Here is a 144,179-nt window from a genome sequence, read left to right on the forward strand (position 1 = left end):
CTCAAACAAATGCACTTTTTAATTTTTTTGAATACATTTTGATTTTCACTGAAGTTTTTGTGATTTATGTTCTAAAATTTAACAAAACTGGAAAAAATAAAAAAAAGTGTTCTTATGTAGAGAGTTCCCTCCCCCCCCCTCCTCCTATGCCAATTCTACATAATTGTTAATGATCCGTGCAGATCTATCGCCATACCGAGAAGGTAAGTCTTCCAGTTGCACCACTGGGACAATCTTCTTGATCTTGGGTTCATATTTTTTGTCTACTGGGTGCTGATCACTGAGTAAACGGACAAAATCAACACTCCATGTGACCGGAGTGCGACTTAGAAGAGCATTCTTTTCTCTGTAAAGGTAGTGGTGTTTTAAAACTGCGCCCAGCCGTTAATATAGATTATTGTAATTTTACTAGAGTGCTGGACACTGCCCCTCATGATTGAACTCGTCACTGTACGTAGAGAGCCAAGATACCCTGAGGGAGAAATGACTCCCAAAACTAGTTTATAAGTCAATTAAGCACAAATTGCACAATGTTTTTCTCACTGTCTGCCCAGTACTTACAGCCAATGCAGTGGATTGGGGTGGACTTTTTTGGGTAAGATAAATAAGAACTACAGTAGGTTTTCGCACCCATTTTTTCCAATGCCATCTTATTTACACCTTATTGTGGGCAGCACAACAGTCTTAGGCCCAGTGCCCACGCTGTGTAGTTTTGACGCGTATTTTCAGAAATCTGCAGCTAAATCTGCATGTCCATTGTGAAGCCAGCAAAGTCTATGAGAATTCACAAGTGCTGTGCCCACGTTGCTTATTATTCCCTTGCGTATTTGATGCAGAAAAAATGAAATCTGCACCAAATACACAAGGGAAAAATACTCAATGTGGGCACACCAATTCTCATAGACTTTGCTGGTTTCACAATGGACATGCAGATTTTGCTGCAGATTTCTGAAAATCTGCGTCAAAATCCGCATCAAAATACACAGCGTGGGCATAGGGCCTTAGGGGAGTTTGGTCATTTTTTCCTACAGGGCTAAGAATTTACGAGAGTTACTAACTACCTGCCTGTTCTTCCCAGAAACGATCTTTGACAGATAAGAACAGTCACTGGGCACCCCTGCCGGCTTATTATCCTGCTTCTTTTCTCCTAAGGTTAACAGTGCAGTTATTTCTCTTCTGCTCTATGGACAGGGTGTCACTGCAAAAGTCTTGCTGATTGACAAGTGGCTACCCGCAGTTAGGTTGCAGGGAGCTGGCTGTGGATCAGCACGACGTCTGCAGTAATTCTCTGTCCATAGAGCAGAAGAGAAGGAGTTGTTCTGTTGACATGAGGAGAATAAGCTGGCAGGAGCAGTCTGTGACCTCTCTAAGGTGGCAGAGCTCTTTTCCGGGTAGAACAGGCAGGTACAGTTAGGTTCAGAAATATTTGGACAGTGATACAAAGTTTGGCATTTTACCTTTTTACCAAAACATTATCCATATACTGTACAGTTATGTAATCAATACGGGTTTTTTTATGTACATATTCTCAGCTTTAATTTGAGGGTATTTACATTCTAATTTGAGTAAGGATCTAGGAATTATAGCTCTTTAACACTAGAACTACTGAGGTAGTCATTTTGACTACTTTGCACCATGTATTTCTATATAGGTGTCATGAGTCCAGTAGTTCTAGTGTTAACATATAGCTGCCGCTTTTTAAATGGACCAAAAGTAATTGGACAATTATCAATTAAGCAGTTAAAAGGTCTGAAGCTGATTCCAGATGTGGCACTTGTATTTAGCAGCTGTTATTGTAAACTCACAACATGCGGTCAAGAATTCTAAATGTAGGAGAAACAGACAATCATTGGGCTGAAGAAAAAAAAAAATTCACCAGAGAGATAGCAGAAATTTTAGGAGTAGCCAAATCAACAGCTTAAATAAATAAATGACCACACTTTAGAGGATGGGGAAATCAAAGAGGCCTCAATGTCCAAGGAAGACAATAGTGGTTGATTATTACAGAATCCTTTCCTTACTGAAGCAAAACCCCTTCACAACATCCATCCAAGGGAAAAACTCTCAAGAAAGTTAGGTGTTTCAATATCTACCATAAGGAGACTTCCTGAGTGTAAATGCAGAGGGTTCACCACAGGGTGCAAACCATTAATCAGCCTTAAAAATAGAAAGGCCACATTATACTTTGTCAAAAAGCATCCAAAGAAGCAACTCCGTTCTGGAAAAGCATCGTATGGACAGATGAAACCAAGATCAACTTGTACCAGAATGATTAGAAGCAGAAAGTATGGAGAAGGCTTGGAACGGCTCATGAGCCAAAGCACACCACATCCTCTGTAAAACATGGTGGAGGCACTGTGATGGCCAGGCATATGTGGCTTCCAGTGACCCTAGGTCACTAGTGTTTATTGATGTGACTAAAGACATGACCAGCCGGATGAATTCTAGAGTGTACAGGGCAATACTCTCTGCTCCGATTCCACCAAATGCAGCAAGGTTGATTAGACGGCGCTTCACAGTACAGACGGACAATGACCTAACATATTCTGCAAAAGCAATCCAGGAGATGTTTAAGGCACAGAAGTGGAATATTCTACAAAGTCACCAGATATCGACCTCATCAAGCATGCAAAATCCATAAACAAGCAACAACTAACGTTGGCTGTAGTAAAGGCCGGCAAAGCATCACAAAGGAGGAAACCTAGCATTTGGTGACGTCGGTGGCTTCAAGACTTGAGGCAGTCATTGCCTACAAAGGATTCTTTATGAAGAATTAAAATTGAACATTTTAGTTAAGGTAAAGTAAATGTGTCCAATTACTTTTGAGCCTCTATAATGCGGATGCTTTGTAGGAAAAGAGTTGCAAAATTCCTAAACGTTCCACAGGATGTTTTTGATCAATTCCTTTAATTAAACCTGAAAGTTTACACTTCAATTGCATCTCAGTTGTCATTTTAAACTAAAAATAGCGGCCAAATCAAGATTTGGTCACTGTCCAAATATTTCTGGACCGAACTGTAGATAATAACTACCTTCCTGTAAGTTCTTCGCCCCATAGGAAAACAAAGTCCTGGATAACCCCCTTAAGTGGTTAAGTTGTTGCATCGAGCAGTACAGAAGTAAACTATGGCCCTGATTCATCATTGTCCTAGTATCTGTTTTTTGTGTAGTTTTGGGCCTTTTTTGTTTGTTTTCACCCAATTCATTATTTTATTTGCGCCTTATTTAAATTGCTCGCCTGTTTTGTTATGCTTTCTGCTTTGTGGGTGAAGTCTACTGATTTCAGATGGGTTTTGGCTGATTCATCTATTGTTACATTTGAAAAAGACTCAAAATTTTGCGCAACTTCATTCCCCCACCTGCCCTCCCCCCAACGGAGTGATTTTCTGCACTTAAATAAAAAAAAATTGCATCTTTCACGACATCTTGAAATAGCCAGAAAAAAATTTTTTCTTTTCCATCTGTGTGGCAAATTTATGAACTGTGGCCATTTAGATGTATTTTTGTGTAATAAATGTCAGTAAATACCACAAAGCAAAAAGAAAAAAAAGTGACAAAAATCCACATGATGAATTGGAGGAAATGCACTCAAGGCAAGTATGAGTCAACAAAATTAGACTAAAGAGAGAAGTTAATATCAATTCTGCACCAACCTTGGGGCAGTAAATTTTGCTATGCATTTACTCTATAATTTGTGACGCTTAGTAGAAACCAGTAAATGGAGCAAAAAAAGTCACAACTCTTTGCCTCCTCGAATTCTGCAAGTCTCCAAATAGATTGGGCCCACTCCACCCCAGCGATCTTTAGCGAAAGGCTGGATTATGAACTGACAGTTTTAATAACTGACCCTGTAGCATTTTAGTATTCCATTATTGGGGGTTTCACTTTCTATCCCCATAAGTGTATGATTGCTGGGAGCCCCGCTGATGGCTGTAAGAAGCGTCGTAGTTCCCCTGTTCTAAACCCATGATCACGGCAAAGAGAATTAAATGGAACAGCAGTCAAGCAATGATACTATTGTAGAACTGATAGACATAGCCAAGCAGCTCTGTAGATTTTGCATGCATCAACTGTCAAATGAGCCATTTAGCCACCCCCCAAATGTGAGAGGTATGATGAGGAACTTGGGACCCATGTTCCTGCTAAAATTATCACCAATTCTGGAGGATATCCTTAGTGGAAAACCTGTTTAGACAATGTGCACACATTTATTATTTGTTCCACGCCTGGTTTTGCTTACAAATACGGAGGTAAAAAATTCTCACCAAATACTCAACATGTGCATGTGGCTTTAAAATGAATCTGTCAGGTGATTTTCTAGTACAATGCTAATGGTACTAAATAGGGCTTAGGCTAAGTTCACATTTCCGCTAAAATCTATCAGTCACAATCCGCTGCTCTTGTAAACAGCGGAATCCGTTTAGCGGATTCCGCTGCTCCCATAGACTTGTATGAGCAGCGGATTGTGACTGATGATGCTGCGTTGCACCCTCCGCCCGACTGATCAGTCGTGGAACGACTGACCGCCGGGCGGGAGGAACGCAGCACGTAACGTTTTTTGAGCAGCGAGATCCGTCGGATTTTGCTGCGCATGCTCTCTGGCTCCCTGCACACGTCACCAGCTTTGGTTGGTTACCCGATATTTACCCTGGTTACGGTGCAAGGAGCCAGCGCTAAGCGGTGTAGGCCCGTAACCAAGGTAAATATCGGGTAACCAAGGTAAACATCGGGTGCTTTGCTGTTACCCGATATTTAGGCTGGTTACGTGTGCAGGGAGGCCGACACTTCCCCGCTCGGCCCCGCCCCCTCCCGCACTCCGCACATGTATGTACACACACACACACACACACACCTGTCCCCAGCCATGCAGACAAGCACTGACACCCTCGTCTGGCCCCGCCCCCTGCTCGGCTCCGCCCCCTCCCGCACTTTGCATGTGCACACACACACATACATACATGCACATGCACATACACACACTCACTCACACATACACTCACCTGTCCCCAGCCATGCAGACCTCAGCACTTCTACTGACATCCTCAGCGCCTGGCCCCGCCCCCCGCTCGGCTCCGCCCCCTCCCGCACTTTGCATGTGCACACACATACACACATACATACATACATACATACATACATACATGCACATACACACACTCACTCACTCACAGATACACTCACCTGTCCCCAGCCATGCAGACCGCAGCACTTCCACTGACATCCTCAGCGCCTGGCCCCGCCTCCCGCTCGGCTCTGCCCCAGAACTCCGCCCCCCGCACACAACGGAATCCGACAAAGAATTCTGTTCTTTGTCATCCGTTGTACAGCGTTGAACAGCGCATCAGTCACATGCGTCAAGCGACGCATGTGACTGATACAAATCAACGGAAATGTGAACTTAGCCTTAGGGAGACTTTTCAGGATCAGTAAGTTTTATTGCTCTATGTTATCCTGTTATCTTGTTGTAAATGTATTCAGTGTGACCTAGTAACTAGCAAATATAAACTGCATATGCCCTGCTCCCCACTGGTATCGGTGAAAGTAAATCTGAAGTGAAATTGCACTGCTGCCCCCACCCATACACCCTCCCACCAGTGATGGTGAATTTACTGGGAAGTGGGTGGGGGGAGCAGTGAATATGCAAATTGTATTTACATACACTTGACTAGTGGTCACCAGACACTAATTTCTACAGAGCTTACAATAAGATAACAGGATAAGATAGAATAAAATTTACTGATCCTGAAAGGTCTCTTTAAGCTGTAGTTAAAGATAACATTAGTAATGTACTACAGAATCACCTGACCGATTCCCTTTAAAGTTCATACTACAAAACAGCTCCTGCATCTATTCTCTGCTTTCTGAACTTCGGCTCACCTAATCAACCATGGTATAGTAGGCAAATACATAAATTGACATTCTGATCAATTACTGGCACTAGATTCATAATTTAAAGGGAACCTGACACATACATACAGTCCGGTTTATGACCACCATTGTAAAGAGAAGAAGCTGATCAGGATGATATGTAAATTTGTAGGAAAACATTCAGTACAACTAGTATTTTATTCACTGATTTCCATGGTGTATGCATAGGAGTCAAGTGGGCGGTCCTACTAATGATTGACAGCCTTCCCTATTTGACTGTGCAGATGTAGCTGTCAATCACTGAGTAGGACTCATAGGTTTACAAATATCAGGGAATTCAATGAGTAAAATAAAGGTTTTACTGAAACGTTTTTCACAACAGTGTATATAATTCTGATTAGCTCCTTTGTGGGGTTTTTTCCCCCCCCCTATCAGATACCATTTACATCATGACAGGTTCCCTTTAACTCTTTCTTGGGCCATGCTGGTGATATACTGATGGAAAATAAGCAAATTTTCCTCAGATTTCCTTTTCTTTTGCTGTTTTTTAGAGGGGTTGTATGTTGAGCAGAATATAGGCTGCCATAAACTTTTGCCTGTATTTCGATTTTGTTTTCAGTGGGCAGAAATATATAGTTTCTCTATTATACATTATTTTATTGCTCCAGTTCATGAAGGGAGAGAATCGCTGCTCATTAATATACCGCAAGTGTGTATAGTACATGCGTCATCATCTGTCATGGAAACTGGACTGTAAAATGTTGTAAAATATTCGTCCTGTGAGCCGTTATTATTGGAGATGAGACCAGGACAGGAATATTCGAGAGGAAAGGCTACCATCGGGGCGTTCATCAGTGTCTTGGCAGCAGAGGATGCATTAAGAGCGCTCAGACATAAAGGGCTTGATAAAACACACTGCCATGATCGATCTGGAAAATGAGTCTCCTGTGTGTGCTCCACATTTTCCTGCAATAAATTAGGCGAACCTCTAATGACCGATATTGTCTGCTGCCAAAATGGAAATGGTCTCACTAGGAAACCTACCCGCATGGGAGACCATACGAACGGGTGATAGGTCTGCCACTGACTGGTATGATGGAGGGGGTTGTACATGTATGAAAAACATTACTGAAACAGATCGCTTAGTGTTGTAGTAGACAATCTGTGTACAGTGTAAACCATCTTGTCACAGCGTTCAGAAGTCAAGTAAAATGTTGTTACTAAACACTGTGTACTTTCAGTATTTTACCGACCATGATTCGTTCCCCAAATATTCACCAGCCCCTGAATGGCCATTAAGTGGCATCATCAGCCCGATATGGCTGCTGAATGGTGTATGTCATTCTGGTTGTGTCGGCAGTCTCAATTTTCACAAGACCGTTCTGCAAATGGGCCACAAGAAAGGTGTATTGGCCATGATTCCAGTTGGAAAAGAGCTGAGCTGCACATATTCTGATAAGTTATTACTGCTCTGGAGGATCCTTGCTGATCTAGAAGTTGAGGTCTTCATCAATTACCCACGCAGCTCTCTCTGGCACCCTCTGATAATTAATTGAACGGAGGTCGAGAATATACAATGCCCGTCCAAAAGCTGGTAACGGCCTTGGTCTGGTTATCAAGAGAGCCCCATCAATCTAGAGGTTGAGGTCTTCATCGATTACCCACGCAGCTCTCTCTGGCACCCTCCAAGAACAAATGGAATGGAGGTCAAGCATATACAATGCTGCTCCACACAGCAGACAAAAGGGTTCTGGTTATTAGCGAGACCCCCACTGATCTAGAAGTTATCACCTATTCACAAAATTGTTACTTAAAGTCGACAACTTTTATCACCTGAATATCCACAAGATTAGTGGTAACTTCTCGATCAGTTACGGTCCAGCTGATCGCCAGAACTGGACACTTTTCTCCCTATAGTATGGAGTAGCATTGCACATGAGCGACTGCAATTCATTTATTCTCCAGAACAAGGACACTAGAAATGATCAATGAGGGTTTCCGCAGCTGGACCCTCAGTGACATAGGAGTTATCATCTATCTGTAGGATGTTGTCAAAATATCCTTTTGGTGGGGATGGAGATACAGGGGAAAACAAGCAGGTGGGAAGGTGTTAGCCCTGCCATGATGCACCAAGAGGCTGTACTTGGTTGGATCAGTTATCCTGTGCTGATGGTCCATTTTATAGGAAGTCTGTCGGCACAGAATGACTTCACACCAAGTACAGGTGCTCGTGCATCACGGCGGGGCTAATCATTTACATACACTTTCATGCCTGCTTGTTTTTCCTCTATCCCCAACCTTTCCTTTTCTTTGACAGCTCTGACTCCATAAAAGAAGATGGAGAGGAGATAGTAGGAAAACCAAGTAGTGGGGAAAGTGACTTTAAAGGTTTTGTCCTGCCATGATGCCTGAGCGCCTGTACTGGTTTGAACAGTCATTCTGTGCTCAAAAAGGCCCTTTAATTTGCACAAGGGACCTTATATGTGCTGCAAATATGGCTGCTTTTCCTCAGTGTGACCTGGCATATCCTTCATAAAGTTATTTGAACTTGCCCTGAGGTTGTCTACTGCTGCTGCAGACCATTAGGTTATACCTACATGAGACTGGGGCAGATACACAGGTTCTGCAGCCAAAGGTCAGTGCAAGCTCCTGCTCCATTCCAGCATGGGAAGGTACCCAACAATGAAAACAAGACTCCTAGATGCTAAATGATTCTGACTTCTTACAACCTGCTTTTTGTGGTATTTTGCATGATGCTACACTCACTTGTGCCTTGCTGCGATGTAGCAGCTTTAAAGACAATGTAATTCCCATGATAAATACTTAAAAAGCATCCAACATTCTCCAGAGGCACTTGTAAAATGAAAGCATAAACCTGCCAGTCAGCTAATCGGGGTGGATCTGGTTGTTGAAGCAGCGGGTAGGCACATATGTCCTACAGGAATATGTAATCTATGGTGCTCATTCAGCTGCCCAGCATGATGCAATGCAGAAAAGAGTATTACTACAACTTTTATCGTCTATCCACTGGACTGGCAATAAATCGATAGGGGAGACCACGTACTGATCACTACAAAGAACGTCCACTCTTCCTATGGGATGGAGACTACTGAATGGAATTCACCATATGTTTCTGTTTTGGTGCATATGCCAGGAACCTGTGCATGTCCATCAGCTGCACCATCAACTTGGGCTGTGAGCACATTGTTAACAATGAGCCTTCTTGGTCCCAAACTGAAAAAACCCACATACAGAGAAGAAAGCTACCACAGTACACGTGTCAAGGACTAAGGAGCTGAGAAGGTTTTATTCACCAAACAGTCACAAATAGTGATGAACAAGCGCTACTATACTATGCACGGGTGCTCAGTACTCGTAACAAGCAGTTGGTGCTCGGATGGGTGCAACTCGTGTGCCGAATATGGGGAAATCAAGCATTTTTCAGTGAATTATTCTGGAAAATGCTTGCCTCCTTCCCCCTCTTGACTTGCATTATACTCAGTACTTGAGCGGAGCCCATAAGTGCATCCAACTACTCGTTACGAGTACTGAGCATGGTAGTGCTCACTCATCACTACTCACAATACTTCAACCATAGAGATTTGTATTTATCAGGCAATCAACACACAGCACAACATATAATGGGAATAGATTCCCTACCCCTCCAATTTCATAAGCAAATTACAGTGGGTATGGAAAGTATTCAGACCCCTTTAAGTTTTTTCACTTTGTTTCATTGCAGCCATTTGGTAAATTTAAATTTTTTTTATTTTTTTTCTCATTAATGTGCACTCCTGACCCCATCTTGACAGAAAAAAAACCCTGAAATGTAGAAATTTTTGCAAATTTTTTAAACAAGAAAAACTGAAATATCACATGGTCATAAGTATTCAGACCCTTTGCTCAGACACTCATATTTAAATCACAAACTGTCCATTTCCTTGTGATACTCTTTGAGATGGCTCTTCTTTATTGGAGTCCGGCTGTGTTTCATTAAACTGACAGGACTTGATTTGGAAAGGCACACACCTTTCAATATAAGACCTCACAGCTCACAGTGCATGTCAGACCAAATGAGAATCATGAGATCAAAGGAACTGCCCAAGGAGCTCAGAGACAGAATTGTGGCAAGGCACATATCTGGCCAGGGTTACAAAAGAATATCTGCAGTACTAAAGGTTCCTAAGAGCACAGTGGCCTCCATAATCCTTAAATGAAAGCAGTTTGGGACCACTAGAACTCTTCCTTGACCTGACTAGCCAAACTGAGCAATCGTGGGAGAAGAGCCTTGGTGAGAGATATAAAGAAGAACCCCAAGATCACTGTGGCTGAGCTCCAGAGATGCAGTAGGGAGATGGGAGAAAGTTCCACAAAGTCAACTATCACTGCAGACTTCTACCAGTCGGGCCTTTATGGCAGAGTGGCATGATGGAAGCCTCTCCTCATTGCAAGACATATGAAAGTCCACATAGAGTTTGCAAAAATACACATGAAGGACTCCCAGACTATGAGAAATAAGATTCTCTGCTCTGATGAGATGAAGAGAGAACTTTTTGGTGATAATTCTAAGCAGTTTGTGTGGCGAAAACCAGGTACCTCATCACAGTGAAACATGGTGGTGGCAGCATCATGCTGTGGGGGGTGGGGGGAAGGGTTCAGCTGCATTGACAGGACAACTGGTTGCAATTGAAGGAAAGATGAATGCAGCCAAGTGTAGAGATATATTGGAAGAAAACCTCTTCCAGAGTGCTCTGGACCTGAGACTTGGTCGAAGGTTCACCTTCCAACAAGATAATGATCCTAAACACACAGCTAAAATAACAAAAGAGTGGCTTCAGAACAACTTTGTGACCATTCTTGACTGGCCCAGCCAGAGCCCTGACCTAAACCCAATTGAGCATCTCTGGAGAGACCTGAAAATGGCTGTCCTACAACGTTCACCATCCAACTTGACAGAACTGGAGAGGATCTGCAAGGAAGAATAGCAGAGGATCCCCAAATCCAGGGGTGAAAAACTAGCATCATTCCCAAGAAGACTCATTACAGTAATAGCTCAAAAGGAGGGTGCTTCTACTTCTCAATACTTAGCAAAGGGTTTGAATACTTCTGACCACGTCATATTTCAGTTTTTCTTGTTTAAAAAATTTGCAAAAATGTCTACATTTCTGTTTCTTTCTGTCAAGATGGGGTGCAGAGTGTACATTAATGAGAGAAAAAAATGAACTTTTTTGAATTTGAGAAATGTCTGCAATGAAACAAAGAGTTAAAAATGTAAACGGGTCTGAATACTTTCCGTGCCCACTGTATATGGCATCAGATCCCCTGAAATAAATATCACCCATAGTGGCGTAAATTGTAGGAACATTCAAAATCTGATGTTCTGGGTATAAAGAACATTATGCTAGAAGTTGGGATCGTAAGTATAAGGCTGCATCAGCCACAATCTGTGTTGACACCATGGCCGCTTAACCCCCTGGATCAGACGTGGGCTATTAATTTTTCCAAGGCTCCACATGAGAGACAGTGACTGTTGTGCTGTTGTGGAAGCTGACCTTAATTCTGCTTATTAATATTGTTTTATTTATTTATATTAATTCTGCTCAAAATTAATAATTCAGTTTGTTGACCTGCTGCTACTGTTAAAACATTGCTATATTCTTACCTGAAGTAGCGAATCAATACCTTATAATTTACTGCTTTTTATAAAGTTTGTAGAATAATGAGTACATCTGCTTGTTATTTAGCCCTTATGTTTTGATCAACAACACCTAACCCAATAAGATGCCCCCACAGTCACCATGCACAGCATGATGTCCCATCATAGTATACTTTCAGCACACAGTACCTCAAATATTAAGGTGTCCCCTCAAACGTTATGATCTCCCCTCAAAGCCCCCTACACAGTTAGACGTCTCCACACACAATCCCCATTCAGAAGGATGTTGCCATACAGCCCCCTTACATCATATTATGTTGCCACAGAGCCCCCTTACAGAGTATTACCGGTATTTCCGCCTTAGAGCCCATGTAGAATAGAGCCAGAAATTAAAGCTTGCAAAAGGTCAGGCACTAATGAGAAGAGAAGGGCTGCCTGAAATAGCGAGTGCTGGCAGGTGAACAAAACCACTGTAGGACACAGGGAATACAAATTCCTGTGACGTCTCCTCCTGGCTATAGGGGGTGCAGCAAGACTCCGTATGAGTTTGTATTCCCTGTGTCCTACGGTGGGTTTGGTCTCCTGCTAGCACTCGCTATTTCAAGCAGTCCGTCTCCACACAGGTGACTGACCTTTTGCAAGCTTTAAGGCCCAGTCACACACAACGACTTACCAGCGATCCCGACAACGATTCCACCTGATAGGGATCGCTGGTGAGATGTCAAACAGTCAGATCTTACCAACGACGCAGTAACGATACAGGTCACAGTAGCGATCTGTATAACGCTCTCTGAAGTCATTGGGACCCTGTCACACAATGTCAAACACAGCGATGCACCTTGCCCAGCAGGACATCGCCTTTGAAGAATATGGTCCGGACTATTCGGCAACGACTAGAGATCTCACAGCAGAGGCCTGATCGCTGGTAGGTGTCACACATAATGAGATCGCTAATGGGATCACTACTGCGTCACAGAAACCGTGCCTCAGCTGCGATCTCATTAGCGATCTCGTTGTGTGTGACGGGGCCTTTAGTTTCTGTTTGCCAGCATGCTCTGTCTGTCTGTTAGCTAGCTCATCTTATTAGTAAGCTCTGATTACACTCTGGTCCTGTTAGCTTTAGGTCTCTCAGTTTTGTCTGTTTGGTCTTGTAAGTACTTAATTTCTGTTTGCTTGTCTGCCTCCTTGCAAGTTTTGTCTGCTTTGCCTTCAGTTTGTCCTGACCTGTCGCCCATCCTTGGTCAGTCTTTGTCTTAATTCTGCCTTCCATCTCCGGCACTCTGACCCTCCAATCAGCTGCTGCAGGCTCGGGGATTGCCCTGGAGTGGCACCTGGTGACTACCTGTGGCCTAGCCTATCCTTGCCACCAAAGGCCCTAGCGAAACCACGTAGTCGCTTAGTCACGCCCCCCCCCAGGGTAAGCTTGGGTCCCGTAGTGCAGCGGGTCCACATCATCCTGCCTCCTGTCACTTATTTAACTTTTATGGATTATATGATGATCTAAATCATGCGAAGTTTTAAAATTGCAATTTTTTTCTTTAACATTTTTGTCAACTCCTTGATTTATTCATAAATTAAAAGCAAAACAGATCAAGCCAAATTTACCAATAACAAAGTACAACACGTCACAAAAAACAATCACTGGGAAATATTGAAACATCCCAGAGTTATTCCCACATCTAGGGACACAGATCACATTTGAACAATTTGTCTAGTCATGAGGGGTTAAAAAAAATTAAAATAAAAAAAATAAAAAATTGGATCTCAGAAATACAGCTAACAATGGTTGACATAGCAGATGATTGGACATCATCACACGCCTCCTATAGAGGACAATGTTTAAAAAAAAACAAAAACAAAACATCCAATTCCTGATTTTTCGCTGTGAAAAAAAAGTGGGCTATTGCTTTTTGATCCAGCTTAAAAAACAAACATACAAACAAATGAGAACTGGAAAGGAGGGGCATGGAGACATCGCAGGTTTCTTCCCCATTCACTGAACCTGGCCTGGGTTACAGTTCAGGGGTGTGATCCCAAAACGATAATTACTGTGCAACACCTTGGAAGCCTGGGGAGTGGCCAATAAGGTTGCAGATTTCATTTCCCTAAGGCGTCTTGATAAATGAAAGCAGAATGCGGATTGGCTGCTGTTTGCAGCTTTTTTTCTGTAAATAATCTGCCCTGCTGTAATTAAACACCACATTCCTGAGCCCGGTTCCGACCCACAACCAGGTCACATTGTGGCCAAACTGGTTTGGTTTTTAGCGACTAACCGGCATCCTAACACTACGCTGAGCCCTGCAGCAGAGGGCGCTCTACATTAACTAATGAAGAGTCACATGACCCCCAGACACCACGTGATCACGACGTACGTCTTCCGGCAGCGGTAGGATAGCGCTTGCGTTCCAAGCCTCAAGTCGGACGTGCCGTCATAAGTGGGGCTGTCGTAATGCGCCGTGGCGGGAGTCTTAATTTATCGCTTTATATCAGCAGTGTGGACCCCAGAGATGAGTAAATCAAAGGACGCTGCGGGTGAGTGAGGAGGCGGCTGGCCATGCTATACATAGGAGTGGCCTCATGCCGTCAGATAACCTCCACATAATGTATGTGTGAGTAATAGTCTGTGAGATCATGTATGTATATGCGTCAGTCTAAAAAATAAGCAATTTTCAAGTTTTTCTTATACCTTTAATCCAGTCAGTCAGAATATAGTAAATAAAGAACATTTATACGTTCAAGGTTTTTCCTGTCATGTAAGGCCTAAGTCACACGGCATGAAAATCAGTGTGAGTGGAGTGCGATAAAAAAAATCGCATTCCGCTCGGAGCAATATTAGCCTGTGTGTAAGCGCACATGAGCGATTATTTTCTCAGCCCTAATCGGACCGAGAAAACAGTCACAGCATGCTGCGGGTGTAATGTGAGCCTGTTTTTTCTCGCACCCATTCAAGTGTATGGGGTGAGAGAAAAATCACACTGCACTCGCAGAACACCGGTGTAACACGAGTGCAGGGCGAGAATGGCAATAGGCGGCTACAGAGGAGAGAGGGAGAGAAATCCCTCCCTCCCCTCCTCAGTCGCCCCGCCCCTCCTCAGTGACTGCCCACCCCCCGCAGCTGAGGTCCGCTCACATGATCGGACCTCAGTCGCAGAGACACTCGCATGACACTTGGCTCTGCTGTGCTGCCAGCGTGAGCCGAGTGTCATGCAAGGGGATCGCAGTAATCCCCGTGTGGCCCTGGCCTAATCCTGCCTCTGAAGTTAAAACTCCTGTAAACCCTTCCAGAAATTGAGCATAACACAACACAATCCACACACCCCAGATACAAAACACACTGCCACCACTCGTTTGACAAACGGGGCAATAGTTCCAAAAATACACTACTGTCAAAGGCCCAACTCTCAGAAGGGATATGCATAGAATACAAGGATGAAATATATTCATGTTTTAGGCTCTAATGTAAAAAGTGCAGTCCTTGCAACAAAACGAATATGAGAACCTATGGTGTCACTAATATGGAAACCATCATAAAATAAAAGGACAAAAAAACCCACAAAAATACGGTTTCACTGTGTAGTTGGTCTTCTGTTCCTGAGGCCAGGGAAATGATGGCACACACCTAGACTTGACTGATCCTCAGCAGGTCAGCAACTTTCAGTTCCAATAATCTTCTCATATCCCCTGTTCTGGGCTCAGGTTTCCAGATCAGTCTACATTTTGAATAGGGAAATTGCAGGTCTATAACTAAACAGTGAGCTAATAAGGGGGCAAGTGCAATGAATATTAAAGAAGTTTTCTTTTTCCCATTACATCTATGTATATGTGCATGTAGTGTGTGAACATACTGTCCTGCTGCTGTCTCCGGGATCCAGCTCCGCTCCTCTTCTCCGTGATGTTACCACTCTTCTAACTCTCCAGGTCACACTGCTCTCTGTGTGACCGGAAGTGGCTTTTACTGTGTAAGGCTATGTGCGCACGTTGCGTTCTGTCCCTGCAGAAATTTCTGCAGCGATTTGAACAGCACACGTGCACTTCAAATCACTGCAGAAAGAGTCCGTAATGGGAAAAAAAAGCCGATTCCATGCGCTCTGAGTGCAGCACCTCCCATAGACAGAGCGGGGGCTGCATGCAGAGCGCACGGAATAAGTGACATGTCACTTCTTAGAACGCGCGCTTCTGGCAGCTACCGAAGCGCTGCACTCTAATACGCCACGTGCGCACGTCTCCTGCATAATCTTCATAGATTATGCTGGGGACGCAGGACGCATGCAATTACGCTGCGGTGCAGATCGCAGTGTAACTGCATGCAAATACGCAACGTGCGCACATAGCCTAAGTCTATGGAGCATTACAAAGAGACATGATGGGCTTACATTGTAAAAGAGACTTCTGCCTCACGCATAGTGATCTGATTGGTTTGAAGAGCGGTAACGTCATTGAGAAGAGGAGCAGAACAGCACTGGATCCTGAAGAATGCAGCAGTAGGTGAGTAAATTGCCACACAGATTCTATGCTGCATGCACATATACACAGATTTAAAGCAGTTGTCCACTACATTTACATTGATGGCCTATCCTTAGGATAGGTCATCAATGTCTGATCGGCTGAGACCTGGCACCTCCGCCTATCAAATGTCTGCGTTGGTGGCGGCAGCAGCAGGCGGATGTAAATACTCAGTTCTGTAGTTCCCTTGTCTTCTGATAGCGGCTGAGTACTGCCCATCTGACTCCAATTGCTTTCAGTGGGCATCAGATGTGCAATACCTGGCTGCTATCAGAAGACTGGGCATTTCTGGCTGCTGATACAGAGTACAGGTGATTGGTGGAGGTGTGGGGTGTTGGACCCCGACCGATCAGACATTGATGACCTATCCTAAGGATAGCCCATCATTGTATAAGTAGTGGACAAGCTCTTTAGTGAAGAAAACCTTTCATGTAAGAGCTTCTTCAAATTAGTTAATTTTCCTGCATTCCCAGCTCCCCTCTCTCTTGACTGGGGAATGTCCAGTTTCGATGATCTAGATCTATTGCTTATCCTTTTGAAGCTTGTACTGACTAGGCCTAGGTGTCAGGAGTGACACTGTGTGCCAGGAGATAACCCCCCCCCCCCTTCTCCCCTCTTGGCCTTGGTTCCTGTCATATCCGGATTGCTTAGGCTGCAATAGAAAATCAAAGAGTTTTTTGGTCTTTTGTACGAAGGTAATTCATTTGGTTGCTGGAGTTATTCTAATATTAGATTTTTCCCTTACAAGGATGGTAATGTTATAACTGACAGTGTCCATAATGTTGCCCCCTTTAATGCCCAAGAATGAGTTTTGCCAAAACTGACACAGGCTGGTGGGCCCTTATTAGGCTCCAGTGCATGTGATGACGATATACTGGTAAGGTCAAACTGGGAAATGTCAGTAACCAAGCCCTGTATTATAAATGTACATCCATACCTGTGTACCGCCCCGGGGCTCAACCGGCTGCCGAGCCGCTCGGGTCACGCCGCTCCAATAGTTTTTGGGGTGGCCTGCAAGTTCTCGGCCTTGTCTCTATTAACTGGGGCAAAACCAAAGTATGGGCAGTATGGTCCCAACGGGGACTGTTTTCATCTTGGCAGCCGGGATCCGCTGCCTTTAACTTTCATCGTATTCCTCCTCCACTGCAGCCTCAGAGCTGTACGGTGGGGGAGGGGACTGGGAGCTCCCCGGGCCTTCTTTGTATGCCCTCCTCTGGACATCAAGGGTGAACCAGCCCCTCTCCCCGCAATGGCGGGTGTAACTAACCAGTTCGCCGGGTGCCAAGTCACGGTCCAGGTGACCCATGGGTAGGTGCGGGTACACATCCCGACGGGAGACAAAAACTTCAGCCTCCAGTCCGGGCTCGTAGATAAATCCATGGTCGGGGTCAAATCGCTGGACCTGGCCCTCGTACTTCGGGCTCCGCACCCGGTAGATGGCGCTTCTTGGATTGTCCTTTTCTCGGATGGTACGGGCCAGGATCTCGGCTCTCCTCTTCTCCCGAGCCTCGATCTCCCGACCCAGCTGGTTTGGCGGCCGCTCCCAGTACGGGGCGTCTACCTGCCCAGGGTCTCTTGGTGCGGGGGTCTGGCCCAGTCGGTGCTCCTCGGTGCCGGCGACGACCGACACCCTCTGTGGGGAACCCCGCTGTGTCACGGCCGGCTCTGCTGCTTGGCAGCGGCCACCACGTGGGACCTCGGCCGAGGCCTGAGACCCGGAGACTACCAGCCTCACCTGCTGGGCCTTCTTTCGGGTAGCGCCCACCTCCTTCTTAGCCGGGCGGACTGCCGGGGCCGGGTTCTCCTTGGGGACAGCCTCATTCGGTACCAGCGGGACTAAATCGGGCACGGTACCTTCTGGGAATTGGCCTTCCACGGGAGCGGGGGTAATACAGGCGGATGTCCGCGTGCTGTGGCTGCAGGTGGCTCCTCGCAGGCGTCTGGGACGGACTCCGCCACCGGTGACGGGGATCCGAGTGGAGAGGTAGCGGCTACCATTACGGGCAGAGGGGGAGGCAGTATGGAGAATGGGAGCAGACCGGGTCCCTCAGCCGCAGCGGCCGGTACCTCCGGGACACAGGGGCATGGGTCGCGTACCTTTTCCTCCAACACTGCCGCCACTTCACAGGCCCGCACGGCGGCGGCTATTCCCTCCATCTCAGCCGCCCATTGCTCCATGAGGAAGCGTACCTGGGCTTGGAGACTGCAGCACATCATTATCGTCCCGGCTTCCAGGCGCGGGCTCGGGGAAACTCTGGCTCTCCGAACGGGGCAACGGACATGTTGCAGCTTGTGTGTCCAGGAACCAAACGGGTGGCAGAGTCCTGGAGTCCCTGCCCTTTATCCCCTCAGTCACATGAGGCAGGATCTTCACTCGCCCCCCCTTGGTCTTTTCGGGGCACTCTCCTTGCTTTTTGCACCGCTCCGCTTTCAGGGGGCGGGGCTTGTCTTTCGCGCCCTTTCTGCTTGGAGAAGACGGCTTGGGCGGGAAACTTCGCTCCACAGGAAGGTGACAAGATGGCGGATTCTGCAATTTTTCAACGGGGACTCCGCTGACGATAACTTCAAGGCGCACTTCCACAGGTAAGTGGATGGGTTCAATCCTGTTTGTGACGCCAGAAGAGTCGATGTGTACTGCCCCGGGGCTCGGCCGGCTGCCGAGCCGCTCGGATTCGTGCTTGTCAGTGGGTGGCTCGAGCTCTTCACGGACCCGGGGGTCACGTCGCTCTGAAAGGGGGTTGGCGCTACACGTAGGGACTTCGGTGGGGAGGTCCACGGCCGGAGCCGCGGTGGTTTGTAGGGGGTTTAAGTTCGTGACGCCACCCACGGGTTGTGGTGAATAGATGGACACCACCGCTGCCGTTGACTAGGCTCCCGGGGACGGTGTTGCGCAGCTTGGTGTTGACCCCCCTCCGTGGGTAAAGGGATGATGGTCCCGGGGGCCCGAGGGAGGTGCTGCGGTGCGGGGATGGATGCGTGCTGGGGTGTCGGTGCGGTGCGCGGCCCGAAGGCACTGGTGTACTCACTATGATAAACACGCTGGAGTCTCTGGTAAACCAAACAAGATGGTGAACGGTGCCCGCAGCCGGCTGCAGTTTCCCCTTAACAGGTTGGTGGTTTCCGCCTTTCTCCTGCACCTCTCGTGTAAAAATCACGACTCTTATGCCTAAGCAACGGTAGTCCGCTCCCCGGCTTGTTACGTGTCGGGAGAGCCCTCTTTGCCCGCAGACTCTGGCCCCTCGGGTCTCTATGCCTTGGCGGTGGCTTTACCCTAATGGTTGGGCTATTGTCTTCAGTCGGGTCTTATGTGGGAAAGGTCCTAAAGTCCAATCCTCAATCAGTTGATTTTGACTCAGCCCGGTTGTTTCTGGGCCTCGTACTGGGTCTGAGTACCCCTCCTGGTGCTCCGATTTCAAATCAGTTCCCTGGTTCGGTACTGGCGGGCCACCGTCCGTTCCCGGTCCCTACGGTTCCACCGGCTGTAATCCCAGCTCCTGCAGGCGGCCACCACCGTCTGCCTCTTTGCCAGAGGTGACTGGGCTCCAACCCAGACACCTGGTGTAGACTTTGGCAGGCCGGAGCACAGGTCTGCCCTTGAACTTGACTCCACTTCACTCCACTGTCAAGACTAGACTACTGTTTCCCGCCTCCGGGCCTGTGAACTAGGTGGGCGGAGCCAACCACCTGGCTCCGCCCCCCTGGTGTAAACATCAAACCCGGAGGGATGTGACACAGGTTTTGAAGTTTGGCTGCTGTCACCTTACTAAGGGGAGGGGGGGGTGTGCATGGGACTACCTGGGACGACCTGGCTAGTCCAGGGCGTCACACCTGCACCTTGTAGGAGCTCTGTACTGCAGACAACACCTTTTAGGCCAGAGTCACACTTGTGAGTCTCGCATCGCATCACATCACCCGTCACTGCTGCACACTCTCTGGACAGGAGCGTCTCAGCTGCATAGAGATGCATGCAACCGACCTGCTCCTGTCAGAAGAGTGTGAGTCTGTGCCGGGTGATGCAACGCGAGACTAGCATGAGATACACGCGAGGCACTTGCAAGTGTGACTCTGGCCTTAGGAGTAATCTGGCCCCTCTTACCACTGCACGTCCATTAATATTTTCTGGCTCGCGTTCTGATGATAAAGGACATGTGCACATTATACGCCGCTCACATGAGTTGGCAGAAATCTGTCACCAGCTTCGCTTACCACTGTTATGTGGAAGTGAGTGGGGCTAGAATACTCCTTGGTTGTCCACATGATAACAAGTATTTCAAAAAGGCTCAGACTGACGGAAAAAGAATATTTTCGGAATTCCCCTTCCCCCAGATCCTGTTTTGGCACCCCCCTGGTTCCCAATAGTGTCTATCTGGTCCCATTTTGATGTACCAAGAATAGAAAGAAATGCCCTTTGAGGCAATCACTGGCTGGTACCGGTCACCGATTAGGTTATCAGGGTCAACCCCTAGACATACCGCCAAGGGTGGCCATATCACAAGCTACGTTGTGCAGATGACTTCTTTTAACTCTTGCCCTTTGACCTCTCTCCCACAGCCAGCAGTCTCATACTGAAGTATCTGAATGACCAGAACAGGCCGTACAGCACACAGGACGTATTCAGTAACCTGCAGAGGGAACATGGGCTCGGCAAAACTGTACGTAGAGTAATGCCATAAGGAATATGTATACAGATGTTAATGGCTGCAGGTTTACATCTGCTGTTGAGTTACACATGTAGAAATGGAAACTCCTGGTAATGAGATACAATATACAGAGGCATAGCCCTTATTGGTGAGGTGTCCCTGACACACAGGTGTCTTGGCTTGTCAGCTGATATCCCGCCCCTCTGCACTAGATTGACAGGGCGTAATATGACGTAGAAGTGCTGAAGCAGTCGCTGCCTGGTTCGCAGTCGAAAAGCCATGACACTTCCCATGTTCAGAACCGCCCATTGGACACTTGGCAGCTAATTATCTTATAATAGCGGTATGAACCTGACTCCTTAGGACGTATTTAGCTTACACTGCTGGTAAAAACTACTGACCGATTCCCATTAACCCTCAACTGATGAGGTGGGATTTTTGTCACGCAGCTGGTGATGTGGGGCTTCCTATACCCCAGTGTTTAGAAATCTCTAATTCTTACAGAAAATGGAAAGATCATGTTTGTTTTGTTTTCTTATTGGCGATTGATTACACATGAGTATAACAAATTTTTGACACCCAAAAGTATCGGAAAATGTAATACATTGATGATTCATACCAGCGTGTTCCAATGAATGCCAGCTGAACAAACTTTCCCTGGGGTGTTGCAAACCCCACCTCACCAGTTGAGGGCTAAACAATTCTATAATGTAACATGCTCTCCTGAATGTCAGAAAACAGCCGGTAAACTACATTAAGGCTACGTTCACATGTGGTTTTTCCTGCATTTTTTTTGCATGATTTTTTTCATAAGTTTAATGCAAATTAAAAGCTGCTTTTTCCATTACCAGCAAAACATGATTCCAGAAGTCTCATGCACACTATTGCTTTTTTTCCCGACTGAAATGGAAAAATACTGCAGTTTTGAAAGAAGCAGCATGTCAGTTCTTTCAGCGTTTTTGCAGCTTTTTTCACCATTGAAAGCAATGAGAGAATTAAAAAACGCAGCTCCGTTTTTTGCTGCTTTTGTGGTGAATGAAACTAGCTTTATTTAAACATGTATTGTAGGCAAATGACACACGCTTTTTTGCTGCCAAGAGAGCATGTTTTGCTGTAGAAAAGAAAGTGTCAAAAATCAATGCGTTGACCTACACTAAGGCCACGTTCCCATGAGCAGTATATGTTCAACATTTGAGGCTGCAGAATTTCTGCACCATATTAGACGATTGTACTGTAAAACGCTGCCTTTACGACTCAACAAAAATACGCAGCGTCAAAAACTGACTGTGAGAACGTACCCTTACATCTCTACACCATTCTTATATTATGTTCTTCACTGCAGGCTGTTGTCAAAGCAATGGAGCAACTAGCCCAGCAGGGCAAAATCAAGGAAAAGGTTTATGGCAAGCAGAAAATCTACTTTGCTGATCAAGTAAGATCATGTGTTTCCTAATGTTTAATTTTACGGAATGCGAGACAACCCATTTAACTTTCAGTAGCGCACCGCTCCCCTGCCACCCAGTTTTCTGATTGCTGACAATTCAGACCAGCATCATGTGCAGCCATGGTCCAAACTGTGTGCTCATCAATGCTGACAGCACATGCAGCACTGGAGGAGCACATGGATCCTGAAGATGTCCAGATCCAGAGATCCGACCAGCTTCAGAGCAGCACTTACATGCTCTATAGCAGTGTTCCCCAACTCCAGTCCTCATGGCCTCCAACTGGTCATGTTTCAGGATTTCCTTAGTATTGGAAAGGTGATGCCTTGATAATCATTCCATCACCTGTTCAATCCTAAGGAAATCCTGAAAACATGATCTGTTGGGGGACATGAGGACTGGAGTTTGGGAAACACTGCTCTATAGCAATGTTCCCCAACTCCAGTTCTCAAGGCCCACCAATACAGCATGTTTCCAGTATTTCCTTAGCATTAGGGCTCTTCTCCACTTGCGTTTACAAATTCACAGCGACACTCGGCTACAAATGTGAGTCGAGTGTACTGTGTATGTCCTGCGTGTGGTCTGCGTACGGTGTGTGTGTGTGTGTGTGTGTGTGTGTTTTTTTTCTTTGTCGCTCCATTGGGAGACCCAGACAATTGGGTGTATAGCTTCTGCCTCCGGAGGCCACACAAAGTATTACACTTTAAAAAGTGTAACCCCTCCCCTCTGCCTATACACCCTCCTGTGCATCACGGGCTCCTCAGTTTTATGCTTTGTGTTGAAGGAGGCACACATTCACTCAAGCTCCCATTTTAGTCAGCAGCAGCTGCTGATTGTATCGGATGGAAGAAAAGAGGGCCCCCACAGGGCCCCCGACATGCTCCCTTCTCACCCCACTAAGTCGGCGGTGCTGTTAAGGTTGAGGTACCCATTGCGGGTACAGAGGCTGGAGCCACATGCCGCTTTCCTTCCCCATCCCTTAGAGGCTCTGGGAGAAGTGGGATCCTAACCGGTCACCATTCACTGGGACCGGGCTCCCTCCGCAGCCCCTGGGGGAATCTGCCGGACAGGAGACTTGGTATCATCAGGGACAGGCCCTGCAACTAAAGGTACTGTGTCCCCTTGGGGACGGTGCATGGAGCGCCTGTGTCACAGACGCTGCAGCGGCTGCTGTTTTTTTGTGACGACCGGGACTACCGCGCCGACCGCGCCTGTTTGCCGGCCGCGTTATTAAATTTAGTCCCCGGCTTCATGCGGCCTAGTACCATAACTCCCGCCCCCGGGCCTGCCAGTCAGGGGTAAGGGCGGGACGGTCGACTGGACGTCGGCAGTGAGGGCTGGAGCATACTTAGGTGTCCTCCTCCCCCCTCACTGATCACTGTGGGGCGCCAGATTCCCGCACTTTATTAGTCGCCGCCCACGGCTCCCTCCTCCCCTGAGAGCTCCGGCAGCCATTTTTACAATCACTTCTGCCGGTGGAGGATTTCAGAACGAGCTCTGCAGCTCTGGGAGGCCCAAGGCAGGGAATCTGGTGGACACACAACCGCTTTGGGGCGGTCGGTAAGCCACACCGGTTAACCGGACCAGTATGTGTGTATATATATATATATATATATATATATATATATATATTTATAATATTCTCTGTTCGGCCGCATTGTTTTGCTTTTGGCTATATACCCACAGTGATCACTCTCCGAGGAGACAACAACATGTCGTCCGCAAAGAGCAAGGCTGCCAAGACACAGGGTTATTTTGCAACCTGTACCTCTTGTGCGGCTATGTTACCTGCAGGTTCCACCTACCCGCACTGTGAGCAATGCTCGGCCCCTGTAGCACTCGCTCAGCCGGAGCCTCGGGCACTGGTGGGACCCTCGGCTCAGGTAGAACCCCCGGCTTCCACTGTCCAGGTGGCAGGGACAGAGTTTGCAGCTTTGGCTGAGAAACTCTCTGAGTCGCTGTCACAATCCATGGCTCAGTCTATGGACAGATGGTCTGCTAAGATACTAGAAGCTTTGCAGTCCAGATCGGTCCTTACACAGGCCTCGGGCACTGTGAGTTCATCGCCCCCAGGCCCCTCTCGGTCTGCGCAGCAGCGTGCTCCTGGGGTGACACCTGAGTCTCACGGGGAGGACTCTGACACGGACTGCAGTCCCAGACCAGCTAAGCGGGCTCGCTGGGAACCTTCCCCGACTTCATCACGCTGTTCGGGGTCTCAGCTTGAGGACTCTCTGGAGGATGAAGCGGAGGTCGCAGCTCAGGGCTCTGACCCTGACGTTGCTCTCAATCTTGATACACCGGAAGGGGACGCCATAGTAAATGACATTATAGCGTCCATCAACCAGGTGCTAGATCTTTCTCCCCCAACTCCACCTATAGAGGAGTCGGCTTCGCAGCAGGAGAAACACCAGTTTAGGTTTCCCAAGCGTACACGGAGTGCGTTTTTCGATCACTCTAACTTCAGAGATGCTGTCCAGAAGCACAGAGCATTTCCGGACAAGCGCTTTTCTAAGCGTCTTAATGACACACGTTACCCTTTTCCCGCTGACGTAGTTAAGGGTTGGGCTCAATGTCCCAAGGTGAATCCTCCAGTGTCTAGACTGGCGGCTAGATCCGTAGTATCAGTGGCAGATGGTTCATCGCTCAAGGATGCCACTGACAGGCAGATTGATTTCATCAGGAGTTCTATCTATGAAGCCATAGGCGCGTCTTTTGCCCCAGCCTTTGCAGCAGTGTGGGCACTCCAGGCTATCTCAGCTTGTCTGTCTGAGATTAATGCGGTCACACGTACCTCTGCTCCGCAAGTTGCGTCTTTGACTTCTCAGGCGTCGGTATTTTCATCCTACGCCATGAATGCCGTCCTGGACTCTGCGAGCCGTACAGCGGTAGCGTCCGCCAATTCGGTGGCAGTCCGCAGGGCCATGTGGCTACGCGAATGGAAGGCAGACTCTGCTTCCAAGAAGTTCCTAACCGGTTTGCCATTTTCTGGCGACCGTTTGTTTGGCGAGCAATTGGATGAAATTATTAAGCAATCCAAGGGAAAGGACTCGTCCTTACCCCAGTCCAAACCAAACAGACCGCAGCAACGAAAGATTCAGTCGAGGTTTCGGTCCTTTCAGCCCTCAGCCAGATCCTAATCCTCCTCGTCCAACAGGCCTCAGAAGGGCCAGAGGAACTCTTATGCATGGCGGTCTAAGTCACGTCCTCCAAAGACCGCCGGAGGCACCGTCTCCAAGGCGGCCTCCTCATGACTTTCGGCCTCCCCAAACCGCATCCTCGGTCGGTGGCAGGCTCTCCCGCTTTTGCGACGCCTGGTGGCCACATGTCCAAGACCGATGGGTGAGAGACATTCTGTCTCACGGTTACAGGATAGAGCTCAGCTCTCGTCCTCCGACTCGTTTCTTCAGAACATCTCCGCCCCCCGAGCGAGCCGATGCACTTTTTCAGGCGGTGAACACTCTGAAGGCAGAAGGAGTTGTGATCCCCGTTCCCCTTCAAGATCGTGGTCGCGGTTTTTACTCCAACTTGTTTGTGGTGCCAAAAAAGGACGGATCATTCCGTCCCGTTCTGGACCTCAAACTGCTCAACAGACACGTGAGAACCAGACGGTTTCGGATGGAATCTCTCCGTTCTGTCATCGCTTCGATGTCCCAAGGAGACTTCCTAGCATCAATCGACATCAGGGATGCTTATCTCCATGTGCCGATTGCACCAGAGCATCAACGCTTCCTGCGTTTCGCCATCGGGGACGAACACCTTCAGTTTGTGGCACTGCCTTTCGGCCTGGCGACAGCCCCACGGGTCTTCACCAAGGTCATGGCATCCGTGGTGGTGGTCCTACACTCTCAGGGCCACTCGGTGATCCCTTACTTAGACGATCTCCTAGTCAAGGCTCACTCCCGGGCGGCATGCCAACACAGCCTGACCATTGCTCTGGAGACTCTCCAGAGTTTCGGGTGGATCATCAATTTCCCAAAGTCAAAATTGACACCGACCCAATCACTGACTTAACTCGGGATGGAGTTTCATACTCTCTCAGCGATAGTCAAGCTTCCGCTGGACAAACAGCGTTCGCTGCAGACAGGGGTGCACTCTCTTCTTCGGGCCCAGTCACACCCCTTGCGGCGCCTCATGCACTTCCTAGGGAAGATGGTGGCAGCTATGGAGGCAGTCCTCTTTGCGCAGTTTCATCTGCGTCCACTTCAATGGGACACTCTCCGCAAATGGGACAGGAGGTCGACGTCCCTAGACAGGAACGTCTCTTTCACTGGCAGCCAAAACCTCTCTTCAGTGGTGGCTTCTTCCCACTTCTTTGTCGAGGGGAAAATCCTTCCTGCCCCCATCCTGGGCTGTGGTCACGACGGACGCGAGTCTGTCAGGGTGGGGAGTGGTTTTTCTCCACCACAGGGCTCAGGGAACCTGGACTCCGACAGAGTCCTCCCTTCAGATTAATGTTCTGGAGATAAGGGCAGTGTATCTAGCCCTAAAGGCGTTCCATCGGTGGCTGGAGGGCAGGCAGATCTGCATACAGTCGGACAACGCCACGGCGGTCGCGTACATCAACCACCAGGGCGGCACACGCAGTAGTCAAGCCTTCCAAGAAGTTCGGCGGATTCTGCTGTGGGCGGAGGCCACAGCCTCCACCATCTCCGCAGTTCACATCCCGGGCGTAGAAAACTGGGAAGCAGACTTTCTCAGTCGCCAGGGCATGGACACAGGGGAATGGTCTCTTCACCCGGACGTGTTTCAAGAGATCTGTTGCCGCTGGGGAACGCCGGACGTCGACCTCATGGCGTCTCGGCACAACAACAAAGTCCCGGCATTCATGGCACGGTCTCAAGATCAGAGCTCTGGCGGCGGACGCATTAGTTCAGGATTGGTCGCAGTTTCGACTGCCTTATGTATTTCCTCCTCTGGCACTGCTGCCCAGAGTGTTACGCAAGATCAGGTCCGACTGCCGCCGCGCCATCCTCGTCGCTCCAGACTGGCCGAGGAGGTCGTGGTACCCGGATCTGTGGCACCTCACGGTGGGTCAACCGTGGGCACTCCCAGACCGACCAGACTTGCTGTCTCAAGGGCCATTTTTCCATCTGAATTCTGCGGCCCTCAACCTGACTGTGTGGCCATTGAGTCCTGGCTCCTAGCGTCCTCAGGTTTATCTCAAGATGTCATTGCCACTATGAGACAGGCCAGGAAACCAACGTCCGCCAAGATCTATCACAGGACTTGGAGGATCTTCTTATCCTGGTGCTCTGATCAGGGTTTTTCCCCCTGGCCGTTTGTCTTGCCCACTTTTCTTTCTTTCCTTCAATCAGGAATGGACAAGGGTTTGTCTCTCGGTTCTCTCAAGGGACAAGTATCGGCGCTTTCCGTGTTTTTTCAAAAGCGTCTAGCCAGGCTTCCGCAGGTCCGCACGTTCCTGCAGGGAGTTTGCCACATAGTCCCACCTTACAAGAGGCCGCTGGAACCATGGGATCTTAACAGAGTGCTAAGGCTCTTCAGAAACCACCTTTCGAGCCACTGCGGGATGTCTCTCTATCACGTCTTTCGCAGAAGGTGGCAATTCTAGTGGCAGTTACATCGCTCCGTAGAGTGTCGGAGTTGGCAGCGCTGTCATGCAAAGCCCCCTTCCTGGTTTTTCACCAGGATAAGGTGGTTTCCCCTTTTCATCTCAATCAGGATATCTCCTTACCTTCATTTTGCCCTCATCCAGTTCACCAATGTGAAAAGGATTTGCACTTGTTAGATCTAGTGAGAGCACTCCGGCTCTACATTTCTCGCACGGCGCCGCTGCGCCGTTCTGATGCGCTCTTTGTCCTTGTCGCTGGCCAGCGTAAGGGGTCGCAAGCTTCCAAGTAAACCTTGGCTCGGTGGATCAAGGAACCGATTCTTGAAGCCTACCGTTCTTCTGGGCTTCCGATTCCTTCAGGGCTAAAAGCCCATTCTACCAGAGCCGTGGGTGCATCCTGGGCATTGCGGCACCAGGCTACGGCTCAGCAGGTGTGTCAGGCGGCTACCTGGTCGAGTCTGCACACTTTCACGAAACACTATCAGGTGCATGCCTATGCTTCGGCAGATGCCAGCCTAGGTAGGCGAGTCCTTCAGGCGGCGGTTGCCCACCTGTAAGAGGGAGCCGTTTTTCGGCTCTTTTTATCAAGGTATTCTTTTACCCACCCAGGGACTGCTTTTGGACGTCCCAATTGTCTGGGTTTCCCAATGGAGCGACAAAGAAGAAGGGAATTTTGTTTACTTACCGTAAATTCCTTTTCTTCTAGCTCCTATTGGGAGACCCAGCACCCGCCCCTGTTCCCTTCGGGCTGTTGTTCTTTTGTGTACACATGTTGTTCATGTTCAATTGTTCTTTTGGGTCATGGTTTCAGTTCTCCGAACATCCTTCGGATTGAATTTGCCTTAGACCAATTTATAAGTTTCCTCCTTCCTGCTTTTGCACCAAAACTGAGGAGCCCGTGATGCACGGGAGGGTGTATAGGCAGAGGGGAGGGGTTACACTTTTTAAAGTGTAGTACTTTGTGTGGCCTCCGGAGGCAGAAGCTATACACCCAATTGTCTGGGTCTCCCATTAAGAGCTAGAAGAAAAGGAATTTACGGTAAGTAAACAAAATTCCCTTCTTTCCTCACATAGCATCCATATGACATGCGAGTGTCATGCGAGTGCTATGTGAGTGTTTATGCAAGCAGCGTAGGACTGGCTACCGGAGGAATCTCCAGTAATACCAGGCCTGGCCGCGGTTACCTGCACTGAACTCCGTATCTGTCACCTGAGCTCCGGAGATCAGCCCGGCCTGTCTGCAGCTGTCATAAACTGAACAGCAATCGCCGGGGAATCAATCACTCGGTGCTCGCTGTTCAGGCTGCACTCTGGAGCTCAGGTGACAGCTCCGGAGTTCAGTGCATGTAACTGCGGTCAGGCCTGGTATTACTGGAGATTCCTCCGGTAGCCAGTCTGACGTGGTATGCAACTGTCAAGGATCCGTGTGACATGCGCATGCCACACGGATTTTGATTTTTTTTTTTTTTTTCTCGCTCCCATACGATTGCATGGGGGTGCGAGAGCTGAGACTCGGTGAAATCAAAGCATGCTGCGATTTCTCCGAGAGCACGAGACGTGCCGTAAAACATTTAGGAAGAGGAAACGGCCTCGTTGATTAACACTGGTGCGATCCGATTTTCTATCGGATCGCACTCGCATATAGAAATCGCAAGTGGAGAAGAGCCACTACACAAGTGTTGGAATACTCACCTGTGCAGGTGCCTAAATTTATCATCAGTGAAATCCTGAAAACATGCCACGCTGGTGGCTCCTGAGGACTGTAGTTGGGGATCATTGCTCTATAGTAAAGAGCATATAGTTGCTGCAAGTCTTGCCCTGAAGACCAGCGCTCCTAGATCGCAGAGGTGTCTGGTTATTTGTTATTGAGCAGTAAACAGTTGGAAAATTCCTCCATTCTTATGAATATTTTCAGTAGGAATTAAATTGCAAAGTTGTTTGTTTCTTAAAAGCGATTTGCAGTTTTACCCATTACAGAAGATGACATCCCCTTTGTTAAAACAGGCCATAATATACCTTATTGAATGTTTAGGACCAGTTCACAAATGTGAGTGACACCGAGCTGAAGAGTCTGGATGTCCAGATCTCCGAACTTTCCAGTAAGATGCAGAGTGTCCAGCAGAGCTGCCGTCAGCTGGAGACAGGTGCGTCTTGTTCTTTATAGTCTTCTGATACCTGGCACAGCCACATAGACGCGCTGTGCAGGAATGCCTCCAACTTTCACCATCATCTAGCAAATATGTGACTAGATTCTCCTCCTTGGGTCCAAACATTATGAAGGAGAGGCAGAGCAATGAGTAGACTTTCTGGGGTGGTAACTTACATGAAGGCTAATGTCTGAGCAGAGAACACCCCAATGATGTTACAAAGGGTGTTCAGTAATTTAAATCTGCCAGAGATGGTCACTGGGACTCCTAAGTGGTCATTCTGCATAGTTAGGTATCTTATGCTTTAGTATCACTGTATCTGAGCCTGGATAACATCCCCTGTAGAAGATGTAGGGGTTGCCATAATTAAAATTGTTATCAAGGCAAAGGCTAATTACGATTTTGAATAACCTGATAGAGACATTACAATCTTATAGGTGTAGGGTCAAAGAGGGTGGCCGCAGAATTCTGCCTGGTTTCCCTTGGCATGTGTTAGGGCTATTAATGATAGGATATATCATTTTTCACAGAGTTAAAAGATCTCAACAGCTCCATGACAACTGACGAGATGATGAAAGAAATGGAGGAACTAACGCAGAAATGTAGTAGACACAAGGAAAAGCTGCAGAAGATTAAATCTGTAACGAACCATGTCACCCCAGAGGAAAAAGAGAAGGTACAGTTTTAGGTTTGGACATATATTGATGGCAGCCTATGCACAGCTTCTATCTCAGGCACCATACACTGTTCCTTCACTTGCTCTTTTATTGACATTTTAGATTTTCTTTACAAAACAATACAAAGATACATATGTGGGATAAAAAAAAAAATCCAACATGTGGGGGGTGGCGTTAGAGGGGGAATGGGGGCAGTGGTTGGGGGAGTGGCTGCGGCAGGGGGGGGGGGGGAGTGGCAGCAGGGGGTAGCAGCGGTGGCCCAGTGCCGGTACTCGCACATCCTGAGTGGGTGACGGGGAAAGTGCAGCACACAGCATATGCTGTGAGCTCCATAAAGATGGCAGCGATCTCCTCAGTCTGCTGTGATCTGGACAGCCCAGGCAGCGTGTCCAGGTCACAGCAGGGAGCTCTGTGTTACAGAATAGGGTCGGAGAGCAACAACTGTCTTCTATGCACAGGGGCTGCCGTATCTGAGGTGAATAAAACAATGTTGCGAGCGATAGCACCTGCCCCCGTCGTTTGTGCGACATGTGGTGATCGCTGCCGTAGCGAACAATATCGCTACGGCAGCGTCACACGCACAGACCTGTTCAGACGTCGCTGTGGCCGCCGAACAATCCCTCCTTCAAGGGGGAAGTGCATTCGGCGTCACAGCGACGTCACAAAAGGGCCGCCCAATAGAAGAGGAGGGGAGGAGATGAGCGGCCGGAACATGCCGCCCGCCTCCTTCCTTCCTCATTGCCGGTGGACGCAGGTAGGATGATGTTCGTCGCTCCTGTGGTGTCACAGGATGTGTGGTGCCGTAGGACAGACTAACAACCTGGGGAATGAAACACCAACGACATTATGATTAGGAGCGACGTGCCGTGATCAATGATTTTTGCCATTTTTGTGATAGTTGATTGTCGCTCCTAGCTGTCACACGCTGCGATGTCGCTAACGACACCGGATGTGTGTCACAAACACCGTGGCCCCCGAGGATATATCGTTAGCGATGTCGCAGCGTGTAAAGCACCCTTAACTGTCGATGCACAGAGCAAATCCAAGATGGCAGCCCCCAGTGTTTAGTAAAACTAGAATAAAATAAAAACTACATAAACTGTGAATTTAATTTTGTATTAAATACTTTATTTCATAATCACTATTACTAATACAAAAATAAAAAAACCGCGAGACCTTCCCTTTAAAATCCCTTCACTCTTGAATAAAATGAGGATTCTCAAAAAGCAGTAACCTGCAAAGTTGTTTTGTAAGTTTCAGCTTGGTAAGATCAAGCAACCCTCCAAGATGGAATAGCTTTTTTATCTTTAAAATCACTTAACTGTTTCATTCCTTTATGAAGTTTATCATTTTTTTTTCCATTTCTCAGTACATAATCTAGTAAAGCCAAAACTATAATTTATGCCATAAAACCAAGCCCTAATATGGCTATATCAATGGGTAAAGTGCACAAATGAAAAATAACCCCATCCTCAAGGGTTTAATATGTCCCATTTGTAATTATATAGAGAACCTCAATATATAAATGATTGTATATAATTGTCATTTACCTGCTGCTTCCTCTAGGTGTACAGTGAACGGAAGCAATACAGTAAGGAATGGAGAAAGCGGAAACGCATGGTGAGTGTCGGTATTTCGACTTAATGCTTGCTAATATTGAGGGTTGTCAACACTTCTATATATCTTTCAGGACTAATTTTATTCCTCCATTCTTTTGGAGATGATTCAATTGCCCTATATCTTTTATGCATTTTTTTTTTATTATTTTTTTTTGCCTTGGGTCACCACTACAGATGAGCAGAGCAGCAACATTTGATTTCTTCATCGTTCCTGATGGGAGACCCAGACCATGGGTGTATAGCTTCTGCCTCCGGAGGACACACAAAGTAATACACTAAAAAGTGTAGCTCCTCCCTCCTAGCATATACACCCCCTGGATAACCAAATATAGCCAGTTCAATGCTTTGTGTTCAGGAGGCACACATCCACACATGCATCCTCATCTGTTTTTGATTTTTGAAAAGAGTTTGAAGAAAAGCGGGTCCAAGCCTGGACCCCCGGCATGTCCCTTCTCACCCAACTGTGTCAGCGGTGCTGTTCAGGTTGATTTCAGGGCTGGAGCCCTTCATGCCGCGCTCCTTCACCATCCCCTCGGGCTCTGGCTTGAAGTGGGAGCCAGCACGGTTCTCACTGCCTTGCAGGAGACCGGTCTCCATCCGCAGCCCCTTTTGGATCCTGCCGGACGGAGCACTCATCCCTCAGGGACCTGGCCCTGCGTCTCATAAGCTAAGTATCTGAGACGTGGTTATCAGGGGGTCCCTTGTACTTTATTGTTGTGGAGAGTGTGCTGTGTAACTATGCTGACTTTCCGGCCGGTTCTCTGGTTTTCACCAGAGAACCGCACCGATGGTGCCTGCGCGCCGGCCACATTGTTAAATTTAGGCCCCGGCTTCGCCTGAGGCCTACTTTCGTTTTCACTGCCCCTGCATGCCAATCATGCAAAGGGACAGTGCGGCTCCGCCCAGCGGCTGTTCAGCACAGGGAAGGGACACTCCTCTCTGAGGAAAGAGTCCCTCCCCTGTATACCTCCTTTGCCCTCCGGATCCCGCTCTTTGAGATAGGCCCCGCCCCCTCTCCTCGCTCCGGCGCCATTTTATCAGCGTTCTCACACTGATTGGAGCTGCCTGCAGCATCTCTCTGGGGGTCCGGTCTGTGGGATCTGGAGGGCACACAAACTGTCGGGTAAGACACAGCCTCCGGTTGTGGACCTAGTTATATACTCTCTGGGGGCCATTCTACTCAGAACCCCCACTTCAGCAGCATGTCTCACACAAGGAGCAAGGCTGTACTCAATATGCACTGCATGTAAGCTCGTACTGCCTGAACCGAGCACATATCCACATTGTGATGCCTGCTCTAACATGGTGGTGCCTCAGCCTGGAGTCTCACTCCCAGTGGTCCCTCCGGCTGCTTCGGCTCCGGTGGCTGAACCCCCGGCTTGGGTAGAATCCTTCTCTAAGTCTATCTCCTAGTCCTTTGCCGACTCCATGGGACAGTTGTCCCGGACTCTGCTGAGCATGCATCAGCCCCCTTCTCAGGGCGCCTCTGCTGCTACGGCTCGCTCAGCAGAGCTCACAGAGCTCAGACCCCGTCCTCCTAAACGGAGACGCAGGGGCTCCTCTCCTTCCTCGTCCCACGGCTCTTATTCACGAGCTGAATCACAGGACGAGGAGGATGCCTTTACTGTGGGCTCGGACGCTACCTCCATGTGCCCCATTGATCTGACCGAAGGTGATGCAGATGTTAGTGATTTGATTGCGTCCATTAATTCTGTACTGGACCTCAATCCACCAGTATCGGAGGAACAACCCTCTCTGGTAGAAAAGCACCAGTTTACATCACCTAAGAGAGCAAGGAGTGTGCTCTTTAACCACTCCAGTTTTCAGGACACTGTGACCAAGCCCAGGGCCTGTCCTGACAAACGCTTCCCAAAGCGTAGTTCTGATGACCGTTTTCCCTTTCCACCAGAGGTGGTCAAGGAGTGGGCTCATTCACTGAAGGTAGACCCTCCGGTGTCTAGAATCTCAGCCCGGACAGTTGTATCTGTGGCTGATGGCACCTCACTTAAGGATTCCACTGACCGCCAGGTTGACCTTCTGGCCAACTCTGTATATGAAGCGGCAGGGGCCTCGTTCTCCCCGTCTTTTGCAGCAGTATGGGCTCTTAAAGCCGTCTCTGCCTCTCTGGAGGAGATGCATTCCCTCACCAGGGACTCTATGCCCGAAATGGTTGCCTTAACTTCCCAGGCTTCAGCCTTTTCATCCTATGCCATGTCTGCCATTCTGGAGGCTTCTCACCGCACGGCGGTGGCTTCGGCTAATTCCCTCGCTATACGCAGGATCTTGTGGCTGCGAGAGTGGAAAGCAGACGCTTCTTCCAAGAAGTACCTTGCTGGGCTCCCATTTGCTGGGTCCCGGCTGTTCGGCGAACAACTGGATGAAATCATTAAGGAAGCTACTGGCGGGAAGAGTACTTCCTTGCCACAAACTAAAACCAGGAAACCTGTCCAGGGCAGGAACCAGTCGAGGTTTCGTTCCTTTCGTTCCTCTAACTGGTCATCCTCTAAGCCCTCAGCCTCGTCCACTAACTCAGCCAAGGACCGAAAACCCAGCTGGCGCATGAAGCCGCGTCCTCAGAAGTCCGCAGGAGCCGCTGCCACTAAGGCAGCCTCCTCTTGACTATCTGGCCGCGCCAGCAACGTCCTTGGTCGGTGGCAGGCTCTCCCACTTTGGCGACGTGTGGTTTCAACACGTCTATCAGTGGGTGCGGGATATCATCTCCCACGGCTACAGGATAGAATTCTCTTCCAGCCCGCCAAACAGATTTTTTTCTGTCCACTCCCCCCTGCTCCAAGGCCGCCGCCTTCTCGCAGGCCGTGGCATCCTTGCAGGCCAATGGAGTAATTGTACCGGTTCCCGCCCGGGAACGGTTCAGAGGTTTCTATTCAAACCTCTTCCTAGTCCCCAAAAAGGACGGTTCCTTCCGGCCCATCCTGGATCTCAAGCTTCTCAACAAGCATGTTCAGGTGCGGCATTTTCGCATGGAGTCTCTGCGATCAGTCATTGCCTCAATGACCCAAGGAGATTTCCTAGCATCCATCGACATCAGAGATGCCTATCTGCATGTGCCAATTGCAGTTTCACACCAGCGTTGGCTACGTTTTGCAATCGGAGAGGAACATTTCCAATTCGTGGCTCTCCCCTTCGGGTTAGCCACGGCCCCTCGAGTATTCACCAAGGTCATGGCAGCAGTGGTTGCGGTTCTGCACCTCCAGGGGTTGGCAGTGATTCCTTACCTGGACGACCTTCTAGTCAAGGCTTCATCCAGTGCAGACTGTCAGTGGAGTGTCTCGCTCACTCTCGCCACTCTAGTCCAGTTCGGGTGGCTTGTCAATCTACCCAAGTCCACTCTGACTCCGACCCAGAGTCTCACGTACCTAGGGATGCAGTTCGAGACTTTGCCGGCACTTGTAAAGCTGCCCTTAGTCAAACAGCAGTCCCTCCATCTGGCGGTGCGCTCTTTACTGAGGTCTCGCCGTCACTCCATCAGGCACCTAATGCAGGTGCTGGGTCAGATGGTGGCGTCAATGGAAGCGGTTCCCTTTGCCCAGTTCCATCTGCGTCCCCTGCAGCTGGACATTCTCCGCTGTTGGAACAAGCGGACTTACTCCTTGCACAGGTTGGTGGCTCTGTCGCCACAGACCAGGGGCTCTCTTCAGTGGTGGCTTCGGCCCCTCTCTGTCTCAGGGACGTTCCTTCCTGGCCCCGTCCTGGATGATCCTCACCACGGATGCCAGTCTAATCGGCTGGGGAGCAGTATATCTCCACCACCGAGCGCAGGGCACTTGGACTCAGTGCGAATCAGCCCTCTCGATCAATGTGCTGGAAATCAGAGCTGTGCTTCTAGCTCTCTTAGCCTTTCACCATCTGTTGGCAGGCAAGCACATTCGAGTCCAGTCAGACAACGCGACAGCGGTTGCCTACATCAATCACCAGGGCGGGACACGCAGCCGCCTGGCAATGTTGGAGGTTCAACGCATCCTTCAGTGGATGGAGGACTCCAAGTCCACCATATCCGCAGTCCACATCCCAGGCGTGGAAAACTGGGAGGCAGATTATCTCAGCCGTCAGACCGTGGACAGCGGCGAGTGGGCTCTGCATCCGGCAGTGTTTCGGACAATCTGCCGCAAGTGGGGCACTCCGGAAGTGGATCTAATGGCATCCCGGCACAACAACAAGGTTCCGGTTTACGTGGCTCGCTCCCACGATCCTCAGGCCTTTGCAGCGGACGCGCTGGTTCAGGATTGGTCCCAGTTTCGTCTGTCTTACGTGTTTCCCCCTCTAGCTCTCTTGCCCAGAGTCCTGTGCAAGATCAGAATGGAGGGCCGTCGGGTCATCCTCATTGCTCCAGACTGGCCCAGGCGAGCTTGGTATCCAGACCTGCTCCACCTGTCCGTAGAGGTGCCGTGGCATCTTCCGGACCGTCCAGACCTTCTCTCACAAGGTCCGTTTTTCCGCCAGAATTCTGCGGCTCTCAGATTGACGGCGTGGCTCTTGAGTCCTGGATCTTGACGACTTCTGGTATCCCTCCTGAAGTCATCTCCACTATGACCCGGGCTCGGAAGTCTTCCTCGGCCAAGATATATCACAGGACCTGGAGAATCTTCCTGTCCTGGTGTCGCTCTTCCGGCCATGCTCCTTGGCCTTTTTGCCTGCCGACCCTTCTGTCCTTTTTACAGTCCGGTCTGCAGCTAGGACTATCCCTTCCTTCCCTCAAGGGTCAGGTCTCGGCTCTGTCAGTATTGTTCCAGCGGCGTATCGCCCGACTGGCTCAGGTGCGCACCTTCATGCAGGGCGCATCTCACATCATTCCGCCTTACCGGCATCCTTTGGATCCCTGGGACCTTAATCTGGTCCTCACGGCCTTGCAGAAACCCCCTTTTGAGCCACTTAGGGAGGTTTCTTTGTCTCGTCTTTCACAGAAAGTGGTCTTTCTAGTGGCCATAACCTCCCTCAGGAGAGTCTCTGATTTGGCTGCTCTCTCTTCGGAGTCACCTTTTTTGGTTTTTCATCAGGACAAGGTGGTTCTCCGTCCGACTCCGGACTTTCTTCATAAGGGGGTATCTCCTTTCCACCTTAACCAGGATATTTCCCTGCCTTCCCTTTGTCCGGTTTCTGTTCATCGCTTTGAAAAAGCGTTGCATTCTCTGGATCTGGTGCGGGCGCTCCGGATCTATGTGTCTCGCACTGCTGCTCTTAGGCGGTGCACCTCTCTTTTTGTGCTGACCTCAGGTCGGCGCAAGGGCCTCTCGGCTTCTAAGCCGACCCTAGCTCGTTGGATTAGGTCGGCCATTTCCGATGCCTACCAGTGTACTCAGGTGCCTCCCCCGCCGGGGATCAAGGCACACTCGACCAGAGCTGTCGGTGCCTCTTGGGCTTTCCGGCACAAGGCTACGGCTCAGCAGGTCTGTCAGGCTGCCACTTGGTCTAGTCTGCACACCTTTTCGAAGCACTACCAAGTGCATGCTCATGCTTCAGCAGATGCGAGCTTGGGCAGACGCATCCTTCAGGCGGCTGTCGCCCATTTGTGAAGTTAGGTTTCGCCTACTTCTCAGTTTTCTGTTTATTCCCACCCATGGACTGCTTTGAGACGTCCCATGGTCTGGGTCTCCCATAAGGAACGATGAAGAAAAAGAGAATTTTGTTTACTTGCCGTTAATTCTTTTTCTTATAGTTCCGTAATGGGAGACCCAGCACCCTCCCTGTTGCCTGTTGGCAGTTTTCTTGTTCCGTGTGTTTTCACCGGCTGTTGTTGTAGACAGAGGCTCCGGTTGTTCCGGCTTTTTGCTCTCTCTACTTGTGGGTGGCTGTCCTCCTTCAGTTTTTGCACTAAACTGGCTATATTTGGTTATCCAGGGGGTGTATATGCTAGGAGGGAGGAGCTACACTTTTTAGTGTAGTACTTTGTGTGTCCTCCGGAGGCAGAAGCTATACACCCATGGTCTGGGTCTCCCATTACGGAACTATAAGAAAAAGAATTTACGGTAAGTAAACAAAATTCTCTTTTTTTAGCAGTTTGTAGCGTTTTGTGGGAAATTTGATCTGCAGAGACGTTATTCTTTGACGTTAATCTTCCTTATTATGTTCTGGGGTTGGTAGACCATAATGAACCTAAGAGATAGATAGATGTAGATATAGATATATATATCTCCTCCTCTCACAGCTCATTTCTCCATCTCTTCACAGTCACCTATAGCCCCTTTCACACATAGCGACCTAGCAGCGATCACGACGGGCGACCTGACCTTATCAGGATCGCTGCTGCGTCGTTACATGGTCGCTGGTGAGCTGTCAAACAGGCAGATCTCACCAGTGACCAGCCCCCAGCTAGCAGCGACGCGTGGTAGCGATGCTGTGCTTGGTAACTAAGGTAAATATCGGGTAACCATTACCCGATATTTACCTTGGTTACCAGCGCACACCGCTTAGCGCTGGCTCCGTGCACTTCTAGCCAGAGTACACATCGGGTTAATAAGCAAACCTTTGCTTATTTACCCGATGTGTAGTCTGGCTACGTGTTCAGGGAGCCGGCACTGACAGCCTGAGAGCGGCGGTGCTAGTAACTAATGTAAATACCGGGTAACCAAGGAAAGGGCTTCCCTTGGTTACTCTGTTTACCTTGGTTACAGCTTACCACAGGCTGCCAGAAGCAGTCTCCCTGCTTGCTTCAGTTCGTCACACATCGATGTGTGCTTCACAGCAGGAGCGCAACGTCCAAAAAATGAAGCAGGATATTCAGCAACGAGCGGCAACCTCACAGCAGGGGCCAGCTCGTTGCTGGATGTCAGACAGCGACGAGACGTCGCTGCTACGTCACAGAAAATGGTGACTTAGCAGCGTTGTCGCCGTGTGTGACACCACCTTATCTGGCCCTCAACGCATTTTCAGTTTATTTGCACTGAAATCTTAAGGGCCTCTCACACTGTGCTGGAACGTCCAATGGGGCTTGGGAGCATTACATGGGCTAGGTCACACCACACGCCATGATGTCATAACACTGTCACCTTTCACATGTTTGCGCAGAACTCTCTCGGGCATCCTCAAAGCCAGGGGAAATCATCCCGAGCAGCGGCCATCTGAACATTAGGAGGGGCTGTTAAATTTAAATAACTTGATTTTATTTATTTTTTTAAAATTTTTATTAACATTTTGACAATTTTATGGATGCTTTTAAAAATGTTTTGAAAAAAAAAAAAATAATTTTGAATATTATATATTTTTATTTCCTTTCATCCACCTTGGGTGGTTTGAACCTTTGTTTGATTTCTTCTACTACACACGTGGTCAATATTGTTAGTACCCCTCATTTAATGAAAGAAGTCTGACTGATTACAAGATTGTAAACATCTGTGATGCTAATTAACACTAGAACTACTGAGGTAGTCATTTTGACTACTTTGCACCATGTATTTCTATATAGGTGTCACGAGTCCAGTAGTTCTAGTGTTAATGGGCATACTTTGATTTAACATATCCCTTTTGTCACACTATTTTCAGGGATACCATAATTTCTATCCAGGCCTATTTCAATTTTTTTTTGTCAGATTCTGTTGAAGCAAAAAAGCAATGTCTGACTTTCAGTTATTCATTTTCATAAATTTTTTTTTGTCAGATTCAAGTTATTTCTGTGACCATTGTGGGGTTTTCTTTCATTAAACGAAAAGTACCAACAAGTTTGACCGTGTGTGTGTGTATATACTGGATTACCACATTATTGCAATATTTAGTGAAAATTATGGTCTCCTATAGAGTTTAGCCCCCCGGCCACTATGGTTAACCCATCTTCTCCAATGTTCATATTGCAGGGAGCTGATAACCATTTAGTGGTCACTGTCAATTTAGCAGTCACGACCAGACCCGAGTTCTAGCTTTGCCTGCTAGACATATGCCAGCTATGTCCTGTAATAGGGCACCAACCCTCCCCCCCCCCCCCCCAGGATGCCAATTCATGTTCTGATGTGGGGAGGGGTTAATTTTATAAGTATACTTGGCAGTAATTAAATTTCATATTTGATGTTTGTACATATCTTGTATTTTTTACATTCTAGGCTACAGATATTTTTGAGGCTATACTTGAAGGCTACCCAAAAAGCAAGAAGCAGTTCTTTGTAAGTAATCCTAGCTGCAGAGGTTTTGTTTTTTTCTTTAAATATTTAATGGCAAGAGATCCAGGAGAAATCTTTTTACAATCTTTCTGCAGGTGTCAGCCATATAGCACTCCTGTTTGTAGCAGCTTATGGTTAGTGTTGAGGGAGTAGTTGACTATTTGTATTTGCTATACTATTAGCGAGTACTGCCCACTACTTGGATATTCGTTATTTGTAGCAGGTACAATGTAAGTTAATGGGAAATGCTCGCTAAGTAGCAAGTAACCCAAAAGCCGTACTACTCGCTACTCACGAAAAGTACGGCTTTCAGGTTACTTGCTACTTAGCGAGTATTTCCCATTGACTTGCATTGTGCCTGCTACTCGTAACGAATGTGAGTAGTGGACAATACTTGCTAACTACTCGCTCAACACTACTTATGGTGCTATATAGGAGCTTCCACTCTAGCCGCCCATATATTACATGGTCATCTGTTCATTTCAATGGCCTGTATGTAATACTATACTTCCCAGGCCTTGCTATTTGGCTGACCAGCGTAATTTGTCTTTGAGACCTTATCTCCGATTACACAGAATGGCGTTTTCATGTTGTTCTTGGTGGAAACTTTGCAGGAAGAAGCTGGAATCGAAACAGATGAAGAACACAACGTGACTGTACCAGATATCTGACCATCATACAACTATATTGTAAAGCCGTAGTGCGGTTATATAACCTGCTACACATCTAATACACATTCTACACCATTCAGGCGTTCTTGCCTTACCTGTCTCAGCATATTATAGTTTCTGGGAACCAAAGCCATAGATTTTGTATGTACCTTACATATATTGAGTTTTGAAGCTTGCACAAGTCTGCACTGCTGCCTTCTCAGTTCCCTTTCATAAACTCCCCCCAAGACTATTAATACATGGAAAAATAGAAAACAAACTTACAGCAGATAGAACATACTCTATAGAGTATTGGGTGAAGATCCACTATTGTCTCCTGTGACTTTATCGCATCAACCGATATTACTGTTGCTCATATCGCATACTGAGGGAAATTTGAGCATGAAGTATAGCATCCTTCCACAATTGCTATGAGTTTTTGGATGGGGGTAGGATGCAGTATTCTGTTGTAACAAGTCTCCCTTGCAAATATTGGGGAAAGAAGGATTATTATATTTAAACTCCTGATTAGTGATGGGCCGACCCAGACTGTAAAAGTCCAGATCTGTGTGGTTTCAAATGTACTATGTACCTGAGCTCTGGGCCTGGACTTCTCCAGTGAATTCCAGCTAATGATCCGGCACTAGGGAAATAAAAAGGAAAAATAAGAATGAAGCAAGTGCTCCATACTTAGTGTCTGGCGCTGATGTAATTGCTCCTGCAGCCGCTCATTATGGCTCATCTATATGCACTACTTTCTCCGGCCACAGGCCATCCTGGTGTCTGATTGGTTGCAGTCAGGTGCACTCCTCAGCCTGTGTGACAGCGTCTGACTGCAACTAATCACAGGTGGTGTTTGCGGCTTACAATTGTGGTGTAAAAATAAAATATTTGGCATAGGGGTCCTCCTGTATTGATACGCAGCACAGATTAAGCAGACCGCTACAGGCTGTAGCCCCCACCCGTGCATCAAAACAGGAAACTTCATGTGTTTTGTTTTATTTTTAAATTATTTAAAAAAAAAAAAAAAAGTGTGGGCCCCCCATTTTGATACCCAGCCATGATCAAGCATGACAGCTGGGGGCTAGTATTCTCAGGCTGGGGCCACCCATGCTTATTTCCTGTGATTGGTTGCAGTCAGACCCCCCAGCCTGTGTGAGAGCGTCTGACTGCAACCAATTACAGATGCCAGGGTGGGCGGGGAAAGCAGTGTATATGCGCAAAAGTAAATGAATTACCCCGGAAGTGAATGAGCGTCCTGGAAACAGTGTACAGCCGGAGCCTAGGCAAGTATAACGCTCATATCTTATACCACCATTTATAATCAGTGGATACTGGTCCCCATAGACTTATATGGAAACCAGCGGCCAGATAACTGGGACCAATCCCGGTATTTTTTTTTTTTTTAACCTGGTTAGACCTGCCGGTCCCAGTTGTCTGTGAGTCCGCTCATCACTACTCCTGATCCTTTAGTTCTCTTGGGAAAGAAATGGCATCTGGCACTATTTTACTCCTATGTGTATGGAAAATAGCTCCATACTCAACAAAATCAACAGTGCACATGCTTTAGTAGGGTGGGGGGGGAGGAAGAGAGGTAGCCGGCCAAAAGTTGTTAAGTTACGTGGGAACCAATTAGCCGTGGTTTAAAAAGGGGTTTTCTACATTTGTTATATTACTGCAGGTTTTGGAGATACCTAAAATTTATAATTCTGGATAGATATAATATACACACAAATGTATTTCTCCTAACTTCTTGGTCAATCTGATTTGAGAATGTATGAAACTCACAGTTCCGATAGAGGCTGCAGTGCCTGCCACTAGTAGATGGACTCATTGTAGCTAGTGTACATGATGAATTTTACAGAGGTTACAAAAGCTGCAGTATGCTATTCTGGTACATTTTACAGACTAGATTAATGCGTGTAATTTAAAGGCAGCTTTAAAGTACTGCACATGGAGCTAGTCATGTCTACAATTTGTGGATGTGTCTGTACACAGCCTTATGGCTGCTTTCAGGCCAATAACGATTGACAAGTCTTTCTACATAAATTTATACAGTTCGGCGAGTAATGAAGGGAACAGAACAATCAAGTTAGCGATTGTTCTGTGCCAAGTACTATACATGTTATCAAACAGTACAACTCTTTTCATGGGGTGATGTGCTGCCTGCATTTGATTACATTGGAAGATAAATCGAGAAGTAGTGTTCCTATGAAAACTGATCTAAAAGTCATATTTCCATCTATCTCCAATAAACAAGTAAGCAACTGTGAAACTAGACAATAAAAAAAAGTTTGCTTCTAGGTAGGTATGTCACCACGGTAACAGACTGCAAATATACATTTTGCAGTCTGTAACCATAACGATAGTTATGCACATAGGAGTTGTGAAAACAGACTTATGAAGAAACATTGAAACAAAAAAAATGTCTACATCCCACTGTGTGCGTAAGAGGTAGTAAATTAAGAGACTCTCACCTGCTTATAAAACATAATAGAAAATAAACCATTTTGTTGTTTTCTATAAGCACCAGTGAACTCTGGAGAGGAGTAGATGGATGTAAAGTTTGTAAATACATTTTTGTATATTAGTTTGTAAATGTGTTATAAATAAAAAAAAATTTGTTTTATTCTATGATAATGCATCAATTATGAGTCAATAACATTGGAGATCTGGATAATAGGTCACAAATTTAATTATAAATCAGCAGTACAAAGAACATTCCACAAGAAATAAATATAAAAAGAAAGAAAAGGATCCTGCAGATCCAGCTTCATAAAACACATGTATAGCCTAGAAGGAATCACTAATTGTAAAAGATATTACAACCCCAGATGCTTGGCCCTGGGCGGCCTCTGCCCCTTCATGTAAGTCCATAAACTTTGAGTGTTGAGGACCAGCAGTATTATACACAGGGACTGTCAGTCATCCTCCACCACCTCAGTATCTGTACAAGCACCAAATATTTCTATTCTAAGTGATTTTACCGAGAGGCATGATTCCATCCTGGAAGACATAGGCCATATACACGACATCTGTACATCCCTCCTCCCTTTCACATTGCTAGTACAAAAGACATTAAGGCAAACAAATCCGCATAGGATGTGCTTATTCGTCGCAACCCCAAATCAAATACGCAACATTACATGGTTTCTCTCTGGTACCACAAATGGATTTGGGATTAATATTAGAAGCCCACTGTCGATGCAAGGACATTGGAGGCGAAGGAAATATATAGCATTTAGTATCAAAAGTTATCACTGATCACAGTCCATTTTTGGCATTGACAGGTTATAACTAGCCATAATGCTTAGCTTGCCCAGCTGTAATCTCTGCAACATTATAAATGTAAAGTCTGAAACGAATGGGGCATGTCTCAGTAGAGAGGATTCTTCAGCTGGTGTAAGACACTGCGCACAATGTCACGGAGGGTCTAGAGAGAGAGAAAAAAGTTGATCATCGCTATAAAAATATGCAGTTGTCTATTGACAGATCTATATAAATGAGAACATCAGGGCAATTCTGTAAGTTACCACTGCAATTACATCCAAAATATCCTTATTACACTTTCCTGCTGGCCTAGTGCACTGGTCAGCATCAATCAGACACACCACAAAAGGCAGCTTGTTCTATATGGACCGCCTGCAGCAATCGCTTTCTTGTGGTGGCTGTATGAGAAATTATAAACAAGCGGGGGATTTGAAACGTTTAATTAATTAAAAAATCTGCCCCAATTCCTATAAGGACATGTTCAGACAGTATCATCTATGGACTGCATTGGAACCATAATGCCCTGATTGACCATGGTTCTCTGACCTGAAGCAAGGATCTTGTATATAATTAAGAAGGTTTAAGTTTGGGTCAGCAGACGTCCAGGCAGTGTAGCCTGTATACTGACCATGAAATACAGCCATCTGAGCCTGGCCCAACATATACAGATAAAATGTATGGGTTCTAAATCCATTTTGGAAGTTCTGATGATGAGGGTCGCAATCTGTCAGCGTAATTAGTGAAAGCAGTTTGGCACTTGTTATGGCTGTCAATCTACACAAGTTTTACATTCACACTGCTCACAAGTTAGGTATATTTGGCTTTTGTATAAAATTTATGGAAATTGTAAAAGTGAAAACTAGTTATATTTTATCATTATGAAAGTACTCCATTTAAATAGAAGCATGCAATTGAATTGATTGAAACAACAGTGGCTGATGCATAGCGCTCTCCTTGACGTCTCCAGCATCATTAACAGCCATCATTTCTGCTCAGTGTAAATAAATAAAAACATCAGGAACATTGTCCCCATTGGAGCTCACAATCTAAATTCCCTATCTGTATGTCTTTGGAGTGTGGGAGGAAACCAGAGAACCCGGAGCAAACATGGGGAGAACATACAAACTCCTTGCAGACGTTGTCCTTGGTGGGATTTGAAGCCAGGACCCCAGCGCTGCAAGACTGCAGTGCTAACCACTGAGCCGCCCTATAGACTTATTAGTGAACAGCACTGAGACCCAGTGGTCCCTCGTCCAGTAAGGATTCAGGTTGCTTAGCACACAGGCAATGCTGATGTAAACATTTTCTAATGATTTGACATATCTGGGTGCCTCTCACCTCCCTTAAATGTACCTGGATTTGTGTGGCATTAATCATCTGGATCCAAAGGGCATTGTTCACATTAAAGCGGTCATCAGTGTGGGATGTGGCCAAAAGATGTCCACACGTCTATGCCTGTGACACTTCCAGTCTCTCTGTATCTCTGTTGCACTTGCTAATGACACACTCTGAGCTCATCGGCCACTTCTGTCTGAACATCTTTCTTGAAGCCTCGCAATGGTGAGGTACTGTTGATCAATTGTTAAGTATCGTCTTGGTCTCATGATGTTAAAATGTGAACAGCATGATAAGACGGACTATACCAATTTTAATTGAACCCTGAAATTGCCTGGGCGATTCATGCAAACACCTGTTGTGAATTTTGCAATTAAGCTCCTTGTTAGAGAACAGCAAGTTGTGCAAAATGTATTGAAACATTAAGTACTTGGACATTGTGCATTCAAGAGTTTAGAGAATATGACATTAAGTTCACCTCAAAAGGTTAGAGGGCATTTTAGGATCATCCTGATACTTCACCTCAAAGCCAAATATCCCTGACTTTGAGTAGTGTATATTTATTAGATACATGATCGGTGTGAGCTTCGGTGTGAGCTATGCATGTTGTGGAACAAGTATCTCTTCCAGACTTTGCATCTATCATATCAGTTTGTGAATAATATGACCATTAACATGGCAGACTAAATTGACAGATTAGGGAGTCTGTTATAATCAAACTTAAAAGTCACCATCAAAATTTTCATACTTTTAGTGACAGAGGTGGGAAAAGAAAATTTTAGATAGTTGGATGAACAGTCATCAATGTATATGGGCAGCTTAAGGTCCACTAACTGGAGAACACCTTGTCTGCTGCACAAAATAAAAAAAAACAAATCTGCATTACATACCTACCTCCTAGGCCAGCCCCACTCCTCAGACCTCCTGCTGTATTGCCCAGGGGTCACTTGACACTTCTGACAAGTAGCCATTAAGGCTATCCGAGCTGATCAGCTGCATTATCCCAAGGGAAATTACGCAATTTTTGTGCGCAGCACAGTAAAATGATTACGATGGGTTTGTCCAGTAGTTGACAACCCCTTTTGCCTCAGGGGAGTTACTATGTGCATCTTCCTGCTGAGCTGCAATTACATTGTGGCAGATGTAGTGTAGATTATACACCAGCCCATTCATTGCTATGGAGTAGAGTCAATATCTGTGTACATGTACGGCTGATCACATACCTGTGGCTTACAGTGTTCCTCGATCCAGCTGAAGACACATGCTGACAACTCTTGAAAACTATTCACGGAGATGGAGGCATTAAAGGTCTGAAACAATGAGTCCATGATTCCCTGAAACACGCTGAACTTCACCTGGTCTGGGACCTGGTCAGTCCCTTCATGAGGATTATTCTGATGAGCTTTAACAATTTGCTCATAATTCCTGCAAGTAAAAATACATAGTCGTAAAGTATGCTTTTAAAGAGAACCTGAGAGCTGATACATGCTACCCATGGATCGGAAAACATGTACTGACTGGAAAATCTCAGACAGGTATGTCTGACTGAAATGCTGGGGCATTTCAGAAGAATACATACTTTACAGGCTCCGGATGAGTGAGCTGCACAGGAGACTAGTTGGACAGACAGGTGCCTGACGGTTTCTCTGCCCTGGAGTGTGAGGTCTCTCCCTGCATACGTGTATAGGGAGAGACCTGTCTCGAGAACAGGAGATACCACTGCCAGGGACTCGTCTGTCCGACAACGTATCCCGTGCAGCTCAGTCTCCGGTGGCTTTTAATTATGTTCTTCTCTGAAATGCTGCAACTTTTCAGAGTCAAATATACCTGGCTGAAGTCATGCTACCACTGTCCTTGGATCAGGCAACAAGCATCAGCTGTCAGGTTCCCCTTAAAGGGTTCTTCCAATTTTTCAAAACTAATTATTGGATAGTGCTTATAAAGACAAGCAATTTACTATATTACACTTTCAGCGGTTCTTGAGATATTAACACCTTTCTTCCGTTTACAGCACCTTTGAGACCAATTACTGCTGGTAGAGAGTAGAACATGTGCAGTACTTACTAGCTCTTTTCTGTTGAGCTTGTAAGCACTGTTTTGAAGCAGGGCAGAATTGCTGAAGCACACTGTTGCCTCCAAATCCAGGCCAGCTACAGCGCAGTGCTTAAAAATTAGACCGCAGCAGTGGTTGGTTGCCTAGGCAGCAAGCTGTAATCTAATGTGTTATCTTAAGAAGCTGTGCTGTAAAAATTATATTTGGAGGATTATGTTAGAGTTTGCTTACTACTTTATCTCAAGAACGGCTACAAAATTAACCCCTTCACCCTGGGTAATTTTTCGTATGTTTCCCCCACCTTTTTCAAAGAGCCATGACATTTTACTTCTCCATCAACACGGCCGTATGAGGGCTTGTTTTTGCGGGATGAGTTGTACTTTTGAATGGCCCCATTCATTCTGCCACATAGAATTCCAAGTGCGGTGAAATTGCAGAAAGTGCAATTCCACTATGTTTTTTGTTTGTTTTTTTTGTTTTTGGGGGGGGGGGGTGTGTCTTATTTACCATGCTATATAGATATAGAAATGCGGCACTCCTATAATAGCGGGTGCTTGGATAGGGTCCAACCCCGTATCAAAAAATCCAGCACTCCAATTTTTTGTAATAAAGTCACTTCTTTATTCAGTCAAGCACTTTGTGTAGAAATTATAATCATTGACGTTTCGGTCACCTGACCTTCATCTGATTACACTATGACAAGGAAAATACAAAATTTCTTTAAATAAACATAAATGCAATAGCATGACCTGCTCATAATAAATGTGACTACAAAAGAATACTATAACAATTGTTTTACACAAAAGAGACGAAAAATATGTCAAATAAATGCCATGAAAAAGCATCAAAAGGGTCGCTTTACTCATAATATATATAATGTAATAGCATGAGCTGCTCATATTAAACGTAGCAGTAAAAACTACAGTAAACTACTTTGATTTACTGAAAAGAATCAATATGTCAATCATTACAATGAAAAACATCAAAAGCATCAAAAGGGTCGCTTCACTAACGGGTATAGTACCGATCATCCTATGGGTAAAGAAAAGATGATGGATTATTCACTATCAAAAGTTCTGTCAAAGATTTAAGCACTGTGCTCTCAACACTAAATGTTAAAAAAGGGAGTTTCCAATATTAGTCAGAACGCATTGTGAACTGGCAGACTCACACAAGAAAATAACCCTTACCAAAAGCTGATGGTATGGTATGAATGGGATAGTAAGTCGGATGGAAAAGCTGCTGCTCCGGGTCTGCAATGAATGTGACCTGCCAGCCTGACTGCTGGGTTTCAATAGACCGCTCAATCAGCATCTAAGCAATAATGGAACGTCACTTCCGGTCAAAAGAGCGGAAGTGATGAGCCTGGTTGGCAATGTGAGAAGCAAGCTGGATGGCAGACACACGCATGTGCAGAGGCAGTCAATGACGTTACTCGCTAACAGAACGTCACTTCCAGTTAAGGAAACAGAAGTGACGATCCTGGATGGCAATAAGTAAACCAGATTGAATGGCAGAAAGAGGTACGCGCTGGAATGATTATGGCAATAAGAAATATGAAAAATTTTGAAGTATTGTAAAATATTAGTTAATAAGTATCATAGGTTTAAAGCATTAAACTATTGCTGAATACATTAGTATTCAAAGGATCCCTATGGGGACTACGGGCTGGTGTACGACCGACCATCTTCAGTGACAATCAAGACTTTTGCAACCGGTTTGAACAGATCCTCAATAAATGTTCCTTCGATCTGATGACCTTAACCCTGGATTATTGAAATCAAGCTATCATTTCCAAGCGTGAAGAGATAACTGTGATTGAACAACAAAGCTCAACCTCTTCTGTTGAAGATTTGGCCAAGATCAAGGATCAAACTACACGTGAGGCTGAGAGTCAGAGGATTAAACGAGAACATTTTTTACGGGATACTGAAGATTACAAGAACAATCGAGTTTATCGATGGCGCGACACGTCCACTCGCATGTTTCCAAGACATTTTCAATACTCTTCAAGCGACAACTCAGCTTCGAAATCGGAGTACTCTTATACAAGACGACCGAAATCTTCTCATTTTTTTAGGTCAAAGAAACCGCAGAGGCCAAAAAGGAAACCCAGGCGTGGGGGACAATGTCGTCAATTCAACCAGATCCATGATTGTAACCAGATCACAGGTACGACAGACTCGATTGTAGTCAATATCTCCTCCAAGAATTTATCCTCTGATAGATAAACCTTTCTGCAGAAGATTGATTCTTTCTGCCCATCCTATATATTTAATAGTTTCCAACTACAAATGGATTTATTAAGATTCTATCGGAACTTACGTATTAAGGCTCATTTTTCGTTAACTCCTGTCACAGGGTTGAGACCATTGACACAGCCTATCATGGTAACTCCTATTAATATCAAAGAGTTAGGCCTGAAAATAAAGAGCACATTCATGCCTCCAAAAAATAATCCCCCAGTGGAGACATTCATAAGCTTACTAGAGAACGATATTGCCATATTTTGTAAAGAGTTGTCCAATAAATCACTACATTGTCCCTCCAATTTCACTACTAAGCATAAGCTAGCTTTGACATCCCTTATGGAGGATAAGGATATAATTATAAAACAAGCCGATAAGGGCGGGGCTCTGGTAGCCATGGACAGACTTCCATATATACAGGAAAGAGACAATTGGGGGATATTGATGTTTATGATGTGTTACCCCATAATCCCACTAACAAGATACGTGATAGGATTAGAACTGTTTCCAGCCATTATCAACAGAAGGGGGTGATTGATCAGAAAACTTGATTTCCTACAAAAACAGAACCCCATTATTCCTGTTTTTTATGTACTCCCCAAAATCCACAAAACGCTTGTGAATCCCCCAGGTAGACCGATAGTAGCTGGAATGGATTCTATCCTATCACCTTTGACTATTCTACTTGAGAGGATTATTACTCCATTAACTAAAGATACGCCTTCTTTTCTCTTAAGGTCCAGTCACACTAAGCAACTTACCAGCGATCCCAACAACGATAGGGATCGCTGGTAAGTTGCTAGGAGGTTGCTGGTGAGATGTCACACTGCGACGCTCCAGCGATCCCACCAGCAACCTGACCTGGCAGGGTTCGCTGGAGCGTCGCTACACAAGTTGCTGGTGAGCTCACCAGCAACCAGTGACCAGCCCCCAGCGCCGCGTGGAAGATGCTGCGCTTGGTAACTAAGGTAAATATCGGGTAACCAACCCGATATTTACCTTGGTTACCAGCGCACGCAGCTACACGTGCAGAGAGCAGGGAGCAGCGCACACTGAGCGCTGGCTCCCTTCTCTCCTAGTTACAGCACACATCGGGTTAATTACCCGATGTGTGCTGCAGCTAAATGTGCACAGAGCAGGGAGCAGCGCACAATGCTTAGCGCTGGCTCCTTGCTCTCCTAGTTACAGCACACATCGGGTTAATTAACCCGATGTGTCCTGCAGCTACATGTGCACAGAGCAGGAGCCGGCACTGACAGTGAGAGCGGCGGAGGCTGGTAACAAAGGTAAATATCGGGTAACCAAGGACAGGGCTTCTTGGTTACCCGATGTTTACATTGGTTACCAGCCTCCGCAGAAGCCGGCTCCCTGCTCACTGCACATTCAGTTGTTGCTGTCTCGCTGTCACACACAGCGATCTGTGCTTCACAGCGGGACAGCAACAACCAACGACCTCACAGCAGGGGCCAGGTTGTTGCTGGATGTCACACAGCAACATCGCTAGCAACGTCACAAAAGTTGTTCGTTAGCAGCGATGTTGCTAGCGATGTTGCTTAGTGTGACGGGGCCTTTAGACACAGGCCACTTTTTGGAGGTTATCAGGAACTTAGGCAGGATTCCATCTAGTGCATTCTTAGTGACTTGGGATGTAACAAGCCTGTAAACTTCTATAGCACATTACAAAGGAATGTCAGCAGTGCATGATTTGTTGTTACAAAATAATTTCCCCACCACAGTACGTGATTGTTGTCTAGATCTGTTACAAATTGTACTAACTGAATTTTTTGTTCTATTCCAGGATACCTTCTATATACAAAAACAGGGTACTGCAATGTGGTCCAACGTGGCGCCCCCCTATGCAAATATGTATATGTCTCAATATGAACACAAATTCATATATACGCATAAGGGTTACCAAGAACATTGTATATGTTGGAAAAGGTTTATTGACGATGTTTTTTGCATGTGGGGGGGCACGTTGGACTCCATTATGGAATTTCACCATTACATCAATCACATCTGGCCTGAACTTCAATTTGTCATAAATTATAATCTACATCAGATTAACTACCTAGATGTCACGATTATTAAAGGAGATGACGGTCATTTACAGACTGATTTATTCATAAAGTCTACTGACAGAAATAATTTACTTTTATATGACAGTTGTCCTCCCAAAACCACGAGGAACTCCATTCCCAAGTCACAGTTCCTTAGAGTACACAGGATTGTCAACCAACAGGAGATTAGGAATACAAGACTACAGGAAATGAAAACTAAATTCATGGCTAGGAGTTATCCGAGGGAGGTCTTGAATAGCGATAATACTAATATTGCCCCACCAACTGATAAGATCAAAAATAAACGTTTAGCCTTTGTTCACACTTATCATCCCTTCTCTTATAAAATTCATAAGTTTATCAGAAGTAATTGGAATATTCTACGCAAAGGGTATCCCGATGTGGAAGAATTCAAATCATCCTTTCTTCCCTGTTTTCGACGTCCCTCCAACTTAGGTAACAAATGAGTCAGGGCCGACATGGGCACTAATTTGACTGGACCTATTCAAACTCACTCACTCAGAGACTAGGTACTTTTCCATGTTTAAGTTGCCCACAATGTAGTAACGTGTTAAAAAAAGTGACAAGGTTTTACATCCATATAGTGGACGGGACTATCCCATTAGAGGTTTACTTGCGATACTTCGTTTGTTGTTTATGTCATTAAGTGCCCATGTGGCCTGTTATATGTAGCTGAAACAACTCAGTCAGTGAAGGAACGCATATCACAACATAAGTCTACAATTAGGTGTGAGAGGACGTTACCACTCCATTCCATTTTCATAAACAGGGTCATAATGTTAACCAATTACGGTTCCAAGTTCTGGAACAGGTCTTACCGCATAGGAGAGGGGGGAGGCAGGATTAAAACCCTTAATCGTGATTTTGATACTTCAAGTTTTATGTGAGTCTATTCTTGACATTTACTATTTTATTTCCTTTTGTTTTAGTAGAGGAATTGACTACTGATTACAAGATGGCCGGCCCTTTTAGGTATTCCTAATTACCTCCTGTCTTTTCCCTTTTGTCCCTCACATTTATTTATTTCTATTTTTTCTTTTTACTGTGTTATATTTCATATTTTGTATGCATTTATTATCCCTTCTTTACAGCACTTATCTTTTTTCCTCCCCCCCTCCTTTCTACCCCCCTTCACTCCCCATTCTCCTTTCTTCTCCCCCCCTTCACCCTCCCCCCCCCCCTTTGCTCACCTACCAACTCCCCTTCCTCCTTCATTCTTCCTTTTCCCTCTTTCCCCATCAATATTTGTTTTATTTTTTTTTTTATTTTTTCATAACTCTTGTTTTTTGAAGTGCACCACTCCCATTAATCCCTCTCCCCCTTTTTTTTTACCTTCCCCACTGTTCCTATTATGTTCTCTCCCATCCTTAAATAGGTAGCAAATTTGACTTTATAATGAACAGATCCCATTGTGAACTGGAGTTATCACGCATGCGCTTTAATTATTTGTGTCATATTCAATTTCCCTTATATATGATTGTTAAGTGCATCACTAAATGCTTTAAACCTATGAAACTTATTAACTAATATTTTACAATACTTCAAAATTTTTCTTATTGCCATAATCATTCCAGCGCGTACCTCTTTCTGCCATTCAATCTGGTTTACTTATTGCCATCCAGGATCGTCACTTCTGTTTCCTTAACTGGAAGTGACGTTCTGTTAGCGAGTAACGTCATTGACTGACTCTGCACATGCGTGTGTCTGCCATCCAGCTTGCTTCTCACATTGCCAACCAGGCTCATCACTTCCGCTCTTTTGACCGGAAGTGACGTTCCATTATTGCTTAGATGCTGATTGAGCGGTCTATTGAAACCCAGCAGTCAGGCTGGCAGGTCACATTCATCGCAAACCCGGAAAAGCAGCTTTTCCATCCGACTTACTATCCCATTCATACCATACCATCAGCTTTTGGTAAGTGTTATTTTCTTGTGTGAGTCTGCCAGTTTACAATGCGTTGTGACTAATATTGGAAACTCCCTTTTTTAACATTTAGTGTGGAGAGCACAGTGCTTAAATCTTTGACAGAACTTTTGATAGTGAATAATCCATCATCTTTTCTTTACCCATAAGATGATCGGTACTATACCCGTTAGTGAAGCGACCCTTTTGATGTTTTTCATTGTATTTGATTGACATATTGATTGTCTTTTCTGTAAATCAAAGTAGTTTACTGTAGTTTTTACTGCTACGTTTAATATGAGCAGATCATGCTATTACTTTATACCTGTGAGTAAAGCGACCCTTTTGATGCTTTTTCATGGCATTTATTTGACATATTGATAGTCTCTTTTGTGTAAAACAATTGTTATAGTATTCTTTCTTTGTCGCTCCATTGGGAGACCCAGACAATTGGGTGTATAGCTTCTGCCTCCGGAGGCCACACAAAGTATTACACTTTAAAAAGTGTAACCCCTCCCCTCTGCCTATACACCCTCCCGTGGACCACGGGCTCCTCAGTTTTATGCTTTGTGTGGAAGGAGGCACACATCCACTCATGCATTCTCATAACTTAGTTGTCGGTTGGAAGAAAAGAGGACCCCCACGGGGTCCCCGGCATGCTCCCTTCTCACCCCACTATGTCGGCGGTGTTGTTAAGGTTGAGGTACCCATTGCGGGTACAAAGGCTGGAGCCACATGCCGTTTTCCTTCACCATCCCTTATGCGGCTCTGGGAGAAGTGGGATCCTGAGCGGTCATCCATTTACTGGGACCGTGCTCCATCTGCAGCCCCTGGTGGAACCTGCCGGACCGGAGCCTTTTCGACCCCAGGGACCGGGCCCTGCTACTTAAAGGTACTCTGTGTCCCCATTGGGGACTGTACAGGGAGCGCACCTTCTTCTCGGAAGCCGCGGTAGTCGTAAGACTGAGGAGGCAGGTGGACTTCCGCGCCGACCGGGCCTGCTTGTCGGACGCGGCCTCAAATTTAATCCCCAGCTTCACCGCGGCCTAGTCGCGAAACTCCCGCCCCTGGGCCTGCCTGTCAGGGGTAAGGGCGGGATTACCGACATGATGTCGAATGTGACGGCTGGAGCATCCTGCATGTCTTCCTCCCCCCTCACTGGCCACTGTGGGGACCCCAGACGGTACCCATTGCGGGTAAGGAGGCTGGAGCCACAGGCAGTCTCCTTCACCATCCCTTATGCGGCTGGGAGAAGTGGGACCTGAGCGGTCATCCATTTGCTGGGACCGTGCTCCATCCGCAGCCCCTGGTGGAACCTGCCGGACCGGAGCCTCTTCAACCCCAGGGACCGGGCCCTGCTACTTAAAGGTACTCTGTGTCCCCATTGGGGACTGTACAGGGAGCGCACCTTCTTCCCGGAAGCCACGGTAGTTGTAAAACTGAGGAGGCAGGTGGACTTCCGCGCCGACCGGGCCTGCTGATCGGGCGCGGCCTCAAATTTAGTCCCCGGCTTCACCACGGCCTAGTCGCGAAAATCCCGCCCCCGGGCCTGCCTGTCAGGGGTAAGGGCGGGATTACAGACATGACGTCGGATGTGAGAGCTGGAACATCCTGCATGTCTTCCTCCCCCCTCACTGACCACTGTGGGCAACCCAGACTCCCGCTCTTTGCTGGCGCCGCCCTCGGCCCCACTCCTCCCCTGAGAGCTCCGGCGGCCATTTTCTGGCATTCTGCCGGTGGGTGCTGCTCAGGGGAGCTCAGGGTGAACACAGCACCCGCTGCTGGTCCCCCTAGGGTGCCGGATACATATGTATATATTATATATATTTCTGTTCGGACAGACTGTATACACTTTGTTCACATTTACCTTCAGTGGTCACTCTTCTAGGAGACAACAGGCACAGGTTTTTCTCGCGGTCTGTACCTCTTGTGGGGTTATGTTACCCGCGGGATCCACCTACCCTCACTGTGAGCAATGCTCGACTCCTGCCTCGCTTGCTCAGCCGGAGCCTCGGGCACTGGTGGGCCCCTCGGTTCATGTAGACCCCCCTGCTCCCCCTGAGCAGGCTGCAGGGACAGAGTCACCGGTGTTGGCCCTCAGTCATTTTCATATGATCAAATGGTCTTCTAAGCTCCTTGAGGCATTGCAGTCCAGACTGGACCTTTCACAGGCCCTGGCCCTGTTAGTTTGTCTCATCCAGGCCCCGCTTGGTTAGCGCCGCAGCGCGCTCCCAGGTTGAGCCCTAGGTCTCAGGCGGTGGACTCCTGCCCGGACCGCAGTCCAAGACCGGCTACGCGGTCCCGCTGGGACTTTTCCCCGACTTCCTCACGCTGCTAGGGATCCCAGCTTGAGGACTCTCAGGAAGACGAGGCGGACGGGGGAGCTCAGGGCTCTGGCCCTGACTTCAACCTTAACCTTGATACTCCTGAGGGGGACGCCTTAGTAAATGATCTTATCTCGTCCATCATCCAGGTGCTGGTTCGCTCTCCTCCGCCTCCTCCTGTAGAGGAGTCGGCTTCTCAGCAGGAGAAACTCCAGTTTCGGTTCCCCAAACGTACACGCAATACGTTTTTTGATCACTCTAACTTCAGGGATGCTGTCCAGAAACCCGGAGCGGTCCCGGACAAACGTTGGGTTAAACGTCACACTGACACGCGTTACCCCTTTCCATCTGAAGTCGTTAAGAGTTGGGCTCATTCTCCCAAGATGGATCCTCCAGTCTCCAAATTGGCTGCTAGGTCCGTTGTGTCTGTTGCAAATGGCTCATCCCTGAAGGATGCCACTGACAGACAGACAGAGCTCTTGGTGAAGTCCATCTATGAGGCCACGGGCACGTCTTTCGCCCCGGCCTTTGCAGCCGTGTGGGCTCTCCAAGCAATCTAGGCTTGTCTGAAGGAGTTTAATGCTGTCACATGGAATTTTGCTCCGCATGTTCCATCTTCGACTCTCGGGCATCAGCCTTTTCGTCCTGCGCCATGAACGCCGTCCTGGACTCCACTAGCCACACGGCTGTAGCATATGCTAACTCCGTGGCAGTTCGCAGGGCCATGTGGCTGCGCGAAAGGGAACCAGACTCTGCTTCAAAAAGGTTCTTAACTGGTTTGCCTTTTTCTGGCGACCGTTTATTTGGCGAACGATTGGATGATATTATTAAGGGATCCAAGGGAAAGGTCTCCTCCTTACCCCAGTCCAAACCTAAGAGACCTCAGCAAAGAAAAATCCAATCGAGGTTTCGGTCCTTTCGTCCCTCCGCCAAGCCACATTCTTCTTCGTCCAACAGGACGGAGAAAGGCAAGAGGAACTCATATGCGTGGCGGCCCACGTCACGACCCCAATAGGCCGCAGGGGGCACTGCCTCCTCATGGCTCTCGGCCTACCCTAGCCGCATCCCCGGTCGGTGGCAGGCTCTCCCGCTTCGGCGGTGCCTGGTGGCCACAAGTTCAAGACCGATGGGTGAGAGACATTCTGTCGCATGGTTACAGGATAGAGTTCAGTTCTCGTCCTGCGGCTCGTTTCTTCAGAACCTCTGGGCCCCTTCTCAGGTGGCGTGTCAACATGTCGCTCTGGCGACTCTCCAGGGACAAACAGCTTTCTCTGCAGGCGGGGGTGCAATCACTTCTTCGGAGTCAGTCACACCCCTTAAGGCGCCTCATGCACTTCCTGAGGAAGATGGTTGCAGCTATGGAGGCAGTGCCGTTCGCGAACCAAGGCGGCACTCGCAGTCGTCAAGCCTTCCAGGAAGTCCGGCGGATTCTGCAGTGGGTGGAAACCACAGGCTCCACCATCTCCGCAGTTCACATCCCGGGCGTAGAAAACTGGGAAGCAGATTTTTTCAGTCATCAGGGTATGGACGCGGGGGAATGGTCTCTGCACCCAAAAGTGCTTCGAGAGATCCATCGCCCGAGGAACGCAGGACGTCGATCTCTCAAGGTCCCGGCCTTCATGGCACGGTCTCAGGATCACAGACCTCTGGCAGCGGACGCTTTAGTCCAGGATTGGTCGCAGTTTCGACTGCCTTATGTGTTTCCCCCTCTGGCGATGCTGCCCAGGGTACTACGCAGGATCAGGTCCGACTGCCGTCGCGCCATTCTCGTCGCTCCAGACTGGCCGAGACGGTCGTGGTATCCGGATCTGTGGCATCTCTCGGTGGGTCAACCGTGGGCACTTCCAGACCACCCAGACTTGCTGTCACAAGGCCCGTTTTTTCCATCTGAATTCTGTGGCCCTCAACTTGACTAGGTGGCCATTGGTCCCTGACTCCTAGAGTCTTCAGGGTTATCTCAGGATGTCATTGCCACCGCGAGACAAGCCAGGAAGCCAACGTCCGCCAAGATCTATTACAGGTCTTGGCAAGTCTTTCTATCCTGGTGCGCTGATAACTGCTTTCCTCCATGGCCGTTTGCCTTACCCACATTCCTTTCATTCCTACAATTTGGAATGGACAAGAGTTTGTCCCTCGGCTCTCTCTCTAGGGCCAAGTATCCACGCTCTCCGCGTTTTTCTTTCAAAAGCGTCTAGCCAGGCTTCCGCAGGTCCGCACGTTCCTGCAGGGGGTCTGCCACATGGTCCCACCTTACAAACGTCCGTTGGAACCCTGGGATCTTAGCAGAGTCCGGACGGCTCTTCAAAAGCCGCCTTTTGAGCTGCTGCGGGATGTCTCTCTCTCCCGTCTTTCGCAGAAGGTGGCCTTCCTAGTGACAGTCACATATCTTCAGAGAGTGTCTGAGCTTGCAGCGCTGTCATGCAAGGCTCCCTTCCTGGTTTTCCACCAGGATAAGGTGGTTCTTCGTCCTGTCCCGGAATTTCTCTCTAAGGTGGTATCTCCCTTTCATCTAAATCAGGATATCTCCTTGCCTTCATGTTGCCCTAATCCAATTCACCAGTGTGAAAAGGTTTTGCACTCTTTGGATCTAGTGAGAGCACTCCGGTTCTACGTGTCTCGCACGGCGCCCCTGCGCCGTTCAGACGCGCTCTTTGTCCTTGTCGCTGGCCAGCGTATGGACTCTCAGGCCTCCAAGTCGACCTTGGCTCGGAGGTTCAAGGAACCGGTTCTCAAGGCCTACCGTTCTTCGGGCCTTCCGCTCCCTTCAGGGCTGAAGGGCCATTCTACCAGAGCTGTAGGTGCGTCCTGGGCATTGCGGCACCGGGCAACGGTTCAGCAGGTGTGTCAGGCAGCTACGTGGTCTAGTCTGCACACTTTCACGAAGCACTATCAAGTGCATACCTATGCTTCGGCAGCGCCAGTCTAGGTAGGCAAGTCCTTCAGACGGCGGTTGTCCACCTGTAAGAGGGGGCCGTTTTCGGCTCTTCTTATTGAGGTATTCTTTTACCCTCCCAGGGACTGCTCTTGGACGTCCCAATTGTCTGGGTCTCCCAATGGAGCGACAAAGAAGAAGGGAATTTTGTTTACTTACCGTAAATTCCTTTTCTTCTAGCTCCTATTGGGAGACCCAGCACCCACCCCTGTGCCCTTTGGGCTGGTTGTTCTTTTATAAATTGGTCTAGGGTAAATTCAATCCGAAGGATGTTCGGAGAACCGAAGACCATAACCCAAAAGAACAACCAGCCCAAAGGGCACAGGGGTGGGTGCTGGGTCTCCCAATAGGAGCTAGAAGAAAAGGAATTTACGGTAAGTAAACAAAATTCCCTTCTTTGTAGTCACATTTATTATGAGCAGGTCATGCTATTGCATTTATGTTTATTTAAAGAAATTTTGTATTTTTCTTGTCAAAGTGTAATCAGATGAAAGTCAGGTGACCGAAACGTCAATGATTATTTCTACACAAAGTGCTTGATTGAATAAAGAAGTGACTTTATTACAAAAAATTGGAGTGCTGGATTTTTTGATATTTGTTATTTACCATGTTAAATATATGGTAAAGCTGACCTGGTATTATGATTCCGCAGGTCAGTACCAGTAGGCAGATACCAAACATGTATAGGTTTCTTTTTGTTTTGTTTTATTTAAGTGGTAAAAAAATTCAGAAATTTGTCATAAAAAAAAATAATCTGCTTTTGTTGCCATTTTCCATAACCCGTAATGTTTTCATTTTTTTAACCCCTTAACGACCCATGACGTACTGGGTACGTCATGGATCGTGTGCCGGTAAGCCTCGCCCCCTGCCGCCGGCGGCGATCCGCGCACATATCAGCTGTTATCAATAGCTGACATGTGTGCCTGCTAGCCGCGGGTGGAATCGCTTCCACCCGCGGCCATTAACCCCTTACATTTCGCTGCCAAAATCTGGCAGCGATATGTATATGAGCGCCGCCATGACAGTCAACTTACCCCGCCCCCACTGGAAGTCACGTGACATGATCACATGACTTTCGGTGGTTGCCATGGTAGCACAGGGTCATGTGATGACGCCTGTAGCTAACATCACTTACTTCCTCTCAATGCCGGAATATAGCTCTGTAGCTGAGATCTGCAGATAGATAATAGCGATCGGATTGCTGATCGCTATAGCCCCCTAGGAGGACTAGTAAAATTAAAAAAAAAAAAAAAAAGTTTTAAAAAAATTAATAAAAAAAACCTAAAAGTTCAAATCACCCCCCTTTCACCCCATTGAAAATTAAAGGGTTAAAAAAAATAAAATACACACATATTTGGTATCGCCGCGTTTAAAAATGCCCGATCTATCAAAATATAAAATCAATGAATCTGATCAGTAAACGGCATAGCGGCAAAAAATTCCAAACGCCAAAATTACGTTTTTTGGTCGCCGCAAATTTTGCGCAAAATGCAATAACAGGCGATCAAAACGTAGCATCTGAGCAAAAATGGTACTGTTAAGAACGTCAGGTCGAGATGCAAAAAATAAGCCATCACTGAGCCTCAGATCCCGAAAAATGAGAACACTACGGGTTTTGGAAAATGGCACAAAACGTGCGCCACTTTTTTTGGACACGCTTGTGAATTTTTTTTAACCCCTTAGATACAAGTAAACCTACACGTTTGGTGTCTACAAACTCGCACTGACCTGAGGCATCACATAGATACCTCAGTTTTACCATATAGTGAACACTGAATAAAATATCCCAAAAACTATTGTACAATCACACTTTTTTTGCAATTTTTCCGCACTTGGAATTTTTTTGCTGTTTTCCAGTACACTATATGGTAAAACTTATGGTTTCATTTAAAAGTACAACTCTTCCCGCAAAAAACAAGCCCTCATATGGCAAGATTGACGGAAAAATAAAAAAGTTACGCCTCTCAGAAGAAGGGGAGCAAAAAACAAAAACGGAAAGTGCCCGGGGGCTGAAGGGGTTAAAGATATTGGGATGGGTGAGGGCTTATTTTTACGCATTGAGCTGCAGTTTTTACTTATACCATATTAGGAAGATACAATGTTTTGATCGCCTTTTTGGAATGTTGCTGTGACCCAAAAAACCCTGTAATTCTGAGGTTTTCGATTATTTTCTTGTTGCACTGTTTACTGATCAGATTAAATTTATAGGTTGATAGATCAGCGATACTAAATCTGTATTTTTTTATTGTTTTATTTCAATTGGGTCAACGTTTTGTTTTTGGGGGTTTTTTAAAGAAGAAAAAAAAAATTCACTTTACTGGATTTAATAGTCTACTTAGGAGACCTGAAGCTGCGATCAGCCAATCACCTGTGCTGTACAGAACAGGGTATCAACACTGGTCTGTATAGCAGAAATAGTGATCTCCTATGAACACCGGTGTTGACAGTGATGACAGGCACGGGGGTCATCAGCTGACCCCTGGCTGTCATGACAATCCATCGGTGCTCTGCGATCATGTGATGGGGCGCTGATGGGCAGAATCAATTACACGCTTTCTGTCAGCGTGTGTTAAATACTGCTGTCAGTGAATAACAGCGGCATATAACGGTTTAACAGCTGCGAGTGTATCTCAAATCGACCAGCGGCTGTTAGACACTTGGTGGCTAATTAAAGCAACTATCAAGTGCGGGGAAAGATGCGGGCTCGGCGTGTGAGCCCACATCAAAGGGAGGGTCACTGTCATTGATTTAAATATGTCCTTGGTCATCAAGGTGTTAATAAGCAGTAAATTGCAGAAGTGCTTGTTCTTACTTAGACTCCCTGATAATATTCACTTATGTAGATAAAAGTGGTGATCAATACACATAGATTCATTGAAAATACTTACGATTTCATGATTTTTAAGGCCATGACCTCTTTTCGCAAAGTGGAAACCTCCTCCTCCTGCTTTTTCTTCTCCTTGTGTAGGAACTGGATGTAATCAATAGCTATAGGAAGATTCACAGCAACATAATCAGTCAAAGTCAGAACAGGCTTCAGGATATAAGGCATGTCTTATGCCCTGCTCACCGTCTGGTAGCCATCAGAAATAGGTGGATATTTCACTAGCTGAATATTTAAATGGGTTGCCCCTCCCCCCGATACCTTTCACACAGGATAATTAGTGGATTGCTGGGAGTCTGATTATTGGGACCCCCCACCAATCCTCAGAACTGAGCTGTGGAGTCTCCATTTGAATGGAGCACTACCAATCTATATTGCTATCAATGGGAATGATTGATTGAGTAGTTAAATTTGTATTACTTTTTTTTTACCCCTAACCCTAAACAACCCCTTTTTAACTATAACTAGTGACTAAGAAATGTTAAAGAGAACCAGTCACCAGATTTGGCCCTTATAAGCTGCGGCCACCACCTGTAAACTCTTATACAGTGTGTCCACCCATATCCTGTCCACCGCCATTAACATGAGAACGGCGGCAGCTATAGGCATAGAAGTGGTGTCTAGGTATAGTAAAGTAGCCATGCGCTACGCAATGAAACCACCTATAGCGCCACCTGGTGGAAAACAATGGAGTTAGCATTTTTATCTCGAAAACGGAATGAGATAGAGAAAAAAAGTGAATTACAAAGTTGTAGGGAGTCATCAACTCAATACGAATCGACACCTTGCATACAGAAATGCAATGATTAGAACGTGTAAAACTCAAGGCTGCAGACGTAAAGCGATACCTCATGGAGACCTTCCTACAAGTCATTGGGTATGGTGGCTGCATGGAGTGGCCTCCACGCTCCCCTGACCTGACCCCATTGGACTTTTCTGTGAGGTCACATCAAACAGCAGGTGTATGCGACCCCTCCACCAACATTACAGGACCTACGACGACGTATTACAGATGCTTGTGCAAATGTGTCACCTACCATATTGCACAATGTGCAGCAAGATACAGTATGCTGTACAGAGTCCAGATGTGCATTGCAGCTGACGGTGGCCACTGTGAGCATCAAAGTTAAATGAGCGCATATGCGTGACCAGCATTCAGTGTTGGGGGGGGGGGGCATGGGTTTCATATCATAGCATTTCTGTATGCAAGGTGTCGATTCATATTGAATTGATTATGCCCTACAATTTTTTAATTCACTTTATTTCTCTATCTCTTTCTGTTTTCCAGATAAAAATTCTAATTCCGTTGTTTTCTACCAGGTGGTGCTATAGGTGGTTTCATTCCGTAGCGCATGGCTACTTTACCATACCTAGACACCACTTCTATGCCTATAGCTGCCGCCGTTCTCAAGTTAATGGCGGTGGACAGGATATGGGTGGGCACACTGCATAATTAAGAGGGTTTAAGTTTGGGTCAAGAGACGTCCAGGCAGTGTAGCCTGTATAGACCATGAAATACAGCCATCTGAGCCTGGCCCAACATATACAGATAAAATGTATGGGTTCTAAATCCATTTTGGAAGTTCTGATGATGAGGGTCGCAATCTGTCAGCGTAATTAGTGAAAGCAGTTTGGCACTTGTTATGGCTGTCAATCTACGCTCAAGTTTTATATACGCACTACTCACAAGTTAGGTATATTTGGCTTTTGTATAAAATGTATGGAAATTGTAAAAGTGAAAACTAGTTATATTTTATCATTATGGAAGTTATCCATTTAAAGGGAACCTGTCAGCAGAAATTTCCCCTAAAACCTAAAAGCTTCCCCCTCTGCAGCTCCTGGGCTGCATTCTAGAAAGGTCCCTGTTATTATTGTGCCCCCTTTCTGACCAAAATACAGAGTTTATAAAGTGGTACCTTTTTGGATTTGGATTCTGTAAATGTGGCACGGGGGCGGGCTGCCTGATGGCCGTTATTCTGCCTCCTGCCGCTTTAGGCCGTCCCCCATCACTCCTTTCCATAGCTGTGGACGCCGCCCAGTGTTCCACAGGTCCCCGCGCATGCCCAGTGCTCATCTCTCGTGGATGAGCACTGTGCCCAGTGTCACCGCTGGTGACGTGCGCGCAGGCTTTAGATTATGGGCGGTGCTGTGATGTTTATTACCAAGCAACCGCCCATAATCGCGGGACCGCGCTTTCACCCTCGGCGTCCTTCGTTCTGCGCAAGCGCGGTGCTGCTGACCCCACGTCACCTCCTTCCCATCTTGCCCTGAGGCAGGAAATAGATGGGAAGGAGGTGACGTGGGGTCAGTAGCACCGTGCTTGCGCAGAACGAAGGACGCCGAGGAGGAAAGCGCGGTCCCGCGATTATGGGCGGTTGCTAGGTAATAAACATCACAGCACCGGCCATAATCTAAAGCCTGCGCGCACGTCACCAGCGGTGACACTGGCCACAGGGCTCATCCACGAGAGATGAGCACTGGGCAGCATCCACAGCTATGGAAAGGAGTGATGGGGGACGGCCTAAAGCGGCAGGAGGCAGAAGAACGGCCCGCCCCCGTGTCACATTTACAGAATCCAAAAAGGTACCACTTTATAAACTCTGTATTTTGGTCAGAAAGGGGGCACAATAATAACAGGGACCTTTCTAGAATGCAGCCCAGGAGCTGCAGAGGGGGAAACTTTTAGGTTTTAGGGGAAATTTCTGCTGACAGGTTCCCTTTAAGTAGAAGCATGCAATTGAATTGATTGAAACAACAGTGGCTGATGCATAGCGCTCTCCTTGACGTCTCCAGCATCGTTAACAGCCATCATTTCTGCTCAGCGTAAATAAATAAAAATAAATACATCAGGAACACTGTCCCCATTCGGGTGCCCAATCTAAATTCCCTATCTGAATGTCTTTGGAATGTGGGAGGAAACCAGAGTACCCGGAGGAAACCCGCGCAAACACGGGGAGAACATACAAACTCCTTGCAGACGTTGTCCTTGGTGGGATTTGAAGACAGGACTTCAGCGCTGCAAGACTGCAGTGCTAACCACTGAGCCACCGTGCCGCCCTATAGACTTTTATTATTGAACAGCACTGAGACCCAGTGGTCCGTTCCAATAGGTGTAGCTGCTCGTGCCTCCTCTCTGTGGCGGTCACTGTCCTCCTCCTACCCAGCCTAGTGTAGATGTCGCAATCTACGTCTTTCACACCCTTCAGCATTGCGATCCTGCGCAGATGCACTGTGATCTGCCCTGCTGAGGGCAAATCAAAGTATTATAGTGCACTTGCACGAACGGTCTTTAACCTTTCCTCGCACTTGCTCATTACAGTACTTTGATCTGCCCTGCAGATCAAAGTATGCCTGCGCAGGATCGCAATGCTGGCCTGGGATGGATAGGACGACGGAGATCGCAGGAGAGAGGAGGCGCCGGATCTGAGATCAGCGACATCCATCAGACTGGACCGCCCCCGAGGGAAGTGTTTTTTTATTTTATACAGAGTGGCCTGGGCTCTCATATACAGCATTCCAGAATACTGTATATAAGAGCTCAGTGGTGGTGGCCATAGCTTATAGGTGACAAATCTGGTGACAGGTTCCCTTTAATTTTAGAACATATAACCAACTGGCACCATTGGTCAACTACTTGTTCAGTGTATGGTTACCTCAATAAAGATTGGCTCATACCTTCCAGCTGAAACCCCAGCTCTAGGCATGGCAGACTAAATGTAGGGTTATATGATGCCCATTAAAATAAACCAAAGGAACCAAAGTGGGACTTGCTATTTGCAGTTGTTCTCCACTCTGGGGCCCAAACTGGATTTAACATTGATGCTTTTCCTCCCACCCAAGAACATTTATTTTCAATATATTTGTCCTTGGCTGTATAATTAGCTAATTGGATTAACTTGAAGTGAAAAGCCAGGAATAGTCAAGGGCTTGTTACTTTCATAAGCTTCTAATTGCATTTTCTCAATGCTGGAGCTTGTCAGCTGACCGCTTCCCTTTTTAACAGTGATGCACAGAAGACGCACTGTAGGAAGTGAAGCCGGTTACATCACTGCGGCCAGTAAGTATTGCGCAACTGTGCTGCGATAATGAGCGGAGGCGAGGGGGGAACGCACTTACTCTTCTGCAGAACGACCGCCTTGCTGAGCTTCTGTGAGCCTATGGAGCAATCCTGCTGCTGGCAAGTAGGCACAATGGTCTGTAAATCATCATAGCCTTTCTGCATTGGGCAAGAAGAGATATAGGGATGAAATGATTCATAAAGTTCAACTACAACTGAGCTTCTCACTAGTTATATTTCTATATACAATTGATGTGAATAGCTCTCATACTAACACCTATGACACATTCAGGGTATATACACAGTACAGTGGAGCCTTGGATTACGAGCATAATTGGTTTCGGGAGTGTGCTCTTAAACCAAGTTACTCATATCAAAGCAAATTTTCCCATAGGAAATGATTGAAAAACAGACAATTCTTTCCACAACCCAAAAGTATTTATACAAACTTATTACAGTAATACAAAATAATGTACTGTATTCATATAAAATTATTATAGTACACTAATACAAAATACTGTACAGTAAAATACATGTAAAACAAATTAAACTGCAAATTAGCTTACAATAGAATTGTTGGAGTGCGGGAGGTACAGTATAAGCAATGTGTTGTACTGGTTAGCCAAAAAGAGTATAGCACTGTATACACAAATGCAAATTGCTAGAAATGCTATATAGTATATACTGTACAATAGTATACAGTAAACAGTACATATGTACAGAAAGTTACCTCCAGAGCGGGCTGAAAGGACGGAACCGGAAGTGTGCATGGTAAGTATTTGCTCTTATTATAAAGATATACATTTTTAGAAAGCTTTGCTTGTCTTGCAAAACGCTCAAACCAAGTTACTCTTAAACCAAGGTTCCAATGTATTGTAATAGAGGCAGGGTTCATACTAATGCCCTATTCACCTAACCTCTGCCCAAACTACCCTTTTGTGGCAGCATGTGTCGGTCTGTCACTATATTGAATATTGCATTTACTGTGCTTTTCAGTGGTATCTCACACAAAGTATATCAAGTGGTAAAGATTTTTTTTTTTTTTTTTAAAAAAAAAGTGGAATATGTTAAAAAAGAAAACAAGGACCAAAAACGGATGAAGCTCGCAGTCTGGTTCTTCTTCTATCAAAAAAAGAAGTGACAGCTAGGTGAGGCCTTCGTATACCTCCAAAACTTCCTGTTAGGCACTGCTTACAGTATTTGTAGCACAAATCCTACAACACAAATTCAGTTTTTGAAACCCTATGGTCCTCTAACTCTTCCAAAGACAAGGCCCAGCAATGATTGAGTAAAAATCTACACCATATGGAGAGAAGGTATGCACACCAGTGACTATGTAAGGGGAATACATGAAATAGCAGAAACTGCTGTGTGAATACTGACATGAAAAATTCAGTAGCTATATGTAAGAGTGAAAATATGACAATGGAATCTGCATTACTGCCATGAACATATGAATCAAGAGAAATTTAGCTATTGAATTGATCAATGCAACAGAGCCCCAACACTACGCCAAAGTATTTCTCTACGTTGGGGTCCCTAGCTTGTGTGTGTCCTCTCATGCAGTTAAAAAACTTACCGTGTATGGGAAGCTGAGACCCACGCTATATATGCATATAATGTAGACTGGCAATAAGTGTGGGTGCGCCGGGTTCACAAACGATTGAGTAAAAATGTAGTCTTCCAACAGCTGGAGATCCACTGGTTTGAGACCGGTGACTTGTAGGGAGTCAGATTGGCCTAGAACTACATTACTAGAAATGCTTACAGCTTTGGTGATGATGATCCAATAGTAGTCAGCGGAGGAGTCATGTCAACACTTTCCTTAACCATTGCAGTCACTGACATAGTACTTCAATTGATGCAAAAATAGAGGCCATGGAGACTACCTGGTTGTAGGTACACTTAAAGGGAAGCTGTCATGTTGGATAACCCAATTTACCTGCAAATACAGGGTTAATGGGCAGGCAAATGGAATTCGAGAAGTGACCGTCCCGCCATACTGAAAATGCATATTCTAGTAGTTACCGCCTTTCAGGTGTAGGAGCGCTGACAGCACAGCAAGCCCTGGCACTCTGATCAACAGTCCGCTCGGTACTTATGCACTACTCATTGCTAGGGTGTACTTACAGCCAACATTCACAGTCCTGTGACCTGTGACAGTAGCCATGTTTGCAAGACTGAAAGCCAGCGGCTCTTGGGATGAATATACAAGTGCATCTCAATAAAGTAGAATATCCTCAATAACTTAATTCAATTCAGTAATTCAATACAAAGAAGGGAATTTTGTTTACTTACCGTAAATTCCTTTTCTTCTAGCTCCAATTGGGAGACCCAGACAATTGGGTGTATAGCTATTGCCTCTGGAGGCCACACAAAGTATTACACTTAAAAGTGTAAGGCCCCTCCCCTTCTGGCTATACACCCCCAGTGGGATCACTGGCTCACCAGTTTTAGTGCCAAAGCAAGAAGGAGGAAAGCCAATAACTGGTTTAAAGACCAATTCAATCCGAGGAAACATCGGAGAACTGAACCATACCACATGAACAACATGTGTACCCGAAAAAACAGAAAAACCCCGAGAAAACAGGGCGGGTGCTGGGTCTCCCAATTGGAGCTAGAAGAAAAGGAATTTACGGTAAGTAAACAAAATTCCCTTCTTCTTTGTCGCTCCATTGGGAGACCCAGACAATTGGGATGTCCAAAAGCAATCCCTGGGTGGGTAAAAGAATACCTCATGATAGGGCCGTCAAACGGCCCTCTCCTACAGGTGGCCAACCGCCGCCTGAATGACTTATCTACCTAGGCTGGCGTCTGCCGAAGCGTAGGTATGCATCTGATAATGCTTGGTAAAAGTAAGTAGACTCGACCAGGTGGGTGCCTGACACACCTGCTGAGCCGTAGCCTGGTGCCGTAATGCCCAGGATGCACCCACGGCTCTGGTAGAATGGGCCTTCGGCCTTGAGAGAACCAGAAGCCCAGTAGAACTGTAGGTTTCAAGAATTGGTTCCTCGAGCCCCCGAGCAAGGGTGGATCTGGAAGCTTGCGACTGTTTACGCCGACCAGCGACAAGGACAAAGAGTGCATCCGGGTGGCGCAGGAGCGCCATGCGGGAAGTAGAACCTGAGTGCTCTCACCAGAACCAACAGATGCAAATCTTTCTGAAATTGATGGACTGGACGAGGACACAAAGAAGGTGAGGTGATATCCTGATTGATATGAAAATGGGATACCACCTTAGGGAGAAATTCCGGAACCGGACGCAGAACTACCCTGTCCTGGTGAAGGACCAGGAAGGGAGTTTGAATGAGAGCGTTGCTAGCTCGGAAACTGTCCTAAGAGACGAGACCGTTACTAGAAGGCCACTTCCCGTGAAAAACGGGAAGGGAGACATCCTTCAAAGGCTCGAAAGGCGGCATCTGGAGAGCAATTAGAACCTTGTTCAGATCTCAGGGCTCTAACGGCCGCTTGTACAGAGTGCTGAGAAGACAAACTCCCCGTAGGAACGTGCGTACCTGAGGAAGTCGTCGTTTCTGAAAAAATACAGATAGCGCTGAGACTTGTCCCTAAAGGGAACTGAGCGACAACCCATTTTCCTACCTAGATTGCAGGAAGGAAGGAAACATAGACGATGCAACCGGCCAGGGAGAAACACCCTGCGCCGAGCACCGAGATAAGAACATCTTCCACGTCCTGTGGTCAATCTTGGCGGACGTTGGAATGCTAGCCTGTCTCATGGTGGCAACCACGTCCTGAGGTAATCCTGACGACACTAGGTTCCAGGACTCAATGCCACACCATCCGGTTGAGGGCCGTAGAATTCAAATGGAAGAATGGCCCTTGAGACAGCCAGTCTGATTGGTCTGGTAGTGCCCCCGGTTAGCCTACCGTGAGGCACCACAGAACCGAGTACCACAACATCCTCGGCCAATTTGTAGCGACGAGGATGGCGCGGCCGCAGTCGGTCTTGATCTAGCGCAGTACTCTGGGCAACAATGCCAGAGGTGGCACCTAAGGTAGCTGGAACTGCGACCAATGCTGAACTAAGGCGTTTGCCGCCAGAGCTCGATGATTGTGAAACCGTGCCATGAAGCTGGCACATTGTTGTTGTGCCGTGACGCCATTAGAACGACGTCCGGCCTCTGTCAGCGGCGCCAGATCTCCTGAAACCCGTCCGGGTGAGGAGACCATACTCTTTCGGCCACACCTCAGCGACTTAGGAAGTCAGCTTCCTAGTTTCCACACTTGGGATGTGAATTGTGGATATGGTGGATGCTGTGTCTTCCACCCACATCAGAACCTGCCGGACTTCCTGGAAGGCTTGCCGGTTGCGCGTTCTTCCTTGGTGGTTGATGTATGCCACCGCTGTGGAGCTGTCCGACTGAAGTCGGATATGCTTGCTTTCCAGCCGCTGTTGGAAGGATTGTAGGGCAAGATACACTGCTCTGTGTTCAAGAACATTGATCTGAAGAGTGGACTCTTGCTGAGTCCACGTACCCTGAGCGCTGTAGTGGAGAAAAACTGCTCCCCACCCTGGTAGACTCGCGTCTGTCGTAACTATCGCCCAGGACGGGGATAGGAAGGACCTTCTTTTTGACCAAGAGGTGAGAAGAAGCCACCACCGTAGAGATTCCTTGGCCGCCTAAGAAAGAACGACGACTCTGTTGAGGGACGTCGACTCCTCGTCCCATTGGCGGAGAATGTCCCATTGTAGTGGACGCAGTAAAACTGCGCGAAAGGAACTGCCTCCATTGCTACCATCTTACGTAGGAAGTGCATGAGGCGTCTCAATGTGTGCGACTGGTTCTTAAAGAAGAGCTTGCAGCCCGTAGTGAATGCTGTTTGTCTAGCGGCAGCTTCACTATCGCTGAGAGAGTAAGAAACTCTATGCCTAGATATGTTATCGATAGGGTCGGGGTCGGATCTGACTTTAAAAAGTTGATGATCCACCCAAAACTCTAGAGAGTCTCCAGCGCAACGTTCGGGCAGTGTTGGCATGTTTCCTAAGAGAGTGCCTTGACAAGTAGATCGTCTGAATACGGGACCACAGAGTGACCTTGAGAGTGCAGGACTGTGACTACTGCTGCCCTGACCTTGGCGAAGACCAGTTGGACTGTCGCTAGCCGGAAGGTAGAGCTACGAACAGAGGGTGTTCGTCTCCTATAACGAAGCGTAGAAACGCTAGTGCTCTGGATCAATCGGCACGTGTGGATAAGCATCCTTGATGCCTAATGATGCTAGGAAATATCCTTGGGACCTTGAGGCGATGACATGGCGGAGGGATTCCATCCGGAACCGCCTGGTGTCCACGAGCTTGCTGAGCATTTTTAGATCCAGAACGGGACGGAACGGCCCGTTGTTATAGGTACCGCAAAGAATTTGGGGTAAAAACCGTGACCTTGTTCCTGAAGAGGAACGGGGGTCATCACTCTTTCTGCCTATAGAGTGCACCCTGTTTGCAGAAGAGCAGCGGCCCGGCCGGGAGGTGGAGAAATTCTGAAGAATCGAGTTGGAGGACGAGAAGTGAGCTCTATCCTGTACCCGTGAGACAGAATGTCTCACACTCAATGGTCATTGACCTATGGCAGCTAAATATCGCCAAGGCGGGAGAGCCTGCTACCGACCGAGGCCGCAAGTCATGAGGAAGCCGCCTTGGAAGCGGGTTTTCAGACTGTCGCTTTTTTGGGCGAGACTGAGCCCGCTAAGAGTCTTAGCTCCTCTGATCCTTTTGAGTCCACATTGGACGAGGGAAAAATGGGACCTGCCCGAGCCTCGAAAAGGCCGAAAACCCCGACTGCCTCTTGCTCTGTTGGGGTTTGTTGTGTCCGGGCTGAGGAAAGGATGAATCCTTACCCCTGGACTGTTTGATGGTTACATCCAACGCTCACCAAACAGTCGGTCAGCAGAAAAAGGCAACTGGTTAGGCAACCTTTTTTGGAAGCAGAATCTGCCTTCCATTCACTTAACGAGCAGACCAGGCTCTGCTTAAAAACACGGAGTAGCGGAGGCTACCGCCGCACGGTTCGCAGAGTCCAGGACAACCTGAATCGCGTAAGAAACAAATGCAGACATTTGAGAGGTTAAGGATGCCACCTGCGGCACAGATGTACGTGTAACCGTGTCAATCTGTGTAAGACAAGCTGAAATAGCTTGGAGTGCCCCAAGGGAGAGAATGCCGGAGCCAACGGTGCGCCGACAGCCTCATAGATGGCTTTCGACCAGAGATCCATCAGTCTGTCAGTGGCATCTTTGAGTTTGCAGTTCCATCTCCCACTGCAACTATGGATCTAGCTACAAGCCTGGAGATTGGAGGATGCCGCTCGGGACATTGGGTCCAGTCCTTGACCAAGTCAGGGGACAGGGATAACGTGTATCCTAAGCCGTTTGGAGAAGCGCATATCTGGATAAGCGTGGTGTTCCTGGACTGCCTCTCTGAAGGCAGAGTGGTCCAGAAAAATACGTGAAGCTGACTCCTCCACTGGAGGAGCTGTGAGAAATAACCCACATTCTATAGATGGACGCTATAAGATTATTTACTATGGCGTCACAATTAGGTGTATCCAGATTGAGAGCGGTCTCAGGATCAGAATCCTGAGCCGCTACTTCCGCCTCATTACACAGCGAGTCCTTCTGTTAGGACCCTGATGAAACCGAGGCCGCTCATAGCGAGCCCACTTAGGCTGTCTGGGACTGACGTCCGTGCAGAGCCGTGACTCTGGGATGCGTGTGACATTCCCGGAGCTGTTAGTTATTCACACTGAGGGGGGCCATGGATCAATGATTCAACAGTGCCCATATTGTGAGAGACATGTCCGGACTGCTAGGCTTCTAGTATCATAGCCATAGTCTCAGAAAAACTGTCAGTAAATACTACAGACACCGTCCTCATCCCCTGGCCATTAGTGCATACAATGGGGGCCGTATAGCCGTACATGCTGTACCAGCTGTATAGAAAAACATGTGGTTCTGCACCTTTGTTTTACACAGAGAATATGCTGATAACTCCTCCGCATAATCCAGGAGGGTATATACAACGTGCGACCAAACAGTGCAATGTATATAGTACAAGCATATCTATAAGTGCACTTCTGCACTAGTGGGGTTAGCACCACAGGTGCTGCTTAACGCCTGTTACAGCGATTGTGTGACTATCAGAATGCCAGGGTCTTCCACACTTGTCTCTGTATCGTACAGAAACTGACACTAATGGCTGCCGGTGTCCTTGTAGAGAAGGAAGCCGTGGGCGTGCCTGAGAAAGTGCGGGAATCCGGATTCACAGTGCACACAGTGAGAGGGGTGGAGTATGCAAAACATACTCCAGCTCTCAGCTCTGCTCTATGCAGCGTCACGCCCCTACCCTGACTGTCAGGGCTGTGGGCGGTAACGAAGGGAGACTAGGCCCAGAAGCCGGGGACTCGAGTTAACAGCGCGGCCGCCGTAAAAGCGCGGGCCGCGCTGAAGTCCCCGGCGCACCACAAGTGCCAGCCGCGCCGCAGTTCCAGCGGCCGGCGCGACCGATTCATAGAAGTGGCCAGCGTCCCGCCCCTCTCCTGACTGGCAGGTCTGGGGGCGGGAACGAACGGAAGCAGGCCGCAAAAGCCGGGGACTCTAGTTATCAGCGCGGCCGCCGTAAAAGCGCAGGCCGCGCTGAAGTCCCCGGCGCACTACAAGTGCCAGCCGCGCCGCAGTCCCAGCGGCCGGCGCGACCAATTCCCATAAGTGAGCCTGCTTCAGCAAAGCTGAATGAGGCCATGGCACAGGCGCCGCAGCGCTGATGTCCCCCGGCGCACTACAACACCCAGCATGCTGCGGTGTGAGCGCCAAATGCACGGGGACACAGAGTACCTTGAGGAAGCAGGGCCATGTCCCTGATGTACTCCGCTCCATCCAGCATCTTCTCCAGGGGCTGTAGATGGAGCACGGTCTCAGTGCCTGGAGACCGGTAAATCCCACTTCACCCAGAGCCCTGTAAAAAGGGATGGGGAAGGAATCAGCATGTGGGCTCCTGCCGCCGTACCCGCAATGGGTACCTCAACCTTACAAACACCTCCGACATACAGTGGGGTGAGAAGGGAGCATGCTGGGGACACTATATGTGTCCTCTTTTCTTCCATCCGACATAGTCAGCAGCTGCTGCTGACTAAAAAGTGGAGCTATGCGTGGATGTGTTGCCTCCTTCGCACAAAGCACAAAACTGGTGAGCCAGTGATCCCACTGGGGGTGTATAGCCAGAAGGGGAGGGGCCTTACACTTTTAAGTGTAATACTTTGTGTGGCCTCCAGAGGCAATAGCTATACACCCAATTGTCTGGGTCTCCCAATGGAGCGACAAAGAAAAGGGAAATGCATATGTTATATAGAGTCATTACAAATAGTGATGAGCGAGTACTAAAAAGCTCGGGTGCTCGAGGCTCGGGCCGAGCATCCCAAGATACTCGTGTACTCGGCCCGAGCACCGAGCCCAATGTTATCCTATGGGAGACCCGAGTATTTTTATGAAAATGACCCCCCGGCAGCATGTAGAAACCCTAAAAATGTCACAAAAGTCTCAGAAGAGTGCTCAAATGACATGGCAACAGCATGGAGAAGACCCCTTGAAGCATCTATCACTCAAAAGTCACAGCTGTGAACAATTTTGTCCGAGTTTTACGCCATTTTTACGGACTCACCAGAAAACCTTCCAAAATGACACCAAAATGAATTTTCATGGCGGAAATGTTAAGGGCACATACCCAATAGTGAGATAGAGCTGGTGTATGTTACTTTTCGAGATTATGACATGAAAGATTTTACGTAAAAACATTGTGTGGCACTCCGATGTCCAAAACGCACGTTTTGTGCTTTTTACTAGTGATGTCGGTCATTTTTTTTTTTCATTCTCCCGTTGGTCGGTCTCTATGTCTGTCGGTCGGTCTCTGTCTTATCTGTCCCTCTAGCTGTCTGTCGGTCATTCTCCCCCCTCTCTCTTACTTACCGTTCCCCGGCGCGGCGCTGCACAGCTGTTCACTAAACTCTGGCGGCTTTTCCTCTTTTGAAAAAGCCGGCCGCCCATTAAACAATCTCGTATTCCCTGCTTTCCCCGCCCACCGGCGCCTATGATTAGTTACAGTGAGACACGCCCCCACGGTGAGTGACAGGTGTCACACTGCACCCAATCACAGCAGCCGGTGTGCGTGTCTATACTGTGCAGTGAAATAAATAATTAAATAATTAAAAAAAAAACGGCGTGCGGTCCCCCCCCAATTTTAAAACCAGCCAGATAAAGCCATACGGCTACAGGCTGGTATTCTCAGGATGGGGAGCCCCACGTTATGTTAAGCCCCCCAGCCTAACAATATCAGCCAACAGCCGCCCAGAATTGCCGCATACATTATATGCGACAGTTCTGGGACTGTACCCGGCTGTTCTCGATTTGCCCTGGTGCGTTGGCAAATCGGGGTAATAAGGAGTTATTGGCAGCCCATAGCTGCCAATAAGTCCTAGATTAATTATGTCAGGCGTCTATGAGATACCTTCCATGATTAATCTGTAAATTACAGTAAATAAACACACACACACCCGAAAAAATCATTTATTAGAAATAAAAAACACAAACATATACCCTGGTTAACCACTTTAATCAGCCCCAAAAAGCCCTCCATGTCCGGCGTAATCCAGGATGCTCCGGCGTCGCATCCAGCGCTGCTGCATGGAGGTGACCGGAGCTGCAGCAGGCACAGCCGCTCCTGTCACCTCCACGCAGCTAATGAAGACAGCCGCGCGATCAGCTGAGCTGTCACTGAGGTTACCCGCTGTCACTGGATACAGCGGTGGCCGCGATTAACCTCAGAGACAGCTCAGCTGATCGTGCTACTCACTGCCGCACCGGTCAGGGTCATCTCCACGCAGCAACTGAGGTGAGTATCGCGATCAGCTGAGCTGTCACTGAGGTTAATCGCGGCCACCGCTGGATCCAGCGGTGGCTGTGAGTTACCTCACTGACAGCAGCTGATTGCGCTACTCACCTCAGTTGCTGTGTGAAGCTGACAGGAGCGGCGGTGTATTCTGCAGCTCCTGTCACCTGCATGTAGCAGAGCTGGAGGTCCGTGGAGTACGCCGGACATGGGGGGTTTGCCGGGGTTAATAAATTGGTGATGAGGGGCTTTGTTACTGTTTTTTATAATAAAGGATTTTTCGTGTGTGTGTTTTTTAACTGTAATTTACAGATTAATCATGGAAGGAATCTCGGGGAGACGCCTGACATGATTAATCTAGGACTTATTGGCAACTATGGGCTGCCATTAACTCCTTATTACCCCGATTTGCCAACGCACTAGGGTAAATCGGGAAGAGCCGGGTACAGTCCCAGAACTGTCGCATTTAATGTATGCAGCAATTCTGGGCGGCTGCTGACTGATATTGTTAGGCTGGGGGGCTCCCCATAACGTGGAGCTCCCCATCCTGAGAATACCAGCCTTGAGCCGTATGGCTTTATCTGGCTGGTATTAAAGAAGGGAATTTTGTTACTTACCGTAAATTCCTTTTCTTCTAGCTCCTATTGGGAGACCCAGACGATTGGGTGTATAGCACTGCCTCCGGAGGCCACACAAAGCATTACACTAAAAAGTGTAAGGCCCCTCCCCTTCTGGCTATACACCCCCAGTGGGATCACTGGCTCACCAGTTTTAGTGCAAAAGCAAGAAGGAGGAAAGCCAAGAACTGGTTTAAACAAATTCACTCCGAAGTAACATCGGAGAACTGAAAACCATTCAACATGAACAACATGTGTACCCGAAAAACAACCAAAAATCCCGAAGGACAACAGGGCGGGTGCTGGGTCTCCCAATAGGAGCTAGAAGAAAAGGAATTTACGGTAAGTAACAAAATTCCCTTCTTCTTCGGCGCTCCATTGGGAGACCCAGACGATTGGGACGTCCAAAAGCTGTCCCTGGGTGGGTAAAGAAATACCTCATGTTAGAGCTGCAAAGACAGCCCTCCCCTACGGGGAGGCAACTGCCGCCTGCAGGACTCTTCTACCTAGGCTGGCGTCCGCCGAAGCATAGGTATGCACCTGATAATGTTTGGTGAAAGTGTGCAGACTCGACCAGGTAGCTGCCTAGCACACCTGTTGAGCCGTAGCCTGGTGTCGTAATGCCCAGGACGCACCCACGGCTCTGGTAGAATGGGCCTTCAGCCCTGATGGAACCGGAAGCCCAGCAGAACGGTAGGCTTCAAGAATTGGTTCTTTGATCCATCGAGCCAGGGTGGCTTTGGAAGCCTGCGACCCTTTGCGCTTACCAGCGACAAGGACAAAGAGTGCATCCGAGCGGCGCAGGGGCGCCGTGCGGGAAATGTAGATTCTGAGTGCTCTCACCAGATCCAACAAATGTAAATCCTTTTCATACCGATGAACTGCATGCGGATAAAAGGAAGGCAAGGAGATATCCTGATTAAGATGAAAAGAGGATACCACCTTAGGGAGAAACTCCTGAATGGGGCGCAGCACTACCTTGTCCTGGTGGAACACCAGGAAAGGAGCTTTGGATGACAGCGCTGCTAGTTCAGACACTCTCCGAAGAGACGTGACCGCTACCAGAAAGGCCACTTTCTGTGAGAGTCGAGAAAGTGACACATCCCTCAGAGGCTCGAAGGGCGGCTTCTGGAGAGTAACAAGGACCTTGTTTAGATCCCACGGATCTAACGGCCGCCTGTACGGAGGGACGATATGACAAACCCCCTGCAGGAACGTGCGCACCTGAGAAAGTCGTGCTAGACGCTTCTGAAAAAACACGGATAGTGCCGAGACTTGCCCTTTAAGGGAGCCGAGCGACAAGCCCTTTTCCAACCCAGATTGCAGGAAGGAAAGAAAGACAGGTAACGCGAATGGCCAGGGAGATACTCCTTGTGCAGAGCACCAGGATAAGAAAATCTTCCACGTTCTGTGGTAGATCTTAGCAGAAGTGGACTTCCTAGCCTGTCTCATGGTGGCAACGACCCCTTGGGATAATCCTGAAGACGCTAGGATCCAGGACTCAATGGCCACACAGTCAGGTTCAGGGCCGCAGAATTCCGATGGAAAAACGGCCCTTGGGACAGTAAGTCTGGACGGTCTGGTAGTGCCCACGGTTGGCCGACCATGAGATGCCACAGATCCGGGTACCACGACCTCCTCGGCCAGTCTGGGGCGACGAGTATGACGCGGCCGCAATCGGATCTGATCTTGCGTAACACTCTGGGCAAGAGTGCCAGAGGTGGAAACACATAAGGGAGCCGGAACTGCGACCAATCTTGCACTAAGGCGTCTGCCGCCAGAGCTCTTTGATCGCGAGACCACGCTATGAAGGTCGGGACCTTGTTGTTGTGCCGAGACGCCATCAGGTCGACGTCCGGCACCCCCCAGCGGCGGCAGATTTCCTGAAACACGTCCGGGTGAAGGGACCATTCCCCTGCGTCCATGCCCTGGCGACTGAGGAAGTCTGCTTCCCAGTTTTCTACGCCCGGGATGTGAACTGCTGATATGGTGGAAGCTCTTTCCTCTACCCACATGAGAATTCGCCTGACTTCCTGGAAGGCTTGCCGACTGCGTGTCCCTCCTTGGTGGTTGATGTATGCCACCGCTGTGGAGTTGTCCGACTGAATTCGGATCTGCTTTCCTTCCAGCCACTGCTGGAAGGCTAATAGGGCAAGATACACTGCCCTGATTTCCAGAACATTGATCTGAAGGGTGGACTCCTGCTGAGTCCACGTCCCTTGAGCCCTGTGGTGGAGAAAAACTGCTCCCCACCCTGACAGACTCGCGTCTGTCGTGACCACTGCCCAGGATGGGGGCAGGAATGATCTTCCCTGCGTTAATGAGGTGGGAAGGAGCCACCATAGCAGAGAATCCTTGGCCGTCTGAGAAAGGGAGACTTTCCTGTCTAGGGAAGTTGTCTTCCCGTCCCACTGGCGGAGAATGTCCCATTGAAGTGGACGCAGATGAAACTGCGCGAACGGGACTGCCTCCATTGCTGCCACCATCTTCCCTAGGAAGTGCATGAGGCGCCTTAAGGGGTGCGACTGACCCTGAAGGAGAGACTGCACCCCTGTCCGTAGAGACCGCTGCTTGTCCAGCGGAAGCTTCACTATCGCTGAGAGAGTATGAAACTCCATGCCAAGATACGTTAGTGATTGAGTCGGTGCCAGGTTTGACTTTGAAAAGTTGATGATCCACCCGAAAGTCTGGAGAGTCTCCAGCGCAACATTCAGGCTGTGTTGGCATGCCTCTTGAGAGGGTGCTTTGACAAGTAGATCGTCTAAGTAAGGGATCACCGAATGACCCTGAGAATGCAAGACTGCTACCACTGCCGCCATGACCTTGGTGAAAACCCGTGGGGCTGTCGCCAGACCAAATGGCAGAGCTACGAACTGGAGATGGTCGTCTCCTATCACGAAACGTAGAAAACGTTGGTGCTCTGTAGCAATCGGCACGTGGAGATAAGCATCTTTGATGTCTATTGATGCAAGGAAATCTCCTTGAGACATTGAGGCAATGACAGAGCGGAGGGATTCCATCCGGAACCGCCTGGCGTTCACATGCTTGTTGAGCAGCTTTAGGTCCAGAACAGGACGGAACGAGCCGTCCTTTTTTGGAACCACGAAGAGATTGGAGTAAAAACCTTGCCCTTGTTCCTGCAGAGGAACAGGGATCACCACTCCTTCTGCTTTTAGTGAGCACACCGCCTGCAGAAGGGCATCTGCTCGGTCGGGATGAGGGGAGGTTCTGAAGAACCGAGGTGGAGGACGAGAACTGAATTCTATCCTGTACCCGTGAGACAAAATGTCTGCTACCCACCGGTCTTTGACCTGTGGCAGCCAAATGTCGCAAAAGCGGGAGAGCCTGCCACCGACCGAGGATGCGGAGGGCTGAGGCCGAAAGTCATGAGGCAGCCGCCTTGGAAGCGGTTCCTCCGGTTGCTTTCTTGGGGCGTGACTGAGCCCGCCAGGAATCTGAGCTCCTTTGCTCCTTCTGAGTCCCTTTGGACGAGGAGAATTGGGTCTTGCTGGAGCCTCGAAAGGACCGAAACCTCGACTGCCACTTCCTCTGTTGAGGTTTGCTTGATCTGGGCTGGGGTAAGGAGGAGTCCTTACCCTTGGATTGCTTAATGATTTCAGCCAATTGTTCACCAAACAGTCTATCTACAGATAGCGGCAAGCTGGTTAAACATTTTTTGGAAGCAGAATCCGCTTTCCATTCCTTTAACCACAAGGCTCTGCGCAAGACAACAGAGTTGGCAGACGCAATTGAGGTACGGCTTGTAGAGTCCAGGACAGCGTTGATAGCGTAAGTCGCAAACGCAGACATTTGCGAGGTTAGGGATGCTACTCGCGGCACTGCTGGACATATGATAGAGTCCACCTGTGCCAGGCCAGCTGAAATAGCTTGGAGTGCCCACACGGCCGCGAATGCTGGAGCAAACGACGCGCCAATAGCTTCATAGACAGACTTTAACCAAAGGTCCATCTGTCTGTCATTGGCATCTTTAAGTGAAGCCCCATCTTCCACTGCAACTATGGATCTAGCTGCAAGCCTGGAGATTGGGGGATCCACGTTTGGACACTGGGTCAAGCGTTTGACCACGTCAGGGGGAAAGGGATAACGTGTATCCTTAAGACGTTTGGAGAAACGCTTATCTGGGTAGGCATGGTGTTTCTGGACTGATTCCCTGAAGTCAGCGTGGTCCAGAAAAGTACTCAGTTTAGGCTTGGGATACCTGAAATGGAACTTCTCCTGCTGTGCAGCTGCCTCCTCTGCAGAAGGGGCTGGGGGAGAAATATCCAACAGTCTATTGATGGCCGCTATAAGGTCATTTACCATGGCGTCACCATCAGGAGTATCCAGATTGAGAGCGGTTTCAGGATTAGACTCCTGATCACCCTCCTCTGTCTCATCATGTAGAGACTCTTCTCGCTGAGACCCTGATCCGCGTGATGACGTGGGGGGTCTCTCCCAGCGAGCGCGCTTAGGCTGCCTGGGACTGTCATCTGAATCAGAGCCGTCAGGCTGAGATGCCTGGGACCCCCTTGAAGCACTGATTAACTCCAACTGAGGGGGACCGGGGAACATTGCCGCAGCAGTGTCCATGGACTGAGTAACTGGCCTGGCCTGCAAGGTCTCTAGGATTTTTGTCATAGTGACAGACATCCTGTCAGCAAAAACAGCAAACTCTGTCCCCGTCACCGGGACAGGGTTCACCGGCGACTCTGCCTGGGCCACTACCACCATAGGCTCCGGCTGACGAAGTGGCACAGGGACCGAACATTGCACACAATGGGGGTCATTGTAACCTGCCGGTAGATTAGCCCCACAAGCGGCACAAGCAGCGTTCACAGCCTGTGTCTTGGCACCCTTGCGTTTTGCAGATGACATGTCGTCGTCTCCTCAGAGCAATAGGGGTATACAGCCAAGAAGCGACCTTACAGTGCAATATATATAAATATATCTGGTACAGGAAAAAGTACACCAAATAACACTGTGGCACTACTGGGGCCAGCACGAATGTGCTGCTTACCGCCCGCTTAACGCGGGTGTGTGGTCGCCAGAAATCCCTTGTCTGGGTCTCCCAGAGCCTGTGTCCGTTCCCCAGCCAGACTGCATGCAGGAATGGCTGCCGGCGTCTCTGTGGAGGGGGGGCGGGCCCTGGGTGTGCTCAGACAAAAAGCGGGAAACCTGCGTCCCACTGTGCCCAGTGAGAGGGCTGGAGCATGTAAATAAGGCTCCAGCCCTCGGCGCTGACGATTGCACAACGCCTGTCCCATTCCCTGATTGACAGGGAGGGGGCGGGAACGAAGCGGAGCTAGGCCGCAAAAAGCCGGGGACTAGATTTATAAGCGCCGCCGTCGTAAAAGCACGGTCGGCGCTAAGTCCCCGGCGCACTACAAGTCCCAGCCGCGCCGCCGCGGTAGTTCCCAACACATAAAGTCACTCAGCTAAGCTGCAGTGACTCAAACCCCAGCGCGCAGCGCTACTGTCCCCGGCGCACTAGCACACCCAGCAAGTCTGGAGTGTGCGCGGCCAGGCCATAGGGGGACACAGAGTACCTGAATGTTGCAGGGCCTTGTCCCTGAACGGTACCCCGGCTCCTTATCCAGCAGGTTCAATGGGTCTGTGGACGGAGCCCGGCCTCAGGGCTTGGAGGCCGGTAAGATCCCACTTCCTCAGAGCCCCTCAGGGGGATGGGGAAGGAAAACAGCATGTGGGCTCCCGCCTCCGTACCCGCAATGGGTACCTCAACCTTACAAACCACAAGTGGGGTGAGAAGGGAGCATGCTGGGGGCCCTATATGGGCTCTCTTTTCTTCCATCCGATATAGTCAGCAGCTACTGCTGACTAAACAGTGGAGCTATGCGTGGATGTCTGACCTCCTTCGCACAAAGCAGAAAACTGGTGAGCCAGTGATCCCACTGGGGGTGTATAGCCAGAAGGGGAGGGGCCTTACACTTTTTAGTGTAATGCTTTGTGTGGCCTCCGGAGGCAGTGCTATACACCCAATCGTCTGGGTCTCCCAATGGAGCGCCGAAGAAATTGGGGGGACCGCACGCTGTTTTTTTTATTTATTTATTTTACTGCACAGTATAGACACGCCCACCGGCTGCTGTGATTGGGTGCAGTGAGACACCTGTCACTCAGCGTGGGGGCGTGTCTCACTGCAACCAATCATAGGCGCCTGTGGGCGGGGAAAGCAGGGAATATGAGATGGCTGTGTGCAGAGCACAGCGCGCCCGCCGGTATAAAGGCTCGGTCACGCTGTGCAGGCCGGCCAATCACTGCAATTCCACAACTAACAGGGCTGTGGCATTGCAGTGGTCTGCCAGCCAATCCCTGCATGAGGGCTGGCTCTCAAAAGCAGGGAATATGAGATGGCTGTGTGCAGAGCACAGCGCGCCCGCCGGTATAAAGGCTCGGTCACGCTGTGCAGGCCGGCCAATCACTGCAATTCCACAACTAACAGGGCTGTGGCATTGCAGTGGTCTGCCAGCCAATCCCTGCATGAGGGCTGGCTCTCAAAAGAGCGCCAACATGCAGGGATGAAGACCACGAGTACAGCACGAGTATCGCGAGATTACTCGGTCCCCGCCGAGTAGCCCGAGTACAGTGATACTCGTGCGAGTACCGAGTAGTGACAAGCATACTCGCTCATCACTAATTACAAACAGAGCGATCTACTTCTGTTAATGCTGATGATTATGGCTCACAGCCAATGAAAACCCAAAAGTCATTATCTCAGAAAATTAGAATAAATTACCACAAAACACCTGCAAAGGCTTCCTAAGTGTTTAAAATGGTCCCTTAGCCTGGTTTGTAGGCTATACAATCATGGGGAAGATGTCTAGAAGGCAGTCATTGAAACACTCCACAAGGAGGATAAGCCACAAAAGGTCATTGCTAAAGAAGCTGGCAGTTCACAGAGTGCTGTTTCCAAGCATATTAATGGAAAGTTGAGTGGAAGGAAAAGTGTGGTAGAAAAAAGGTGCACAAGCAACCGGGATAACTGTAGCCTTTATAGGATTATTAAGAAAAGGCCATTCAAAAATTTGGGGGAGATTCACAAGGAGTGGACTGCTGCTGTAGTCAGTACTTCAAGACCCACCACACACAGACATATCCAGGACATGGGCTACAACTGTCACATTCCTTATATCAAGCCACTCATGACCAATAGACAATGTCAGAAGCGTCTTACCTGGGCCAAGGAGAAAAAGAACTGGACTGTTGCTCTGTGGTCCAAGGAGTTTTCAGATGAAAGTAAATTTTGCACTTCATTTGGAAATCGCGGTCCCAGAGTCTGGAGGAAGAGTGGAGAGGCCACAATCCAAGCTGCTTGAGGTCTAGTGTGAAGTTTCCACAGTCAGTGATGGTTTGGGGAGCCATGTCATCTGCTGGTGTAGGTCCACTGTGTTTTATCAAGACCAAAGTCAGAGTAGCTGTCTACCAGGAAATTTTAGAGCACTTCATGCTTCCCTCTGCTGACAAGCTTTTTGGAGATGGAAATATATTCCAGCAGGACTTGGCCCCTGTCCACACTGCCAAAAGTACCACCTGGTTTAATAACATTTAATAACAGTATCACTGTGCTTGATTGGTCAGCAAACTCTCCTGACCTAAACCTCATAGAGAATCTATGGGGTATTGTCAAGAGAAAGATGAGAGAGACCAGACCCAACAATGCAGACGTGCTGAAGGCTGCTATCAAAGCAACCTGGGCTTCCATACCACCTCAGCAGTGCCACAGGCTGATCGCCTCCATGCCACGCCGCATTGATGCAGTAATTCATCCAAAAGGAGTCCTGACTAAGTACTGAGTGCATTTACTGTACAGACTTTTCAGTAGGACAACATCTCTGAGTTTAAAATCATTTCTTCAGTTGGTCTTATATAATGAAGGGAATTTTGTTACTTACCGTAAATTCCTTTTCTTCTAGCTCCTATTGGGAGACCCAGACGATTGGGTGTATAGCTACTGCCTCCGGAGGCCACACAAAGCATTACACTAAAAAGTGTAAGGCCCCTCCCCTTCTGGCTATACACCCCCAGTGGGATCACTGGCTCACCAGTTTTAGTGCAAAAGCAAGAAGGAGGAAAGCCAATAACTTGGTTAAACAAATTCACTCCGAGTAACATCGGAGAACTGAAAAACCGTTCAACATGAACAACATGTGTACCCGAAAAAACCCAAAAATCCCGAAGGACAACAGGGCGGGTGCTGGGTCTCCCAATAGGAGCTAGAAGAAAAGGAATTTACGGTAAGTAACAAAATTCCCTTCTTCTTCGGCGCTCCATTGGGAGACCCAGACGATTGGGACGTCCAAAAGCTGTCCCTGGGTGGGTAAAGAAATACCTCATGTTAGAGCTGCAAAGACAGCCCTCCCCTACGGGGAGGCAACTGCCGCCTGCAGGACTCTTCTACCTAGGCTGGCGTCCGCCGAAGCATAGGTATGCACCTGATAATGTTTGGTGAAAGTGTGCAGACTCGACCAGGTAGCTGCCTGGCACACCTGTTGAGCCGTAGCCTGGTGTCGCAATGCCCAGGACGCACCCACGGCTCTGGTAGAATGGGCCTTCAGCCCTGATGGAACCGGAAGCCCAGCAGAACGGTAGGCTTCAAGAATTGGTTCTTTGATCCATCGAGCCAGGGTGGCCTTAGAAGCCTGCGACCCTTTGCGCTTACCAGCGACAAGGACAAAGAGTGCCTCCGAACGGCGCAGGAGCGCCGTGCGGGAAATGTAGATTCTGAGTGCTCTCACCAGATCTAACAAATGTAAATCGTTCTCATACCGATGAACTGCATGAGGACAAAACGAAGGCAAAGAGATATCCTGATTAATATGAAAAGAGGATACCACCTTCGGGAGAAACTCCTGAATGGGGCGCAGCACTACCTTGTCCTGGTGGAAGACCAGGAAGGGAGCATTGGAAGACAGCGCTGCTAGCTCAGACACTCTCCGAAGAGATGTGATCGCTACCAGAAAAACCACTTTCTGTGATAGTCTAGAAATTGAAACCTCCCTCAGAGGCTCGAAGGGCGGCTTCTGGAGGGCAACTAGTACCCTGTTCAGATCCCATGGATCTAACGGCCGCTTGTACGGGGGTGCAATATGACAAACCCCCTGCAGGAACGTGTGCACCTTAGGAAGTCGTGCTAGACGCTTCTGAAAAAAGACGGATAGCGCCGAGACTTGCCCTTTAAGGGAGCCGAGCGACAAACCTTTTTCTAACCCAGATTGCAGGAAAGAAAGAAAGGTAGGCAATGCAAATGGCCAGGGAGACACTCCCTGAGCAGAGCACCAGGATAAGAATATCCTCCACGTTCTGTGGTATATCTTAGCGGACGTGGGCTTCCTAGCCTGTCTCATGGTGGCAACGACCCCTTGGGATAATCCTGAAGACCCTAGGATCCAGGACTCAATGGCCACACAGTCAGGTTCAGGGCCGCAGAATTCCGATGGAAAAACGGCCCTAGGGACAGTAAGTCTGGTCGGTCTGGTAGTGCCCACGGTTGGCCGACCGTGAGATGCCACAGATCCGGATACCACGCCCTCCTTGGCCAGTCTGGGGCGACGAGTATGACGCGGCTGCAGTCGGATCTGATCTTGCGTAGCACTCTGGGCAAGAGTGCCAGAGGTGGAAAAGCATAAGGGAGCCGGAACTGCGACCAATCTTGCACTAAGGCGTCTGCCGCCAGAGCTCTGTGATCACGGGACCGTGCTATGAAGGTTGGGACCTTGTTGTTGTGCCTGGACGCCATTAGGTCGACGTCCGGCCTTCCCCAGCGGCTACAGATTTCCTGAAACACGTCCGGGTGAAGGGACCATTCTCCTGCGTCCATGCCCTGGCGGCTGAGGAAGTCTGCTTCCCAGTTTTCTACGCCGGGGATGTGAACTGCGGATAAGGTGGAGGCCGTGGCTTCCACCCACATCATAATCCGCTGGACTTCTTGGAAGGCTTGCCGACTGCGTGTCCCCCCTTGGTGATTGATGTATGCCACCGCTGTGGAGTTGTCCGATTGAATTCGGATCTGCTTCCCTTCCAGCCACTGTTGGAAGGCTAGTAGGGCAAGATACACTGCTCTGATTTCCAGAACATTGATCTGAAGGGTGGACTCCTGCTGAGTCCACGTACCCTGAGCCCTGTGGTGGAGAAACACTGCTCCTCACCCTGACAGACTCGCGTCTGTCGTGACTACCGCCCAAGACGGTGGTAGGAAGGATCTTCCCTGTGATAATGAGGTGGGAAGAAGCCACCATTGCAGAGAGTCCTTGGCAGTCTGTGAAAGGGATACTTTCCTGTTCAGGGATGTTGACTTCCCGTCCCATTGGCGGAGAATGTCCCAATAAAGAGGACGCAGATGAAACTGCGCAAACGGAACCGCCTCCATTGCCGCCACCATCTTCCCAAGGAAGTGCATGAGGCGTCTTAAGGAGTGCGACTGACCGTGACGGAGAGTCTGCACCCCGGTCTGTAGTGACCGCTGCTTGTCCAGCGGAATCTTCACTAGCGCTGAGAGGGTATGAAACTCCATGCCAAGATACGTTAGTGATTGGGTCGGTGACAGGTTTGACTTTGAGAAGTTGATGATCCACCCGAACGTCTGGAGAGTCTCCAGCGCAACATTCAGGCTGAGTTGGCATGCCTCTTGAGAGGGTGCCTTGACAAGTAGATCGTCCAAGTAAGGGATCACAGAGTGTCCCTGTGAGTGCAAGACTGCTACCACTGCCGCCATGACCTTGGTGAACACCCGTGGGGCTGTCGCCAGACCAAATGGCAGAGTTACGAACTGGAGATGTTCGTCTCCTATCACAAAACGTAGAAAACGTTGGTGCTCTGTAGCAATCGGCACGTGGAGATAAGCATCTTTGATGTCTATTGATGCTAGGAAATTTCCTTGAGACATTGAGGCAATGACGGAGCGGAGGGTTTCATCCGGAACCGCCTGGCCTCCACGTGCTTGTTGAGCAGTTTTGGGTCCAGAACGGAACGGAAAGAGCCGTCCTTTTTTGGCACCACAACCAGATTGGAGGAAAACCGTGTCTTGTTCCTGAAGAGGAACAGGGATTACCACTCCTTCTGCCTGCAGAAGAGCATCGGCTCGGTGGGGAGGTGGGGACGTTCTGAAGAATCGAGTCGGAGGACGAGAACAGAACTCTGGCCTGTGCACGTGGGCACAATGTCCCTCACCCACCGGTCTGTGACCTGTGGCAGCTAAATGTCGCCAAAGGCGAGCGAGTCTGCCATCAACCGCGGATGCGGAGAGATGAGAGAGCTGAGAGTCATGAGGAGACCGCCTTGGTAGCGGTTCCTCCGGCTGCCTTCCTTGGGCGTGATTGAGCCCCCGGAAGCTGAGCCCCTCTGAGGCTTTTCAGCTCTTTTGGACGAGGACAATTGGGACCTGCCCGAGCTTGGGAAGGACCGAAACCTCGACTGTCCTTCCAGGACAGCATTAATAGGGTAAGTCGCAATGCAGACATTGCGAGGTTACGGACGCCCCTGCGGCACAAATGTACATATGCTCAAGACCAGCTGTTGCAAGAACAGCTGAAAAACTTAGGGTGCCCATACGGCTGTAAATGCCGGAGCAACCGACACGCCGATAGCCTCATAGACAGATTTCAACCAGAGTCCATCTGTCTAGCATCTTCAAGTGAAGTCCCATCTCCACTGCAACTATGCTCTAGCCGCAAGCCTGGAGATTGGAGAATCCAGCTTTGGACCCTGGGTCCCGCGCTTGACCACGTCAGGGGGAAAAGGATAACGTGTATCCTTAATACGTTTGGAGAAAACGCTTATCTGGTAAGCGTGGTGTTCCTGGACTGCTTCTCTGAAGTCAGCGTGGCCAGAAAAATACTCAATATACGTTTGAGCTACTGAAATGGGACTTCTCCTGCTGTGAAGCTGACTCCTCCGCTGGGGGAGCTGAGGGAGAAAGATCCAACATTCCATTGATGGACGCTATAGGATCATTCCTTATGGCGTCACCATCCGGTGTATCCGGATGAGAGCGGTGTCAGGATCAAAGTCCTGATGTCTGCCTCATCATACAGAGAGCCTCCTGGGACCCCCCCGGAGCACCGATTTTATTCCAAATGAGGGTGGCCAGGGAGCAATGATCCAGATTGCCCATGGCCTGTCCGGACTGCAAGTCTCTATCCCATTGCAACTCCATCCCTGTCCTTGGACAGGGTTGACAGGTGGTTCCTTTGGCCACGTCTAATAGAGACCCCGGCTGACCAAGTGCTACAGGGGAGCATTGCACACAATGGGGTTCAGTGCCGTGGAACAGTATCACATGCAGTAAAAACAGCATCGAAAGCCTGTGTTGCATATATGCTGCTGCCGGCTAGCCATCTAGGATATAGAGCCAAGAATGGCGACCGTACAGTGCAATGTATAGCATACAAGCATAAAGTACAAATGAGCACCGCAGCACATGCAATACAAGCAGCATAGAAAGCCTGTGCCTTGGCACCCCTGCTTTTCTGCTGCTGTAGACTAGCCATCTAGGGGAATATAGCCCAGAATAGCGACCATACAGTGCAATGTATAGCATACAAGCATAAGTACAAATGAACACTGCAACCCCTGCAATACAAGCAGCATAGAAAAAAACCTGTGCCTCAGCACCCTTGCTTTTCTGCTGCTGTAGTCTAGTCATTGTAGGCGAAAATAGCCCAGACTAGCGACCGTACAGTGCAGTGTATAGCATACAAGCATAAATACACATGAACACTTCAGTACATGCAATACAAGCAGCATAGAAAGCCTGTGCCTTAGCACCCCTGCTTTCCTGCTGCTGATGTGTCGCCATCTAAGAGGGCATATAGCCAAAAATAGCGATCTATGCAGTGTAAGCATAAAATACAAATGGACAACTGCGGTATTTAGTGGGGTCAGCACTTCAGGTGCCGCTTACCGCCCGCCTATAAGCGGGTGTGTTGCCCTAGTCCTGTGCCTGGTTGCCCAGAGTCTGATCTCTCAGCTCGGACTGCAGGAATGGCTGCCGGCGTCTTCTCCAGCTCGTGTGGGTAGGGGCGGGCCGTGGGCGTGCCCCCAAGTCAGAGCGGGAATCCGGCGTCCCACAGTGTCCAGTGAGAGGGCTGGAGCATGTAAATAAGGCTCCAGCCCTCGGCGCTGCTGATTGTACAGCGTCTCTCCCCTACCCTGATTGACAGGGTGGGGGCGGGAACGAAGCGGAGCTAGGCCGCAAAAGCCGGGGACTGGATTTATAAGCGCCGCCGCCGTAAAAGCGCGGTCGGCGCTAAGTCCCCGGCGCACTACAAGTCCCAGCCGCGCCGCCGCTCCCGGAGCGTCCGGCGCGGTAGTTCCCCATACATAAAGTCACTCAGCTAGGCTGCAGTGACTGTAACCCTTTACTGTCCCCGGCGCACTAGCACACCCAGCAAGTCTGGAGTGTGCTGTGCCTGTGTGTACGGGGACACAGAGTACCTGAATGGTGCAGGGCCATGTCCCTGAACGGTACCCAGCTCCGTATCCAGCAGGTTCAATGGGTCTGTGGATGGAGCCCGGCCTCAGGGCTTTGGGGCCGGTAAGATCCCACTTCCTCAGAGCCCCTCAGGGGGATGGGGAAGGAAAAACAGCATGTGGGCTCCAGCCGCCGTACCAGCAATAGGTACCTCAACCTTACAAACCACCAGCGGGGTGAGAAGGGAGCATGCTGGGGGCCCTATATGGGCCCTCTTTTCTTCCATCCGATATAGTCAGCAGCTACTGCTGACTAAACAGTGGAGCTATGCGTGGATGTCTGACCTCCTTCGCACAAAGCAGAAAACTGGTGAGCCAGTGATCCCACTGGGGGTGTATAGCCAGAAGGGGAGGGGCCTTACACTTTTTAGTGTAATGCTTTGTGTGGCCTCCGGAGGCAGTAGCTATACACCCAATCGTCTGGGTCTCCCAATGGAGCGCCGAAGAAATTCTAATTTTCTGAGATAATGACTTTTGGGTTTTCATTGGCTGTAAGCCATAATTATCACCATTAACAGAAATAAACACTTGAAATAGATCACTCAGTGTGTAATGACTATATAATATATGCGTTTCACTTTTTGTATTGAATTACTGAAATAAATTAACTTTTTGACGATATTCTAATTTATTGAGATGACCTTATAGTTCATTTTGTCTCAGAAACTACGTTTTCAGTACAGCACCTTTCTAATGCATTTTTCAACATAACAGCTTCCCCTGTAGGATCCAATATGTCTTTTTTAAAGAGAATCTGTCACCAGGTTTTTGCTACCTCATCTGACAGAAGCATAATGTAGGAAAATACACCCCGATTACAACAATGTATCTGTTAGATTACTGGGTGCAGCAGTTGTGCCACAATCAGAATTCTTAGCTGTATCATGTAGCAGAGCTCAGAAAGCTAACCCCACCCCCACCACAGCTTTCTGTGTACACTGTGTATTGACAGTGAGCTGCTAATCAGTGCTGGGGGCGTGGTCACACAACTGTTCACAAGCTTTGTAGTTCAAGCAGTGATAATCTCCTGGTGATAAAACTTTCATTGTATGTAAACCGCACACAACCTAATATGTGACACATTGCTGAATTCAGTGTTTCGACCCCTACCTTAGATTAGATAACAAAAACCACCGACAGATTCCCTTTAATGGCCTCGCAATATGATAGATGTTAGAGATGAGGAAATAATTTGCATGGCCTTATAACAGTATTAAGCTTTTTATTTTATAGATTTGCTTTCAATTTTCCTCAAGAAAGAAGGGAATTTTGTTTACTTACCGTAAATTCCTTTTCTTCTAGCTCCAATTGGGAGACCCAGACAATTGGGTGTATAGCTACTGCCTCCGGAGGACACACAAAGTATTACACTTAAAAGTGTAAAGCCCCTCCCCTCTGCTATACACCCTCCCGTGCATCACGGGCTCCTCAGTTTTGGTGCAAAAGCAGGAAGGAGGAAACTTATAAATTGGTCTAAGGTAAATTCAATCCGAAGGATGTTCGGAGAACTGAAAACCATAACCAAGAACAACAGCCCGAAGGGAACAGGGGCGGGTGCTGGGTCTCCCAATTGGAGCTAGAAGAAAAGGAATTTACGGTAAGTAAACAAAATTCCCTTCTTCTTTGTCGCTCCATTGGGAGACCCAGACAATTGGGACGTCCAAAAGCAGTCCCTGGGTGGGTAAAAGAATACCTCGGTAAAAGAGCCGTAAAACGGCTCCTTCCTACAGGTGGACAACCGCCGCCTGAAGGAGTCGCCTACCTAAGCTGGCATCTGCAGAAGCGTAGGTATGCACTAGATAGTGCTTCGTGAAAGTGTGCAGACTCGACCAGGTAGTCGCCTGATACACCTGCTGAGCCGTAGCCTGGTGCAGCAATGCCCAGGACGCACCCACGGCTCTGGCAGAATGGGCCTCCAGCCCTGAAGGGACCGGAAGCCCAGTAGAACGGTAGGCTGCAAGAATTGGTTCCTTGATCCACTGAGCCAAGTTGACTTGGAAGCCTGCGACCCTTTACGCTGGCCAGCGACAAGGACAAAGAGCGCATCCGAGCGGCGTAGGGGCGCCGTACGAGAAATGTAGAGTCTGAGTGCTCTCACCAGACCTAACAAGTGCAAATCCTTTTCACATCGGTGAACTGGATGAGGACAAAAAAGAAGGTAAGAAGATATCCTGATTGAGATGAAAAGAGGATACCACCTTCGGGAGAAATTCCGGAACCGGACGCAGAACCACCTTGTCCTGGTGAAACACCAGGAAGTTGGGGCTTTGCATGACAGTGCTGCTATTTCAGACACTCTGCGGAGTGACGTGACTGCCACTAGGAAGACCACCTTCTGCGAAAAGCATGAAAGAGAAATATCCCTCATTGGCTCGAAGGGTGATTCCTGAAGAGCCGGTATGACCCCGTTCCGATCCCAGGGTTCTAGCCGACTCTTGGAAGGAGGGACTATGTGGCAAACCCCCTGCAGGGACGTGCGTGCCTGAGGAAGCCTGGCTAGACGCTTTTGAAAAAAGCACAGAAGCGCCGAAATTTGTCCCTTAACCCCTTCACGACCGGCCGATTTTTCGCTTTCCGTTTTTTTTTTTCGCCATTCTTTTTCTGAGAGACGTAACTTTTTTATTTTTCAGTCAATATGGTCATGTGAGGGCTCATTTTTTGCGGAACGAGCTGTACTTTTAAATGAAACCATCAGTTTTACCATATTGTGTACTAGAAAATGGCAAAAAAATTCCAAATGCTGAAAAATTGAAAAAAAAGTGCGATAGCACTATGGTTTTTGAGATATTTTATTCACTGTGTTCACTATATGGTAAAACTGATGTGTGGGTGTGATGCCTCAGGTCAGTGCGAGTTCGTAGACACCAAACATGTATAGGTTTACTTTTATATAAGGGGTTAAAAAAAAATCGGAAGTTTGTCCGAAAAAAGTGGCGCACGTTTTACGCCATATTCCGTGACCCGTAGCGTTCTCATTTTTCGGGATCTTAGGCTCAATGACGGCTTATTTTTTGCGTCTCGAGCTGACGTTTTTAACGGTACCATTTTTGCGCAGATGCTACGTTTTGATCGCCTCTTATTGCATTTTGCGCAAAAGTTGTGGCGACAAAAAAACGTCGTTTTGGCGTTTGGAATTTTTTTGCCGCTACGCCGTTTACTGATCAGATTAATTGATTTTATATTTTGATAGATCGGGCGTTTCTGAACGCGGCGATACCAAATGTGTGTATATTTTTTATTTTTTTAACCCTTTAATTTTCAATGGGGCGAATGGGGGGTGATTTGAACTTTTAGGTTTTTTTATTTTTTTTTAATTTTTTAAAACTTATTTTTTTACTTTTTTTTTTTTATTTTACTAGTCCCCCTAGGGGGCTATTGCGATCAGCATTCCGATCGCTCTGCAGTATCTGCTGATCACAGCTGGAAGGCTGTAAACAGCAGATACGCTGTCTTTCTCTTTTGCTGTGCCCCGGGCACAGCGAAAGTGAAACCAATTCATGTGTAGTACAGGAGTCATCACATGACCCTGTGCTACCATGACAACTATAGGGAGTCACGTGATCGCGTCACGTGACTTCCGGTTTCGGCGGTAAGTAAAACTTTACCGCGATCGCGCTTATAATGGCGCTGTCATGTATTGACAGCGCCATATAAGGGGTTAATCGGCACGAGCAGATAACGATTCTGCTCGTGCCTAGCAGGCACACATCTCAGCTGTGAAAATCAGCTGAGATGTGTGCCGATCGCGGCATGCTGCCGCCGGAGGACCGCGGGCAGTAAGATTATGTCATTTAGGACGTAATTTTACGGCCCGCGGTCGTTAAGGGGTTAAGGGAATCGAGAGACCACCCCTATTCCATTCCGGATTGAAGGAAGGATAGAAAAGTGGGCAAGGCGAATGGCCAGAGTAACATCCTGATCAGAACATCAGGATAAGAAGATCTTCCACGTCCTGTGGTAGATCTTGGCGGACGTTGGTTTCCTGGCCTGTCTCATAGAGGTAATGACCTCTTGAGATAACCCTGAAGACGCTAGGATCCAGGACTCAAAGGCTACGCAGTCAGGTTGAGGGCCGCAGAGTTCAGATAGAAAAACGGCCCTTGAGATAGTAAGTCTGGCCGGCCTGGTAGTGTCCACGGTTGGCCTACCGTGAGATGCCACAGATCCGGGTACCACGACCTCCTCGGCCAGTCTGGAGCGACGAGGATGGCACGGCGGCAGTCGGATCTGATCTTGCGTAACACTCTGGGCAGCATCGCCAGAGGAGGAATACATAAGGCAGTGGAAACTGCGACCAATCTGGTCTTGAGAACGTGCCCCGAATGCCGGGACCTTGTTGTTGTGCCGGGACGCCAATAGGTCGACGTTCGGCTTCACCCAGCGGCAACAAATCTCTTGAAACCCGTCCGGGTGAAGAGACCATTCCCCTGCGTCCATGCCCGGCGACTGAGAAAGACTGCTTCCCAGTTTTCTACGCCCGGGATGTGAACTGCGGAGATGGTGGAGGCTGTGGCTTCCATCCACAGCAGAATCCGCCGGACTTCCTGGAAGGCTTGCCGACTGCTGGTGCCGCCTTGGTGGTTGATGTATGCCACCGCCGTGGCGATGTCCAACTGAAACCGGATCTGCCTGCATTCCAGCCATGGCTGGAACGCTATTATGGCTAGATACACTGCCCTCACCTCCGGAACATTGATCTGGAGGGAGGACTCTGTTGAGTCCATGTACCCTGAGCCCTGTGGCGGGGGAAGACTCCCTGACAGACTCGCGTCAGCCGTGACCACAGCCCAGGATGGGGGCAGGAAGGATTTTTCCTTCGATAAGAAGTGAGAAGAAGCCACCACTGAAGGGATGCCTTGGCTGCCCGAGAAGGAGCAACGTTCCTGTCGAGGGACGTCGATTTGCTGTCCCATTTGCGGGGAAAGTCCCCTTGAAGTGGGCGCAGATGAATCTGCGCAAACTGAGCTGCCTCCATAGCTGCCACCAACTTCTCTAGGAAGTGTATGAGGCGCCTCAAAGGGTGTGACTGGGCTTGAAGGAGCGATTGCACCCTTGTCTGTAGTGAACGCTGTATGTCCAGCGGAAGCTGCACTATCGCTGAGAGAGTATGAAACTCCATGCTGAGATATGTCAGTGATTGGGCCGGTGTCAATCTTGACTTTGGGAAATTGATGATCCACCCGAATCTCTGGAGAGTCTCTAGAGCAATGTTCGGGCTGTGTTGGCATGCCACCCGAGAGGGAGCCTTCACCAGCAGATAGTCTAAGTAAAGGATCACCGAGTGTCCCTGAGAGTGTAGGACCGCTACCACCGTTGTCATGACCTTGGTGAAGGCCCGTGGGGCTGTCGCCAGGCCAAGAGTTAGTGCCACGAACTGAAGTTGTTCGTCCCCTATGGCGAAGCGCAGGAAGCGCTGAAATCCTGGTACAATCGGCACGTGGGGATAAGCATCCCTGATGTCGATTGATGCTAGGAAGCCTCCTTGGGCCATCAAAGGCGATGGCAAAGCGGAGAGATTCCATCCGGAACCGTTAGGTTCTCTGTCCGTTGAGCAGTGTGAAGTCCAGAACGGGGTGGAGTGATCCGTCCTATCTGGTGTTCACCGCCTGGAAATGCATCGGCTCGCTCGGGGGACGGAGATGCTCTGAAGCAACGAGTCGGAGGACGAGAACTGAGCTCTATCCTGTGACCGTAAGACAGAATGTCTCCTACATCGGTCTTGGACACGTGGGGACCACTCCCCTGACCTGGACCGCCATACAGAAAAGGTTCTCTGTGCACGGCGGAGGCTGAAAATACCACCGCCTGAGACGTCAAGACGCTAAATGCGGAGCAGACCGCATTAATCTGAGACAGAGCAGCTGAGATAGCCTGGAGTGCCCGCCCCTGCAAAGGCTGGGGCAACGGACGCGCCTATGGGTTCATAGATGGATCTCATTAGGAGTTCTATCTGTCTGTCCGTGGCATTCTTGAGCGTGGACCCGTCAGCCACTGCTACTACTGATCTAGCCGCCAGTCAAGAGACTGGAGGGCACCTTATGACACTGAGCCCAAACCTTAACAACGTCAGGGGGGAAGGGACAACGTGTGTTACAAGGCGTTCAGTAAAAACGCTTGTCCGGGAAGGTGTGCTTCTGTACAAATCTGTGAAGCCTTTAGAGCCACGTCCGGACAGAGTCCTGGGCTGCGACCTCCGCCCCATCCTCTAGAGGGTCCTCAAGCTGAGACCCTTGAAGAAGTCGGGGAAGATTCCAAGCAAGGCTGCTTAGCCGGACTGGGACTGCGGTTCGTGCTGGAGTACCCCACGTCATAACTAGAGGCCACCCCAGGAACACGCTTCGTCGCAGACCGATAGAGGCCTGGGGCGATCCCGCAATGCCCGGGGCCCGTGTAAGGGACCGGTCTGGACTGCAAACTCCTAGTCTCTTAGCCGACCATTCGTCCATAGCCTGAGACATGGATAGTGAAAATGACTCAGAGTTTCTCAGCAAAAGCTGCAACTCTGTTCCTGCCGCCTGGACAGGTAACGCCGGCGGAGTTCAACCAGTGCCCCCAGCTCCGTAATCATATACCATATAAACATATATATATATATATATACACTGCGGCACCAAGGGGGGGACAACACCTTTGAAAAACTGGTGCCCCCCCAGTGCTCAGTGAGGGGGAAGGAGGATACCAACGTATGCTCCAGCCCTCCCTGCCGACGTTCAGTCGGCCGTCCCGTCGTTACCCCTGACTGGCAGGCCCCAGAACGGGAGTATATGGCACTAGGCCGTAAGAGCCGGGATTTAAAAACGCGGCCGGCAGACATGGCGCGGTCTGTGCGGTAGTCCGAGTCTCACAAACAGTCAGCAACCGCTGCGGCGTTTGTAAAACATGCATGCACTGTCCCTCAGGGGACACAGAGTACGTTATGATGCAGGGCTCTGTCTGCGGTAATCCGGTGGTCTATAGTGATCAGTGATGGGGGGGGGGGGCGGAGGACAGCGAGGTGTGCTCCAGCCCTCACTGTCGGCAACATACCGACCATCCCGCCCTTCTCCCTGACTGGCAGGCTCAGGGGCGGGAGTTTAACACAGTAGGCCGCAAAAGCCGGGAACTAAAGTTAAAACCGCGGCCGGCAAACAGGCATGGTCGGCGCGGTAGTCCCGGACAAAAAATGCACATCGCAGTCGCAGCTGCGTCTGAGGCCAAGGTGCTTCATGCACCATCCCAACGGGGACACAGAGTACCTGTAGATGCAGGGCCATGTCCCTGACGATACTCCGTCTCCTGTCCGGCAGGGGCTGCCTATGTGGCTTGTAGCCACCAGATTCTCTGCCCCGGGTCTCCCTCAGCTGCAGCCAGAAGTTGCTGAAAAACATGGCTGACGGCGTTCTCTGAGGAGGAGGGAGGCGTGGGCGTAGTCACAAAAAAGTGCGGGAATCTGGTGCCCCAGCGTGGGTAGTGAGGGGGGCGGAGGACAGCTCAATGTACTACAGCCCTCACAGTCGGCGTCATACCGACCGTCCCGCCCTTTTCCCTGACTGGCAGGTCTGGGGGCGGGAGAATCCCATACTAGGCCGCAAAAGCCGGGGACTAAAGTTAAAATCGCGGCCGGCCGGCAGTGCACGGTCGGCGCGGTAGTCCCGGACCCATACGCACGCCGCAGGCGCTGCAGCGTCTGGGCCCAAGGTGCTTTATGCGCCGTCCCAACGGGGACACAGAGCTCTTGGAATATGCGGTACTAGGCCGCAGAGCCGGGGACTATAGTTATAAGCGCGGCCGGCAACAAGGTCGGCCAGCGCGGTAGTCCCGTCGCACTAACACGCCCAGCAGTGCTGCAGCGTGTATGACACAAGCGCTCCATGCGCCGTTCCCAAGGGGACACAGAGTACCTCACAGTAGCAGGGCCATGTCCCTGACGATACCCAGCTCCTGTCCAGCAGATTTCCCAGGGGCTGCGGAGGGAGCACGGTCCCAGTGTCTGGAGACCGATCATGGATCCCACTTCACCCAGAGCCCTAGCAGGGATGGGGATGAAAACAGCATGTTGGCTCCTGCCTATGTACCCGCAATGGGTACCTCAACCTTAACAGCACCGCCGACCAGAGTGGGGTGAGAAGGGAGCATGCTGGGGGCCCTATATGGGCCCACTTTTCTTCCATCCGAAATAGTCAGCAGCTGCTGCTGACTAAGTTGTGGAGCTATGCGTGGATGTGTGCCTCCTTCGCACAAAGCATAAAAACTGAGGAGTCCGTGATGCACGGGAGGGTGTATAGCAGAGGGGAGGGGCTTTACACTTTTAAGTGTAATACTTTGTGTGTCCTCCGGAGGCAGTAGCTATACACCCAATTGTCTGGGTCTCCCAATGGAGCGACAAAGAAAACTAGGGATGACAGCAGACAAATGAAGCAACTGCCCTTTCTCATTTATTTCCTATCAGTACCATGAATAGTAAACTGCTCTCCTGACTCCCTTCTCGCTCCTAAAAACAAACACGGATTAGATGAGGCCATTGCAGCTAAGGTTTTCCAGTGCCATGTGTTATATATGTGAGTTACTTATTATCCAAGACCAGATGACTCCGTGTGTAATGATGCAAAAAATTACTATGTGAATGATTAAGTGCTGTCTACAATACATCTTCATAGTAACACGGCGTAGAAAAATACAGCCTCAATGTTCATACATGATGGCCGTCCTGTGCATTGCGAGATCCACCGTTCAGCTCCAGGACATATTCCTGTTTGGTTATGTAAGGGTATAGCTAGTACATCCCGCAATGCTGCTTACCTTAATGGCGTCCCTCCGCTTCTGCTCGGCTTGTGTGTGCGCCCGCCTGCGCCTGTCTTTATAGGCATCTTTTATGCTCTCCTGCCGGTAATCACTGTCCTCGTCATCTGAGGGTGGGGAACAATTATTGTCAATCATGCAGCGGGTTAAGGAGGTTGAAGGCACGCACACACAGATGGCATGGTCAACACAGGTGAAGTTTACTACAACTGTTCTACCTCCCATTGCTTCAGGGAATAACAATTATCTGCAATCATCTCATGTAGTTTGCAGCAGGAGTGCTCGACCAGCCCCATACAACTCTCTCCCCCTCATGGATCTACTGGTGAAATGGGATAAGGTCCATCAGACTAAGGCTATGTGCCCACGGGGAAAGTGTCCTGCGGTTATATCTGCAGGACATTCCGCAGGAGCTCCCAGAAAACCGCAGCACAACTTTGTCTGTTTCCATGCTGCGGATGTGCTGCGGAATGTCCTGCGGATATGCTGCGGGCATTCTGTATTGAGGATACAGTACCATGGCTTCGGCACTGCATCCTCAATGCAGAACAAGTGCTGAGTGATCGGGGCGTTCATACTTCCCTCCATCAAGCAGCACTTCACTGTCCGGCCGTCAGCGTCTGCACTGCGCAGGAGGTGGGCGGGCCTGAACTAGCTCTGGCTGTCACATGACCGGAGCTCGTGCAGAACCCGCCTACCTCCTCCTTCCTGCTCCTAGCTCCACTGCCGTGACGTCCTCTGCACCGGAAGAAAGTGACGGGGGTCTGCTATCAAGGCAGGTAAGCCTCTATCTTCATAGTGGAGGGCCGGGATTTCTGCAGGTAATTCCGCAGGAATAATTGACATGCAGTTATGTGCGGCTGCGGGACATCCGCAGGATATTCCGCAGCCGCATGTTCCGCAACATGGACACAGACACTCCCCATGTCCCATAGGATAACATGGGGAGTGTCTGTACTTGCTGAAACCTGCGGATTTATCTGGAAAATCCAGATAAATCCGCAGGTTTTCCACGGCAAAATCCGCAGGAGCAAGCTCTCGTGGGCACATAGCCTTAGGCTATGTTCAAATTGCGTTTTGCCTTCACATCAATGGCTCAACTGGATGGAGCCACTCTGTTCTTTGTCGGACATCATTTTTAGCCATATCCGCCTATTTGAGGCGGGCTCCAAGACATACCGTAGTGGATTGTGCCTTGGGGCTCGCGTAAAACACATGGATATGGCCAAACATGCATGCATGCATGCATGTATGTATGACAGGGCACACAGTTACTCCTACATATTATGGATAGGTGCTGGGGGGATATTACAGCGAGAGGCCGCGTGGGAGGGAATATTACGCCGAGAGGCAGTGTGGGGAAGATATTTTGTGCAGGAAGCACAGTAATGATCAATTAATTATTCAGGGGCACAGTATGGGTGATATATTTATTTATGGGGCATTAGGATACTTTTATTTTAAGGATACTGTTGAGAGGTGCCCCAGAAGAAGACGAAGAGAAAAATTTACAGACGAGCTCTCAGCATGAAATCTCATCATGGGATCAGTACCACGTGAAGACAAAAGGGATGGAAACGATCAGAGATGTCGTCACCTATACGGTACTTCAATCTAAGCGTTTGATCCTTCCTGCATCTCATCAGTACTGTGGTTTATGTATGGTTCGCAGTCTGATCGTGGCTGGGAACAACTCCCAGTATCTCCTTACCATTGTAAAAGACATAGTGGGAGTTGCATGTTTAAATGATAGAAGTGTATATGGGGCTGACTAGAAACTGCAATTGATCACTGTACTAGGGATATATTCTTGTACTGACCGTGGTTATGACCATGTCACAATCTACTGTGCTTCATGTTCACACTGAAAAATACTCTATTTTTGATATTATGAGGATTTCAGTTTCTGCTCCAAAAACTCCCTTTAAGTTTGGAGTGTTCACATTAATTTTTGGGGAACAGAAACTCTCAAAACCCTTCTCAAATACTAAACTTGGTTCTGCAGATAAATTTGTATTCATGTAAATACCCCTTTCATTTTTATTTTTGCAGCTTTGCAGATTGTCATTGCCCTCGGATCAAAAAATGTTGTGCACTTCTAGTCCAGACTGTTTTGTAGGAAAAAAAAAAAAAAAAAAAAAAAAAATTGCAAATGAGATAAATATGAACTTTTCCATAAGCAGCTTTTTTTTTTTTTTTTTACATGGAACTCCAACCAAAACTATAAGGGACCAATCAGACGTCTACTATTTGTCTAAGAGTGTTAGCTGTGATCCTTACCTGTAATAGTGAATGGGGCTGTTCAGATGTCTGATTTGTCACGGACTGAGCAGAATGTGTAAAATCACAAAGAATAGGGACTTTTTTATTTTAATTTACGAGAAAAATTGCTGAAACTTGGACCAAACTGATAACTCAGATGGAACTCTAACCAAAATCACTGATAAAACAACGTTAATTTTTCTTGTATGTGAAAAAAACTCACGTGAATAAGCCATAAAGCTGGAGAACTAGTGCCGCAGTTAGGCGCCCTCATCTGCTAGTCTCTGGCATGTTTATAAAGAGCCAATGCTGTGCTGCGGCTCTTGTGCTACCGCGGCTGGGCTGGGGCTCTTGTGCTACCGCGGCTGGGCTGGGGCTCTTGTGCTACCGCGGCTGGGCTGCGGCTCTTGTGCTACCGCGGCTGTGCTGCGGCTCTTGTGCTACCGCGGCTGTGCTGGGGCTGCGGCTCTTGTGCTACCGCGGCTGTGCTGGGGCTGCGGCTCTTGTGCTACCGCGGCTGTGCTGGGGCTGCGGCTCTTGTGCTACCGCGGCTGTGCTGGGGCTGCGGCTCTTGTGCTACCGCGGCTGTGCTGGGGCTGCGGCTCTTGTGCTACCGCGGCTGTGCTGGGGCTGCGGCTCTTGTGCTACCGCGGCTGTGCTGGGGCTGCGGCTCTTGTGCTACCGCGGCTGTGCTGGGGCTGCGGCTCTTGTGCTACCGCGGCTGTGCTGGGGCTGCGGCTCTTGTGCTACCGCGGCTGTGCTGGGGCTGCGGCTCTTGTGCTACCGCGGCTGTGCTGGGGCTGCGGCTCTTGTGCTACCGCGGCTGTGCTGGGGCTGCGGCTCTTGTGCTACCGCGGCTGTGCTGGGGCTGCGGCTCTTGTGCTACCGCGGCTGTGCTGGGGCTGCGGCTCTTGTGCTACCGCGGCTGTGCTGGGGCTGCGGCTCTTGTGCTACCGCGGCTGTGCTGGGGCTGCGGCTCTTGTGCTACCGCGGCTGTGCTGGGGCTGCGGCTCTTGTGCTACCGCGGCTGTGCTGGGGCTGCGGCTCTTGTGCTACCGCGGCTGTGCTGGGGCTGCGGCTCTTGTGCTACCGCGGCTGTGCTGGGGCTGCGGCTCTTGTGCTACCGCGGCTGTGCTGGGGCTGCGGCTCTTGTGCTACCGCGGCTGTGCTGGGGCTGCGGCTCTTGTGCTACCGCGGCTGTGCTGGGGCTGCGGCTCTTGTGCTACCGCGGCTGTGCTGGGGCTGCGGCTCTTGTGCTACCGCGGCTGTGCTGGGGCTGCGGCTCTTGTGCTACCGCGGCTGTGCTGGGGCTGCGGCTCTTGTGCTACCGCGGCTGTGCTGGGGCTGCGGCTCTTGTGCTACCGCGGCTGTGCTGGGGCTGCGGCTCTTGTGCTACCGCGGCTGTGCTGGGGCTGCGGCTCTTGTGCTACCGCGGCTGTGCTGGGGCTGCGGCTCTTGTGCTACCGCGGCTGTGCTGGGGCTGCGGCTCTTGTGCTACCGCGGCTGTGCTGGGGCTGCGGCTCTTGTGCTACCGCGGCTGTGCTGGGGCTGCGGCTCTTGTGCTACCGCGGCTGTGCTGGGGCTGCGGCTCTTGTGCTACCGCGGCTGTGCTGGGGCTGCGGCTCTTGTGCTACCGCGGCTGTGCTGGGGCTGCGGCTCTTGTGCTACCGCGGCTGTGCTGGGGCTGCGGCTCTTGTGCTACCGCGGCTGTGCTGGGGCTGCGGCTCTTGTGCTACCGCGGCTGTGCTGGGGCTGCGGCTCTTGTGCTACCGCGGCTGTGCTGGGGCTGCGGCTCTTGTGCTACCGCGGCTGTGCTGGGGCTGCGGCTCTTGTGCTACCGCGGCTGTGCTGGGGCTGCGGCTCTTGTGCTACCGCGGCTGTGCTGGGGCTGCGGCTCTTGTGCTACCGCGGCTGTGCTGGGGCTGCGGCTCTTGTGCTACCGCGGCTGTGCTGGGGCTGCGGCTCTTGTGCTACCGCGGCTGTGCTGGGGCTGCGGCTCTTGTGCTACCGCGGCTGTGCTGGGGCTGCGGCTCTTGTGCTACCGCGGCTGTGCTGGGGCTGCGGCTCTTGTGCTACCGCGGCTGTGCTGGGGCTGCGGCTCTTGTGCTACCGCGGCTGTGCTGGGGCTGCGGCTCTTGTGCTACCGCGGCTGTGCTGGGGCTGCGGCTCTTGTGCTACCGCGGCTGTGCTGGGGCTGCGGCTCTTGTGCTACCGCGGCTGTGCTGGGGCTGCGGCTCTTGTGCTACCGCGGCTGTGCTGGGGCTGCGGCTCTTGTGCTACCGCGGCTGTGCTGGGGCTGCGGCTCTTGTGCTACCGCGGCTGTGCTGGGGCTGCGGCTCTTGTGCTACCGCGGCTGTGCTGGGGCTGCGGCTCTTGTGCTACCGCGGCTGTGCTGGGGCTGCGGCTCTTGTGCTACCGCGGCTGTGCTGGGGCTGCGGCTCTTGTGCTACCGCGGCTGTGCTGGGGCTGCGGCTCTTGTGCTACCGCGGCTGTGCTGGGGCTGCGGCTCTTGTGCTACCGCGGCTGTGCTGGGGCTGCGGCTCTTGTGCTACCGCGGCTGTGCTGGGGCTGCGGCTCTTGTGCTACCGCGGCTGTGCTGGGGCTGCGGCTCTTGTGCTACCGCGGCTGTGCTGGGGCTGCGGCTCTTGTGCTACCGCGGCTGTGCTGGGGCTGCGGCTCTTGTGCTACCGCGGCTGTGCTGGGGCTGCGGCTCCTGTGCTACCGCGGCTGTGCTGGGGCTGCGGCTCCTGTGCTACCGCGGCTGTGCTGGGGCTGCGGCTCCTGTGCTACCGCGGCTGTGCTGGGGCTGCGGCTCCTGTGCTACCGCGGCTGTGCTGGGGCTGCGGCTCCTGTGCTACCGCGGCTGTGCTGGGGCTGCGGCTCCTGTGCTACCGCGGCTGTGCTGGGGCTGCGGCTCCTGTGCTACCGCGGCTGTGCTGGGGCTGCGGCTCCTGTGCTACCGCGGCTGTGCTGGGGCTGCGGCTCTTGTGCTACCGCGGCTGTGCTGGGGCTGCGGCTCTTGTGCTACCGCGGCTGTGCTGGGGCTGCGGCTCTTGTGCTACCGCGGCTGTGCTGCGGGCAGTGAGGGCTTCAAATAATGGCGCCCGGAATTGGTGCATGTGCAGATGGTGCTCATGGTCGCCTCTGGCTCATTGAATCTCCCAGCAGTAGGCTTAAAGAAAATAGCACCTGAAGGTGGCGCATGCGCAGATGAGATCTTTGCTTGTCATTGAGCCGAGAGCTCAATCTGCTCGACTCCGGATGTTGTTCTTTTAAAATCCGCACCGCTGACAGTTTCTGGGACACCCGCCACACTGCCCCGCAGCATTGCCCTGCTCCACCATCGCCTCCTGTGACCCCGCTCCACCACTGCTGCCACCCCCTGGGTAAGACACTATCAGATTATAAGATGGACCTTAATTTTTTTTTTTCATCTTTTTTTCCCTCTAAATTTGGGGTGCGTCTTATAAACCGATAAATACGGTATGTAACAATTTTCAGAAGTGAAACACGCAATGGTTCGGACAGGAGGAACTCTTACCAAAATCCTAACCAAGCTTGTATTTATACAAAGAGCACAATCCTTTATTTTCTTCACAAATGTAAAAGTAAAAGAACAAGAAGAGGGAAATAAGACGTGAACTTACCAGTGTTTGGGACGGAGGACGCACTGGTGGAGCCGATGCTGTTCGCTCTGGACACTATGCTCCCTTTTCGTTCCATGATATGACCTGTAATAGGGGAACGATCAGCCTCAGTCCGAGCTCTTATCCCTTCACTGACCATTCAGACAGCTAACATGACAAATAGGAATTTGACTGCTGCACAACACAAAACCACAGGAGCATATTATGACATTAAATGATATTGCTGCAGTCATGATAACCGTTGCACTACTAGTCTTACCTTTGGTTTTAGCAAGGATTATTTATGATCTCACATGTAAGACGCAGTGCACACATGATTAAAGAAGTTTTCTGGGTCAAAAATATATTTTGGCAGTGCCTCTAACTTACTGCAGATTGCCGAATCCCGATAATGTGTAATATGCACACTGTCAGGATTACCCTATGTTGTCAGATCCAGCAGTCTTCATGTGACCACTCATGAGACTTAAATACTTGTGCCGGCTAGCTTCACATTGGCTTCTCTCAATAATAAAATATAGAAAAGCAGGTAAAATAGTTAGTTGGCACATGACCACCAGTATGCAAACTGATAATGTGTAATATGCACACTGTCAGGATTCGGCAATATGTAGTGAAATAGAGGCACTGCAGAAATATATGTTTGGCTCGTAAAACCTATAAGGGTATGTTCACACATGGCCGACTTGAAGAAATTTCAGTGAAAGTAAATCATTTATCTAAATTAGGTTGGAGAAATATAGATTTCTACAAACCACAGGTCACTGCATGGGACAGTCACAGGCACGTCTGGGTGTAAACCAGATTACGCCATAATATACCATTTCTGACTTTTTGGAATAAAGCATTTTTGAGCTGGTACTGTATGCTGCACATACCACCCAGAGTTCTGCCTAAAGGACTGTTCTAGCCTGGGTTGGATAGGGCCTCATGGATACATTTGTCATAATGGGCCCATAGCTATGAAAGCGTATTCCGATCCTATACTGCATGTACAACGCAATCCAAGGTGATCTGAGGTTGACACACAACTTGTCATGTCTTGGGTCTACAAGGAGGGATGTGGAGTCTTTATGGCTCTGTATATAAGATCATATTATGGCACACAGTGATACGTGACATCATGAGAATTGAGACAGAGGTGTAGTATAGCGGTGTAGTATGGGCCTTACATGCAGCTCTCAGGCCTACTCTTGAGGGACATTATGAGAAGCTGCTGCTGGTGACAAGGCCACTTCATACTGGGCCCCAATAAACAAGCATTGTAACTGAAGAACAAAAGAAAACATGGCGGACGAGTCTTTACCTGATTCCACAACATTATCATTGAAGGACGAGTCAGACTAAAACATCCCAAAAAAAGAAGAGAAAACCATATTACTACAAAACAGCTGCAATTTCTTCACACTGTATCATAATCAAGTGTAATGTGGGGATAAAGCTAAAATCCAGCTTCCCAGCGAGGCCCAGGTCACAATTTGTGACGCCGTCTTTATTAACCAACCAGAAGCCTGAACTGGAAATAGTCTGCAGAATCATGGCTTCCGTAGTGGCTAATGACACTACAATGCCTTAAAGCTCCAAACAGTGGACGAAAAGGGGTATTAAACTTTTAGAAGATTGGGCTCCTAATGTTACCTATCATGTAAAAATAGATGGCACTCATCCTTTCGTGGTTGAGAGCTCACAACACCGCTGCAGCCAATTACTGACCTCCGCAGCTGTCAATTTAGATGGCCTGAGCTGCCGAGCTCAGCGATTGGCTGCAGTGGTGTCATGAACTGTCAACTGGAGAAGTGAGCAGCGGTGGAGAGCTGGCCCGGGACAAGGGAGGGCGAGTACCATCTAATTTTCTTATTTTACATGACAGGCAACATTGGGTGTGCACTTTGCTAAAAAAAGAGAATTTTGTTTACTTACCGTAAATTCTTTTTCTTATAGTTCCGTCTTGGGAGACCCAGACAATGGGTGTTTAGCTTCTGCCGCCGGAGGACACACAAAGTACTACACCTAAAAGTGTAGCTCCTCCCTCTGAGCTTATACACCCCCTGGTGAGCCAGTCCCAGCCAGTTTAGTGCAAAAGCTGAAGGAGAATAGCCACCCACAAGTAGAACAGAGCAAGAGCCGGAACAACTGGAGACTCTGTCCACGACAACAGCCGGTGAAAACACGCGCAGCAAGAAATTGCCAACAGGCAACAGGGAGGGTGCTGGGTCTCCCAAGACGGAACTATAAGAAAAAGAATTTACGGTAAGTAAACAAAATTCTCTTTTTCTTTATCGTTCCTTTGGGAGACCCAGACCTTGGGACGTTCCAAAGCAGTCCCTGGGTGGGAAATAAAACAGAAAAACTAAGAAGTAGGCAGAACCTAACTTCACAAATGGGCGACCGCCGCCTGAAGGATGCGTCTGCCCAAGCTCACATCTACCGAAGCATGAGCATGCACTTGGTAGTGCTTCGAGAAGGTATGCAGGCTAGCCCAAGTGGCAGCCTGACAGACTTGTTGAGCCGTAGCCTGGTGCCTAAAAGCCCAAGAGACACCGACAGCTCTGGTCGAGTGTGCTTTGATCCCCGGCGGGGGAGGCGCCTGCGTACTCTGGTAGGCGTCCGAAATGGTCGACCTAATCCAACGGCTAAGGTCGGCTTAGAAGCAGGGAGGCCCTTGCGCCGACCTGTGGATAGCACAAAAAGAGGTGCACCGCCTAAGCGCAGCGGTGCGAGACACATTGATCCGGAGAGCACGCACCAGATCTAGAGTATGTAGAGCTTTTTCAAAGCGATGAACAGGGGCCGGACAGAAGGAAGGTAAAATGTCCTGGTTAAGGTGGAAGGGAGAGACCACCTTAGGAAGAAAGTCCGGAGTCGGACGGAGAACCACCTTGTCTTGATGAAAGACTAAAAAAGGTGACTCCGAGGAGAGCGCAGCCAAATCAGAGACTCTCCTGAGAGAAGTTATGGCAACCAGAAAGGCCACTTTCTGTGAAAGACGGTACAAAAGAAACCTCCCTAAGAGGCTCAAAGGGGGGTTTCTGCAAAACCGTGAGAACCAAGTTAAGGTCCCAGGGGTCCAAGGGCCGCCGGTAAGGCGGAATGATGTGAGACGCGCCCTGCATGAAGGTGCGGACCTGAGCCAGCCGAGCGAGACACCGCTGGAACAGAACTGACAGAGCCGAAACTTGACCCTTGAGAGAGTTGAGGGACAGTCCTAGCTGCAGACCGGACTGTAGAAAAGACAGAAGGGTCGGCAAGGAGAATGGCCAAGGAGGATGGCCGGTAGAGCGACACCAGGACAGGAAAATCTTCCAAGTCCTGTGATAGATCTTAGCGGAGGAAGACCTACGGGCCCAAGTCATAGTGGAGATGACTTCAGGGGGAATACCAGAAGCCGTCAAAATCCAGGACTCAAGAGCCACGCCGTCAATTTGAGGGCCGCAGAATTCGGGCGGAAAAACGGACCTTGCGAGAGTAGGTCCGGACGGTCCGGGAGATGCCACGGCATCTCTACGGACAGTAGGAGCAGGTCCGGATACCAAGCTCGCCTGGGCCAGTCCGGTGCAATGAGGATGACTCGACGACCCTCCATTCTGATCTTGCGCAGGAGTCTGGGCAAGAGAGCTAGAGGGGGAAACACGTAGGACAGACGAAACTGGGACCAATCCTGAACCAGAGCGTCCGCGGCGAAGGCCTGAGGATCGTGGGAGCGAACCACGTAAACAGGAACTTTGTTGTTGTGACGGGATGCCATTAGGTCCACATCCGGAGTGCCCCATTTGCGGCAGATCGACTGAAATACTGCCGGGTGCAGGGACCACTCGCCACCGTCCACGCTTTGACGTCTGAGATAATCTGCCTCCCAGTTGTCCACGCCTGGGATGTGGACTGCGGATATGGTGGACCTGGAGTCTTCCGCCCATTGAAGAATGCGTTGTACCTCCATCATTGCCAGGCGGCTGCGTGTCCCGCCTTGATGATTGATGTAGGCAACCGCTGTCGCGTTGTCTGACTGGACTCGAATGTGCCTGCCCGCCAGCATGTGGTGAAATGCTAGGAGAGCTAGAAGCACGGCTCTGGTTTCCAGCACATTGATTGAAAGGGCTGACTCGGACAGAGTCCAAGTGCCCTGTGCTCTGTGGTGGAGACATACCGCTCCCCAGCCAGATAGACTGACATCCGTGGTGAGAATCACCCAGGACGGGGCCAGGAAGGAGCGCCCTTGGGACAGGGAGAGGGGCCGAAGCCACCACTGAAAAGAGCTCCTGGTCCGTGGCGACAGAGCCACTAACTTGTGTAAGGAGGAAGGCCGCTTGTCCCAACAGCGGAGAATGTCCAGCTGCAGGGGGCGCAGATGGAACTGGGCAACGGGAACAGCCTCCATGGACGCCACCATATGACCCAGCACCTGCATCAGACGCCTGAGGGTATAACGGCGGGGCCTCAGGAGAGAGCGCACCGCCAACTGGAGTGACAGCTGTTTGTTTAAGGGCAACTTCACAAGTGCCGGCAAAGTCTCGAACTGCATCCCTAGGTACGTGAGACTCTGGGTCGGAGTCAGAGTGGATTTGGGAAGATTGACAAGCCACCCGAATTGGGCTAGAGTGGCGAGAGTGAGCGAGACACTCCGCTGACAGTCTGCGCTGGATGGAGCCTTGACTAGAAGGTCGTCCAGGTAAGGGAGCACTGCCAACCCCTGGAGGTGCAGAACCGCAATCACTGCTGCCATGACCTTGGTGAATACCCGAGGGGCCGTGGCTAACCCGAAGGGGAGAGCCACGAATTGGAAATGATCTTCTCCTATTGCAAAGCGTAGCCAACGCTGGTTTGAAACTGCAATTGGCACATGTAGATAGGCATCTCTGATGTCGATGGACGCCAGGAAATCCCCTTGGGTCATTGAGGCAATGACTGATTGCGTGCCGCACCTGAACATGCTTGTTGAGAAGCTTGAGATCCAGGATGGGCCGGAAGGTGCCGTCCTTTTTGGGAACTAGGAAGAGGTTTGAGTAAAAACCTCTGAACCGTTCCCGGGCGGGAACTGGTACAATTACTCCGTTGGCCTGCAAGGCTGCCACGGCCTGTGAGAAGGCGGCGGCCTTTGAGCAGGGGGGAGTTGAGAGAAAAAATCTGTTTGGCGGGTTGGAAGAGAATTCTATCCTGTAGCCGTGAGAGATGATATCTCTCACCCACTGATCGGAGACTTGTTGAAACCAAGCGTCGCCAAAGTGGGAGAGCCTGCCATCGACTAAGGACGTTGCTGGAGCGGGCAGAGTCACGAGGAGGCTGCCTTAGTGGCAGAACCTCCTGCGGTCTTCTGTGAACGCGCTTTTGGGCGCCAGTTGGATTTCTGGTCCTTAGCTGAGTTAGCAGACGAGGCGAAGGGCTTAGAGGACGACCAGTTGGAGGAACGAAACCTCGACTGATTCCTACCGTGGGCAGGTTTCCTGGTCTTTGTTTGTGGCATGGAAGTACTCTTCCCGCCAGTAGCTTCTTTAATAATTTCATCCAGCTGTTCACCGAACAGCCGGGAACCAGCAAAAGGTAGCCCAGCAAGGTACTTCTTTGAAGAAGCATCTGCCTTCCACTCTCGAAGCCACAAGATCCTGCGGATAACGAGGGAATTAGCCGAAGCCACTGCAGTGCGGTGAGAAGCCTCTAGCATGGCAGACATGGCATAAGATGAAAAAGCTGAAGCTTGAGAAGTTAAGGCAACCATCTCGGGCATAGATTCCCTGGTGAGGGAATGCATCTCCTCTAGAGAAGCAGAGATGGCTTTGAGAGCCCACACTGCTGCAAAAGTTGGGGAAAACGCGGCCCCCGCCGCTTCATACACGGATTTGGCCAGAAGGTCAATCTGACGGTCAGTGGCATCCCTAAGAGAAGTGGCATCAGCCACCGACACAACGGTCCGGGCTGAGAGCCTGTACACCGGAGGGTCTACCTTTGGGGAGTGAGCCCACTCCTTGACCACCTCAGGTGGAAAGGGAAAACGGTCATCAGAACCACGCTTTGGGAAGCGTCTGTCAGGACAGGCCCTGGGTTTGGTCACAGCGGACTGAAAACTGGAGTGATTAAAGAACACACTCTTTGCTCTCTTAGGCGAGGTAAACTGGTGCTTTTCTGCCAGAGAGGGATGCTCCTCTGATACTGGCGGATTGAGATCCAGTACAGAATTAATGGAAGCAATCAAGTCACTAAGTTCTGAGTCACCCTCGGAAAGATCAATGGGGCACATGGAGTTAGCCTCCGAGCCCCCTGCAAAGGCATCCTCCTCATCTTGCGAGTCAGCTCTTGAATCAGAACCGCGGGATGAGGAGGGAGGGGAAACCCTGCGGCGCCTCTTAGGAGGACGGGGTTTGTGCCCTGATGATGAATCCTCTGTGAGCTCCGGTGGACGGAGGTCAGATGATAGGGATCCTAAAGGACCCTTAGCAAGAGCATTAGAAGCACCCTGTAAAGGGGGCTGATGCATATTCATCAAAGTCCTGGACAGAAGTCCCATGGACTCAGCAAATGACTGGGAGATAGACCTAGAAAAGGACTCTACCCAGGCCGGGGGTTCAGCCACAGGTGCAGAAGCAGCCTGAGAGACCACTGGGGGTGAGACTCCAGGCTGTGGCACCTCCAAGTTAGAGCAGACATCACAATGTGGATAGGTGCTCGGTTCAGGCAGCAGGAGCTTACATGCAGCGCATACAGTATAAAGCTTTGGGGCCTTGCTCCTCGTGTGAGACATGCTGCTGGAGTGGGGACAGCCTCTACAAAGAAAATGAACCCCAGGGAGTATATACAGAGGTCCACAACCAGAGACCGGCTGTGGCTTACTAGACCGCTGGAAGCGGTGTTGTGTGCCCTCCAGATCCCGAAGCCCGGACCCCCAATGCACAGCACCTCAGCAGGGATGCAGAGTACAGGATGTATCAGCGCAGAGTGAACCCTGTCCAAGAAAATGGCCGCCGGAGCGAAGAGAGGGGGCATAACAGGTTGCGTCCCTGTAGGAGAGCGGGATCTGGAGGGCCATAGAGACCTGCAGGGGAGGAGTCACGCACAAGCAGTGGGAAGTGTCCCTCCCCTGTGCAGGACGGCCGCCGGGAGGAGCCGTGCCTGTCCCTCTGCATGAGTGACATGCGAGGGAAGGTAACAGAAACTAGGCCTCCGGCGAAGCCGGGGCCTAAATTTGAGCAGCGAGGCCGACACGCAGGCACCATCGGCGCGGTTCTCGGGCGAAAGCCAGAGAACCCGCCGGAAATGCCAAAAACAAATACAGCAAACACACTCTCCCCATACAATAAAGGACAGGGACCCCCAACATATGAACGTCTCAGGTACTTAGCTGCTGAGACGCAGGGCCAGGTCCCTGGGGATGAGTGCTCCGATCCAGGAGAGTCCTCAAGGGGCTGTGGACGGAAACCGGTCTCCTGCCAGGCATGGAGACCGCGCTGGCTCCCACTTCAATCCAGAGCCCAGGAGGGATGGTGAAGGAGCACGGCATGTAAGGCTCCAGCCTTGGAAATCAACCTTACAACACCACCGACACAGTGGGGTGAGAAGGGACATGCCGGCAGTCCAGACGTGGACCCGCATTTCTTCAATCTCTTTCCAAAAAGCAAAAAAATCATATGAGAATGCATGTGTGGATGTATGCCTCCTGAACACAAAGCAATAAACTGGCTGGGACTGGCTCACCAGGGGGTGTATAAGCTCAGAGGGAGGAGCTACACTTTTAAGTGTAGTACCTTGTGTGTCCTCCGGAGGCAGAAGCTAAACACCCAAGGTCTGGGTCTCCCAAAGGAACGATAAAGAAAAGTAAACTCATCTTTCATATAATTAGCTCAGCCGACTCTCTGGGGGCCTCTCCCCGGACAGATCATGTTGGGGGGAGATTAGGTTCTTTTGGATTCAGACACTTGATCCTTTTGTTCCCAGGTAGATATGTCGCATTGGGGATCTAGACGTGGCTGCTCAGCTGTCCTTATAGAATGAGCGAATGCTGTCAAGTTGAGTGTCCCTGTGTATGAACGGAGTCAGAAGAGAAAGCCATCGGCCAAACCAGAGGCTCCGGACAGCCATCGATCATCTGAGCACCTTACGGGTTAGTTCACATGTCCAGTAATCATCCGTTAGACCGGATCAAGCAGAGCTCCGTTGGCAAAAACGTTCTGTAGACCCAAATTTTGGTGTGTTTTTAAATATATATATATATATATATATATATATATATATATATATATGCTAACATATTACATGCATCAGGAACACTGTCCCCATTGGGGCTCATAATCTAAATTCATTTCCAGTATGTTTTTGGAGTGTGGGAGGAAACCGGAGTACCCTGAGGGAAACCCACGCAAACACGGGAAGAACATACAAACTCCTTGCAGATGGTGTCCTTGGTGGGATTCGAACCCAGGACCCCAGCGCTGCAAGACTGCAGTGCTAACCACTGAGCCACCGTGCCGCCCAGGTGGATCCATTTTTTTCACATTGGAATCTATGGAGAATGGATCTGTTAATCCATTAAAATGGATCTATTAACCGATTGCAACATTTAACCATCCATTTTTCTTTCATTTCTTGGTTATTGGATCACTTTGAAATGAATGATACATAACAATCCATTAACAGATGCATTTTCAATAGCCTCCTGTGTTTAAAAAAAAAAAAAAAAAAATGAAAAATGGATCCAGCTTAAATCAATTATTTAAAAATGGACAAGTTGTGAACTTTTTTACCATGCCAATGGATCTCTGCTCGATCCGTTCTAACGGATTACTGGACATGTGAACTTCACCTTAAATAGCTATTGGACAAGCGATGCTTCAATCAATCATTCGGCCGACAACCATCTCACCCATACACCGGAGCGCTCCTTCAGCCGAGAGAGAACAATACGATTAGCGGTCCAAAAATTGGACATACGCGATCGACATCTCCCCCAACCATCTGTAGGCCGCCGTCACCATACAGATTTGAGATTGGTGGGGTCAGCCTACATCAGTCTAATGTGTATGAGGGCTTTAAAGAGAATCTGTCAACAGGTTTTTGCTACCCCATGTGAGAAGAGTATAATGTAGAGACAGAGACACTGATTCCAGCAATGTGTCACTTACTGAGCTGTTTGCTGGCATTTTGATAAAATGAATGTTTTCTCTGCTGCAGATCTAGCAGTTATACAGAGCTCCCGAATATGCTGGACTACCTAGCAGCAGGACAAGTAGTCCTCTAATGCGGATTAAACAGTGATTTTATATTAAAACTGCACTAAACAGCCCAGTAAGTCACAGATCACTGGAATCAGGGTCTCTATCCCTACGTTACGGTGCTCTCAGATTAGTTGGCAAAAGCCTGATGACAGAATCCCTTTATTGGCATAAAAGTGCTGTTCTGCTGATATAATAGGTACATTCACTGTAGAAATCCGCAGCCGCTGCATATTCTTTAATCACCATGGGAAGTTTTGGTGCAATGAGCTGTTCCTGCATCAGGATGTGACTATGGGGCAGTAACGTGGGTAGGGTCTTCATCTTTGCATACTTGTTTGTATATGATCCTCCTGAATTGTAAAGCGCTACGGAATATGTTGGCGCTATAGAAATAAAGATTATTATTATTATTATTTGCCTCGGCCCGTCAACTGCTTCTGGTGTAAATATCTTCATATTGTGTAAAATTCCTCACCAGCCTTAGCCTTGGGCGGCACTTGCATAGATCAATGTGGTTTCAGGCTTTAGTGAAATGGTGCTGTTGTTGGCGCATGCACACAACCTCTCACCAGGCGTCCGGAGGGTTGAGCCGTGGCGGTGCATGCGGAGATGGAGATCACGGCTTAATAATGAGCTGATATCTCAATCTGTGCATATGCCAACAATGACGCCAGTTTACTGAAGCCAGCAACCAGATCCCAACCCAATACACAACCAGCTCATTGCACCAATACCTCTAATGGTGATTAAAGAATGACCAGGCTGCGGATTTCTAGAGTGAACGTACCCATTATCTCAGCAGAACAGCGCCGTTATGCCCATACCTTCAGTTTATCATGCCTGATCCTCATGACAGGTTCTCTTAGGGCTTCACAGATAAGGCCCTGTTCACATTGAGAGTACACAAGGCATCTAACGCTCGGGGCTCTTTTCAGGGGTGATTCAGAAGGGACCACCGACAGAGCTGTAGGGCACAGAGTTTAAATGGTACCATTTTACCCTGACTATGTCTATCTTTTCAGATGAGCACAAGAACAGCTTACCATGTTTTTGGAGGCGGCTCACCTCCCTTGAGAACAAGTGATCAGACATACCCGATTTCCTGTCTTCATACACATGGCAGGTCGGGCTGCCGTTAGTCTTATGTGTAGGTCTCCGTTCACATTAGTGTCACGGCTTTTCTTAACTATGATCAACACGTTTTCAAACAGATCCCAACAAATCCTAAAAGGATCCCCCTTATAATTTCTAATGGATTTGTGATATCATTGAATCTGCCTCAGCAGACAGCGCTATTCCTGCCGTCAGAAGGAATCAGAACACGTATATAGATGGCGGTCCACATAGAGGCCGGGCAGGCGGTGACCCCCTTTAGCCCAAAACACCTGGCTGCTAATGGATATGAGGAAATGCACTATAATTACAGGATCATGCCCAGATAGGAACTTTACACAGGTATAAGCAATGAGAAACACAACAAAGAAGCTCCCTGCATTGTATGGACCCTCAGCAATGCCAGGGACACTGCCAGCTGTGATGGGATGGGGACAGAGCGGACACACGACATGTAATGGGGTGTACACCCCACGGCTGCTCCGGTGTGGCCCGGGCCCTACCTTCCAGCCCCGTCCTCTCCTGGGGCCTCGCACCTCTAACCATCCCCGGCCTGGCCTACGCCGCCCTCCTTACTTTGCTCCAGGAGTCCTCGGGAGATGCTGTCCCTGCTGCTTCCGACATCCTGGCCCGGCACAGACTACATAACAAGGCCTCAGCCGCGGCGTGCCCGGGAGCGCCCTCTGCTGGAGAAGACAGACCGGCCGGGGGAGCGCCCTCTGCTGGAAAAGACAGGCAGGCCGGGGGAGCGCCCTCTGCTGGAAAAGACAGGCGGGAAGGGGGAGCGCCCTCTGCTGGAAAAGACAGGCAGGCCGGGGGAGCGCCCTCTGCTGGAAAAGACAGGCGGGAAGGGGGAGCGCCCTCTGCTGGAGAAGACAGACAGGCCGGGGGAGCGCCCTCTGCTGGAGAAGACAGACAGGCCGGGGGAGCGCCCTCTGCTGGAGAAGACAGGCAGGCCGGGGGAGCGCCCTCTGCTGGAAAAGACAGGCGGGAAGGGGGAGCGCCCTCTGCTGGAGAAGACAGGCAGGCCGGGGGAGCGCCCTCTGCTGGAAAAGACAGGCGGGAAGGGGGAGCGCCCTCTGCTGGAGAAGACAGGCAGGCCGGGGGAGCGCCCTCTGCTGGAAAAGACAGGCGGGAAGGGGGAGCGCCCTCTGCTGGAGAAGACAGGCAGGCCGGGGGAGCGCCCTCTGCTGGAAAAGACAGGCGGGAAGGGGGAGCGCCCTCTGCTGGAGAAGACAGGCAGGCCGGGGGAGCGCCCTCTGCTGGAAAAGACAGGCAGGCCGGGGGAGCGCCCTCTGCTGGAAAAGACAGGCGGGAAGGGGGAGCGCCCTCTGCTGGAGAAGACAGGCAGGCCGGGGGAGCGCCCTCTGCTGGAAAAGACAGGCGGGAAGGGGGAGCGCCCTCTGCTGGAGAAGACAGGCAGGCCGGGGGAGCGCCCTCTGCTGGAAAAGACAGGCAGGCCGGGGGAGCGCCCTCTGCTGGAAAAGACAGGCGGGAAGGGGGAGCGCCCTCTGCTGGAGGAGATGGGAAGATCGGGGAAGCGCCCTCTGCTGGAGAAGACAGACCGGCCGGTGGAGCGCCCTCTGCTGGAGAAGACAGGCAGGCCGGTGGAGCGCCCTCTGCTGGAGGAGACAGGCAGGCCGGGGGAGCGCCCTCTGCTGGAGGAGACAGGCGGGAAGGGGGAGCGCCCTCTGCTGGAAAAGACAGACCGGCCGGGGGAGCGCCCTCTGCTGGAGAACACAGGCGGGAAGGGGGAGCGACCTCTGCTGGAGGAGACAGGCGGGAAGGGGGAGCGCCCTCTGCTGGAGGAGATAGGAAGATCGGGGAAGCGCCCTCTGCTGGAGAAGACAGACCGGCCAGTGGAGCGCCCTCTGCTGGAGGAGACAGGCAGGCCGGGGGAGCGCCCTCTGCTGGAAAAGACAGACCGGCCGGGGGAGCGCCCTCTGCTGGAGAAGACAGGCGGGAAGGGGGAGCGACCTCTGCTGGAGGAGACAGGCAGGCCGGGGGAGCGCCCTCTGCTGGAGGAGACAGGCAGGCCGGGGGAGCGCCCTCTGCTGGAGGAGACAGGCAGGCCGGGGGAGCGCCCTCTGCTGGAAAAGACAGGCGGGAAGGGGGAGCGACCTCTGCTGGAGAAGACAGGCAGGCCGGGGAGCGCCCTCTGCTGTCGGAGATAGGCTGGCCGGGGGAACGCCCTCTGCTGGTGGAGACAGGCCGGGGGGAGCGCCCTCTAGTTGCGGAGATAGGAAGACTAAGGGAGCGCCCTCTGCTGGCGGAGACAGACCGGCCAGTGGAGCGCCCTCTGCCGACGGAGTCAGGAAGGCCGGGGAGAGCAGGTTTGAGCCGTCACCTGCAGGACGTGCCTGGCAGCGCCATCTGCTGGCGGAGACAGGAAGGCCGGGGAGCGCCCTCTAATGGCGGAGACAGGAAGGCCGAGGAGCGCCCTCTAATGGCGGAGACAGGAAGGCCGGGGAGCGCCCTCTAATGGCGGAGACAGGAAGGCCGAGGAGCGCCTTCTAATGGCGGAGACAGGAAGGCCGAGGAGCGCCCTCTAATGGCGGAGACAGGAAGGCCGAGGAGCGCCCTCTAATGGCGGAGACAGGAAGGCCGAGGAGCGCCCTCTAATGGCGGAGACAGGAAGGCCGAGGAGCGCCCTCTAATGGCAGAGACAGGAAGGCCGAGGAGCGCCCTCTAATGGCGGAGACAGGAAGGCCGGGGAGCGCCCTCTAATGGCGGAGACAGGAAGGCCGAGGAGCGCCCTCTAATGGCGGAGCCAGGAAGGCCGAGGAGCGCCCTCTAATGGCGGAGACAGGAAGGCCGAGGAGCGCCCTCTAATGGCGGAGACAGGAAGGCCGAGGAGCGCCCTCTAATGGCGGAGACAGGAAGGCCGAGGAGCGCCCTCTAATGGCGGAGCCAGGAAGGCCGAGGAGCGCCCTCTAATGGCGGAGACAGGAAGGCCGAGGAGCGCCCTCTAATGGCGGAGACAGGAAGGCCGAGGAGCGCCCTCTAATGGCGGAGACAGGAAGGCCGAGGAGCGCCCTCTAATGGCGGAGACAGGAAGGCCGAGGAGCGCCCTCTAATGGCGGAGACAGGAAGGCCGAGGAGCGCCCTCTAATGGAGACAGGAAGGCCGAGGAGCGCCCTCTAATGGCGGAGACAGGAAGGCCGAGGAGCGCCCTCTAATGGCGGAGACAGGAAGGCCGAGGAGCGCCCTCTAATGGCGGAGACAGGAAGGCCGAGGAGCGCCCTCTAATGGAGACAGGAAGGCCGAGGAGCGCCCTCTAATGGCGAAGACAGGAAGGCCGAGGAGCGCCCTCTAATGGCGGAGACAGGAAGGCCGAGGAGCGCCCTCTAATGGCGGAGACAGGAAGGCCGAGGAGCGCCCTCTAATGGCGGAGACAGGAAGGCCGAGGAGCGCAACCAGAACAAACACCTGAAAGAACTATATTCAAAATGGAGTGAAGCGACGTCGCCCCTCGTGCACCCACTAGGGAGGGCACAGGTAGTGTTTATGTGAAGGCCGATATCAGAGATGCTCCGGCATCAGATCCTGCCAGCCATGACACTGCGGACATATAATCCCATCATCCTCATTTTCCCATTGTAGTAATAAAATGTAAAATCAAATCAACATATTTGACGTCACTGACAGTAAAATGTAAAGTGATATATTCCGTGGGCGCAGTTGTAACGGGGTGCCGGGGGTGCCTCGGGGATTGTAGTCGTGGCCCCATTTTCTATCAGGCTAACCCCCGGCTCCGCCGTCACTATTGGGACAGGAGATGGTTTGGTGGGGCAGAGTGTGGTGATGCAGATAACGCCGTCAGACGTATAAAGACTTTGCAGATGACGGTCAGTTGAATCAGAAGGCACGTTTATTGCACACATCTTCACAACAGTGGCAGTAAGCTGATAGCGTCGTTTCACAACTCCTGATGGGGGAACACCTCTTCTTGTCGTCTCCTCTCGTGGGGATGTGCCCGGCTACTCTACTTCACCTGGGCTCCCACTCCGGCTACAGCAGACCTGACCCACTCAAACCTGTTTCACCATAGAGGACACTTTCTCTTTCTCTGTTCTTCGTACGCTGCTCACTTAGCTCCCACACCCTGCCCCCACTGCTCCTTCTCTCCTGTCCCGGACTCGACTGCCTCCTGACTCAAAACCTTTTTCCTCCAACACACTCTCTCCCTCCCCCCAAGCTGCCGGCTCCTCCTCTCTCCTGCACTGTTTCTATGGGGACAGCCGTCCCACCCGGCCACTAGGGGAAACCACTAAAACAGTATAAATACAATTTATCATTAACATTAACATTACAACTTTATCTACCCCAGCATGGGGTATCTTCAGGGGGGGAAAACTACTCCTCTTTGTAAGGGGACCGTCCACCCCTTACATTCCTCCCCTCTTTCTGCCTTAGCCTCCCGGCAAGGCCCGCACCTGCAAAACACAAACTTAGCAGCAAAGTCACTTTTATAAAACCCTTAAAAATGTTCACATAAAGGCACACTCAAGGGGCGCACAAGTCCGGCGCCCGGAGTCCTTCCAAGGGAGCTCCCGGTCTTTGCAGTAGATTTGCCCGGAGGCCGTTACAGCACTCCCGGTCTTAGCTGGTCTTCTGCCCGGAGGCTCTCACAGCACTCCCGGTCTTTGCAGGCAGGGAACACAAACAATAAAGCCTCCGTCAACATCACGGAGGGGAGTCCTTGCACAGTTCAGCATCAGGCTCCCTCCGGGCTCGGTACCTTGAACGTTGTTACAACTTTAAAGCTGGTGTCACACACAGCGACAACGACGTCGCTGCTACGTCACCATTTTCTGTGACGTTGCAGCGACGTCCCGTCGCTGTCGCTGTGTGTGACATCCAGCAACGACCTGGCCCCTGCTGTGAGGTCGCCATTCGTTGCTGAATGTCCAGCTTCATTTTTTGGTCGTCACTCTCCCGCTGTGACACACACATCGCTGTGTGTGACAGCGAGAGAGCGACGAAATGAAGCGAGCAGGAGCCGGCGTCTGGCAGCTGCGGAAAGCTGTAACCAGCGTAAACATCGGGTAACCAAGGGAAGACCTTTCCCTGGTTACCCGATATTTACCTTCGTTACCAGCCTCCGCCCTTGCTGCCAGTGCCGGCTCCTGCTCTGTGCACATGTGGCTGCAGTACACATCGGGTAATTAACCCGATGTATACTGTAGCAAGGAGAGCAAGGAGCCAGCGCTAAGCAGTGTGTGCGGCTCCCTGCTCTCTGCACTGTGACATGTAGCTGCAGTACACATCGGGTTAATTAACCCGATGTGTACTGTACCTAGGAGAGCAAGGAGCCAGCGCTAAGCGCGGCTCCCTGCTCTCTGCACATGTAGCACAGCCAGGGGCGTAACGACCGCGGTCGCAGAGGTCGCCACTGCGACCGGGCCCGCAGGGTTAAAGGGGCCCGGCAGCCGCTCTGCAGAGCCGGCTGCCGGGCCCCTATGTGTAGTGCCGCTGTGTAGTGGCCAACTACGCGACCGTCAGGGGGCCGGCCTGTGAGAGGGGCTCTCTGACCTGCGGCAGAGCAAAAGTGCTCCTGCAGAGCACACGGAATCCATCCTTCCAGGACCTGCGATGATGTCACGCCCATGTGACTGTGTGGGAGGAGACACAGGATGCCGGGGAGAAAGCAGAAGATACTGATTCCTGAACGATTTTGGACATGAGGGGGCTGCAGGGTGAGTGGCAGATGAGGGCTGCAGACTTTGACAGAAGGTTGTGAAGGGGTGCAGAGTGTTTGAGAGGGGTAAGTTGAGGTACAGGCAGCAGGGTGTGAGACATATGAGGGTGTAGTGTGTGTGATATGGGGGGTGCAGGCTGTATGGGGAGCAGGGGTGTGACATATGGGGGCAGGGGCATAACTACTGCGGTCCTAGGGGTCGGAAGGAGAAGAGAGGTACTTGTTTTTTTATTTTGCTTATTGCATGACACATGGAAACCCTGGTGGAGCTGGCTTCATGACACATGGAGACCCTGGCTGCATGACACATGGAGGCCCTGGGGGGGCTGGTTGCATGACACAGAGGCCCTGGGGGGGCTGGCTGCATGACACCTGGGGGTACTGGCTGCATGACACATGGAGGCCCAAAGGGGGGGGGGGCTGGCTGCATGACACCTGGGGGTACCGGCTGCATGACACATGGAGGCCCAAAGGGGGGGGGCTGGCTGCATGACACCTGGGGGTACTGGCTGCATGACACATGGAGGCAGGGGGGGGGGGCTGGCTGCATGACACATGGAGGCCCTGGGGGGGCTGGCTGCATGACACATGGAGGCCCTGGTGGGGCTGGCTGCATGACACAGAGGCCCTGGGGGGGCTGGCTGCATGACACCTGGGGGTACTGGCTGCATGACACATGGAGGCCCAAAGGGGGGGGGGCTGGCTGCATGACACCTGGGGGTACTGGCTGCATGACACATGGAGGCAGGGGGGGGGCTGGCTGCATGACACATGGAGGCCCTGGTGGGGCTGGCTGCATGACACAGAGGCCCTGGGGGGGCTGGCTGCATGACACCTGGGGGTACTGGCTGCATGACACATGGAGGCCCAAAGGGGGGGGGGGCTGGCTGCATGACACCTGGGGGTACTGGCTGCATGACACATGGAGGCGGGGGGGGGGCTGGCTGCATGACACATGGAGGCCCTGGTGGGGCTGGCTGCATGACACATAGAGGCCCTGGGGGGGCTGGCTGCATGACACCTGGGGGGGCTGGCTGCATGACACATGGAGGCCCTGGAGGGGCTGGCTGCAAGACACATGGAGGCCCTGGCTGCATGACACATGGAGGCCCTGGTGGGGCTGGCTGCATGACAGAGAGGCCCTGGGGGGGCTGGCTGCATGACACCTGGGGGTACTGGCTGCATGACACATGGAGGCCCAGGGGGGGGGGGGGCTGGCTGTATGACACATGGAGGCCCTGGTGGGGCTGGCTGCATGACACATAGAGGCACTGGGGGGGCTGGCTGCATGACCCCTGGGGGGCTGGCTGCATGACACATGGAGGCCCTAGTGGGGCTGGCTGCATGACACAGAGGCCCTGGGGGGCTGGCTGCATGACACAGAGGCCCTGGGGGTGCTGGCTGCATGACACATTGAGGCCCAGGGGGGGTCTGGCTGTATGACACATTGAGGCCCAGGGGGGGCTGGCTGCATGACACATTGAGGCCCAGGGGGGGCTGGCTGCATGACACATTGAGGCCCTGGGGGGGCTGGCTGCATGACACATTGAGGCCCAGGGGGGGTCTGGCTGTATGACACATTGAGGCCCTGGGGGGGCTGGCTGTATGACACATGGAGGCCCTGGGGGGGCTGGCTGCATGACACCTGGGGGGGCTGGCTGCATGACACATGGAGGCCCTGGGGGGGCTGGCTGCATGACACCTGGGGGGGCTGGCTGCATGATACCTGGAGGGGCTGGCTGCATGATACATGGAGGCCCTGGGGGGGGCTGGCTGCATGACACCTGGGGGGGCTGGCTGCATGACATATTGAGGCCCTGGGGGGGGGGGCTGGCTGCATGATACATGGAGGTCTATGGGACTGCATAATAAACATGAAGGACACCTTATACATGGACTAGGGGTGCATTATACATGGAGGTCTATGGAGCTGCATTATACAAAATGAAGGACACCTTATACATGGAATATAGGGGTGCATTATACATGGAAGAGTATGGGGCTGCATAATACAATATGATGATTTATGGGGCTGCATTATAATACATGGAGGACTATGGAGCCTACCTTATACATGGACTATGGGGGTTATAAAACATGGAGGACTGTGGTGCAGTATAAAATATGGAGAACTATGGGGTGAATTATAATACATCGAGAACTATGGGAAATGCATTGTAATACATGGAGGACTATGGGAGTGCATTCTAATATATGACGGGTTATGTGGGACCCTTTATACTATATGGAAGGCTATGTGGGGGCCATTATAGTATTTGGAAAACTATATACAAGGGGGACAAAGATACAAGCAGGGGATGGTAATGTTTTGTGGTGAAGGGGAAAAGGCTCTTTCCCTCAGCACCCAGCTTTCCCATGCTCTGCTATACATCTCTCAGCACCCACCTTTCCCATGCTCTGCTGTACATCTTCTCTCAGCACCCAGCTTTCCCATGCTCTGCTGTACATCTCTCAGCACCCAGCTTTCCCATGCTCTGCTGTACATCTTCTCTCAGCACCCAGCTTTCCCATGCTCTGCTGTACATCTTCTCTCAGCACCCACCTTTCCCATGCTCTGCTGTACATCTTCTCTCAGCACCCAGCTTTCCCATGCTCTGCTGTACATCTTCTCTCAGCACCCAGCTTTCCCATGCTCTGATATGGGAAAGCTGGGTGCTGAGGGTAAGATGTGTAGCAGAGCATGGGGAAGCTGGGTGCCGAGGACAAGATGGATATCAGAACATAGCAAAGCTGGGTGCTGATAGAGGGATTTCAGATCATGGGAAACCTGGGTGCTGTGGGTAAAAGCCAAGTGTCAGCGTCATTATCCTGTACACTGAGTGTCAGTGTCATTATCCCGTACCCTAAGTGTCGGGGTACGTAGAGGGGGGCCCCGGTCCAAATTTCGCATCAGGGCCCATCAAACTCTAGTTACGCCACTGACAGCGACGTTATGATCGCTGCTGCGTCACTGTGTTTGACAGCTAAGCAGCGATCATAACAGCGACTTACAAGGTCGCTGCTACGTCACAGAAAATGGTGACGTAACAGCGACGTCGTTGTCGCTGTCTCTTAGTGTGAACCCAGCTGTACTCTTTACCGGTTCTTCTCCATAACTCCGGTACTTAACACAAGTATGTCCAGCACCTCCGGTCGCTATGATTCACTCGGGGTGGTATGCACGCTGCCATTCAGCCCGCTGAGCCCTCACATAGTCGGACAGGGATTGGCCTGGCAAGCGGTGCAGCCTCCGGAACGGTTCATAGTTGATCGGGGGCTCTACCTCCTCTGTCTCCGGTTTGGGCTCCTCAACCCCCGACGGGGGTGATGGGGTAGCTGAACGTGACGGCCGGGGACTACCAACGACGACCACCGGGTGTGTTACCATACTCTGGTGGATCGCTAACACCGCCGGTGTCTCCCTCTCCATCTCAGATGCCGGTTCGGCAACTACTTCGGGCGTTACCGCCAGCGTATTTCTCGGCCGGCAAGTCTCAGCCAGTACCGGTCTCTGTTGAGCACGTCTCCGGTATTGACACTCCTCCCACTCAATCTCTTGTTGCCACTGTGCGGCCTCTTGCTCGGTGGGCATCCGGGTCACTCCCACGGTAAAGAGGCCCCGGCATCCCACTTCTCTCCGGAACTTCACCTTTTCTCCCAGGTACAGAGTATGAAGGCGTTGTGACAAGCCCTCAGTGTCCAGGTTAACCCGGTTGTAGAAAAAATGGTCCCCGGTCTCTTCATCCTCAAGGAACCCGTAGCCTTCAGCCTGGTTGAATTTGACCACAGTGCCAACGGTACATTGCCGATCAAACTCTTCGCTGAGGGGACCGGCCATCATCTCACGGGCCACGGTCTCGGCTAGTAACCTCTCCTGCACTGGGTCGGTTTCAGGCGGCGGAGACTGTCGTCGGGTCTGGGGCGTCGGTTTCACCGGCTCCCAAAAGAATCCCCACTCATCTTCTTCTAACTCCGGGTCGGAACTTCTGTGGGGACTGGGGGACCCACCTTGTCTGGTGTAACCACCTCCGGGCTCTGGAGAGGTGCTCCCAGGGTTTCGCTTCCCGGCCGTAGCTGCGCCTTGTAGGTGGCCCGGACTTCAGTAGAGGTTTCACCGGTCGCAGCATCCCAGGAAGTGACCCACGTTACTTTTGTGGGCCGCTCCGGACCTCCTGGCACAGCCGGTAGTTTAATGGTAAGTCCTTCCTCGGCTGCGGTCTGCTTCGGGCGTCCTCTGCCCAGGCTGGTTGCTACCAGCGCGCCCACTGCAGCTCGCTGTTTTCTCTGGGTCTCCATCTCACTCGAAATCAGTCTCTGAGTTGGCGCTTCTTGCAGCCCTTCTTGTAATGGCGCCGGGGACAGTGGAGATGCTGGGGAAGGTGGAGGCGGGCCTTCTTTTCCCGCTTTTGTATACACTCCACCCCCAGTCTCGCACATTAAATCTACCCAGCATAAGCGACTCTTCTTTTTTTCTGTACTGCCGCCCTCTTCACATGTTTTCAGCAACATCTTAGGGCCAGCACCTCCCCTCTTTGGACGGCGTACTCTGTACTTCTTTTTCTTCGTCGGCCAGCTCAGGGTTCTTCTTTTGGCGCCAATCTTCCGCGCACCCACTGTGTTCGTGAAGACGGCGGCCATCTTAGCGCCATCTTGTGCCCGGTCCAACGCCTTAGGCACCACTTGTTCTTCCCAATATGGACCGGGACCCTTCGCCAATAGTCCGGATCCTGTCGACTACGCCACATGTAACGGGGTGCCAGGGGTGCCTCGGGGGTTGTAGTCGTGGCCCCATTTTCTATCAGGCTAACCCCCGGCTCCGCCGTCACTATTGGGACAGGAGATGGCTTGGTAGGGCAGAGTGTGGTGATGCAGAGAACCCCGTCAGACGTATAAAGACTTTGCAGATGACGGTCAGTTGAATCAGAAGGCACGTTTATTGCACACATCTTCACAACAGTGGCAGTAAGCTGATAGCGTCGTTTCACAACTCCTGATGGGACGGAAAACACCTCTTCTTATAGTCTCCTCTCATGGGGATGTGCCCGGCTACTCTACTTCACCTGGGCTCCCACTCCGGCTACCGCAGACCTGACCCACTAAAACCTGTTTCACCATAGAGGACACTTTCTCTTTCTCTGTTCTTCGTACGCTGCTCACTTAGCTCCCACACCCTGCCCCCACTGCTCCTTCTCTCCTGTCCCGGACTCGACTGCCTCCTGACTCAAAACCTTTTTCCTCCAACACACTCTCTCCCTCCCCCCAAGCTGCCGGCTCCACCTCTCTCCTGCACTGTTTCTATGGGGACAGCCGTCCCACCCGGCCACTAGGGGACACCACTAAAACAGTATAAACACAATTTATCATTAACATTAACATTACAACTTTATCTACCCCAGCATGGGGTATCTTCAGGGGGGGAAAACTACTCCTCTTTGTAAGGGGACCGTCCACCCCTTACACAGTCACCACAGCCAGCAGAACGGACGTTTTCTGTCTCCTCCCCCTTAAAAAAATTGCAATGATAAGGCCTTGTGCACACTGCTTTTTTGCTGCTTTTTTGGTGCAGTTTTGGGTGCAGTTTCTGGTCCTAAACTGCATGTATGACCTTCCCCAGCAAAGTCTATGAGAAATCCAAAAGACTGCGCATGTTGTTTCTTTTCTGCTTTTTTCCCTGCGTTTTGCCATTGACTATGTTAAAAAAAATGCAAGGGCAAAAATGCCACAAAAACTCGCTTTACGGGCAGAGGTGCGTTTTTTTGCTGAAGAAACAAAACTTCCGTGTGCGCACATACCCTAAGAATGTTTCTCAGACTATTTTCTTTAATACAACTTTTAGACCCCCTTCACAACTGGGCAAGTCTCCATTTTTGCTGGAGATGAGGATGTACAATACAGAATGGTACCGTGTCAGCTAGAGAACGTGATGTAAACACTTATGCCCCAAAAATGAGCAAACTATCCTGAGTGTTACCTTCATTAGATAACCAGAAATATCATATTTGTCGCTTTCAGAGCACAGAGGATCCTTCTGGAAGGTTTTGTGACCCGCTCAACGAAGGGGCCGGCTAGAATACTTTTATTATTTTCGGGGCAAAAGTATTTACGTCATTGCTAGACATGAGAGAATAGATTTGCAGGACCCTGGTCCAGAGTCCAGATCTGTATGCCCAACCACTGGGATCTGCCCTGTGATCTGCCTTGTACTTGCCAACACGGCCATAGCCACCATCGTTAGCCGGCCTGCTCCACCTTCATTGTGACATGGCGCACACAAGCCAAAGGTGTCAGCAGGTAAGTCTGGGGCCACACAGGCATTAATGGAAGTGCATCGCATGACACTAGGCTCCCGCACTGCTGGAGTGTGAGCCGAGTGTCATGCCACTGTGCTGCGATCAGATCCCAGCTGCGGGGGAGAGGGAGGGACTAATCTCCCTATCTCCTCCATTAGAAGCTGAAGTGTATATCACACTGCACTCCAGTGTCATGCAAGTGCAATGCGGTTTCTCTCACACCCATAGACTTGTATGGGTGCGAATGAAAACAAATTTGATTACACTCGCAGAATGCTGTGATTGTTTTTCTCTGTCTGATTAGTGCTGAGAAAAGAATCGCTCATGAGAGCTGCCCCATGGGTCCGGGTAAAGTGCAATTTTTTTATCGCATTCCACTCACTCCGTTTAACTCTCTGTATGTCCTAAAAGATGGTCCGGAAAGCTCCTGTCCAGAAACCAAAGAATACTGACCAGGACAAAGGTCCTCCAAATGTATTCACTCATCTCTAGGTTTTGTGCTTTCATTTCACATTATTGCACCATACAGAAAAATGACTGATCAGACTTATTGACATTGTAACATAAGGGGGAGGGGAAGAAACCAACACATTTCGGCCAAGGCTTTAATTATGTCTACTGCTGAGGTCAGATTCTGATAGCAGTGTTGACTGGGGATCATCTGCCACATTTTGTTACCCACCTTCTCTGCCCTGCTTCATGTGGAGCTCTATTCTTCTATTCTTAGGACCAGTGTTTACCTTGTTTGGAGTACCGGGTGGCACCCCTAGATTTGTTCCTTTTGCTGCTTTCCATATTACAGACTTTGGAGAAGTATATCAATGTTTAATGGAATATTCTCCAAGTGACGTAATAAAGATTGTTTGTTCACTGTTCTGCTTTCTTGCATGCCCTATCACACGCCCCGTCACAGACTGGCCCCCAGCTAGGCCTGCTCCATTCACTTAAGGAGGTTGTCCACTATCCTGAGTCGGTTACTAGTTCATCCATGAATGCTTAAACCGTAACCATCATTTTAATTTTTATGTCATACCTCAATAGTGCACATAAAAATAAGCAACTTTGTAATAAATCTTATCAGCCACATTTGCTTCTTTTTCTGCCAGAACTGATCAGTCATTATCAAAATTCTCCATTCTGGGGTAAAATCTGTATTTGGTGATGACTTTCCTATTACTAAGATAAGAGATGGCAGCTGTTACCGATGAGATTCAAGGACGCACATTAAATTGAAAAGAAGCGCTGTCATCAGCGGCCCCCTGCACCGGGCCATGATCATCTCAGGAGCCTGAAGACTACATTAAGCATGTGGCCCATGGGTCGTGTGTTTGAGACCTCTGCTTTAAAGGGAACCTGTCAGTAAGTTTTTCCTTTATGAGTTGTGGCCACCACCAGTAAGCTCTTATATACAGCATTCCAGAATACGGTATATAAGAGACCAGGCCACTCTGTATAATGTAAAGAAACACCTTTATTATACTCAACTGGGGGAGGGGGGTAGAGTCCTATGGGTGTCGCTGCTCTCGGTCCGGCGCCTCCTCCATCTTGTGTGATTGCCGTCCTTCTGCCCAGCCCCATGTGCATGACACATCCTCCATCATTCAGAGAGTCCTCCAATGCACTCCTGCGCAGGCGTACTTTGATCTGCCCATCTGAGGGCAGAGCAAAGTACTGTAGTGCGTATGTATAGCGCCCCTGAATCTATCAGGGAGCTACAAGGTACTGCATCCCCACCAGGATGCAGGGCCAACCCCTAGGGACCCAGAAGACCAGTGCCGGTAACACACAAACACTCCAGGTAATCCCAGTTTTCCCCAACATTCCCCCATAGAATGGTACAAGGCTAGGGCTGGACCAATGGATTGCCGTCTAGAGGTGGAGCTAGTCCAGTCCACTAGTTGACCAGAAGGGAGGGACATACAGTGGACAGTAGTTAGAGTCTAGCAGTGAGAGTGAACGTGTGCAGATGCAACTGACTAGGAGTGAACAGTAACCTGGTGCCCAGGAGGCTAGTTGCCGGTGGAGTACCCCCGAAACTACGCACCAACGGGATACAGAATCCTAGGTCAGGCAGAAGCTCCAGGCAGACCTGATAAAATCTGCACAGTGAGGGGACCATCAAGGACCTCACTGACCTTGAAGTCCGGGACTCAGTAGCAAAGAGAGAACTGGAGACAAGACTAGAGACTCCAACCCCACAGGGTTCACACTACCGTCAAATGGACTGCAGTAGAAGACCACCAGACAGGGACCTCCAGCTGCTCTATGCCACGGGAACCCACCAACCAGAGACAGGTGCAGGGGAAGAAGGCACCAAGTTACTAAACTGGCACTGGGACTAAGGGGACCTGAAGGTGAAACCAGCCGGTTTCAGGTGACCAGTTACCACCAGAAAGTGAGTAAAGAACCAGTTGCACTGAACCCCTTGTGTGGACTATCTTCCGACACCCGTCACATCACCTACCCTCTGGGGCCTGGCCCTGCTAGTGGAGGGCCTAACATCTAGGCTGCCATTAACACCAGCCCCCTTGTGGGCACTGTGCAGCGGCGGCTCCATCTACATAGTCGCAACACCGTAAGTGGCGTCACATGTGGACATTATTCTAATCCCCTGTAAATATTTCCCTTTTCAAAAAGGGCCCAGGGCACGGAACCGGGCAACGGCCACCAAAGCGACATTCCCCAGTTACACTCCGCCCGGGACCGAGTACCCCATAACCCAGGGCAACACACATGCAGGGGCGTTCTTTGGCCTTTTCTCGTGCCTGCAAATCACAGTACTTTGTTCTGCCCTCAGTCGGGCAAATCAAAGTACACATGCGCAGGACTGCAATGGAGGCCTCTCTATGAATGACGCAGGACGACACATACACATGGGCCTGGGCAGGAGGATGGCGATTGCACGAGATGGAGGAGGCGCCAGACCAAGACCAGAGACACCCATCGGACCGGACCACCCACTGGGTGAGTATAATAAAGGTGTTTTTTATGTTTTACAGGTCGGCTTGGGCTTTTATATAAAGCATTCTGGAATACTGTAAATAAGAGCCCACTAGTGGTGGCCGCAGCTTATAAGGGAAAAACCAGGTGACAGGTTCCCTTTGAATGAAATTTTCGTTCTATGTTTACATCTCACCACTAGGTGTCAGTGTACCATTTAATAAAAAACTGGTGTCACTTAGTTATTTAGCTGGCTTAAAAAAGTTGTACAACATATTACAATTGCTGTCATTTAAAAAAAAAAAAAAAAATCCCTCAAAGATGATGTTTCCTCTTCCAGTGCATTAATTGATGGGCCATTAAATCTCAGCCCTGTGGGTTTATTGCCACTACTGATTTGATCAGTTGCAGGCACAGACTGAAGAGGGTCCCTGAGCAAAAATAGAAAATGGGTCCCTTTATGTGTCTATGACAGAAGCTACTTTGTAGGTAGGAGTGTGCCCTTTTATATCTTCGGTCCCGGTATGACTGCAGAGGTGGCACCAATGGTATGTCTGCGCCTAGATGTTATACAGTATATCTCATGCTGCACAGTCTGACCCTACGGATGTTCTGTATTGCATCATGGGAATGTTATTTGTGTGTTTTTGGTTTTTTTTTAATCAGTTTAGAGCAAAAAGCCACTGCAGGTTTGTTAACACTTGGGGATCCAGCCTTGACTATAAAGCTATATTCGCACGTACATGCTGAAATTTCTGCAGCGATTTGACAGCACATGTGCGCTTCAAATCGCTGCAGAAACACTGCGTAATAAATGCAGTGTGTCTGCAGAATAAATGCCGATTTCATGCACTCTGGATGCTGCTCTCCCATAGACAGAGTGGGAGCTGCATCCAAAGCGCACAAAATAATTGACATGCTGCATTTTTTTTAAAACATCTTTTTTATTCAAATTTTTAAACATAACAAAAAAATTAAACAGTCAATTCCATGGTCAAATAGTAAACATCAGCAAATGTGACGTCCTGGACAAGCCAGGGGTCACAGGTAATGACATCACCACACCCTACACCTCGGTTAGGTACACCTGAGCTAGACCTGAAATCCTTGTTGGCTTCCTCCAGGGGCTGATGTCCACACCAGGGGGTGGAGCCAGGCGGTTGGTCTCCACCCACCAAGGAGTACATGTGGCGCCCCTGACCTGGTCAGGCACCACTGAGTACTGCACCCATGCTGGGGACAGTACAAACAGGTAATCCAGAAGGCTGACCGAGGTGTGACTACACAGGCGCATAGTGATCAGGTCTCACACATGTACCTTTGAGAGGACCCCTGGGGATCCCAGGAGGGGGCAAAGCCTTCACCTCCGCTTGAGGAGTGGAGGGGGCGAAGCCTCCATCTCCACTCAAGGGGTGTGGTAGAGAGCCTGGTTGCTAGGTGACGTAGGCAGGCACAAAGGGAAAAGAGAAGGAGGAGTAAACAGTCTGAAGCAGAGTGTGGAGGAGTGAGGAGCATGGAAGTGGAGCTCAGACAGGAGCAGCAGAGCAGGTCCCACGAGTGAGCCAGTTTAGTGTGCAGCTCAGGAAGAGCAGAAGCAGACCCTGGAGCTGTTGCAGTCTAACAGCGTCCGCGCAGTGACTACCGACGGGGGAGAACGGTCACCTGGTAGTGCTGCCCGAACACCACACACAGCTGGAGAGAGAGCAGTGTAGTGGAAAGTAAGGAGACTGTCAGGGAGTACCAGGCCCAAACGGGCGGCAGATCCCGATGCGGGGATAGATCCACCTTTCCTTGCTAAACCTGCTGGTGTGGTGCCCTTAAAGCCCACGCCACAACACCACAAAAGCCGCAGCCACGTAGCCACAGTTAGGGCCCATAGTTCACAGGAGGCAAGCAGCTGGAGTGATCTGGTCCAGGCGACAAGCAAACGGCAAACAAACGAGGGGAGCAGCTACTTCCCTGGGTGACCCCCATAGGGACTAAAAGTCGGGGTTACCACAAACCACAGAAGGGCTAAGGAAGGCGAGTCGGTAGCCACCCTTATCAGTCAGCCTGAAGGATACCTGGTTCCAGCCTGGTTCATCCCAGCTACGCCCGGGTTACTCACTCTGCCACCTTCTGTGAGTAAAACCCCTGAAAGACATTCTGCTTGTGTGGAGTTATTCTGCGCCTTGTGGTTCTACACACCTACACAGGGCCCTGGGGCTTGCCTCACTCTCAGGAGGCTATTACAACTGGCTGCACCCACCATCAGCCCCAGGCATCCCTTAACCTGCAGTGGCGGTCCCCACTGACCGCAATTCTGAGAGTGGCGTCACGACAATCCTAAAAGAAGATCTCCTACCTGTGACAAGATCCAGCTACGTGGAGTCCCTGAAGGTAATGCACCGACACAATACTTGCGGGGCTTCACATCTGGCGTCACGAACAGGATAAGGACTAGACCTGTTCAGACAGGTGACCATGTGCCTGGGCGGTCCGCTTGAAAAATTGGAAGCGCCGCCATATTGCCACCATGAAAAGCGCGCTGAAAAACAACAGCAGCCCGCGCTGGGAGAAGTTACCGCCCACGAAGAGGTGTGGCTACCCAGAGATCCCCTGCAGAGTCCTGACCTCGCAAGTGAAGAGAGCGGAGGCGTTCAGAGACGTCGGGACAGAAAGGGAGCCAGAAGCCTGCTGCTGGAAGAGGCAGAGCAGAAACTGAAGAGCCTGCTACTGGAGGCAGCGACGAGTCCACTGCTGGGAAATCGTGCAGAAGAAGGCGCAGAGGAAATGGCGTCTGAACGCAGAAACCCAGAACCAGGCTCCGCTGCCTGGTGGTATCGGGAGCTTGCCCAGTTCTGCGACCGACTGGAGACCCGGGTCGTGGAGCAGATCAGAGAGGAACGCATGGAGCTTCTGGAGATGGCTGCCGCGGTGAAGGCCTATGAGGAAAAAGCTGCGCGACGAGTGCCAGACCAAGCGGCGATGACTCAGACCCCGATGGTGCCACCGATGGGTGAGTCCAGTGTTGCCCCTGCCAGCGCGAGTGCCCCGACCCCTGCTGCCACGCCCGCGGTCCCTGATGAGATGCCCGGCGCGGCGACGCTGAACCAGGCCGCAGCCATACCAGGTGCGGCCCGCCAAGCCCAGGCCGCCGCAGAGATGCCCTGCCCGGCCCGCAAAGATCCAGCTGCCGCCGCGACCCTCATCCATGCCGCAGGTGTGACGCTGACCCAGGCCGCCGCCATGCTAGGCCCGGCCCGCCAAGACCCCACCGCAGCAGCGACGCCCGTCCGCGCCGCAAGTGAGGTGCTGAACCAGGCCGCAGCCACGCCAGGTGCGGCCCGCCAAGCTCCGCTCGCTGCAGCGACGCCCAGCCTGCATAGATCCCATCGCAGCTGCGACGCCAATCCAGGCCGCCGCAGCGATGCCCTGCCCGGCCCGCCAAGAACCGGCCACAGTAGCGACGCCCGCTAAGACTCCAGCTGCGACCCTGATTGAAACTGCAACGCTGATCCAGGCCGCCGCCATGCAGGGCGCGGCCCGCCAAGACCAGGTCGCCGCCATGTCAGGCGCGGCCCGCCAAGACCAGGCCGCCGCCATGTCAGGCGCGGCCCGCCAAGACAAGAATGTACCACTGTTTACCCCGGCCTGCAAGGCCAGAGCAGACACCGCTCCCCAGTCTAAGGAAGTCCCTGCTAGGAAGTCCCTGATAGGAGAGGACCCCGGATACTGGAAGCTGAAGGCTAACCTAGAGGCCCAGTTCCCACAGGAGATGGTGGACCGGTATCTGCTCCCTCCGCACACCCCCAGGAGGATTCCGGCAATATCCACGCCAAAGAGTCCCCCGCCCGGGCCTGCTGATGACCACCCATCCCCGGCGCTGCCACAACAGGAGTGCTCCAAAGAACTAAGGGGGAGAGGAGGCCAGGAAGCTGAGGAGCTGACCCCGGAGCCATCAGCAGTGGATCCATGCCCAGAGCCAGAGATGTTGCCATACTCCCGCTGGGATGAAGAGGAAGAGTTGCCTAGAAACCTCACCTGGGGGCCTGCAGGCAGTGAAGTAACAGCCCAGCAGAATCCAGCCCGTAGGACACGGCGCCGTAGCAGAACTAAGCTTTCCCCTGCACCGCAGTCTCCAGAGCAGAAAGACGAAGTCATGGCCAGAGACTTGGAAGAGAAACGGTTCCTGAGAAGGGCCAAATCCCAGGTTAGAGGTCCACTTTGTCGTGGTGTAGTAGAGGATTTCAGTTTGAAGAGTGGATATGGTTTCATAGTAGCTCCTGGTATAAAAGAAGGCATATTTGTGAATAGAAGGGATGTTAGAGCCCATTTGCCCAGAGGACATCCGGGAAGGAACTTACAGATGGGAGATACAGTGGAATTCACAATGCATCAGGGAGAAAGAGGATGGTATGCACTTGACGTTACGCCATGTTCCAGAAATCCCTACAGTGAACCTGCTGTCTCAACAGAAAAAGAAACAGATACAGAAGAAGAAGGAAAAGACAGAGATGGAGAAAGCAACAGGTGCCGCAGCCCTATAGGCCCAAGCCCTGGTAAGGAGGAATCTGCGTAAGGTGAAGAAAGAAGTATAGCAAGTTAAAGTTTTGAAAAGTTTTGCAACGTTAATGTTTAAGAAATGTGCCCACATGAACTAGTGTGAGAAACCCATGAACCTTAAGGCTATGAACTGGCTATAGCCACAAACTCTCGCAGTGTACATAGTTACCCCAGAGGTACCACCACCAGAGCCAGCCTGTTTAGGGGCTTGGCTCACCTGCAACCAGGGAGCACGTCCGTTTATGGGGCCTTGGCTCGCCTGCAACCAGGGAGCATGCCTGTTTATGGGGCCTGGCTCTCCACCACAAAGAGGGTACCTGGTCGGCACCAACTGTGGAGGCCGCCTCTACATCCTGCCAGAAGAGGCTGAAGGCGCGGCTCCACCAGGCCAGGTATACCCTGAAACCACCAGCCCATGAAAGCCGCCTCTACATCCTGCCAGAAGTGGCTGAAGGCGCGGCCAACGTGAGAGGGTTTTGGGTGGGTTAACGGACTTGTGGGTGGAGGGTGGTGATGTATAGTACCTGGTGGTTTTAAAAGTTTTACCATGTTTTACTGTTTTATGCATTTAAAAATGTTGTCTTGCAGCCCGAGGACGTGCTGGTGATAACTAAGGGGGAATGTGGCGCCCCTGACCTGGTCAGGCACCACTGAGTAATGCACCCATGCTGGGGACAGTGCAAACAGGTAATCCAGAAGGCTGACCGAGGTGTGACTACACAGGCGCATAGTGATCAGGTCTCACACATGTACCTTTGAGAGGACCCCTGGGGATCCCAGGAGGGGGCAAAGCCTTCACCTCCGCTTGAGGAGTGGAGGGGGCGAAGCCTCCATCTCCACTCAAGGGGTGTGGTAGAGAGCCTGGTTGCTAGGTGACGTAGGCAGGCACAAAGGGAAAAGAGAAGGAGGAGTAAACAGTCTGAAGCAGAGTGTGGAGGAGTGAGGAGCATGGAAGTGGAGCTCAGACAGGAGCAGCAGAGCAGGTCCCACGAGTGAGCCAGTTTAGTGTGCAGCTCAGGAAGAGCAGAAGCAGACCCTGGAGCTGTTGCAGTCTAACAGCGTCCGCGCAGTGACTACCGACGGGGGAGAACGGTCACCTGGTAGTGCTGCCCGAACACCACACACAGCTGGAGAGAGAGCAGTGTAGTGGAAAGTAAGGAGACTGTCAGGGAGTACCAGGCCCAAACGGGCGGCAGATCCCGATGCGGGGATAGATCCACCTTTCCTTGCTAAACCTGCCAGTGTGGGGCCCTTAAAGCCCACGCCACAACACCACAAAAGCCGCAGCCACGTAGCCACAGTTAGGGCCCATAGTTCACAGGAGGCAAGAAGCTGGAGTGATCTGGTCCAGGCGACAAGCAAACGGCAAACAAACGAGGGGAGCAGCTACTTCCCTGGGTGACCCCCATAGGGACTAAAAGTCGGGGTTACCACAAACCACAGAAGGGCTAAGGAAGGCGAGTCGGTAGCCACCCTCATCAGTCAGCCTGAAGGATACCTGGTTCCAGCCTGGTTCATCCCAGCTACGCCCGGGTTACTCACTCTGCCACCTTCTGTGAGTAAAACCCCTGAAAGACATTCTGCTTGTGTGGAGTTATTCTGCGCCTTGTGGTTCTACACACCTACACAGGGCCCTGGGGCTTGCCTCACTCTCAGGAGGCTATTACAACTGGCTGCACCCACCATCAGCCCCAGGCATCCCTTAACCTGCAGTGGCGGTCCCCACTGACCGCAATTCTGAGAGTGGCGTCACGACAATCCTAAAAGAAGATCTCCTACCTGTGACAAGATCCAGCTACGTGGAGTCCCTGAAGGTAATGCACCGACACAATACTTGCGGGGCTTCACATACACAGTCCTGGAGGCGGGAAAACCAGGCAGTTGAGTTAGAGGAGTTGAGTTTGAGGAGTTGAAGTTAGAGCTTGAGAAGTGAGAGGAGTTGTGCAGTGAAAGTGAAAGGAGGAAAAGTGACAGTTTGAAAGCCTGAAGTTGGTCCGGGTGTGTGCCCCGGACTGAGACAGCAAGGTTAGAAGACGGTGGTGACCGTCTGCAGGAGTGGCCTATCGGAGTTACCGTAAGGACCGCGGACGGGTGGTGGCCTGGCGGTACAGGACCGGTACACAAGGAGAAGCCAGCACCATTGGCAGGGGCCTTTCGGATCCCGGCAAGGCTTGGAGTCGCCGTGAATTTGCCAAATCCGTCAGTGAAGGGGACCTCCGGGTCTCCAAACAACTAAGTCCCGATTGAAGGCAACCGTCCAACCGTATGAGAAAGACACCGCCACCGCCAAGGCACCAGTTTCTCAGGGCCAGCGCCTGCGGGCAAAAAGGGGCTCCTCCGGCCCATATCCAAGTCGGGGAGCGGGTTACCGGTGGGAATCCATCGCTACCAACATTGATCATAGGTGCAGGGAAAGAGACAGTCACCGTTAACTAGCGGGGAAAAGCAACAGCAGCCGTCCGTGGGAACCGTCTTTCCAGCCGTGTGTTTTACCGAGAACTGTGTCATCGTCTCAGGCTGAGTGAGTACCACCATGCCGTGAGGCACAGCGCTGCCCCCGCGACCCTGCACCTCACCAGGCCCTGCACCGGGCCTCCCACCCCTCTTCCTCCCCCACATCACTGGGCCCTGGGAAAACCACCCCCTACCCACGGAGGGGAGAACTAACAACCTTGCTGCTCCCTGTCACCGCTCCCGGGATCCCCATACAGAGCAGCGGTGGTGATTACCAAAAATCACTACAACCGTGGGTGGCGTCACGGACAATATCCCCAACACCAAACCACCCCTTTTCACTCACGGGTGAGGAGCGCCGCTCGAGTCCCTGGGATCCGGCCCATCGCTCGAGCCACCGAGCAGCAGCGGCCGCAGCAGCAGCGGCAGCCGGACCCGAGCAGTGGGAGAGCGCAGCGTCCCCTCCTCCGCCCGCGACACATACATGAGATTGATTTGTTCGTCAATGCAACTGTAAACCTTGCAAAGGAAGAAAAAATAAATAAAAGGTAGTATCACAAACAAAGAATAAGAATGTGAGTGTGAACCCTTCCACAATTATGTTCTTGCTATGGTGTCGACTACCATCTCCATATGGTACATGCTAAGTGTCTAATGATGGTCCAAAAACCCCCAACGTCCCTCCCAGGTCTTCCAGACAATACCATTCTGTATGGCGGAAAGGGCTAATTATTTTCAGGATTTCCTGAGGACTATAATGAAAACCAATGAATTTTTTCCACAGCGGAAAAACTTTTCCTGCTGACTTTTCTTTACTCCTTTCTGCTTCTATCAGTTCCAGTCCCAATAGATGTTTCATCTGAGATATTATTGCTCCCATCGATGGAGTGTTTGGTTTAAGCCACTCACTAAACAAAGCCCGAAGAACCACCACTAAAAATGTGTGGATGTTTCTAGGAATCTTTACTTTGTCTACCATACTCTGATATTCAGATTCGGGGGGGCGTAATTGGTGGAAGAGCAGAGCCTGTGGTGTTTGTGGAAGTTTCGTTCCCCAACATGCTTGAATCTGGTCCCTTACTCGCTTCCAATATGTTGTTACTTCTGTGCACTCCCACACCCCATTCCACAGATTCGTAAAGGGCACCCCACACTTAGGACACGCTGTAATCTGGCCAGGGCAGCTATGGCAAGGCGGGATGTTAAAGCCATACAGCGCTTTGTGCATGACCTTGAAATAAGTCTCCCTCCATCTCTCACACAAGATGGATTTTCTTACCCCTTCCCACCCTTGTAATATTGTCTTCGCTTCTCCTCATCTCCTGTCCACCTCTCCCATGTTCTGAACATTTTGCTCTGTTTTAATTTAACAAATTTGTGCCTCATGGTGCTGTACAATGAGGTGATATTCGCCATTTGGGTGTGCGGGCCTATACTGTCATCTAAGGCATGAGAGACAGATTCCCTCTCCAACTTTCTGAGTCTGGACTGACAAAAAGAATGAAGCTGCAGGACCTGCATGAAATGTTTCCCGTGCATCTTGAATTTGTCCATAATGTCTTGTGGAGACATCCACCGTTTTTCCTCCCGGCACATAATGGACCCCGCTGTCTTACATGCTGCATTTTTTGAACGCACAGATTTGGATCAAAATTTCAGCATCCAAATCGCTGCATTCAAAAAAGCATTGCACACAAGGATGATGCACAATCTTCATAGATTGCCCTGGGGACGCAGGATGCATGCATTTACGCTGCTGTGCTAGACGCAGCGTAAATGCATGCAATTCGCACACGTGCGCACACAGCCTAAGGCTTGTCTCAAGATATATAAACTGACAGTGATAGTTCAGAAAGAGTATAGAGCAGCTATCTTCATCAGTAATGGAGCAGCAACTCCATTCAAAAGAGGAAACTGGGACCCATGTTAATTATACACCTTATCCAGTGGTGTACCGTCAATAGAGGCAGACCACGCCACTGCTATGAGGCCCATGAGCTGGAGGCAGGAGGGGGGGGGCCCGCAGATGACATCCCAGGCCCCTCCCCTTTCATCCCTCAGCTCACCGGGCCCCAGGGGGCGGGGCCGCCATCAGGGCAATGAGGGGGCCCGAGTCGATCATAGCTGTCCTCTCTCTTCCTGCACTGATCTACTGTATGTGACCGGTGCAGGACAGGAAATGTACTATGGAGGCTGCGGTGAAGGACCTGTCATCTAATTAATCATGTGCCTGTTCATATGACCAGTGAACATGCAGGTCCTGTCGCTGTTCAGCTGCTGCAGCCTCCATGCAGCTCCCCGTGGTTTCTCTCCTGCTCTTCACTGATTAGAAACTGCAAGATGAGGTAATGTATAGTGTGTGTAACTGTGCATGTAGTCTGTCTGTCTGGATGTCTCTGTCTGTCTCTTTCCCTGCAGTATGTCTTTCCCTGTCTCTCTCTCTTTCCCTGTCTCTCTCTCTCTCTTTCCCTGTATCTCTCTCTCTCTTTCCCTGTCTCCCTCTCTCTCTTTCCCTGTCTCTCTCTCATTCCTGGTCTCTCTCTCTCTATCTGTCTCTGTCTCTGTCTTTCTCTCTGTTTATCTGTTTCTCTGTTTCTCTCTCTGTCTCTCTCTCTGTCTCGCTCTGTCTCTCTGTCTCTCTCTGTCTTTCTCTGTCTATGTCATTCTATGTCTCTGTCTCTCTGTCTCTGTCTGTCTCTCTCTGTCTCTCTCTCTCATTCTCTGTCTGTCTGTCTCTATCTGTCTCTCCACCAATATCATATTACCTCACACAGAGGCTTCTTACACTAGCAATGTTCTTTGTTGCCTATAATAACCAATCACAGCTCCTATTAATGACCTCACCTCCTAGCTCCATTGACTTTAATGTAAGGAATTTTTTTGGAGAGTAAGGCGGGCTTTGCACGTTGCGACATCGCAAGCCGATGCTGCGATGTCGCACGCGATAGTCCCCGCCCCCGTCGCAGGTACGATATCGTGTGATAGCTGGCGTAGCGAAAATTATCGCTACGCCAGCTTCACACGCACTCACCTGCCCTGTGACCGACGCTGTGGCCGGCGACCCGCCTCCTTCCTAAGGGGGCGGGTCGTGCGGCGTCATAGCGACGTCACACGACAGGCGGCGGAGGGGCGGAGATAGGCAGGATGTAAACATCCCGCCCACCTCCTTCCTTCCGCATATCCTACGGAAGCCGCGGTGACGCCGGTAGGAGATGTTCCTCGCTCCTGCGGCTTCACACACAGCGATGTGTGCTGCCGCAGGAGCGAGGAACAACATCGGACCGTCGCGTCAGCGTAATTATGGATTGCGTCGACGCTGCACCAATGATACGATTACGACGATTTTGCGCTCGTTAATCGTATCATCTAGGCTTTACACAGTACGATGTCGCATGCGATGCCGGATGTGCGTCACTTTCAATTTGACCCCACCGACATCGCACCTGCGATGTCGTAGTGTGCAAAGCCCGCCTAACTAAGGCTTAAGACACACGGCATGAAAATCGGAGCGAGTGGGATGCGATAAAACATCTAACTAATATTAGCCTATCTGCCAGCACACATGAGCAATTATTTTCTCGGCCCCAATCGGACCAAAAAAACAATCGCAGCATGCTGCGATTGTTATGCGACTCTTTCTCTCGCACCCATTCAAGTGTATGGGGCGAGAGAAAGATCGCACTGCACTCACAGTACACCAGTGTACCGCGAGTGCAGTGCGAGAATGGCAAAAGCCAGCTACGGAGGAAATAGGGAAATAAATGCCTCTCTCCCCTCCTCAGCACCGGCCCGCCCCTCCTCAGTGCCGGCCTGTCCCCCGCAGCTGAGGTCCGATCACATGATCGGAGCTCAGTCGCAGTGACACTCGTATGACACTCGGCTCCTGATGTGCTCCCAGCGTGACCCGAGTGTCATGCGAGGATCACAGTAGAGCGCTGTGTGGCCGCAGCCTAAAGCACGGTGTTAAATTTTCCCCTCAAAACATAGTCTATGTCGTTCCCTGACACATGAGGTGTCTGTGCAAAATATCGTGATTGTAAATGAGACGGTGCGGGTTCCTATAGCAGACACACATACAGGGTGTATATCTATATATATATATATATAGTCATCTGAAAAAGTTTGGGCACCCCTATTAATGTTATATTTTTTTCTTTATAACAATTTGGGTTTTTGCAACAGCTATTTCAGTTTCATATATCTAATAACTGATGGACTGAGTAATATTTCTGGATTGAAATGAGGTTTATTGTACTAACAGAAAATGTGCAATCCGCATTTAAACAAAATTTGACAGGTGCAAAAGTATGGGCACCCTTATCAATTTCTTGATTTGAACACTCCTAACTACTTTTTACTGACTTACTTAAGCACTAAATTGGTTTTGTAACCTCATTGAGCTTTGAACTTCATAGGCAGGTGTATCCAATCATGAGAAAAGGTATTTAAGGTGTTCAATTGCAAGTTGTACTCCTATTTGAATCTCCTATGAAGAGTGGCATCTTGGGCTCCTCAAAATAACTCTCAAATGATCTGAAAACAAAGATTATTCAACATAGTTGTTCAGGGGAAGGATACAAAAAGTTGTCTCAGAGATTTAAACTGTCAGTTTCCACTGTGAGGAACATAGTAAGGAAATGGAAGAACACAGGTACAGTTCTTGTTAAGCCCAGAAGTGGCAGGCCAAGAAAAATATCAGAAATGCAGAGAAGAAGAATGGTGAGAACAGTCAAGGACAATCCACAGACCACCTCTAAAGACCTGCAGCATCATCTTGCTGCAGATGGTGTCACTGTGCATCGGTCAACAATACAGCGCACGTTGCACAAGGAGAAGCTGTATGGGAAAGTGATGCGAAAGAAGCCGTTTCTGCAAGCACGCCACAAACAGAGTCGCCTGAGGTATGCAAAAGCACATTTGGACAAGCCAGTTACATTTTGGAAGAAGGTCCTGTGGACTGATGAAGCAAAGATTGAGTTGTTTGGTCATACAAAAAGGCGTTATGCATGGAGGCAAAAAAACACGGCATTCCAAGAAAAGCACTTCCTACCCACAGTAAAATTTGGTGGAGGTTCCATCATGCTTTGGGGCTGTGTGGCCTGCACCAGGAATCTTGTTAAAGTTGAGGGTCGCATGGATTCAACTCAGTATCAGCAGATTCTTGACAATAATGTGCAAGAATCAGTGATGAAGTTGAAGTTACGCAGGGGATGGATATGTCAGCAAGACAATGATCCAAAACACCGCTCCAAATCTACTCAGGCATTCATGCAGAGGAACAATTACAATGTTCTGGAATGGCCATCCCAGTCCCCAGACCTGAATATCATTGAACATCTGTGGGATGATTTGAAGCGTGCTGGCCATGCTCGGCGACCATCAAACTTAACTGAACTGGAATTTTTTTGTAAACAGGAATGGTCAAATATACCTTCATCCAGGATCCAGGAACTCATTAAAAGCTACAGGAAGCGACTAGAGGCTGTTATTTTTTCAAAAGGAGGATCTACAAAAAATTAATGTCACTTTTATGTTGAGGTGCCCATACTTTTGCACCGGTCAAAATTTGTTTAAATGCGGATTGCACATTTTCTGTTAGTACAATAAACCTCATTTCAATCTAGAAATATTACTCAGTCCATCAGTTATTAGATATATGAAACTGAAATAGCTGTTGCAAAAACTCAAATTGTTATAAAGAAAAAAGGTTAACATTAAAAGGGGTGCCCAAACTTTTTCATATGACTGTATATACAGTTAGGTCCAGAAATATTTGGACAGTGACACAATTTTTGCGAGTTGGGCTCTGCATGCCACCACATTGGATTTGAAGTGAAACCTCTACAACAGAATTCAAGTGCAGATTGTAACGTTTAATTTGAAGGTTTGAACAAAAATATCTGATAGAAATTGTAGGAATTGTACACATTTCTTTACAAACACTCCACATTTTAGGAGGTCAAAAGTAATTGGACAAATAAACCAAACCCAAACAAAATATTTTTATTTTCAATATTTTGTTGCCAATCCTTTGGAGGCAATCACTGCCTTAAGTCTGGAACCCATGGACATCACCAAACGCTGGCTTTCCTCCTTCTTAATGCTTTGCCAGGCCTTTACAGCCGCAGCCTTCAGGTCTTGCTTGTTTGTGGGTCTTTCCGTCTTAAGTCTGGATTTGAGCAAGTGAAATGCATGCTCAATTGGGTTAAGATCTGGTGATTGACTTGGCCATTGCAGAATGTTCCACTTTTTTGCACTCATGAACTCCTGGGTAGCTTTGGCTGTATGCTTGGGGTCATTGTCCATCTGTACTATGAAGCGCCGTCCGATCAACTTTGCGGCATTTGGCTGAATCTGGGCTGAAAGTATATCCCGGTACACTTCAGAATTCATCCGGCTACTCTTGTCTGCTGTTATGTCATCAATAAACACAAGTGACCCAGTGCCATTGAAAGCCATGCATGCCCATGCCATCACGTTGCCTCCACCATGTTTTACAGAGGATGCGGTGTGCCTTGGATCATGTGCCGTTCCCTTTCTTCTCCAAACTTTTTTCTTCCCATCATTCTGGTACAGGTTGATCTTTGTCTCATCTGTCCATAGAATACTTTTCCAGAACTGAGCTGGCTTCATGAGGTGTTTTTCAGCAAATTTAACTCTAGCCTGTCTATTTTTGGAATTGATGAATGGTTTGCATCTAGATGTGAACCCTTTGTATTTACTTTCATGGAGTCTTCTCTTTACTGTTGACTTAGACACAGATACACCTACTTCACTGAGAGTGTTCTGGACTTCAGTTGATGTTGTGAACGGGTTCTTCTTCACCAAAGAAAGTATGCATTGATCATCCACCACTGTTGTCATCCGTGGACGCCCAGGCCTTTTTGAGTTCCCAAGCTCACCAGTCAATTCCTTTTTTCTCAGAATGTACCCGACTGTTGATTTTGCTACTCCAAGCATGTCTGCTATCTCTCTGATGGATTTTTTCTTTTTTTTCAGCCTCAGGATGTTCTGCTTCACCTCAATTGAGAGTTCCTTAGACCGCATGTTGTCTGGTCACAGCAACAGCTTCCAAATGCAAAACCACACACCTGTAATCAACCCCAGACCTTTTAACTACTTCATTGATTACAGGTTAACGAGTGAGACGCCTTCAGAGTTAATTGCAGCCCATAGAGTCCCTTGTCCAATTACTTTTGGTCCCTTTAAAAAGAGGAGGCTATGCATTACAGAGCTATGATTCCTAAACCCTTTCTCCGATTTGGATGTGAAAACTCTCATATTGCAGCTGGGAGTGT

At 49.9% G+C, this 144,179-nt stretch overlaps 3 protein-coding genes across 4 annotated transcripts in view; 2 read left to right on the forward strand and 1 right to left on the reverse strand.

Moving 5' to 3' along the window:
- RETREG3 (reticulophagy regulator family member 3) overlaps positions 1-119 on the forward strand; it is a 39,421-nt gene extending 39,302 nt beyond the window's left edge. The window contains exon 10 of the mRNA XM_075349993.1: positions 1-119. This exon is cut by the window's left edge and continues 2,986 nt beyond it. The gene's annotated coding sequence lies outside the window, so the exon portion shown is untranslated.
- A 13,820-nt stretch (positions 120-13,939) lies between these two features.
- PSMC3IP (PSMC3 interacting protein) lies at positions 13,940-43,510 on the forward strand. The gene is made up of 8 exons (XM_075347617.1): positions 13,940-14,056; positions 20,579-20,679; positions 22,010-22,099; positions 29,711-29,822; positions 30,356-30,501; positions 32,069-32,122; positions 40,170-40,229; positions 40,841-43,510. The coding sequence occupies exons 1-8, from the start codon at positions 14,032-14,034 to the stop codon at positions 40,895-40,897; spliced, it is 645 nt and encodes a 214-aa protein (XP_075203732.1). The 5' UTR covers positions 13,940-14,031; the 3' UTR covers positions 40,898-43,510.
- Positions 43,511-43,547: 37 nt separating this feature from the next.
- MLX (MAX dimerization protein MLX) lies at positions 43,548-115,649 on the reverse strand. Of its 2 annotated transcripts, none has more exons than XM_075347618.1 (8): positions 115,528-115,649; positions 105,948-105,984; positions 104,642-104,725; positions 98,733-98,839; positions 66,023-66,122; positions 61,911-62,010; positions 46,705-46,906; positions 43,548-44,309 (listed from the first exon to the last, which is right to left on the reverse strand). In XM_075347618.1, exons 1-8 carry the CDS (start codon positions 115,573-115,575, stop codon positions 44,253-44,255), a joined length of 735 nt encoding a protein of 244 aa, XP_075203733.1. In that variant the 5' UTR covers positions 115,576-115,649; the 3' UTR covers positions 43,548-44,252. The 2 variants fall into 2 exon arrangements, with proteins under 2 accessions (XP_075203733.1, XP_075203734.1); XM_075347619.1 differs by lacking the exon at positions 115,528-115,649 and adding an exon at positions 115,455-115,510.
- Positions 115,650-144,179: the final 28,530 nt, after the last annotated feature.

Source organism: Anomaloglossus baeobatrachus, chromosome 5, assembly GCF_048569485.1.
Source record: "Anomaloglossus baeobatrachus isolate aAnoBae1 chromosome 5, aAnoBae1.hap1, whole genome shotgun sequence".
NCBI classification, from domain to species: Eukaryota; Metazoa; Chordata; class Amphibia; order Anura; family Aromobatidae; genus Anomaloglossus; species Anomaloglossus baeobatrachus.

What these genes read in the sequence shown, in the direction of transcription:
- MLX (XM_075347618.1), bottom strand. Translation starts at nt 115,575, where the DNA reads ATGTCGGAAGCAGCAGGGACAGCATCTCCCGAGGACTCCTGGAGCAAA. An exon ending in CCGAGGACTCCTGGAGCAAA is followed by an intron (nt 105,985 to 115,527) that starts GTAAGGAGGGCG and finishes GGGATGTTTTAG; the next exon opens with TCTGACTCGTCCTTCAATGA. An exon ending in GGCGGTCGTTCTGCAGAAGA is followed by an intron (nt 62,011 to 66,022) that starts GTAAGTGCGTTC and finishes ATCTTCCTATAG; the next exon opens with CTATTGATTACATCCAGTTC.
- PSMC3IP (XM_075347617.1), top strand. Translation starts at nt 14,032, where the DNA reads ATGAGTAAATCAAAGGACGCTGCGG. An exon ending in TAAATCAAAGGACGCTGCGG is followed by an intron (nt 14,057 to 20,578) that starts GTGAGTGAGGAG and finishes TCTCTCCCACAG; the next exon opens with CCAGCAGTCTCATACTGAAG. An exon ending in AAATCTACTTTGCTGATCAA is followed by an intron (nt 22,100 to 29,710) that starts GTAAGATCATGT and finishes TTGAATGTTTAG; the next exon opens with GACCAGTTCACAAATGTGAG.